Source organism: Chlorocebus sabaeus, chromosome 20 (assembly GCF_047675955.1).
Source record: "Chlorocebus sabaeus isolate Y175 chromosome 20, mChlSab1.0.hap1, whole genome shotgun sequence".
In the NCBI taxonomy this organism is placed as follows: Eukaryota; Metazoa; Chordata; class Mammalia; order Primates; family Cercopithecidae; genus Chlorocebus; species Chlorocebus sabaeus.
Window position 1 is genome coordinate 124,944,328 of NC_132923.1, and position 138,802 is coordinate 125,083,129.

The 138,802-nt window shown below is 51.4% G+C and overlaps 6 protein-coding genes and 2 pseudogenes across 14 annotated transcripts in view; 4 read left to right on the forward strand and 4 right to left on the reverse strand.

Annotated features, from left to right (window-relative positions):
• The window catches only part of LOC103225980 (myotubularin-related protein 5-like), a 5,555-nt pseudogene extending 1,704 nt beyond the window's left edge, over nt 1-3,851 (reverse strand).
• A 10,392-nt stretch (nt 3,852-14,243) lies between these two features.
• Nucleotides 14,244-15,732, forward strand: NPPB (natriuretic peptide B). Its single transcript, XM_037985035.2, has 3 exons — nt 14,244-14,493; nt 14,725-14,980; nt 15,522-15,732. Exons 1-3 carry the CDS (start codon nt 14,362-14,364, stop codon nt 15,536-15,538), a joined length of 405 nt encoding a protein of 134 aa, XP_037840963.2. The 5' UTR covers nt 14,244-14,361; the 3' UTR covers nt 15,539-15,732.
• A 10,615-nt stretch (nt 15,733-26,347) lies between these two features.
• NPPA (natriuretic peptide A) lies at nt 26,348-28,517 on the forward strand. 2 transcript variants are annotated; one of them, XM_007980530.3, is made up of 4 exons: nt 26,348-26,454; nt 26,892-26,960; nt 27,083-27,409; nt 28,212-28,465. In XM_007980530.3, the coding sequence occupies exons 2-4, from the start codon at nt 26,919-26,921 to the stop codon at nt 28,221-28,223; spliced, it is 381 nt and encodes a 126-aa protein (XP_007978721.3). In that variant the 5' UTR covers nt 26,348-26,454; nt 26,892-26,918; the 3' UTR covers nt 28,224-28,465. The 2 variants fall into 2 exon arrangements, with proteins under 2 accessions (XP_007978721.3, XP_007978720.3); XM_007980529.3 differs by lacking the exon at nt 26,348-26,454 and having other exon boundaries at nt 26,641-26,960; nt 28,212-28,517.
• A 2,230-nt stretch (nt 28,518-30,747) lies between these two features.
• Nucleotides 30,748-69,746, reverse strand: CLCN6 (chloride voltage-gated channel 6). Of its 2 annotated transcripts, XM_007980533.3 has the most exons (23): nt 69,614-69,745; nt 68,772-68,831; nt 57,633-57,698; nt 56,863-56,928; nt 54,007-54,073; nt 50,448-50,554; nt 49,305-49,431; nt 48,574-48,641; nt 46,917-46,975; nt 45,915-46,047; nt 44,884-44,997; nt 44,480-44,646; nt 43,787-43,913; nt 40,082-40,205; nt 39,690-39,843; nt 39,352-39,511; nt 39,159-39,265; nt 37,642-37,828; nt 36,672-36,829; nt 36,329-36,485; nt 35,387-35,494; nt 35,169-35,294; nt 30,748-33,729 (listed from the first exon to the last, which is right to left on the reverse strand). In XM_007980533.3, exons 1-23 carry the CDS (start codon nt 69,698-69,700, stop codon nt 33,649-33,651), a joined length of 2,610 nt encoding a protein of 869 aa, XP_007978724.1. In that variant the 5' UTR covers nt 69,701-69,745; the 3' UTR covers nt 30,748-33,648. The 2 variants fall into 2 exon arrangements, 1 of the variants encoding a protein (XP_007978724.1); XR_494504.3 differs by lacking the exons at nt 30,748-33,729; nt 35,169-35,294 and having other exon boundaries at nt 36,329-36,451; nt 69,614-69,746.
• A 188-nt stretch (nt 69,747-69,934) lies between these two features.
• Nucleotides 69,935-90,200, forward strand: MTHFR (methylenetetrahydrofolate reductase). Of its 6 annotated transcripts, none has more exons than XM_007980542.3 (12): nt 69,935-70,074; nt 72,832-73,077; nt 74,556-74,794; nt 75,619-75,729; nt 79,550-79,743; nt 80,587-80,837; nt 81,065-81,199; nt 81,388-81,568; nt 81,845-82,027; nt 83,545-83,646; nt 84,590-84,709; nt 85,050-90,200. In XM_007980542.3, exons 2-12 carry the CDS (start codon nt 72,842-72,844, stop codon nt 85,266-85,268), a joined length of 1,971 nt encoding a protein of 656 aa, XP_007978733.1. In that variant the 5' UTR covers nt 69,935-70,074; nt 72,832-72,841; the 3' UTR covers nt 85,269-90,200. The 6 variants fall into 6 exon arrangements, with proteins under 6 accessions (XP_007978733.1, XP_007978732.1, XP_007978734.1 ...); XM_007980541.3 differs by having other exon boundaries at nt 69,940-70,074; nt 72,829-73,077; XM_007980543.3 differs by lacking the exon at nt 69,935-70,074 and adding an exon at nt 70,095-70,351 and having other exon boundaries at nt 72,829-73,077.
• Nucleotides 86,518-112,443, reverse strand: C20H1orf167 (chromosome 20 C1orf167 homolog). The gene is given in 21 exon segments (XM_007980545.3): nt 86,518-86,585; nt 86,588-86,694; nt 87,219-87,312; nt 87,587-87,816; nt 87,918-88,092; nt 88,466-88,571; nt 90,630-90,783; nt 91,327-91,743; nt 93,555-93,699; nt 95,887-96,095; nt 97,112-97,266; nt 97,376-97,532; nt 99,563-99,737; nt 100,559-100,734; nt 104,557-104,734; nt 105,172-105,284; nt 107,721-107,875; nt 108,573-108,771; nt 109,596-109,639; nt 109,779-110,995; nt 112,374-112,443. Coding segments are annotated over 21 exon segments (4,344 nt in total).
• A 1,734-nt stretch (nt 112,444-114,177) lies between these two features.
• Nucleotides 114,178-115,183, forward strand: LOC103225981 (uncharacterized; annotated as a pseudogene).
• Nucleotides 115,184-124,036: 8,853 nt separating this feature from the next.
• Nucleotides 124,037-138,802, reverse strand: part of AGTRAP (angiotensin II receptor associated protein) — a 14,794-nt gene continuing 28 nt past the window's right edge. The window contains exons 1-5 of one of the 2 annotated variants that reach the window (XM_007980546.3): nt 138,697-138,802; nt 128,946-128,980; nt 127,278-127,383; nt 126,189-126,384; nt 124,037-124,732 (exon numbers count right to left, since the gene is read on the reverse strand). The exon at nt 138,697-138,802 is cut by the window's right edge and continues 28 nt beyond it. In XM_007980546.3, coding sequence (XP_007978737.1) covers nt 124,617-124,732; nt 126,189-126,384; nt 127,278-127,383; nt 128,946-128,980; nt 138,697-138,723 — 480 coding nt within the window. In that variant the 5' untranslated portion in view covers nt 138,724-138,802 and the 3' untranslated portion in view covers nt 124,037-124,616. The remainder of the gene's footprint in view (nt 124,733-126,188; nt 126,385-127,277; nt 127,384-128,945; nt 128,981-138,696) is intronic. The other variant, XM_007980547.3, reaches the window with a different exon arrangement.

A 138,802-nucleotide genomic window follows, 5' to 3' on the forward strand; every position in this document is an offset into this window, starting at 1 on the left:
AGCTTGGGGGGTTGTACATCTTGCGAGTGACATGCTGGCGCCCGATGGTCATCTTGGCGTTCTTGACCAGGTTGCGGGACAGGGTTCTGAGGGAAGGACCCTTGTCCTTGGTGACTCGGGGTGGCCGACCGAGTGTGTGGACAGAGCCCAGAGCGAACGCCAAGGTGGCTCTGACATCCAGCGTGTACCGCAGCTTATGCAGCTGCCTGTGGAAGTTGCTCTGGATGATTTTTAGAGCTCCCTTTGGCCAGGCGCAATGGCTTATACCTGTTATCCCAGCACATTGGGAGGCTGAGGCAGGAGGATCCCTTGAGCCCAGGAGTTCAAGACCAGCCTGGGCAACATAGGGAGACCCCCATCTCTACAAAAAAATAAAAATGTTATCTGGCTGTGGTGCTGCACGCCTGTAGTCCTGGCTACTCAGGAGGCTGAGGTGGGAGGATCACTTGAGCCCAGGAGTTTGAGGCTGCAGTGAGCTGTGATCATGCCACTGCCCTCCAGCCTGAGTAACAGAACAAAACGCTGTCTCTGAAATAAATAAATAAATAAATAAATAAATAAATAAATAGTCCTCTTCATTCTTGTTTGTTTTGGAGGCTGAGAACGGCTGACCTGTCTTGGTGACAGGGACCAGCCTGCGGGCATGAAACTTAAAAACTCACCCAGACAGAAGGAACTGCTCGATCTCAGAGCACAGCAGACAGCTCTGCTGGAACTGGGATCTAAGTCAAGCAGGGAGTTGCATGGTTCCTGAAGAAATGGCTTGAGTATGACCCTCACCCAGAGTCAGAGACAAAAAACAGACTGATGGACTCCCAAGAACAGGAGTCATCTGTCACTTATGATGAACAAATTATATATATATACACACACACACATATATATTATATAATATATAATATATATATTATATGTGTATTATATATTATATATATAATATATATATGTGTGTGTGTGTGTATGTGTGTATATATATGTGTGTGTGTGTGTGTATTTGAGACAGTTTTGCTCTGTCGCTCAGGCTGGAGTGCAGTGGTGCAATCTTGGCTCACTGCAACCTCTGCCTCCTGGGTTCAAGGCATTCTCCTGCCTCAGCCTCCCGAGTAGCTGGGATTACAGGCATGCGCCACCACACCTGGCTAATTTTTGTAGTTTTAGTAGAGATGGGGTTTCATCATGTTGGCCCGGCTGCTCTCGAACTCCTGACCTCAAGTGATCTACCTGCCTTGGCCTCCCAAAGTGCTGGCATCACGGGCGTGAGCCACCATGTCCAGCCCAAATGGCATTTTAAAATGATCTCTATAAGGGTTGAAGTTCTATCTGAAGCTACTTCACGTCATGCTAGAAAAGGGATCCCATTAAGATAAGCACGGTAGGTGCTGGGGTGGGAAGCAGAAGCTCTTGATCGGCTTTGTTCCCTAAGTGCTCACACCCTGGGGCATTCCCGCCACTCTCCTCCTTCCTCAGAGCTTCCTCTGGGAGCCGAAGTGCCCGACGCTAAACCCCATCAATGAGGACAACGTGGGGCGGAAAACACTGTCTTCTTCGCCCAGGGAATGGAGCTGAACTTCCAATGGGAAGGGTTCGGTTCTCTCACCTGCACTGGAGGAAGAAGCTGGGGTGAGAGACAAGAATTCAGCCTCAGAGGACTTTCTTTGTAGGGTGAGAGAGCCCTGGGTGTTAGGATCACAAAAGTAGAGATTAGATTAGATTAGATTAAAGTTCAACCATTACTAAGCCTGTCTATATCCCGTGCTCCCTGAATGAGGGGTCCTGTATTCCTTGTTTCTGCTGCGGTCCCAGTGCTCAGACAGTGCTTGGCATACAGCAAGCACTCACTAAACAGTTGAATGGATGAATGGATGCCTCACTTTCCTCATTTATACAACAGAAGTCATGGTACCCCCCTGTATTCACTATCAGTTGCTACGTAACAAATTAGCCCCAAATTACTTGGTGGCTTAAAACAACAGTCACTTTATTCCCACTCATAATTTCCATGGGTCAGGAATTTGGGATTTTTTTTTTTAAGACGGAGTTTTGCTCTATCGCCCAGGCTGGAGTGCAGTGGTGCGATCTCAGGTCACTGCAACCTCTGCCTCCCCGGGTTCAAGCAATTCTCCTGCCTCAGCGTCCCTGGTAGCTGAGAATACAGGTGTGTGCCACCACACCCGGCTAATTTTTTGTATTTTTAGTAGAGACAGTGTTTTGCCATGTTGGCCAGGCTGGTCTCAAATTCCTAATCTCAAGTGATCTGCCCGCCTTGGCCTCCCAAAATACTGGGATTACAAGCGTGAGCTGCCGCACCTGGCCAGAATCTGGGATTTTGTGTGGCTCTGTCTCAGGGTCTTTCATGCCACTGCAGTCAGACAGTGGCTGGAGTCAGAACAGGAGGGGACTGGCCAGGCATTTCTCTCTCTTCGTGGAGTCTCGGGGTTTCTCCAGCGGGTGACTTTGGGCTTCCTCACACCATGGTTGCCCCAGGGCTCCCAGGCAAGTGCTCTGGTGGGGAAAGTGGAAGCTACTTCACTGCTATAACCTACTCTGAGAAGTCACAGAGCGTCACTTCTGCCACAGGCCCAGGCCCGTCTGGATTCAAGAGGAGGGAACGTGGACTCTGCTTCCAATGGGAGGAGTGTCGGGGTCCCATGGTAGGAGCACGTGGGGTGGGGGAACTCGTGGTTATCTTTGGAGATTCAATCTGCCGCTGCTAGGAGGAGGCCAGACTGACATTCGAACCCAGGCAGGCCGAATGCAGGCCCTGACCTCTGCATCACCGCTGCACGGGGCTGCCCCAGCAGAGGCCAAGTCTCTCAAAGACCTGAAGCAGAACTACGCGTCCTACGCAGTGAGGCCTACAGCAAATACCCTTTGCAAATACAAGATGCCTGGGTTCGTTTACTGTGGCTGTCCTAACAAAGCACCACAAAGTGGGTGGCTTCAAGCAACAGAAATGGTCTCCTTACAGTTCCAGAGTCCAAAAGGCTGAGACCACAGTGGGGACCTGGCCATGCCTTCTCTAAGGGCTCCAGGGAGGGGCTGTCCTTGCCTCTCCCAGCCTCCAGGGTTGCTGGGAATTGGGGGTGTTCCTTGGCTTGTACATGCACCACTGCAGCCTCTGCCTCGGCTTTTACTCGGCCTCCCCGCTGTCTGTCTGTGTCTGCGTCTCTCCTCTTCTTACAAGGACATCAGCCGTATTGGACCAGGACCTACCCTAATCCAGTATGATCTCATCCTAACAAATGACATCTGCACAGATCCTCTTTCCAAACAAGGTCACACACCGAGGCTCTGGGTGGACATGAATTCTGGGGACATGATTCAACTCACAATGGCCCTGTCTGATTTCCCAGTCATGCCCTGCCCAAGTTCCCAGCCCCTCATGAGGCTCCACACAGCCCTTTAAATGGGGGGACATGGCTCCTGGGTCACTGAGCACATCCAGGAGGATGCAACCAGCCTCGGAGGGCCTAAAACGCTGAGCCCGAGCGGCAGTGGCCACCTTCACTGGGGAGTAAGGTCGGGGAGGGGAGGCAGCCAGAGGGCCTTTGGTGGCCTGCCAGCGCCTCCCTCACTTCCCACCTGTCACAGGACTTCTTCCGGTCCAGCCAGCTCTGCTCCTTGGTTGACCCTCCCAAGCACAGTGCGTCCTCTCCTGGTATGGCTCTATTAATAACCCTCATGTGGATGTTCTGGGAAGGCCATTCATGCTTCCTGTCCTCACGTGTGGCCCCCACTCTACGGCATTCATGAGAGTGACCCCCAGGCGTGACTGGCTCCCTCCCTTTCTCCACCGCCAGCACGTCTGCAGGATCCAAGGTGCCGTGTGTTTGCTGTTCACAGCGACCCATGAGTGAGAGGCGGCCGTGTTCACACCATAGTTTAAGTTAATGATGCCCGGCTGGGACGTGCGCTGTGTGGCCCTCCTCAGGGACTACAGTGTGGCAGAAACAAACACCCTGAGCTTCCTCTCTTCTCTTTCTCCTGCTGATATTTTGCTGCCCCCCCAACAATTGTTGAATCCAATGTAAGCTGTAAAAGGCAGCCTCACGAGTGCTAAGCCGGGGAGGGAAGGATGGAGGGGGGTCTGCAGGGGCAACTAAAGATTCCTAGCATGAAAGGCAACCACTATCTATCAAGGATATTCATCCAACTAAAGGGGATAATAATTTATCCCAGGGATGCTCTGAAGGCTGAGCTAATACAGCTGAAGTGTACTAGCAAGGTTAATGGTGCCCACCTGAGTTAAAATCTTTGAACACGTCCTCACCTAAACGTATAAGGTCAACAAAGAATGCAAATGAAGCCATGATTCAGTCCTTCAACATTACTAGGAGACAGAACACAACAAACTTCAGATAACCTGCAAGTAGAAAAAAGCCACCAAATTCCAGCAGACCTCCCGCTGCCACTGTAGGTATTGAGCAGAGTCAACAGGTCAAGGGAGGCTTAGAAGACTCAACACAGGCCAGGTGCAGGGGCTTACGCCTGTAATCGCAGCACTTTGGGAGGCTGAGATGGGAGGATCGCCTGAGCTCAGGAGTTCGAGACCAACCTGGACAACCTGGTGAAACCGTGTCACTACAAAAAAAATACCAAAAAATTAGCTGGGTGTGGTGGCACAGGCCTGTGGTCCCAGCTACTTGGGAGGCTGAGGCAGGAGAATCACTTGAGGCCAAGAAATGGAGGCTGCAGTGTGCAGATAATTGATCCACTGCCCTCCAGCCTGGGGGACATAGCAAGATGCTGTGTCAAAAAAGAAAAAGAAAAAAAAAAAAAAGGCGCAGTATCAAGAGGAAGGAGAGGGGAGCAGAGTTAATAAACAAAGCACACAGAGTCATCTTCAGAAAGGGTAAGTCCAGCACTGAGTGTCCAGATACCAAACACGGGTTTGGGACTCAGTGGCTCACAATGCCAGCTACAAGAAAGAAGCTTGGAAGTGAATGGCTTAAAGCCAGCAGCCTCAATAACGCATTGCCTCTGGGAGAGAATCTGATTAATGGAAGAAGTCGCTCATCTTCAGGATGGTCACCACCAATTCTCTCCTTTTCTATAGATTCATGTAGTTCCCAATGGAGAGGCGGAATCCATTCCTCTGCTCTCTTATATCTGGATTTCCCTGTGACTATTTTTGTTTTGTTTTGTTATGGGGTCTGACTATTGCCCAGGCTGGAGTGCACGTGATCCTCCCATCTCCGTCTTCCAAGTAGCTGGGACCAGCTAGTATTTTTGTTTTTATTTTTAGTAGAGATCGTGTCTGGCTATGTTAGCCAGGGTGGTCTCAAACTCAAGCAATCCTGCCTTGGTTTCCCAAAAGTGCTGGGACTATAGGCACGAGCCATGGTGCCCGGAACCCGTGACTGTTTTGTTTTGTTTTGTTTTGAGATGGAGCTTTGCTCTTGTTGCCTAGGCTGGAGTGCAATGGTGCGATCTCGGCTCACCGCAACCTCTGCCTCCCGGTTCAAGCGATTCTCCTGCACCTCCGCCTCCCAAGTAGCTGGGATTACAGTCATGCACCACCACACCCGGCTACTTTTGTATTTTTAGTAGAGATGGAGTTTCTCTATGTTGTTCAGGTTGATCTTGAACTCCCGACCTCAGGTGATCTGGCCGTCTCAGCCTCCCAAAGTGCTGGGATTACAGGCATGAGCCGCTGCGTCTGGCCACCCGTGACTATTTTAACCAACAGAAAATGATGAAAGAGATGCCGGGCCAGTTCTTAGAAGAGGGAGGACTGGCAGCTTCCACTTTGGACCACTTGCTGTGGGGAAGTCCATCACCACTGAGGAACTCAGGCTGGCCACACAACGAGGCTGCATGCAGAGAGACACGATGGACCAGCCTCCATCTGTCCTGGCCATTGCAGCCCAGGTAAGAGGCATGGGTGAAATCTTCAGGTGACTCCTGACTCAGCCGCCATCCGGCTACAACCACATGAAAGACCCCATGTGACAGTCATGCAGCTGAGCCTCATCCACCCCTAGGACCGTGAGATACAATCAAGTGATTGTTCTTTTAAGCCACTGAGTTTGAGGTGGCTTGTTGGACATTGAAAATCATCAAAACAATAGAGAGTGGTGGTGCACCTCGGAGATGTGGCAATGAACAGAAGTGAGGAAATAAGGGGGTGTAACGAACTGAACTGAATTGTGTCCCCCCAAATTCGTATGTTGAAATCTGGCTGGGTGTGGTGGCTCACGCCTGTAATCCCAGCACTTTGTGAGGCAGAGGCAAGAGGAACGCTTGAGCCCAGGAGTTCGAGACCAGCCTGGGCAAGGCAACATAGTGAGACTCTGTCTCTACAAAAAATCTAAAAATTGGCTGGACGTGGTGGTGTGTGCCTGTAGTCCAGCTACTCAGGAGGCTGACATGGAAGGATTGCTTGAGCCTGGGAGGTCAAGGCTGCAGTGAACCATGATTGCACCACTGTCCTCCAGCCTGGGCAGCAGAGTGAGATCCTATCTCAAAAAAAGTTAACCTCAGTATCTCAGAACGTGACTATATTTGAAGACAGGGCCTTTAAAGGCCTTTATTAGGTTGGTGCAAAAGTCATTGCAGTTTGCCATTACTTTTAATGGCAAAAACCACAATGACTTTTGCACCAACTTATATTTTGAAATGTGATCGTTAAGGTGGGCCCTAATCCAGTACGACTGGTGTTCTTATAAGAAGAGGAGGCCGGGCGCGGTGGCTCACGCCTGTAATCCCAGCACTTTGGGAGGCCGAGGCAGGCGGATCACTTGAGGCCAGGAGTTTGAGACCAGTCTGGCCAATATGGCAAAACCCTGTCTCTACTAAAAATACAAAAATGAGCCGGGTGTGGTGGCACACGCCTGTAATGCCAGCTACTCAGGAGGCTGAGGATGAGACTGTCTTGAACCCAGGAGGCAGAAGTTTGTTGTAGTGAGTCAAGATTGCACCACTGCATTGCAGCCTGGGTGATAGGGCGAGATTCTGGGATGGACCGCTTATCCTTTTTCCGGCAGCCTCACACCGGCTGAGCCGTGTCTGCTGTTGAGAGACGTGAAGAAAGCCAGGCTTCTGATTTTTCTCTCCAGCTCCTCAAAGTTATTGAACACATTTTCTGCTTTTTGTGTGACCACAGGGGACTCACTCACATTATAAAAGGAGAGAGTTAAATCAGACAATGTTCGGGACATTTGTCTGCAAAGACTCTGAGACCCCGGCTGTTATCAAAGGCTGAAACATCTTGTTCTCACACATTTCTAAGACAAAAGCAGGCAGTTTCTTTTGGAGATTGTCAATTAAGAATCTTTAGAATGGAAGTGACAGAAATCTAACTTAAGTTGCTTTGGGGAAAAAGAGGTTGAAGGGGCAGATTTATTGGCTCACAACTGCAAAGTCCAAAGTAGATTGACATCAGGCATTGCTGGATCCAGGGACTTTAATGCTGTCACCAGAATGCCAGCGATGGGGAAAATATGGGTGCAGCACAGTTCTTTCTGGAGGTGATAGGAAGGATAAGGTGACCCTTTCAGAGTCCCTTCCTCCTTAGCAAGGGGAGGGAGGGAGGAAGTGGAGGGGGTGGGGAGAAAGAGAGAGAGAGAGAATATTACCTGGCAATACACAGTAATTTCTATGCTCAGAAATTGCTGGTGAGGCTGGACATGGAGGGTTGGAAGTTTTTGGTTTTGTTGTTGTTGTTATTGTTGTTCTGAAGACAAGGTCTCATGCTGTCGCCCAGGCTGGAGTGCAGTGGGGTGATCCTGGGCTCCTGGGCTCAGGTGATCCTCCCATTTCAGTAGCTAGGACTTCCAAGTAGCTAGGACTATAGGTGACACCATCATACCTGGCTATTTATCTTATTTTATTTTATTTTATTTCTTTAATTTAATTTATTTTCTTTCTTTCTTTCTTTCTTTCTTTCTTTCTTTCTTTCTTTCTCTCTCTCTCTCTCTCTCTCCCTCTTTCTTTCTCTTTCTTTCTTTCTTTCTTTCTTTCTTTCTTTCTTTCTTTCTTTCTTTCTTTCTTTCTTTCTTTCCTTCTTTCTTTCTTTCTTTCTTTCTTTCTTTCTTTCTTTCTTTCTTTCTTTCTTTCTTTCTTTCTTTCTTTCTTTCTTTCTTTCTCTCCCTCCCTCCCTCTCTCCCTCCCTCCCTCCCCCTCCTTCCTTCCTTCCTTTCTTTTTTGTTTTTGTAGAGATAGGGTCTCATGATGTTGCCCAGGCTGGCCTCCAACTTCTGGGCTCAAGCAATCCTACCACCTGGGCCTTCCAAAGTGCTGGGATTACAAGTGTGAGCCACCACACCAGACTGAGTGGTGGGAATTAACTATTTTCTTTCAAGTTGCCAAGCTCAGACCTCCCTCTGTTAACCATGTCTAGAGATTTACTTCAAGAGCAGAGAAGGTCTACAGACCCATGCTGGTTTCCAAAACAACCCCTAACACACACACACACACACACAGATGTGTGCACACTTGCATGTCTGCCACAGCTGTGAAGGGTCTGATGGTCCTATGCAGGTGGTTTCTGGTGTTTGGAGGAAGACTAGGGGTCACAGAAGACAGAGGTACTACTAGGGGAGTGGAAGCAAGCAAACTGATCTCTAAAATGGGGTAAGCTGGCCGGGCATGGTGGTTCACACCAGTAATCACAGCACTTTGGGAGGCCAAGGCAGGAGGATCGCTTGAGCTTAGGAATTCAAGACCAGCCCAGGCAACACGGTGAAAGCCTGTATCTACAAAAAAAAAAAAAAAAAAAAAAAAAAACTTCTTTTTTTTTTTTTGAGACGGAGTCTCGCTCTGCCGCCCAGGCTGGAGTGCAGTGGCCGGATCTCAGCTCACTGCAAGCTCCGCCTCCCGGGTTCACGCCATTCTCCTGCCTCCGCCTCCCGAGTAGCTGCGACTACAGGCGCCCGCCACCTCGCCCGGCTAGTTTTTTGTATTTTTTAGTAGAGACGGGGTTTAACCATGTTAACCAGGATGGTCTCGATCTCCTGACCTCGTGATCCGCCCGTCTCGGCCTCCCAAAGTGCTGGGATTACAGGCTTGAGCCACCGCGCCCGGCCCAAAAACTTCTAAAAATTAGCCAGGTGTGGTGGTGCATGTCTGTAGTTTCAGCTACTCAGGAGATTGAGGCAGGAGAATCACTTTAGCCTGAGGGGTGTCAAGGCTGCAGTGAGCCAAGGTAGTCCCACTGCACTCCAGCCTGGGTGGCAGAATGAGACCCTGTCTCAAAAAATAAAAAAAATAAAAAAAAATAAAATAAAGTGAGTTGACTTATTACAGTTAGGGCTTTTGTGCCTGGCAGAAGCCTTAGTCTAGCCCTTTCATTCTACACAAAGGGAAACCATCCCAGAACAGAGAAGCAAACCGAGCAGAATCCTCAGAACAGGCCATGTGCGGTGGCTCACGTCTGTAATCCCAGCGCTCTGGGAGGCTGAGGCAGGCAGATCACCTGAGGTCAGGAGTTCAAGACCAGCTTGGCCAACATGGTGAAACCCCGTCTCTACTAAAAATAAAATATTAGCGGCCGGGCGCGGTGGCTCAAGCCTGTAATCCCAGCACTTTGGGAGGCCGAGACGGGCGGATCACGAGGTCAGGAGATCGTAGACCATCCTGGCTAACACGGTGAAACCTCGTCTCTACTAAAAAATACAAAAAACTAGCCGGGCGTGGTGGCGGGCGCCTGTAGTCCCAGCTACTTGGGAGGCTGAGGCAGGAGAATGGCGTGAACCCAGGAGGCGGAGCTTGCAGTGAGCTGAGATCCGGCCACTGCACTCTAGCCTGAGCGACAGAGCGAGACTCCGTCTCCAAAAAATAAAATAAAATAAAATAAAATAAAATAAAATAAAATAAAATAAAATATTAGCTGGGTGTGGTGGCATGCGCCTATAGTCCCAGCTACTCAGGAGACTGAGGCAGGAGAATCGCTCGAACCCAGGAGGCAGAGGTTGCAGTGAGCTGAGATTGTACCACTGCATTCTAGCCTGGGTGAAAGAGGAAGATTGCATGTCCAAAAAATAATAATAATAAAAAAGAATCCCTGGAACAGAGCCACACAGTGAGTCAGCCATGGGCAGAGATGAGCTTGCCTCCTGCCTCCTGGGTCAGTGCTCCTCTGCCTCCTCCTTTGCCTTCCCCCAGGTGCCCAGTGCTCTTATACCATCCACTTTGGCTGCCCAGGATTGGGCTGGAGATTGGGGCCAAAGGAAAGCTACAGAAAAATCTTGCGGCTGGAGTCCTGCTCTCTGACCAGTCAAACCTTGTATTCTGCACAGCTTCTTCCTTCTGCAGAGAGCGTAGGGGTGGTAGCTGATCCATTACCCAGCCCTTCTAGACTCTGCTTATGCATCTGCTCTGTCCAGAGTGCCCTCCCCATCTTCCATCTTCCTTCTCGTGGCAAACTCATTCTTATCCTTCAAAGCCTTAGCCCAGCCCCACCTTCTCCAGCAAGCTCCCTTCTCGACTGCGCGCTCCTGCTATGCTCACAGAGCATCCAGGACTCACTGCCACTGTCTCTGTCGCTCACTGCGGCAGCCTGGGGAGCCTGTGATTGTGCCCACCTTTCCCCCTGCACTGTAAGCTTCTCAATAGCAGGGACTTTCTTGTCCATCACGTATCCCCACCTTCCAGCAGAAATATTAGATTTTCACCTGCACAGTTTCATTTTATGCTCACAACAACCCTATGAGGTAGCCATGAGAAAACAAGGAGAGAGGAAGCAACTTGCCCAACACACAGAGGTAGCAAGAAGTTGATATGAAATTGTGTCCAGACTGTTATTTCAGTCTTGGCTGTGGGCTACTATGACCCCAGGCTCTCGGCGAAAGTTTGTTGAATGACTTAAGGGTCTTATTTCTTTCTCTGTGGCCAGATTAAGCACTTAGAGTTGGACGGTGGTGGGGAACCAATACTTCTACCACAATAACCTTTACTGAGGGCTTACTATGGGACAGACACTGTGCTTGGCATTTGACATATACTCTGTTAATTTTCCATCGCTGCTGAAACAAAGTCTCACAAGCTTGTTGGCTTAAAAGAACATGACTTTATTTTCTTACAGTTCCAGACATCAGAAGTCTGAAATCTGTTTCACTGGGCTAAAACTAAGGTATTGGCGGGCCCATATTCCTTCTGGAAGCTCTAGGGAAAAGTTCATTTATTTGCCCTTTCCAACTTCTAGAGGCTGGCTACATTCCTTGGCTCATGGCCCTTTCCTCTATCTTCAAAGCCAGCAGTGTATTCTCTTCTCTCCTCTCTGGCGTCTGTTTCCATCCTTACATTTTGTGTCCCTCTGGGCTTGATCCTCTGGCCTCCCTCTTATAAGGATTCTTGTGATGACATTGAACCCTCCTGAATAATCCAGGATAATCTCTCCACCTTGAGGTCCTTAACTTAACCACACCTGCGGAGTCCTTTTTACCATGTAAAGTAGCATATTCGCAGGTTCTGGGTATTAGGATATGGACATCTTTTGGGGACTATTATTCAGGCTACCACAGACATCATCACATTTAATCCTTGTACATTAATGCTGCAACAGAGGTGTTATGATTGGCTTCACCGAATAGACTTGGAAAGCACACGGCATATGACAGGCCCTTGATGCATGTTGATGGGGCTGATCTGGTGTGAGAGTTGATTGACAACATGTCCTCCTCCCTGTACAGCAGGCCTTGGAGGATGTGTCTAGTTCTGTGTCTTCCCTCAAGTCTTCTCCCACAGTCCTCTCCACTGGGGACAGATAGAAACTGTCAGAGTGTCTGACACTTAGACACTTAATTGTCCCACTTGGGGTCACTTTGTCTCCCCAGTGAAATCACAATCTCCTTCTGTGTAAAGACCAACTCTCATATACTACTAATTATTTGGCCCTTTATACAGTGCCACAAGTTTTTGCAGACATCATTTTTTTCCTTTTAGTCCTTGCAAGGACTGTCCATTTTACCGAAGAGCAAAGTGAGGCTCTGGCGACATGCACAGTCAGTTTTTAATGGTGCTGGTTGATGAACCCTGCCTCGCTCCAGATCCTTTATCTCATGGTACCCACCATGAGGGACTTTCTGCACCCTCAGCAGCCTCTCACCCACTAGCTCAGCTCTGCACTTGACTGAATTTTCTTACATCTTTAGCTTCCTCTTAACCTTTTGATACTCTTACTGTGGCATGCTCCAGCACACACACACACACACACAAACAGACACAAAACTACCCCAGCCCCCAGAACATTTCCAACACTGGTGTCTTTACACAGCCCTTACCCACCCATCCCCATTTATATTTCATCTGCAAAATGCTCATCTGAGCCGCTTCCCATTCTTTCTCCTGCACACACAGTCACCACTAGACTTGCACATCCCCCACAGCACAGCTCCCAGAGCCTTCATAGATGACAGGAGTTTCACCTAAGCTTACTTTCTGTAGAAACACCTTGTGATCACCCTGTCAGTGATTATGAGCTTCAGGTCTGGAATCAGCCTGGGGGTTGGAATCTGGGCTTTGTCATGTGTCAACTGTGTGACTTTTGGAAAGTGGATTAATTCATGAGCACCATTTCCTCGTCTGAAGTGAGGAGTAATAACCATGCTTTTCTCACCTCAGGGGCAGATGCTATTTTTTAGGCAAGATTTGCTGAGAGGTCCCAGTTTCTTATTGCTGCCCTTCTCTGCCATAACTCTTCTCCCCTCGTAGACAGCTCCACTCCTCCAGCCTGCTGCTTCTTGACCCCAATTCTCTGGAAGGGGAGTGACATCAGTTGTATGCTTGAGGTGGGTATTTTAGCTGCTATGACTCTTCCCAGGGCAATTTCTCTTCAAAGTCTCATTTCTAATCACAGACAGGAGGCCCAGGACACCTGCTAATGAGAATTAGTTCATGGGTGACCAGATGAAGGAGGCACTGGGAGAGGGGAACTCCCCATATCTCTGGTGTCTCAGCAAATAGATAACCATCATTCCAGCCCTCCTTTTGTTTTCTTTCTTTCTTTCTTTCTTTCTTTCTTTCTTTCTTTCTTTCTTTCTTTCTTTCTTTCTTTCTTTCTTTCTCTCTTTCTTTCTTTCTTTCTCTCTTTTTCTTTCTTTCTCTCTCTCTTTCTTTCTCTCTCTCTTTCTTTCTCTCTCTCTCTCTTTCTTTCTTTCTTTCTTTCTTTCTTTAGTCTTGCTCTGTCACCCAGGTTGGAGTGCAGTGGTGTGATCTCAGCTCACTGCAACCTCCTGAGCAGCTGGGACTACAAGCATGTGCCACGATGCCCAGCTAATTTTTGTATTTTTAGTAGAGACGGGGTTTCACCATGTTAGCCAGGATGGTCTTGATCTCCTGACCCTGTGATCTGCCCGCCTTGGCCTCCCAAAGTGTTGGGATTACAGGCAAGAGCCACCACGCCCAGCCCATCCTTTTGTTTTCTATCCTGTGTTGGCTTGGTGGGGGAGAGGAGGTGTTGACACCTGGAGGACACACATATAAAGCATTCCTGGGTGACTTCGTCATCACTGGGCCCTGTCTCTCAAAATTCCAGCGAAATCTGCTCTTCCCTTTAAGGGGTGAAAGAAGGGTCAGCATTCCAGAAGTTCCTGGTCATACCCAGGCTTTTAATGAGCTGCCACTGGGGAATCAGCAACCCGTTGCTGTAAGGGCTATAGGATGAGGGGTTGTGAGAGCATAGGGAAGGGTCTCAGAGGTCTCTTGTCCCTGCTCGAGGCAGGTCTTTCTGGCCTGAAAATCCCGTCGAAGAGAGCAGCTCTTAAAAGAGTTTGCTCCAAGTTCCCTCGGGACGCTCAGCACCACGGACAGCGGCCAGGGCGCCCTGAGGACCCGCGAGCAGGTGCTGCGCTACATGCGGGCCAGGGAACTCGCGCGTGGAGGGAAGGGGAGACACGCCGTGGGTGGCGGGGTGTTGGCCGGGGTTGTTTTCGCTCTGAGTCACCCTGTGCGCCCCGCGCTCACGTCGGGCCTCTGAACGCCGGGGTTCTCCCTGCCTTTTCCAGCAACGGTGGGTGGGGAGGCAAGACGCAAGCGCCAACCTAGGACACCCAGGCTTTTGCAGGAAAGGAAGAAGCGGGAGACGTGGACTTGTCTGTGTCTCCAGCGCGTTCCTGCCCCCTGCCCAACCTGGCCCATTTCTATACAAGGTCGGCTCTGCCCGGTCTCCACCTCCCGCGTCGCAGGCGCGGAGGGGCTCATTCCCGGGCCCTGATCTCAGCGGCCCGGAATGTGGCTGATAAATCAGAGATAACCCTGCAGGGCAGGGCGGGCGGACACTCAGCTCCAGGATAAAAGGCCACGGTATCCCGAGGAGCCAGGAGGAGCACCCGCAGGCTGAGGGCAGGTGGGAAGCAAACCCGGACACATCGCAGCAGCAGCCGCAACAGCAGCAGCAGCAGCCTCCGCAGTCCCTCCAGAGACATGGATCCCCAGACAGCACCTTCCCGGGTGCTCCTGCTTCTGCTCTTCTTGCACCTGACTCTCCCGGGAGGTCGTTCCCACCCGCTGGGCAGCCCCGGTTCGGCCTCGGACTTGGAAACGTCTGAGTTACAGGTGAGAGCCGAGGGCAACTCAGGGGGAATGGACAGCAGCAATGAAAGGGTCCTCACCTGCTGTCCCAAGAGGCCTTCACCTTTCCTTTGGAATTAGTGATAAAGGAATCAGAAAATGGAGAGACTGGGTGCCATGACCCTGTACCAAGGCAGTCAGTTCACTTGGGTGCCATGAAGGGTAAGTGAGCCCAGGAGTGGGTCCCTGAGGCTTGGACTCCCTACTCCATTGCAGGAGCAGCGCAACCATTTGCAAGGCAAACTCTCAGAGCTGCAGGTGGAGCAGACATCCCTGGAGCCCCTCCAGGAGAGCCCCCGTCCCACAGGCGTCTGGAAGGCCCAGGAGGCAGTCACTGAGGGCATCCGTGGCCACCGCAAAATGGTCCTCTACACCCTGCGGGCACCGCGAAGCCCCAAGATGGTGCGAGGGTCTGGCTGCTTTGGGAGGAAGATGGACAGGATCAGCTCCTCCAGCGGCCTGGGCTGCAAAGGTGAGCAACCCTTGCCAACCTGGCCGCCTGCCCCCATTCCAGTGTGTGACACTTTTAGAGTCACTTTGGGGTTTGTTGTCTCTGGGAACCACACTCTTTGAGAAAAGGTCACCTGGACATCACTTCCTCTTGTTAATAGCCTTCAGGGCCAAGGGGTGCCTTTGTGGAATTAGTAAATGTGGGCCTTTTTCATTACCATGCCCGCAATACTTTCTCCTCACCTCCTACCTCTTATCAAAGGGGCAGAATCTCCTTTGGGGTCTGTTTATCATTTGGCAGCCCCTCAGTGGTGCAGAAAGAGAACCAAACATCTCCTCCTGGTTTCCTCTAAACTGTCTATAGTCTCAAAGGCAGAGAGCAGGATCACCAGAGCGATGATAATCCCCAATTTACAGATGAGGAAACTGAGGCTCAGAGAGTTGCATTAAGCTTCAAACGTCTGATGACTAACAGGGTGGCGGGTGGTACACGGTGAGGGAAGCTCAGCCCCTGCCTCCATCTCCCACCCTAACCATCATCACCCTCTGTCTTTCCCTGACAGTGCTGAGGCGACATTAAGAGGAAGTCCTGGCTGCAGACACCTGCTTCTGATTCCACAAGGAGCTTTTTCCTCAACCCTGTGGCCATCTTTGAAGTGACTCTATTTTTTTTTAATGTATTTATGTATTTATTTGATTGTTTTATATAAGATGGTTTCTTACCTTTGAGCACAAAATGTCCATGGTGAAATAAAGTCAACATTATAAGCTTTATCTTTTGAAACGGATTTGTCTTGGCGCATTAAAAATAATCCCTAATTTCAAAGAAAGCAACCCAAAAAAACCCACAAAGCCCTGTGATCTCACGGCACCGTCACGGTGGGATGGGGACATGGCCTCAAGGGTAGCAGGCTTTCTTTTCTTTCAGAGTTTTTAATGCTCTGAAATGTTATTAAATATCTCAAGTACTTGAGGCACTTGGGAGAAACTGCTTTTCAAAGCAGGGCAGTTTCTTCCTGGGTGTGGAACGGCCCTGACGTATGTGTGCAACCTGAGGGCATGTATCCAGCCATTTTCTCCACTCGTCCTTGCTCTGCCTGGAATTCCACCATTAAAGCACTCTCCCTGGGGATTATTGCTTTCAGGTCCCAGCTAAAATGTCAGTGACTGGGGGCAGTGTGTGTGTGTGTGTGGCTCATCTACATTCCCATTCGGGGGTGAGCCCTCCATCCTGCCCCAAATATCAGCTTTGAAACTCCAATTCCTGGGATCATCCTGCAAAGGAGCCTTCAAAACTCCAACCCACAAAATGAGAGGGGTCTGGTGATCGGCCCAGCTTTCCAGGGTGCTCCTCCCCTGGGGCTGCATCATCTCTTCTTCTCTTTGCCTTAACCAGTGGGGAGGCCATCTCCCCTGTGGGTCCCCTTCCCCCACACCCTGCAATCCAGGCCTCCCACAGTGCCGAGTTCCTCTCCTTTCAGATTCCTGGGAAGGTCCTCATGTCATTCCCTTTCTTACAATGCCATTTATAATGCCAGCTCAGCTGAGGGGTAAGGCATCATGAGGTCCACTATTATTATGCCCATTTTCCAAATGGGAAAACAGACCCAGGAAAACCAAGCGTCCTATCCAAGAGCACACAGCAATGAAGCGCTGGTGCTGGGAACTGAGCGGAGATCCAGGTGACTCTCGAGCCTGCGCTCTCCAACTCTTGAGCCCCACGCTCCTGGCCTTGAATTTCACTCTCAAGTCCTTTCTGATGTTCTCATCGGATGTTTCTTTGAATGAGAGGAACCTAGAGGGTGGGCCTTTGTGTTATTTATCATTTTAACCCAGTGTGCATCTGAGGATTTATGGATATCTAATGACGTCAATTAAGATTGTTTAGACTGGGCGCAGCGGCTCACGCCTGTAATCCCAGAACTTTGGGAGGCCGAGGCCAGTGGATCACCTGAGGTCAGGAGTTCGAGACCAGCCTGGCCAACACGGTGAAACCTCGTCTGTACTAAAAATACAAAAATTAGCCCGGCATGGTGGTGTGTGCCTGTAATCCCAGCTACTCAGGAGGCTGAGGCAGGAGAATCACTTGAATCTGAGAGGTGGAGTTTGCAGTGAGCTAAGATTGCACTATTGCACTCCAGCCTGGGCAACAAGAGTGAAACTCCATAGTCTCAAAAAAAAAAAATTACTCAAAAGTGAGGTTTTAGGCCAGGGACGGTGGTTCACACTGTAATCCCAGCACTTTGAAAGGCTAAGGCAGAAGGATGATTTGAGCCCAGGAGTTCAAGACCAGCCTGGGCAACATAATGGGACCCCCATATCTTCAAGACATGAAAATGAAAAAAATCATCTGGGCGTGGTGGTGCATGCCTGTGGTTCCAGCTACTCGGGAGGCTGAGGTGGGAGGATTGCTTAAGCCTGGAAGTGGGGAGGCTGCAGTGAGCTGTGATTGCGCCACTGTACTCCAGCCTGGGGACAGAGGGAGATCCTGTCTCAAAAAAACAAACAAAAAAAGAGAATAAAATAAATAAAAATGAGGTTTTAGGAGCAACTTATTTTTTCACCAACTGTGAGTCATGTCTAATGTTTTCGACCCGGGGAGAGCAATGAGTAATTAGAATAGTTAACATTCGGCCGGGCGCGGTGGCTCACGTCTGTAATCCCAGCACTTTGGGAGGCCGAGGTGGGCAGATCATGAGGTCAGGAGATCGAGACCATCCTGGCTAACACGGTGAAACCTTGTCTCTACTAAAAATACAAAGAAATAGCTGGGCGTGGTGGCAGGCGCCTGTAGTCCCAGCTACATGGGAGACTGAGGCAGGAGAATGGCGTGAACCTGGGAGGCGGAGCTTGCAGTGAGCCGAGATGGTGCCACTGCACTCCAGCCTGGGGGACAGAGAGAAACTCTATCTCAAAAAAAAAAAAAAAGAATAGTTAATATTCATAAAGTCTTCATTCATGTACCAGGCACAGTCATACAGTCCTCACAACAACAAATGAGTTAAAACTTTTTTTTTGAGACAGCTCTCACTGTCATCCAGGCTGAAGTGCAGTGGTGCAATCTCGGCTCACTACAACATCCGACTCCTGGGTTCAAGCGATTCTCTTGCCTCAACCTCCTGAGTAGCTGGGACTACAGGCATGCACCACCACCCCCAGCTAATTTTTGTATTTTTTGTAGAGATGGGGTTTCACCATGTCGGCCAGGCTGGTCTCGAACTCCTAGCCTCAAGTGATCCACCTGCCTCGGCCTCCCGAAGTGCTGGGATTACAGGCATGAACCACCGTGCCTGGCCTGGAGTTAAAACTCTTACATCCCTCATTTTACAGATAGGGAAACCAAGGCACAGAGAGATTATATAACTTTCTCAACGTCATGTAGTTAGCAAGTGACAGAGCCACGATTCGAGGACCCGGACCCCTAACCACTGTCCCACCCAGCTTTTTCCAAGCCAGTGAATGAGGCTTGTGGGTGAGGTGGAGGTCCCCCTCCTAGTGGCACCACTCAGTTCAACTGCTGGTGACCTTTCCCCTCTGCTCAGGTGATGAGGACACACCCCTCCCAAAATACTCACTCTCCACACCCAGTCAGCACTTTCAAACTGCTGCAGACGACTCTGGCTCATCCATAAATGGGGCTGAGATGGTGGAGGCTGTACATGCCATACATTCTGTTACTTGGGTCCTTTCCCCAAGCAAGGAAAGAGGACCCCAAAGTGACCTGTGAAGGAGCCAAATGTGACAGTTGGAGCTGGGTAGGGGTAGTGGGCTTCCTGCTGTACCCAGTGAGTGACGTCTCGTCAAGCTCTCCACGTGGTTGGTGTTTGCAGGCAGCTTTGTGGTACATACACTCTCTGTGGCTGCCCTTAAAACCAGCCCTCCCTAACTTTTCCCCACGTAGCTGTAGCCATGGCCTTAACCTCCCTGACTCCTTGTTACCAACTTTGTCTCCCAAAGAAGCTGCCAAATGGTTTATCTCTATAGACACTTTTTTTTTTTTCTTGAGACAGAGTTCTCTGTTGCTCAGGCTGGAGTGCAGTGGCATGAATACAGCTCACTGCAGCCTCAACCTCTCAGGCTCAAGCAATCCTCCCACCTCAGTCTTCCAAGTAACTGGGACCACAGGCTTATGTACCATGCCTGGCTAATTTTCTTTTCTTTTTTTTTTTTTAACTTTTAATTTTTTGTAGAGATGGGGTTTCACCAGGTTGCCCAGGCTGGAGTCAAGCTCCGGGGCTCAAGCAATACTCCCACTTTGGCCTCCCAAAGTGCTGGGATTACAGGTGAGCCACTGTGCCCAGCCTTACAATTGTTATTTTATTTTTTATTTATTAATTATTTTTTGAGACAGTCTTGCCTTGCTGCCCAGGCCGCAGTGCAGTGGCATGACCTTGGCTCCCTGCAACCTCTGCCTCCTGGGTTCAAGCAATTGTCCTGCCTCAGCCTCCTGAGTAGTTGGAACTACAGGCGTGCACCACCACACTTGGCTATTTTTTATTTTATTTTATTTTTTTTACTTTTTTTTTATTTTTAGTGGAGACGGGGTTTCACTGTGTTGGCCAGGTAGGCCTTGAACTCCTGGCCTCAAATGATCCACCTGCCTCAGCCTCCCAAAGTGCTAGGATTATAGGCATGAGCCACTGCACCAGGTCTCTTGTTATTTTAATCTTTCCAGAAAGACATGCTGGTGAAAACAGACCGAGGAGATTTAGTCCGTGGCTTAAGAGCTGGAAGAAGCTTCAATAGAGAGTGAACTCGTTTTTTCAGGTCTCCAGTGTTCAGGTCACACAAGTCAGGACCACGCTGGGCCTGAAAGCTTCATCTCATGTCAGTGATTTCGCACCTGGGACAGTCTCAAGGAACACTGAGCCCCTCTCCCTTCCTCTTATGGCTGCTTTGATCCTTTTTTTTTTTGAGATGGAGTCTCACTCTGTCACCCAGGCTGGAGGGCAGTGGCGCGATCTCGGCTCACTGCAACCTCTGCCTCTCAAGTTCAAGCGATTCTCTGCCTTAGCCTTCTGAGTAGCTGGGACTACAGGTACCCGTCACCATGCCCGGCTATTTTTTTTTTTTTTTTTTTTTTTGTATTTTTAGTGGAGACGGGGTTTCAGCATGTTAGCCAGAATGGTCTCCATCTCCGCCATGTCCGGCCTCCCAAAGTGCTGGGATTACAGGCATGAGCCACTGCGCCCCACCTGCTTTGGCCTTTCTGAGAATGATTTGTGGCAAGGAAAAAAAATGCATTTCTCTTCCGGCAGAGCTGGTTCTAAACCATGTCATGAACTTGGCCGTTTGTCTTTGTTCATGTTGTAGATCTCAGCCTCTCTCTAGGATTTTTCATCCACTGCCTTAGCTTAAATAATCAGTGTTATTCCACCAAGCGATCCATTTCTCCCTCGGAGTCTGGGGCCTGCCCCCTACAGCTGCCTAGAGCATTTCTAAAACCAAACTCAGTATCTGCCCTCGGACACTGGCTCCCACTCTCCTGCCTCTAGCTCTCCCGTCTCGGGCACGGCAGAGGCTCACAGCCCCTGGTCTCACTGCTTCAGCACACGTCAATCCTTTTATCCAGCAGCACCACACTTTTCTGCCTAAGAACTTTCTCTGGCAGCCAAAGCCCACTCAGCTCCTTGGGGCTGGCTGGAAGTGCTGGGAAATTGACATTGTCCTGAGCAGTGTTCAACCAGCATCTGACAGGAGTTGGCTTTTTTTTTTTTTTTTTTTAAATAGACAGAGTCTTGCTCTGTCACTAAGGCTAGAGTGCAGTGGCATGATCATAGCTCACTATAACCTCAAACTCTTGGGCTCAAGTGATCTTCCTACGCCAGCCTCCCAAGTAGCTAGGATTACAGGAGTGTGGCACCATGTCCGGCTAATTAAAAGAATTTTTTTTTTCTCTAGAGATGAAGAGTCTCACTATATTTCCAAGGCTGATTTCGAACTCATGGCCTCAAGCAATTCTCCTACCTTAGTCTCCCAAAGTGCTTGGATTACAGGTGTGAGCCACTGCACCTGGCCAGGAGTTGGCATTTAAAGACCCAGCTCATGCCTGGTGCAGCAGCTCACGCCTGTAATCCCAGCACTTTGGGAGGCCGAGGTGGGAGGATAAATTGAGTTCAGATGTTCGAGACCGGCCTGGGGCAACAAAGAGACACCTCATTTCTACTAAGAATAAAAGAAAAAAAAATTAGCCAGGTGTGGTGGTAAACATCTGTAGTCCCAGCTACTCAGGAGGCTGAGGTGGGAGGATCACTGAGCCTGGAAGTCAAGGTTGCAGTGGGCTGAAATTGCCACTTCACTCCAGCCTGGGTGACAGAGGAAGACTCTGTCTCAAAATAATAATAATAATAACGTAAAATAAAACAAAGACCCGTCTCCCTTGAGTCATAGGTGGCACGTGTCTTACACCTGCTCGGAGTTCTCTGTGGGAAGAGCATGAAGCATCTATTGCCAGAGGTGGTCACTGACTTCTACTTTGCCTGTGTCACTTCCCCACTCTCTGCTGACATTTCCCGGGCTTGTTTCCAAGATCAGTCACTAATACTGGAATCCCTGTCTCCGGTTCAAGAGAACTTAAACTAAGACACTTCCAAATAAGTCAGCCCTCCTGCAGAGCCCCGCCCTTGATGATTCTCCTGCCTCAGCCTCCCAAGTAGCTGGGACTACAGGTGCACGCCACCATGCCCGGCTAATTTTTGTATTTTTAGTAGAGACGGGGTTTCACCATGTTGATCAGGCTGGTTTCGAACTCCTGATCTCAAGTGATCCACCCACCTCAGCCTCCCAAAGTGTTGGGATTACAGGCATGAGCCACTGCACTCAGCCAATGTCACCTTACATTTGCTCTCCTTCCTATTTGTGTGGGCAGTGCTTTCAGAGGACCCCCCAAAGATCCCCTAACTCTTGGTCTTCACACCCTCTGTAACCCCCTCCCTTAGACTGTGAGCGAGACCCAGAGACTCACTTCTGAGGGACACAGAACACCACAACATGAAGAACGGGATGTCACTTCTGAGATTAGTTTACAAAGAGACTGTGGCTTCTTCCATAACTTCTGTCTCTTTCTCCCCTGACCTTAACAGAAGACAGTTGCATCTCCATGGAGAGACCCATGCGGCAAGAAACTGATGTTTCCACCAGCCACTAGCCAGCAAGAACCTGTGGCTTCTGCCAACAGCTGCAGGAGTGAGCCTGAAAGCACATCCTCCCCCAGCCAACTCTTGAGATGACTGCAGCCCCAGCCAACGCCTTAATTGCCCAGGGGCCCCAGGCCAAGCAGGGCCAGATCCCTGATCCACAGAGCACAGAGGCAATGAGATAACAGATGTGCATTGTGTGAAGTTGCTGAGGTTTGGGGTAACTTGTTTTTTTTTTTTTTTTTTTTAAATTAAAGACAGGGCTCTTTATGTTGCCCGGTCTGGTCTCGAACTCCTGAGCTCAAGGGATCTTCCTGCCTCAACCTCCCAAAGTGCTAGTATTATAGGCATGCACCACCATGCCTGGCTTTTGTTTTTTTGAGACAGGTTCTCACTCTGTCACCCAGGCTGGAGTGCAATGGCTTGGTCATGGCTCACTGCAGCCTCGATTTCTTGGGCTCTGGTGAACCTCCCACCTCAGTGTCCAGGATAGCTGTGACGATAGGCACGCACCACTGCACCCAGTTAATTTTTTGTCTTTTCAGTAGAGATGGGGTTTTGCCATATTGCCCAGGGTGGTCTTGAACTCCTGGGTTCAAACGATCCTCCCAGAGTGTTGGAATGAGAGGTGTGAGCCACCACACCCAGTCTGGGGTGACTTGTTACCCAGTAGTAGTTAACTAAAGCACCCTCTCACTTCCTTTCCCCCTCGCTCTTGCTTCCCTTGAACAGGAACCCCCACAAAACTTTAGTGAGTGAACTTTTGCCTTGGGCTTTGTTTTCTAGGAAAACTGTCCCTAGTGACCTCCATATTAAACCAAAGAAACAGGCCGGGCGCGGTGGCTCAAGCCTATAATCCCAGCACTTTGGGAGGCCGAGACGGATGGATCACGAGGTCAGGAGATCGAGACCATCCTGGCTAATAACACGGTGAAACCCCGTCTCTACTAAAAAAAAATACGAAAAACTAGCCGGGCGAGGTGGCGGGCGCCTGTAGTCCCAGCTACTCAGGAGGCTGAGGCAGGAGAATGGCGTGAACCCAGGAGGCGGAGCTTGCAGTAAGCCGAGATTGTGCCACTGTACTCCAGCCTGGGCGACAGAGCGAGACTCCGTCTCAAAAAACAAACAAACAAACAAACAAAAAAAAACCAAAGAAACAAAACATCATTTTCAAAGTTAGCAACGATCATCCTTAAATATGTACCAATTTCTCCCAACTGGGGCTTCTGCTTCAGACCATCTGGGTCCTGCAGAATCATGCCACGAATGCGTTGGGGTTTTTGTACCAGCTCTGCACGCGGGTGACACTGCACACTCTGGGGCTCCCTGCAGCAGCCCGCAGCAGCCCCCCAGAGAACCGTGAAGCCAAACTCTGGGCTGGAATCTGGCGACACCTGGATTCTGGATTCTCCCACCCATTTGCAGGGCTCTGCCCATCGTATGACTAAGATGACTTCTTTCCAGTGATCAGGAAATAAAAGGCTTTTGATTTTTCAGCACAGAAGAGGTGGGGATGGGGGTGGACCTGGCTTTCTGTCCCTGTTACTTTTCTTCTCTCTCACTCCCACAAGCTGCTTCTAACCACCCTATTAAATACTAGATCCCCCCGCACACATCCCTCCAGGCTGAGCGGGAGTATGGAAATGAAGAGAAATTTTATGTCAAGTCGCTTTCCAGTGTGGGCTTTAATAAGATTGGGGGTAATAAGTGCCTTTGAGGATGGTTTGTGTTTTTTTCAGTGCTCTGTTAGTGCAGGCGGTGATGCTGGTTCTATTCAAAACGCACAGTGCAATACAGCTGAATATTTCCTTCCCCCCGCAAAAAAAAAAAAAAAAAAAAAAAAAAAAAAAATACCTGGCTAATAGAGACTCCACAGATGACACTCACGTCTCACTCGTTTCACTCTGGAACAGGAAAAGTGACTTTAATAAAAGGAAGTGGGAAAATTCTGAAATTCTCTTTCTAGAACCTTGGATGGGACTTCCGCTTCTCGTTGGACTACCTACAGACTTCAGCAGTGGCTCAGGACAGAGGAGCAGCATTGCCACAGAAGTCCCTGCTTATATCAAAGGTTCATCTCAAAGGGCATCTCCAGGAGACAGGCGGAGTGACGCACACAGCACCAGCATGCGTTTCCCCCAGTGAGGGTGCCCACTGGATCCTCTTCGCTAATAATAACCCTTCCAACTGAGCAATTGCGCTGTGAGCACATTCCAGGGACTCATCAGGATATGAGAGGTTTTTGCCCTGCAAGCTGCTACTTAGAATTGCAGCCATTTCAGACTGGGCACAGTGGCTCAGTCCTGTAATCCCAGCACTTTGGGAGGCCAAGGCAGGAGGACTGCTTGAGCCCAAGAGTTCAAAACAAGCCTGGGGAACATAGCAAATCCTGTCTCTATTTAAAAAAAAAAAAAAAAAGAATTGCACCCATTTCAGATTTCTTTCTTTCTTTTTTTTCTGAGATGGAGTCTCACTCTATGGCCCAGGCTGGAGTGCAGTGACGCGATCTTGGCTCACTCTGCTTCCTGGGTTCACACCATTCTCCTGCCTCAGCCTCCCAAGTAGCTGGGACTATAGGCGCCCGCCACCACGGCCGGCTATTTTTTTGTATTTTTAGTAGAGACGGGGTTTCACCATGTTGGCCATGACGGTCTCGATCATTTGACCTCGTGATCCACTCGCCTCGGCCTCCCAACCATTTCAGATTTCAAGTTGAGCTTGGCTGACTCAAATCAATTGCCAAATCTGTGCCTGTTACTTTTCTTCTCTCTCACTCCTACAGGCTGCTTCTAAACATCCCATGAAATATTAGATTCCCCACTATACACATCCCCCAAGGCTTGCCAAAGAGGGTTCCTTTTAGCTTGTCTTAGAATAATATCACCCTGGATACCTTTGTGACCTCTGGTCACTTGCTGCCCTGATTTCCAACCTTATGGCTGCACAATGCCCTGTCCACCTGGTGAGTCATGAGGTCAGCACACCTGGGGACAGATCTGGCCAGGACAGAGCTGGTCACTCAACACACATTTTCTGAGCTTCTAAGGAGTGGATTAAAACACATTCGGTGGAGAAATAGATCCGGAGAGCAGCCAAACACACACAGCCTTGGTAAGTGCACAAAAAAGCTACAGCCCCAGGGGCATGGGGAAGGTGAAGGAGCTCCCTGGGGCATCTGAACGATGGGGAATGGTGGTTTTAATTGGGGAATGCAGCTAAGGGTAAAGAGGCAGCACCCTACGTGAAATAGGCTAGGATGCGGACATCAGTGTCCGACCTGGGGTTCCAGTCCTGGTTCTGCCACTTAGGCACCTAGTGGCCTTGGGCAAGCGGCATAGCCCCTCAGGCTCAGTTCTGTGCCCTTGTAAGCAAGGACAATGCTGTCTACCACCAGCTGGGGATGATGGTCAAAATAAAATCATTTCCATAAAGTTCTCAGCACAGTCCTTCTCATTTTACACACAAGGAAAAGAAGGCTGCGAAGATGTATGCAACTGATTTGTTTGGGGCTAGAGTGCCGGTCTGTCAGTCCTTCAAATTTAGTGTTTTCCCCCAGTATACATTGCATTGAATGGTAATGGCTAACACTGAGTTCGGTGCTTAGCAAACAGGCCATTCATTAAACATAGACAGACTCATTGCCTGTTATTTCTCTTTTGGGGGCCAGAGAAATTGTGACCTTGGTGGCTCACTCACTTGCCACTTGCCACGTCCTCAGGGAAGGATGTAGATGGCATTGAGGGAAACCGACTATACCTCCTTCACCCCCACCTCCCTGCCTTCATCAGCTAAGTTGCTATGGGCACAAGCCCAGGAAGGGCAGGGGGCTGTTACAAACTTCAAACATGAAGAGTCTGAGCATGTATAAACAGCAAAGGAAGAAACGAAATTCACTGCGTCCTCTAAGCCTGTCCCCACAGCATGTTGGAGGAGGGTCGCGGGGGACATGGAAGAGGAGGAGCTTTGGAGAGAGGATGCTTGTGCTTCCCCGGCTTTTCTTGGTATTTCTATCTGGGGGTTGGAGCTTCATCACATTTGGTTCCTGGCTGACTTTATATACTAAAAAATAACTCCCTTTTGCCTGACCATGGAGAGGGACTGCCAGGGGTGAGGGCAGCCCTGTCTGAGGCCAGAGGTCTGCCCACGTGGCGGATGAGGCAGGTGTGAGGCCAGCTTGAGCATATGGACCCATTTGTCTCGGGCTGCTGGCTGCCTGCCATTTCCTCCTCTCCACCCTTATTTGGAGGCCCTGACAGCTGAGCCACAAACAAACCAGGGGAGCTGGGCACCAGCCAAGCGTCACCCTCTGTCTCCCCGCATGGGTACCAGCGTCGAGGAGAAAGAATCCTGAGGCACGGTGGTGAGATAACCAAGGACTCTTTTTTACTCTTCTCACACCTTTGAAGTGGAAGCCTCTTGAGTCAAATCAGCAAGAATGCGGCTCTTGCAGCCGAGGGTCTGGGGGGCTGTTGGGGCTGCCCAAGGCAGAGGGGCTGTGACAAGCCCTGCGGGATGATAACTTTAAAAGGGCATCTCCTGCTGGCTTCTCACTTGGCTGCTTTATCGCTGCAAGTGACAGAATGGGGAGGGTTCTGTCTCTCCTGCGTGCTTGGAGAGCTGGGGGGCTATAAAAAGAGGAGGCACTGGGCAGCTGGGAGACAGGGACGGACGTAGGCCAAGAGAGGGGAACCAGAGGGGAGAGACAGACCAGCAAGCAGTGGATTGCTCCTTGACGACGCCAGCATGAGTTCCTTCTCCACCATCAGTGTGAGCTTCCTCCTTTTTCTGGCATTCCAGCTCCCAGGTCAGACCAGAGCTAATCCCATGTACAATGCCGTGTCCAACGCAGACCTGATGGATTTCAAGGTAGGGCCAGGAAAGCGGGTGCAGTCTGGGGCCAGGGGTCTTTCTGATGCTGTGCTCACTCCTCTTGATTTTCTCCAAGTCAATGAGGTTTATCCCTTTTCCTGTATTTTCCTTTTGTAAAGAATTTGCTGGACCATTTGGAAGAAAAGATGCCTTTAGAAGATGAGATTGTGCCCCCACAAGTGCTCAGAGAGCAGAATGAAGAAGCGGGGGCTGCTCTCAGCCCCCTCCCTGAGGTGCCTCCCTGGACCGGGGACATCAGCCCAGCCCAGAGAGATGGGGGTGCCCTCGGGCAGGGCCCCTGGGACTCCTCCGATCGATCTGCCCTCTTAAAAAGCAAGCTGAGGGCACTGCTCACTGCCCCTCGGAGCCTGCGGAGATCCAGCTGCTTCGGGGGCAGGATGGACAGGATTGGAGCCCAGAGCGGACTGGGCTGTAACAGCTTCCGGGTAAGAGGAACTGGGGATGGAAATGGGACGGGATGGACACTACTGGGAGACACCCTCAGCAGGAAAGAGACCAATGCAGAAGCTCATTCTTTCTCAAGTTTCTGCCCCAACACTGTGAGTGCCCCATGGGTGTCAGGACACGCCATCTATTGTCCTTAGCTACAGTCTGCTGAGAAAATGCTTTAAAAAAAAAAAAAGGGCCGGGCACAGTGGCTCACGCTTGTAATCCCAGCACTTTGGGAGGACAAGGCAGGTGGATCATGAAGTCAAGAGATCAAGACTATCCTGGCCAACATGGTGAAACCCCATCTCTACTAAAAATACAAAAATTAGCTGGGCATGGTGGTGCTGGGCGCCTGTAGTCCTAGCTACTCGGGAGGCTGAGGCAGGAGAATCACTTGAACCCAGGAGGCGGAGGTTGCAGTGAGCCGAGATTGCCCCACTGCACTCCAGCCTAGGTGATAGAGTGAGACTCCGTCTCAAAAAAAAAAAAAAGCAGCAACTGCCACTAGCAGTGGGAAATTCAAATAGTCATAGGGCCAAGTTATCTTTGCATGGCTAATTAGCAGCTCATGTTCCTCCCCAGAATTGCAAGATCCTGAAGGGCTCAAGTGAAATTTACTCTGATGAGTAACTTGCTTATCAATTCATGAAGTTCAGAGGGTCATCAGGCTGGGGTGGGGGCCGGTGGGAAGCAGGTGGTCAGTAATCAAGTTCAGAGGATGGGCACAGTCATACATGAAGCTGACTTTTCCAAGACAGCCAGGTCACCAAGCCAGATATGTCTGTGTTCTCTTTGTAGTACCGAAGATAACAGCCAGGGAGCACAAGGAGGGCTGGGCCTTGGGACAGACAGCAAGAGGTTCCTGCCCGCTGGGGTCTCTCTTGCATTCGTGTCATCTCGTTGTCATGGAGTTGTGATCATCCCATCCAAGCTGCAGCTTCCTGTCAACACTTCTCACATCTTACACTAACTGTAGATAAAGTGGTGTGATGGTGGCTTCCTCGCCTCTCCCACCCCATGCATTAAATTTTAAGGTAGAACCTCACCTGTTACTGAAAGTGGTTTGAAAGTGAATAAACTTCAGCACCATGGACAGAAGACAAATGCCTGCGTTGGTGTGATTTCTTGGGGAAGAGAATTCAGGCCGATATTCCTTGTCATTTTACTCTTTGTCAGAGAAAAGAATGCTGAGGTTTTCTTATTCATTTCACCCTCCTTTTTTGGTGGGTGGTTGGGGAGGCCTCAAATTCCACTCTTAGTGCTTTTTGGTTCCGGGGGTTTTTGTTGTTTTTAGGGGGAACATTCAGAAAATGAGAGTATTAGTTAGATTTCCTCTGATACATTTCAAGAGAGTTAGGTGCTACAGCTAAGTTAATGGTACTTTTAGTTTTGAAAAGGGTAGGCAGAGTGTTGAGCTTAAAAGCTGAGCAGGCCGGGTGTAGTGGCTCACTCCTGTAATCCCAGCATTTTGGGAGGCTAAAGTGGGCAAATCACTTGAGCCCAGGAGTTCAAGGCCAGCCTGAGCAATAAAGACCTCATCTCTACAAAAAAAATTTAAAAATTAGCCAGGCATGGTGATGTGCACCAGCAGTTCCAGCTATTCAGGAGGCCAAGGTGGGAGGATGGCTTAAGCCTGGGAGGTGGAGGCTGCAGCGAGCTGGTATCGTGCCACTGCACTCCAGCCTGGGTGACAGAATGAGATTTGTCTCAAAAAAATAATGAAAACCGAGCAAAGTGAAGAAAGGTTTGCCATGCAGACAAACTGCGAGTTCATGTACCTTTTGTATACTAACAAGTATTTGGAAAACAGCCATAGTCTTTGCCTAATTTGGGTCCAAAGGGCCTGGACTTGTATTTTATTAAGATAAGAGCTGCTGGAGAAGATGCAGGCTTTTTGTATCTGCTCCTGAAAAGGGTATTTGCTCTGAGCACACAACACCAGGCAATAAATTCACCTTAAACAGAGTAAGCTGTTTTCCCACCTGTTACCCCCATGGACCCCAACCTCCTCATCAGATTCTACGACACTCTAACACCCCACACCCACACATGCCCCTGTGCCTTTATTTCTGCTGTTCCTTCCCCTGGGGTGTCCTTCCTCCGGTCCTCCCGAGGACATTGTACCAATTCCTTAAGGCTCATGGGAACACTTCTTTCCTGATACCTCGTGCCTAGTAACAGTGAGTCTCTTGGTAGGCAGTGTTGCACACATAACCATTATAATAGCACACAACACGAATTGCCCATGTGCAATTGCTTGTGTCTACGTCCCTAGACTGCAAGTTCTTTGAGGGCAAATGGCCCTTCGGCACTCTCAGAGTTGATGCCCCATAAATGTTGGTCAAATTGCCTTGGTCTTGTACAGAAATTGGGAAAACAGGAAACAAAGTAGCAAGTTGCTCCTTGCAGAGGCAAGAGGGAGACCCCCAGTGAACTGATGGCAAGGGGTGGAGGTTGGTGGACAGCCTCATCTAACCACCTCCAATCAAAATGTTCCCTACCTGGACTTTAAATACCAGGACAAGGATGAAAGTAAGAGAGACAGGAGACAGCACTGGCCCAAACCTGGCTCCTGAGGTCTGGGATGGTGACATGGGTTGCTAGGAGGGGAAGCAGCCCATTCCCAAGGTGTCACCGTAACACAGGAAGTTCTCATTGAATGGAACGGACTGAAAAATGACAAAAACACAAGTCATAAAACGCCCCTGGGACTTACAGAACACGTGGGGATGGGTGCAGGAGCTGAACTGGCTGCGACCACTGATGGAATGGCCACTTCTGTCACTGATGGAATGATGCCTTGAAGCAGATCAGACAGAGACAGAGGCCATGCTTCTTGCAAAACCAAAAGCAAGGGAACAAAAAGCAATGGCAGATGGCGGTGACAGAAGCTGGCCACGGGGCTTCACCTCTCCAGACCCAGCAGCAGTTTCACTTCTTCGGGTTGGACATCAGGGCAATCTGTTTGGGGGGCAAATTCCTAAACACCATGAAGAAACAGAATGGATTTCCCCATCTGCTGCTCCGGGACGCGGCTGCTAGCAGGAGGAGATGATTTCCAGAGAGGATCAGGAAGAGTGTTCATCCGAAGGGAGAAACAGACATCGGTGACTTCTGCCAAGAGCCACAGGATGAAATCCGTTCTTATTAAGGTCGCTGCCTAGTACAGAGAAGTGGACCCCCATGAATGAAGAGCCCCACTGCCCAGCTGCACAGGGAGAGCTCTGAGACTCGGAAACTATGTCCTAGTGTAATTTTCACACATCAGAAAGAAGGGGAGTAAAATACAAACCAACTATCCCTTGAAAGAAAGAGCAGCATGGAGACAAGAGGCTAAAGGAGACAGAAGACATTTTATTCTGACATGTTAGGGTTACAATGAGAACTTCCAAGTTCCAAAGGTTCAAATAAAAATAGCATTTTACAAATTAAAAAAAATACAATTTATATACACAGTGGAATTAGCTAACATCATACAAACAGTGCAAACAGAAAAAAGGAAGCTGACTGCGGCAAAGGCCAAGGTCTGCAGAGCCGTGGGGCAATACGGCACATCAACACTGCAGGGCTGGCGAGGCCACCGTGGGCCTCTCGAAAGGCTTTCCTGTCACCCAGGGTCACGTCAGTGCATAATTCTGCATCACCAATGCCATACAGTGGACTGGGTCCAGAAAGTGTCCCTTCCAGCTGGGAACTGTTAAGTTAATCAAGGTCAGCAGCAAATCATCCCTCAGCACAAGGTCCCACAGCCAGGGCCGGGGACCCACTGGCCCCACTCCCTGATCACCTCGCCTAGAAGCCATGGAACACCGAGCTGGAGACAAACACAAACACCACCTCTGGCCACCCGCAGGCTCCCCATCCGCGGATCTGCCTTACTGAGGCGCCTGATCGCTGGGTGGTGGGGCGGCTCATGGGTGAGGTGCTGAAAAGGCTGGTTTCTAATGGACAGAAATGGAAGGAGCGAGGCTCACAGTTGATTTGTCACGAGTGGAGAAGTTGTTGTCTTTGGGCTTATCTGGAAAGGGCAGATGCAGAGAGAACAGGAAACCACGTGCCTCTGCATGGGGCTGGGTTTGGGGCCTCCTTGGCAGCCGTCCAGTCAGTTTACGGGAGGGAGGTATTCGCATTCTACTGTCTATCTCTGGGCTAAACTGATGGGAACAAAATATCTGGTGACTTAAACACAACAGGATGTGCACGAGGGATGAATTCCAGCAACATTCACCAGGGCAGCTTCGAGGCAGGCAGCTGCTGATCCAGCCCTCGAGAGGCCGGGGTCCTCCTGCAGGGCGTTAGCTCTGCCAGCTCTGGGAAGGGGCAGGGAGAGGGGATGAAGTGTCTGTGACAGGTGATCACACCATTCTCCTGACTTGGACAATTGGCTTCCTTCTTAATAAAAGGAGGAAATAATGTGATCAAGCTCTGAACACTGCCATAAAACACAGCAGCAGCTGGCCAAACAGTCACATTTAAGTAAGAATTGCCTTTTGGGTCCTTGTGATGTCCTGCACTATTTCCTGGGAGTATCATCCCCGTTTCACAAGCCAGGTGCATTCTGGGAAGCAGAAACATTTAGAAGTCAAAGCAATTTTGGTCGGAGTGGTAAGAAAATGGGGAAAATGGAGGGGCCACTGTCAGCTGGAGAAAGACCTCGAAGCAGCCCTGTCTCTGGAGTGGAATTATTCCCTAGAGTGTGCTGAGTGCAAGATCTGGACCGGCAGAGCCAGGACTGATGCCCACCCCAGGGTGAAAGGCAGCCTTGGCCAAGGAGGTCGCCCAGGGCTGGGCCTGAGAGAGCTGTGCTGCCAGGGCCGGGTGCCGAGGCCCGTGGGCAACCTCCATGGTTTTGAAAAAAGCTAAACGTAAATGAAGGCCATCTTGAGCCAAAGCACGCCTGCCCCAGGGATGCCTGCTGGAACGGAGATGCCATGGAGAAGGTGGGGGAAGATAAGTGCAAATACCCAATGCCCAGATGCTCACTTTGGGGGCCTAGTCAGAGGGGGCCAGCCAGCCTGGAGAAGAATGATGTCACTGAACAATGGGGTAGTTCCCACGCTTCACGCGAAACCTTCAGGCGTGTGCTGGCAGGAAGCATCCTCGCCACGCACCCTCCCTGCGGCGCGGAGGCCCTCCTGAAGGGCCTCTGTATGTAAGCGTGGGACGGCTAGTGCAGGGGAGAAAGAGGTGTTTGTGAAGGGCGGACACCCTCTTCCTCGAGTAGGCCATCTGCTTTATCATAGCACACACCTTTCAGTGGCCACTGGCTCAGAAGTGCTTCCTTTCTACCTTGGAAAAAAATGGCACCATTCCCCAGAGTTCAGTGAAGCTGCTTTACCTAGGAGTGCCCTGCTTTCAGCTAACTTTGGTGGGTGATGCCAAGATCCTCTGAGCTCTGCCTGCTTCAGCAGGAAGACGGAGATCAAAACTTAAGGAAATGAAAAGGGTCTGGGTAGCAACGTGTTACTGGGAGACTGGGAATAACCTGCAGATGGAGAGAAAGCTGAAATGTTAAGAACTAGGGTAGATGTAAATCTGATCCTATTATCAGATTGACCATCGGGGGTTATTAGTGTGATTTTAATGCTTTGTATTTCTGGTGGGTGGTGGTTCTAAGGAAAGTCAAACCACAGGGGCAAGACCAGAGCCTCTGCCCACACCCAGGAGTAAGTACAGTGTTTCCCTTAAAACAAACCAGCGAGGATGCCGTGTTCGGAGTCCCAAACAAGGGAAGGTCTCTCTAAAATACGGAGAATTTTCTCAGTGCCCAATTCCTAAATCTAGTCATGAACTGAATGTTGTCACTGGCGTCTCCCCAGCTTTTGCCTTGGCCAAGTCCCTCTCACACATTTAAGGCAACAGCCAGGTTCTCTAGGAAAGTAGCGAAGACGGCCAGGAACACGGCTCGGAGTGCAGCCCGGGGCCCGCCTAATTCCACCTCTGCTTCTGGCTCTGGTGGGGCCAGGGGTGGGCCTGTGCCAACACTGGAGGGTGGGAACACGGGGAGCAGGAAGTGGGAAGATCCTTGCTGGGGAAGTCAGAATCTAAGTCCAAGCTCTGACGGTTCAAAACCACCCCCAGGACCTCTGACCAGCAAGGTATCCGATGACTCCAGGCTTTCTGAGTGGGTGACTGGGAATCTTCCATGCCCCGGAACAGCCCCAGCCAGTTGTGCCAGCCGGAGCGAGCATAAGCTGCCTCCCCAGGCAGCCCCGGGAGAGGGCGGGCTGGGCCGTCAGATGGTCTGGTAGTGCTGCCTCAGCCGGGCCTGCAGAAATTCAGAGGTCAGGTTGTGCCGTGTGACGATCCCGACGATCTAGGGCAAGGAGAAGGAGGCCCGAGTCACCTTCAGGGTAAAACCCACTGGTAAGAAGAGGAGTGAAAGGAGCCGGCCCTGTTAGTTTGTCACAGAATGCGGAGGCCTGGATAGTGCAGAGCCAGACACAGCTTGACTTGGATAAACAGATAATGAAGGCTCACACACTGGAGGCTGAGGGAACAAGGTTAGCTCCAAAAAGGGCTTGGGCCAGCTGGCATCTGAACTAATATGTCCTTCCACAGGGCACATTCTCAGCGCTCAGCTCCCATCATGACCAGCCTGCTTCACAGATGTGCAAGTGGTGGGGCCCCTCAAGTCTCCTGAGATTATGACCCCTGCCACGCCTCATACTCACCACCTTGCAAAGTGACCTATGGGAGTCATTTGTTACAGGTCATTACAGGGGTTCCCATGTGTCACTGTTGTTGGGAACTCCAAAATCACATCATAAACTACGTTAGGACTCTGTCAGCGTAGTTGGCAATTACATTTCAAGGGACATAAGTTAACCTACTGTAACAAAACCTGTGTAAGTACGCACTATGCATGCCAGGGTCGTGCCACATAGAAGACTGAGGTTGGGCGCAGTGGCTCACACCTGTAATCCCAGCACATTGGGAGGCCGAGGCAGGTGAGTCACTTGAGCTCAGGAGCTCAAGACCAGCCTGGGCAACATGGTGAAATCCTGTCTCTACCATAAATACAAAAATTAGCTGAGGCATGGTGGTACATGCCTGTGGTCCCAGCTACTCAGGAGGCTGAGGTGGGAGGACTACTTGAGCCTAGAAGGATGAAGCTGCAGTGAGCCGAGATCTTGCCACTGCACTCCAGCCTGGGTGACAGAGTGAGACCCTGTCTCAAAACAACAGCAACAACAACAAAAGACTGAGAGGGTGGCCTTGAAAAGTTACCACAGCTACCGCTACAGGGTAGGGACGAGGGTTTGGTTTTTTATTGCTTTTTGCTCATATGTGTTTTTGTATTTTCCTACAATGACATAATATTTGTGTAACAAGAAAATAATGAAGTTCTAAAAAGAAAAAAAGGAAAGTCTGCAGCAATCATTACTAGGTGTTTTATATCTTTGTAAAACTCAAAGTACTGTGCTTGAAATTCTCTCATCTAATGTGCGAATCCCCACACAGGTGGAGAACCAAGGAACACAAGTGGTCCCGATTCCGGAGGAAGACACAGCCTGGGGAAGGCGGGGCTCTGGCCGGAAAGGACGGCCAGTGGGATGCTGGTGCCATCTGCTGGCAGGCAGGGGAAAGGGTCCTGAGTGTGTAGAAGCCGAGCACGGTTCAAAGCCAGTGTTGGGCCCCCCTCTCCCCTCCTGGTGGGATGCCTACATTTCTGGTGAGAAGCCTGGGTGCACAAACAGCACCTGGCGGGGGATCCTTTCTCAAAGGTGGGGGCAGGGCCAGGGCCTCACTCACCTCTCCCACGGCATTCACCACGGGCAGGTGGCGCAGGCCCATCGTTCTGAACAGGTTGAAGACTTGGGAGACGTGGGTGTTGGGTGAGACGGTGAAAGGCGAAGGGTTCATGTATGGGGTGACATCCTGCAAAGAGACCGTGTGTCACCGGTTGCCTGAGACGCCAACGACGCGAAGAGGAAGCTCCACATGGGACAGGCCAGGGCGGCCCTTCTCACCACGATCATGCGCGGGTTGAGCAGCGTCAGATCCAGGTCGTGGATGTCAGGGTACCGCGGGTAGTCCTCGGCCATCTCGGCGTAGGAGAGGCGCGGCTGGCTGGCGCTCTGCAATTCCAACCCAGACACTGTCCGTGCTCGGGCAGCAGTGGCCAGTGGGGTCACCCGAGAGCCCCTTCCCTTGATGCCTGAATATGCCCAGCTCTGGGCTGCTGAGGCAGGTGGCACAGCAGCAGCAGGCACTCCAGAGTGAGAGCTCTCCAGTCAAACCCAGTCCTTGGCCAAGTCCTAGCTGTGGCACCCTGGGCCGTCCCCTGATCTCTCTGCACTCCCTTTCTTCCTGATTCATGAGACGCAAATGGTTTATTTGGACGTTTAAGTGAGAAAGCACTAAGTGGCTGGGGGGTAAATCTGTCCCCCCACCGAAAGATATGGCCAAGTCCTAAGCCCTAGTACCTATGAATGCGACCTTTCTAGAAACAGGGTCTCTGCAGATGTGACCAAGTTCAGATAAGCCCATGCTGGATTCGGGTGGGCCCCAAATCCAGTGACAAGTGTCCTTAGGGAAAGGAGAGAGGATACACAGGAGAACGCCTTGTGATGACAGCGGCGAGGATGGGGGCTGCATTCAGTCAGGAGCAACAAGGACTGCAGGCAACTCCCATGAGCTAGGAAGGGGCAAGGACAGCACCTCTCCCAGAGCCAGGGAGCGCTGCCCTGGTGACACCTGGATTTTGTACTTCTGGCCTTGAACTAGGAAGGAATAAACCGCTGTTGTTTCTCACCACCCAGCTGTGGCAACTCCTCCCCTAAGTCCACTCTGTACTTCTTGCCTTGCATTCAGCTTTCCCTACGGCACTGTTTATGGCCTGCCGGGCAGCGCCCAACCCCTCAAGCTTCATCAGGCCTGGCCTGGCTGATTTCTGCCTTGGAGAGACTTACCGACTGGCTTTCAGAGTAACAAACTCCTCGGACAAGCAGGGTGACAAGCTGTGACCGAAGGATCAGGCCGTGGAAGGTCAGAGGGCGGAAGCGCTCCTCCATGGTCCAGTCTTCACTCGGGGACTGGTCAGGGTATAGGTTGGGGTAGGGAGTGTATCTGTTACACAAAAACCAGATGCTGCCTGGGATACCCTCAGCGGGAGCGCTTCTGAGCCATGTCCCCAGCCTGCTCCCCATCCAACTTTCCCAGGAAACTCAGGAGCCACCTCACAACATCTGAGCCAAGCGTTGACCCTGCCGCTGTGTAGCCCTGCTGGCAGCGGGGGCCGCGCCCGGCTCTCACCTCCTCTCCAGCATCTGCTGCAGGAGGTCCTCCTTCTCGGCCGGCTCCTCAGAGGCGATGTGCTCATCACACATGTTCCGCAGCTCGCTGGAGGGGTAGGACTTCATGGACTGGCTCCGTTTGCGCTGCTCGCCGGCCCGGGTGAGGATGCTGGATTTCTGTGGGTGGGGAGAACACAGGCTACTGCGTGTGGGCAAACGAACACAGTAGCACTGATGGAGCTTGAGGATTTGGGTGACAGGGAGGGTCAGAGGCACATCCGGATGCAGGAACTTAAAGGGGCTGAGGTTCAAAGAAGTGGCTTGGGCTGGTGGCTCAAAGGAGCCTGAACCCTAGGACCTGGCTGCAGCCTTTGTGGTTTCATCTGGGAAGAGCAGCCTGATTCTCCAGAGGGGAACAACATCCTGTCTTGATAGAACTGCCAATCAGCGTGCCTACCCCCAAAGCCAAGGAGTGGCACACGACCCAAGTGAGGCAAGGGGATGCCCCCCTCTCCCTGGATTCTGAATCGGAATCAAGAGGAACCCAGGGCCAGTGCCCCTTCCTCCTGGTACCCGAGGGGTGTCTGCTAGACCCTTCACCTGGTCCCCACAGCACATGGGTTCTGGTCCTTCAGCTTTCTCGGCTGTCCTGAGCTTTCCTGTGGATTTCCTTCTCTTTCTTAAGTAGGTCCAAGTCCATTTCTGTTGCTGGCATCTCTAGAACTTATCCTGATACTCTCACACGTAAATAATAACCCATGACAGCTGCTGACTTGAAAAACAGATCTATCCATATGCTCACTGCGGCAGGAACGCACACACGTCTTCATGGCCTGATAAAGCTGCCCCTGCTGTCAAATCTACTCTCCCTGTCGCATGTGATGAGAACAGCGCCAACTTCCCGAGAACTGGCTGGGCAAAGCACTAAGCCGCGTGAGACAGGACCGTTTGTCTCTCACCCGCCTTTCCTCTCACGCCGTTTTCTTTACCTTGAACTTGATATTGTTGCTGATGAGCTGGTTGCCCTTCATGAACTCCTTCTCGTTGCCGCGGTTCTCTGTGACCACCGGGAAGGCGTGGTGGACCGTGGTGCGCAGGATGCTCACCAGAGACTGGATGCGGGTGTGCGGGTAGACGTAGGTCAGGTTGGGCTCCATGATGTCGCTGGCTCTCAGCCTGGGGGAGGAGGGCAAGTCATCCAGCCTCGTGACAGCGCCCGCAGGCCCCTGGGAGTAAGCTGTGCTGGCTCTCCAGCCCTGCTCAGACCACACGGGGAGCTCCCTTCTGAACTGCTCCAGCCCTCCCTCAAACCCAGTGCATTCCTTTGTACTTCTATCCCCCACACATGCTGTTCCCCGTGCCTGGAATGTCCTTCCCTGCTGTGCCAGGCTGATGGGCCCTGGCTCATCCCTCAGCTCAACAGCAACATCCCCTCACCAGGAAGTCCTGCTGCTGGTGCCCTGCAGCACACTCCACATACTGCCCCTGAACTGCTAATTGTGCTACAGCATTTACCACAACATCCGAGCCGGGCACAGTGGCTCATGCCTGTAATCCCAGCACTCTGGGAGGCCGAGGCCAGCGGATTGCTTGAGCCCAGAAGTTCGAGACCAGCCTGGGCAACACAGCAAAACCCCATTTCTATAAAAAACGTTACAAAGTAGCCAGGTGTGGTGGCACGCGCCTGTGATCCCAGCTACTCAGGAGGCTGAGGTGGGAGGATCGCTTGAGTCTGGGAGGCATAGATTGCAGTGAGCTATAATCATGCCACCATACTCCAGCCTAGGTGACAGAGTGAGATCCTGTCTCAAAAAAAAAATAAAAATAAAAATAATAATAATAATAAAAACAGACTTGGGTCCCCCTTTAGATCAGGGCACAGCAAACTGTTGCCCAGCGATCAAGTCCATCGCGCTCGTTGCTTTCCTGCTGCAATGGCAGAGTCGAGTAGTCGTGACAGACCATACGGCCCGGAAAGCTGGAAATAACCTTCCGCCTGGCCGTCCGCAGAAACAGCTTGCTGGCCCCCGAGTTATCCCGTAAGGGCCTTGCCTGCTGTCTAGACACAGGAAGCCCAGGTACCTGTGGATTAGCAGGTGGGTTATGAGGTGATTATGCCCAGAACAATCACAGCTAGCAGCAGGGCACTCTGGTGGGCACATGTGAAACAGGCTATTCTCACTCCTGGGGCTTGGCATACCCTTAAACATTCAATCACATCGCGAACTTGATCCAGAGACTTCACCTCATATCCAACCAGAATGCCATGGAAGCCAAACCACCACGAAGAGGCCCTGCCCAGTGCAGTCCCCGTGTCCCCTGCCCTGTCCTCGCAGCGCCCAGCCCATGGGCTGCTCCACATTCTCACACTTGCTTAGGAATGGGTGTGCTGCTTCTTTCAGCCCAAGAAAAGTGAGTTACTGTTTCCTACCCTAGTATCAACATTCCTTAGGCCTTCGAGCTAATACATTCTGAAACTAGGACATGAGCAAAATCATGGCCTTACTTGTCCATTTCCACCTCTGTCTCCCATTCCAAAAGCGGCACGCCTCGCAGGCCCACGTGGATATCATAAATGCCCTTATTGAAAAAGTCCCCTGTCCATTTGGCCACCTGAAACACAAAGCAAAGGCCTAAAAATAGGTCCTGTCGGGTGAACGTGGCCCTGAGCCTGACAGGCCTGGAGGGCGTGTGCTCACCATCAGTGTGACCATGATGGGAAGCCCGTAGGTGATCTCATTCGTGGACTCAATCAGGATGACCGTGAGGCTGATGGTCATGCGGACCACCCCGCCCAAGAAAGCCGCTGCACCAATCAGGGCAAAGGTCCCCGAATAGATGTGGCCCAATCCAATGTAGCTAGTGAAGGAGAACACCGAGAACATGGCTTTGAACCACACTGACAGGCTGTGGGGGGACCTACAGCTCACACTCTTGTGCCTATGCACATACGTGCATGCACGGGTACAGACACATGAATGCACGCACACACATGTGCACACACGCATACACACACGTGCACACACACACAGAGTACCTTTTTAGGACATTGGCAACTAAACGTCCAAAAGCAGCTCCACACAGTAGAGAAGGCACAAAAAGGCCACTTGGAACAGAAACGCCGTAAGTCCAACATGCAAGCAAGAAATAGAGAATGAAGAACAAGGCCAGAGTGACGGGGCTGAAAGTGCCTGCAAGGGAAGAGCCAACCTGAGTCCCACCACCGGATGCCTGCCAGGGCCCAGCAGACCTACCGGGCCCAACCACACCCCATGCCAGTTCCCCTTCCAACACTGGAGGCAGAAACCAATCTTTTGTCTGGGTGGGCATTACAAAGAAGTCCTGGTCTTGCTCGGAACGAAGGGCAAGCCTGGCTGTGTCTCAGATGACACCAATCGCCCAGGAATGGGCTGCAGTGCAGACACCCACCGTCCTGGTGGAAGAGCTGGAGGATGGCAGACTCCTGAGGGTTGAAGAAGAGTGTGGCCATGTCATTGTAGGTATCATTGGGACAAAAAAATGTCTTGATACTTGAATTCACATCTTCTGTGACCTAAGAAGAAGGAATCAGAAAATCAGTACAAGGACACCTGACTTTGAGTCTTCCAGTGGGATGTCTCCATCCGGGTCCAAAACAGGTGGCTGCACAGCCAATCAAACAGGCCAAAAACTGACCTCTACCAATGGCAGCCACACGGGCAAGTGTATTCTTTACATTCTGAATGCACAGATGAAAGAATCGGGATGAGGGCCTGTGTTCATCCACACTCATGATGAAAATGTCACTATGGCCGTGATTCACCGTGAATTTGACTCTGCTTCCTCTCCCGGTGCTAACTTTCTAGGTGATGCTGCTAGAAGCCTGGCCTGAGAACCCTACGACTGGGGAAGATGAGGCAAGTGACAGCAAGTGACTGGGAGTTGACAGGTATCTGGGGAGGAAAATCCAGGGCACTGCTTGACTGAAAGCCCCAACTCTGGTTCCAAATAGAAAAAGTCTTTGATGTTGGGGCAATTTGCTACAAAAAAAAGCGCCCGAATTTGCTGCAAAAGAAAACCAACCTCCACAATGCCTGGAGAGCAGACCCAGTCCTCCAGGCTGCCTCTCCTCCTAGACCCCAACTGGGGAGCAGAACCCAAGCAGAAAAAGAGATGATTTCTACTTCTACACATTTTAGACCTCATTTGCTTGCCATCATTCTGTGTGGGAAGATGGGATCCCTGCCGGAGGGCAAGGGTGTTTCAAGTATGCTGTTTTATTTTCTAGTTGACAGTGTACAACAATACAAGGTTGTACTTCACACCTATCACTGTGCATGTAAACAGGGAGTGTTATTACAAAGGTTAATCAAGGCTATGGGTTTCTTCTGGATGACATTTATTGATGACGCTGTGGAGATGCCCTTATGTGGACGTGATAACGATACCGGGGGTGGTTTGTATGACCCCGCCAGGTGAAATAGGCCGGGCAATACAGAGGGATGCAGGCTGCTGCGGAAACAGTACGGCACTGCTGACTGGCAGCACTTGGCACAGGTGAGCCGTGTGCAGAGCCTCAGCGTTGTGGAGTGCATGGGGGATGAGCTCAGCTGACGGCTTCATAATAGACACATGCAGTGCTTCCCAAACTGTCTGGAGGAAGTTCAGTCCTGAAGGCTTTCCGGAAAGAGTCCTGTGGTCAACTGCATTGAGAAACATCCTAGCAATTCTTGGAAATCAGTGTGTCTGCTAAAAGCTGAGCACAGGCTCCAAAATCAGATGGCTTTGTCTGTAACTCTGCCACTCTCTAGTGACCTTGAGAAGAATATTTCATTTTGTGACAATTTCCTCACCTATAAAATGGTAACAACACCTACCCTCTCACCATATATGACTAGCTGAAGGTTTCTGGTCAAGACCACACTGTGCCTCAGCTTCCTTAGCTGTAAAATGGGGGCGCAACTACTGGCCAGCACAGTGCTAGTAAGGATTAAATGAAATCATATAAAGTGCTCAGTGGAACATCTGGTACACAATAAAGACACCAAACATTTATAACACTTATGGGAATAAGGCCCCAGAAGTTCTGTAATAAAGGAACGTATTTAGGTTGGATGCTGTGGCTTGCGCCTGTAATCCTAGCACTTTGGGAGGCCAAAGCAGGAGATCGTTTTAGGCCAGAAGTTCAAGACCACCCTCGGCAACACAGTGAGATCTTGTCTCTATAAAAATAAGCTGGATGTGATGGCATGCACCTGTAGTCCCAGCTACTCGGGAGGCTGAGATGGGAGGATCGCTTGAGCCCAGGAGTTTGAGGTTACAGTAAGCTATGATCACACCACTGTACTCCAGCCTGGGTGACAGAGTGAGATCCTGTCTCTAAAAAGATGAAGCAGCATATTTAATTCTTAGCACATTTGACCATAGAATCGTGTTTTGTACGCTTTAAATCACATGCATCAAGGTATCCGTCTGGTAACAAGCTGGGCTTGGGAATAACTAGTAACAGGGGTCAGCAAACTTTTCCGTAAAGAGCCAGACAGTAAATATTTTAGAGGTTGCCAGTGACATACAGTCTCTGCGGCATATTCTTTTTTTTCCCTTGACCCTTTAAGAATATATATATACACACCAGCCTAGGCGTGGTGACTCACACCTGTAATCCTAGCACTTTGGGAGGCCGAGGCAGGCGGATCACTTGAGGTCAGGAGTTCAAGACCAGCCTGGCCAACATAGTGAAACCCTGTCTCTACTAAAAATACAAAATTAGCTGGGCATGGTGGTGGACGCCTATAATCCTAGCTACTCGGGAGGCTGAGGCAGGAGAATTGCTTGAATCTGGAAGGTGGAAGTTGCAGTGGGCCAAGATTGCACCACTGCACTCCAGCCTGGGTAACAGAGTAAGACTCCATCTCAAAAAAAACAAAACAAACAAAAATATAATATATATATACACACACTATATATATATGTGTGTGCGTGTATATATATATAATATATACATATAACTAGGGACACTGAAGAGGCTGTCCTCCAAGACAAGGGCCCCAATGGGGATCTGAGAGTTTCGAGGGTTTACTGAGAAGCAACAAGAAGAGAGTACAGTTGTCCCTCAGTATTCACCAGAGATAGAGTCCAGGATCCCGATGGATACCAAAATCCAGGGACGCTCAAGTCCCAGATATAAAATGGTATATATTTGCATATAACCTATGTAGGTCCTCTTATATACTTTTAAATCATCTCTAGATTTATCATACCCTAATACAATGTAAATGCTATGTAAATAATTGTTATACTGTACTGTTTCTTCTTTGCATTATTTTTTACTGTTGTCTTGTTTTTTTTTTATGTTTTGCATCCTGAATATATGTGCTCCACAGTTGGTTTGCCCTATGTAATTCCACGGATGCAGGATGCACAAATGTGGAGGGCCGACTTCTCTTAAGAGAATGCTCACCCGTCTGCAGCCGAGGGCTGGAATCACACATCTGGCTGACTCACTGAACGACAGGTGTGGCTCTCAGAGCCACTGGGTTGGACCAAAAAAACAGCGTGGGGTAGGCTCCATGGACTACCTCATGGGACCCACTTCTCGGGGAAAGCCTCTGGAAAATATCGCGCCCCCAAAGAAGGGAAAAGGAGAAGTGCAGGAGGGCAGCACACCCGCGAAGGACCCAACGCCGGGAAGAGGCAGAGGATGCTGGGAAGAGAGGAGCCTCCTTGCCCTGACACAGACATCTCTTCCTCTCATTTCAAGAGTGACTGTCATAGTCACAGAGGTGAGGAGGTGGGTGCTAAGCCTCTGGGCTGTGGCCCCTTCAGGCAAAGGGAGGTGGAAGAGTAACTGGGGCTCGGAAAGCACCTTGCTGTCAGCTTCCCAAGTGTCTGTTTCCCATGAATGTTGTTCAACAGAGAGGAGTTCCCTCTGTGACGCCAGGGCTGTTCACAGAAGTGGCAAAGACATAGGACATTTGGTGTGCACCTGCTCTTAGGTAAAAAGATGACTACAAATTCCCGTATCTCTCAGCGCTCGGGTATGGGTGTGGAAGGATGAACCCAACACATCTATCAGTTCTCAACAGAGGAAGGTCATACATTTCTGGATTCTTCCTCGTGGGTATGGGATAAAGATAGCAGGTGCACTGGGGTTACCTGGAGCTGGAATGAGTCATTACCGATTTGACTCGAGGAGGACATCTGTCGGCATTCTCCCAACACCATCGAGGCCACAAACACCACCACGGTGGTTACCAGAGACACCAGGAGGCTCTCCAAGACTCTAGGAGGCAAAGCACAGCTGTTATTAACGCCACAGAAAGAAGCTGCGGTCTCAGGAATTCAAAACATAACCCTGCCTACCCCCAACCCCAATTTCTCCAAAGAGCATTCACAGCAGCCCCTGGTCAGTCAACACGTGTGCAGAATTCATCAGTGACTTGCTGTATTCCAGCAATTTGTTTGTAAAAAGTGGGCAGTTAAAGTGGGCTGCTACGTCCACATCATCTCTCTCCAAGGAATGAATGGCTTTCCATTATAAGTCCTGGGGCGAGAAGTCTCCTGAGAGCAAGCTGCTCGGCAGGGTCATGGTGACCCTTCTGACCTTGTCATGTGTCCAAGTGGCAAGTCAGGACAGGCAGGGAGTCAACCAGTAACTCTGACATAAATTAAGCTGGCTCAGCCCTTTGGCCTGTCAAGTAGGGCAGATGCATGGCCGTGTGCAGATTCTCAGTCTTAGATGAGAAATCAAAGCCATGGAGGCAGGGTCTGCTCCTCGGGAGAGATGGCGCGGCCCACACCAAGCTCACAGAGCCACAGGAGGCTGGGGGGAGGCGACTGAGCAGATACCTGACGAGCTTAGGTTTCGGGTGCACGTTTCGCATACGGTACTTTGCAAGCCTCTTGTTCAGACAGTTGAATGTGGCTCCCAGGAGGCCCCCAATGACCCCCATCACGACGAAGAAACCCAAATCCATAGCTGTCCAGAGATGACATTTTTTATCAGAGTCAGAGCACTGAGAGAAGGGGAAAGGGAGAGGGAGAGAAAAACCATAGCAGCCATGAGAACCGGAAGAGACAGAAGAGAAGACAGAAGCAAGAGTGGGGCTGCTTCCCCGCATGGCAGAGGCTAATGGGCGAGACGTGCCCCTGGAAGCTGTACCTAGCCCTCTGCTCATTTCTCTCTGGTCCTTCACTTCACAGGAAATGTTCATGGGTCAAATTAGAAATCCTGCGGGAAAGGACAAACATACCTTAAACTCGCCAAAGTTCAGCAATCCAGGGAGCTGGAAGGAACCCCAGCTTCCAAACTGAATCCCAGAACGGAAGAAGTTGAGGGTGAAGGTGGCAGACATGGAACAAAAGAGCTAAGGGAGAGGTGACAAAACACAAGAAGGTTCAGGAGTGGCATGTCCTACTCTCTACCGACCCCTCCTCCTGGTACCCACTGCTCTATGCAGAGACCTGCAGAATCCACATCAGGGTACGGGGATCTGGTCACCCTTGCAGTAGATACACCCCAGGTGTGACCTACTCTAGATCGGGTTTTAAGAAGCTTCCATTCCAGCAGCCGACTCTACTATGACAGTCTATTTAGAGTCTTTATGGACAAGACCTTGCACCAAAAGGAAGGATCAATGCAAAGGGAAGGACAGCCTGCTCCGAGGGAGGAGACCAGTTCCAGTCCAAGCCCCATCACTTCCTGCTTTATGACAACAGCCAGTTTCACATTTTCATGGCAGGTGATTCATCAAGAGAAGATAACAAGGCCGGGCGCGGTGGCTCACGCCTGTAATCCCAACACTTTGGGAAGCCAAGGCGGGTGGATCACTTGATGTCAGGAGTTCAAGACCAGCCTGGCCAACATGGTGAAACCCCGTCCCTACTAAAAATACAAAAATTAGCTGGGCGTGATGGCAGGTGCCTACAATCCCAGCTACACAGGAGGCTAAGGCAGGAGAATCGCTTGAACTCAGGAGGCAGAGGTTGCACTGAGCCGAGATCGTGTCACTGCCCTCCAGCCTGGGCAACAGAGTGAGACTCCATCTCAAAAAGTAAGTGGGTAACAGCAGTTTGATTTGGGGTTGGGAAGGGTATTGATACAAGAAGTACAGACAGTCCAGTGTGGAGGTTATGGGCACAAGAGCAAAGCTGCTTCTGATCCAGTCGACCCCCCCAAGTCTCATCAAAACGACCATTCCATGTACCAAGTAAGGGACACCGAGTGTAATTCGGGGCCTGTGGTTAAGTCTGGGAGGTGGCTTTCACTGAAGGTCCTCCTCACCACTTTCCATGTGAGCCCTTGGTTCCAGAAGGACGAACCCTCCTCTAGACTGAACAAGGTACCCCCGATTGGGGCCCCGAAAGCTGCAGCAACTCCAGCAGCCGCTCCTGCTGATACAAAGTCTCTCTTGTCTCTGAGGAGAGGAGAGAGATGGGTTATCCAAAAAACAGCCCTCAGCCCACAAAATGCGGTTTCTGATTTCCTTATCATGAACATTTTCTCTCACACCTATGAACTGAACAGGCAGGGATCCTGAAGGGCAGGTCCCTGGGGAGGCAGCCTCTGCCGCGAGCACGCCCACCCGAGAGCCACACACCTCAGCACCAGAGTCTCTTTCAGCACGGCGGCTACTCCGCCTGGGAACAGGAGCCCCTGACCTCTGTGTTTTCTGTGATCTCAGAATCTCAGCCCCCAGCTCAGGGGCAGATTGAAGATTGGCGCGATCACTGCTGTACCATGTTCCCACCAGATCTTCCTTCCAGAAAACCCCAGCATCCGTAAAAACATCAAGGTGCCTTCTGGGTATGTGCCAGACTTGCAGGAATACAAAGAGAAAGTGGTCCGTGACTCTAAACCGGGTCTCTGATTGAAAGAGCCTTACAAGGCATGCAGGTCAGTAACACACACATCTGATACAGGGCTAAAAAGTCTACCACGTTCTGACCCAGGAGGGTGGCTGACCAAGTGAATCACTGGGGAATACAAAATGCCTTCCTAAGAATATGCCTGTCTGAGGCCTTTCTTGGTTGGGTTTTTAATCTGGGACCATTTTCACTTGCCTGAGATGCGTCTAGGGCTTATGGCATGACAAAATAAAAGTCACGATGCTAGCCTGGTGCTTTGGCTTACTTCCAGAAGAAAAGTTCAAAGCCCGCCCCCTTCTCCTACAGTCGGGTTTCCCAGCAGGGGACACTATGCCAGACTAGAGCAAGTATTGAGTCTGACTCGCAGTGCATGAACATGTTGCTTCCAAAAAAAAACCAATTTCTAACCTTTCCATACCTGTCGCTACGGAAATAGGGGAAGTTAAACTGGATCTTCCTTAAGGAGATGCTCTGAAACTAAAGCGAGAGAAAAAGAGAGCCATTAAACAGCCTATTCATATAACCAAATACCACCTGTACCCCAGTAATTGTGCAAAAAGAAAAAAAAAAAAGAGAGAAAACAGGTCGGGGCAGTCTAGAAGGACTGAAACTGCAGGAATCCACAGCACTAGGGGAGGCCCCGCTGCTTGAGCACACCTGGGTAAGTGTGCTGCAGGAAGGAAAGTCCAGAACAGCGACTTGGGAAAAAAGGAGGCCGGGCATGGTGGCTCATGGCTCACGCCTGTAATCCCAGCACTTTGGGAGGCCGAGCCAGGCGGCTGATCACCTAACGTCAGGAGTCAGAGACCAGCCTGGCCAACATGGCAAAACCCTGTCTCTACTAAAAATACAAAATTTAGCCAGGCATGGTGGCATGTGCCTGTAATCCCAGCTACTTGGGAGGCTGAGCCAGGAGAATCACTTGAACCCGGGAGGTGGAGGTTGTAGTGAGCAGAGACGGCACCATTGCGCTTCAGCCTAGGCGACAGAGTAAGACTCCGTCTCGAAAGATAAAAATAAAAAAACTTGGGAAAAAGGAGATCCCCACCCCCATCCTTGGGAGGAGCTTATTTTTCCTGCCCCCAAATTTCTAGGACCTTCTGAAATCCCATTTTGTGCAGAGTCAACAAGTCAGAAAGGAAAAAGGGAAATGGCTGAGCTGAGGGAAGGGGACGCCATTGCGGAAGACTGAGTCCGCTCTGCTCGGCAGCGCCAGGAAGAGAAGGGCCCAGAGCCTGTGCTCGGTCGGCTCCACAACAGCGCACGCTGATGCCCACTCCTTCCACCCCTTGGCTCACTTCTGCCAGATCTGGTGCTTGAGGCAGTAGCAGGAGAGAGACCAAAAGACGAGCTCTGGAAGAAAGAATCTTCCCTCCTTCACCTCAGAGACTCCCAACTACAGTAACTCCCTCTTCTCAGGACTGGAGAGGGAAATGACTGTGAGTGACAGTTCACAGGGAACGGAGACTTCTCCAACGCAGCCCAGGGATCTGGAGCAGCCCCTAAGAACGGGAGTTTTGAGGTCTCGAGCTAGTGCCTCAACATCTCTAAACCTCAGTTTCCCCATCTGAGGATGGGGGTAACAGCAACAAATCATTGAAGGTGGCTATGAGGAGAAAGCAATTAGTATATGCAGCGTCTGGCACATAGACCACTCAACCAGCAGCTGTTATTATGACTGTACCACGCCAGCTAGAATCAGCATGGAACTGTGCCTAAAACCATGTCAGTCGATGCTTCAGGCCTCTTGGATCTGGCGGCACTGAGATGATCCACCCCACTCTCTATGGAGGCGCCTGGCGATGGCTGCAGAAGCATCCAGTGACTTTCATCTGCCTGTGTCCTAGTTTTTCTCTCTGTCACATTTCTGCTCCTAGGGTTCAGCAGGGCATCATTAAAACTTCCAAGTATAAGTTATGCCCTTTCCTGAGAGACAGACACATGGTTTTCATATCAAGCCAGAATGGCACCAGGTTCCAATGTGATGTCAGGGGTGTCCGAATGGATTTGGCCCAGTGTAACCACAGACCTCCCACTAGGCCTGTCCGGGAGGCCCACACCCTCTCCCACCTTACCTGAGGGAGGCCAGCTCCCACCACTGAACCACTGTGGATCATGGGGCCTTCCTTCCCCACAAAGAGCCCTGGGCAGGGTGAAAAAGGGAAGACCATTGGTCAGCGCAGAAATGTCCCTGGGTCAGGAGACCTTGGTTACAAAACCTTTTCTCCTGACAACTAAACAGAGATGATCCTAAGACTTTATAAGAGAAAGAACCAAATTCCCACCAAATAAGCTCCATTTCAAGTCTTGCTAGAAGAAAAAACACTCCACATTCTAAATTGCGTGTCAGCAAATGATAGCCTGTGAGGCCAGACCACCAGCTCCCCACCTGGTTTTGCACAGCTTGAGAACTAAGACCGGCTTTTACGTTCTTAAGTGGACAAATGTAAATGGTTACATAAGCATCAACATAAGAGCTTCCATTCTGATTCTTGGCCCACAAAGCCTGAAATATTTACTATCTGGCTGTTGACACAAAAACGCTTGCTGATTTTGACAGAAGCGAATTCCACAAACTAAATTCCAAATTCCAAAACTGAAGAGTGTGTTTGTCAGGTATCTGAATGGTAACATACGAACAGTGTCTCAGTGTCTGCATTTTAAAAAGAGCCCATCAACAAAAAGTGCAAACATTAGTTGTTTGAGGCTGGGCCCTGCAGTTCAAATCTAATAACTGAAATATGTCATGCTTCTTGTCATCTCTGCCCCTTGAGTATTTGAAGGATATAAGTTGGACCCTTCTTACCTCCGGCCACACTGAACAGCACTCCAAGGACCTTGCAGAGCAGGGTCCGTAGACGGACGATTCCTGGCACCTTCACACCATTCAGATAGCATTTGACCTCGGGTATCCCAGAACCTGCTGCCACGGGCTGATGGAGTAGAGCAGGTACACCCATAACTTAAAATCCATTGGTTCTCTGGTTTACCCTCAACAACCTGGGCAGCGGAAGAGGGAGAGCTGGCCACCTTCATTAGCAGCGTCAGCATCACCTGGAGGGCTTGCTAAACCACAGCTGCTGGACCCCATGCCAGAGGATCTGACTCAGGAGGTCTGAGGAGCAATGGGAGGACTTGCCCTTTTTTTTTTTTTTTTTTGAGACAGAGTTTCACTCTTGTTGCCCAGGCTGGAGTGCAATGGCGTGATCTTGGCTCACTGCAACCTCCGCCTCCCGGGTTCCAGTGATCTCCTGCCTCAGCCACCCGAGTAGCTGGGATTACAGGCATGTGCCACCATGCCCGGCTAATTTTGTATTTTTAGTAGAGACAGGGTTTCTCCACGTTGGTCAGGCTGGTCTTGAACTCCCGACCTCAGGTGATCCGCCCGCCTTGGCCTCCCAAAGTGGCCGGACTTGCACTTTTTAAAGAAAAATAATTTCAACTTTTATTTTAGATTCAGGGATTGCATGTGCAGGTCTGTTACAAGGGGATATTGCATGATGCTGAGGTTTGGGATACAAATGATCCTGTCACCCAGGTAGTGAGTATGGCACCCAACAATTTTGTTTTCAGCCCTTTCCCCTTTTTTTCCTCCCCGCAGAATCTGCACAAGTTCCCTGTGAATCAGCATCACCTGGGGAACCTCTCAACAATCAATTCGGGCACCTCAATTCCACAGGTTCTCATGTGTCAGAACTGGGGCTCAGGTAGATTTTTTTAAAAAGTTCTCCAGGGAATTCTAATGTACTGCCAAGGCTGAGACCCACCATCCTAATCTGGATTTTTCTTTAATCTCACCAGAGGGTGAAACCTTTATCTTCAGTGAACAAGAGGCCACTTTCTGCAGGAATCTGCATTCTCAGTTTCCTGACATTCTGGAAGGAGGTGGGGAAAAGGGGTGTGGGACTCTAAAACCTCCTAAGCGAGCAGGTGAATCAAACCACCTCACCTCAATGAGAACAAGGAGGCTTGCCAGGAAGACAAAGGTGAGGTTAAAACCCAGGAGTTCAAGGAGAGAGAGAGCGAGGCAGCCTTTCTGGCTACACTCCTCCACCGCTGCAGAAACTGGGTTAAGGAAACTGTGTTGATCAGCCGAGGGGTGTCCCCGTCATCACGTGAGAGGGTGCAGCTGCTTCTCCTTTGGATCATGCTGTCTGCTGAGTGCACTTTTTCTCCATATATAAAAATTTTTTGAAAATGCCTGAGATGACTGGGTGCGATGGCTCATGCCTGTAATCCCAACACTTTGGGAGGCTGAGGCAGGAGGAACGCTTGACCTTAGGAGTTGGAGGCCAGCCTGGGCAACATAGTGAGACCATGTCGCTACAAAAAATACAAACATTAGTTGGGCATGGTAGTACATGCCTATGGTCCCAGCTACTCAAGAAGCTAAGGTGGGAGGATCGCTTGAGCCTGGGAGGCTGAGGCTGCAGTGAGCTGTCATTGCACCACTGCACTCCAGCCCAGGCAACAGCGTGAGACCTCATCTCTTAAAAAAAGAAAAAAAAAGCTGGACACGGTGGCTCACGCCTGTAATCCCAGCACTTTGGGAGGCCGAGGTGGGCAGATCACGAGGTCAAGAGATCGAGACCATCCTGGCTAACAAGGTGAAACCTCATCTCTACTAAAAATACAAAAAAATAGCCGGGTATGGTGGTGGGCGCCTGTAGTCCCAGCTACTCGGGAGGCTGAGGCAGGAGAATGGCGTAAACCCAGGAGGCGGAGCTTGCAGTGAGCTGAGATCGCGCCACCACACTCCAGCCTGGGTGACAGAGCGAGACACTGTCTCAGAAAAAAAAAACAAAAAAATTGTTTGAGATGCCTTTGACATTAGGAAATACTTCAAACATTACAAAAAGTAACAAATACCCATACCCTCACAACCTCAGCTTTAACAAATCTCCACAATGTGCCATATGTGCTCCAGGTATTTTTGAAAAATAAAACATTCGATATCATTTTAAGAAACAAAATAAAAAAACAGTTTTCCTTCCTCTCTCCCCTGGGAGAAACCATTAACCTGAAATTATTGTGCATATTTCAAGCGTCCATACTGTTGTACACGGCACTTCTATATTCTGTAACTTCCTCTTTTTTTTTCTGAACATTAAGTTCTTGAGAATTAGCCATGTTGATACACACAGCTCTGTGGTTCGTTCACTTTCACTTCTTTTTTTTTTTGAGATGGAGTCTTGCTCATCGCCCAGGCTGGAGTGCAGTGGCACGATCTCGGCTCACTGCAAGCTCCGCCTCCCGGGTTTACGCCATTCTCCTGCCTCAGCCTCCCAAGTAGCTGGGACTACAGGCGCCCGCCACCTCGCCCGGATAATTTTTTGTATTTTTTAGCAGAGATGGGGTTTCACCGTGTTAGCCAGGATGGTCTTGATCTCCTGACCTCGTGATCCGCCCGCCTCGGCCTCCCAAAGTGCTGGGATTACAGGCGTGAGCTACCACGCCCAGCCTCACTTTCACTTCTGTCTAAAATTATTTTTGTTTTATAATCTACAGAAATGACATGATGTCTAAAATGATACCACATGAATGTGCCACAATTTTTCCATTCCCCCATTTGGTGATTCCAGCTTTTTGCTATCACAAAGCTATAATCATCACCTTCGCACATGTCTATGGTTGACGTCTGTAAGAGGAATTTATGAGTCACAGGAATGTGCACCTTCCTTTTTCCAGAGGTTTACTCAGTTTTTCTCTTTTGAGAATTCCAGTTCACATCTTTTGCTTGTTTTCCTTCTATTGGACCATCTGTTTTTTTTTTTCTGATTGTGTTGCAGGAGTTCTTCCTGTGTTCTTTTTTTTGAATCAGTCTTACTCTGTCACCCAGGCTGGAGTACAGTGTTACAATCTCGACTCACTGCAACCTCTGCCTCCTGGGTTCAAGTGATTCTCCTGCCTCTGCCTCCCAAGTATCTGGGACTAAAGGTGCACACCACCACACCAGGCTAATTTTGTATTTTTAGTAGAGACAGGGTTTCACCATGTTGGCCAAGCTGGTCTCGAACTCCTGACCTCAAGTGATCCGCCTGCCTCGGCCTCCCAAAGTGCTGGGATTATAGGCGTGAGCCACCATGCCCAGCCACTTCCTGTATTCTGGATACTAATTATCTGCCTCTTAACTGCATAGTAAATAACCTCTTTCAGGCTGTGGACTTGTTTTTCACTTTATGGTGCTTTATTGTTGTTATTTTGGAGTTTTTGTCTTTATAAATAAAATATGTACTTTGATGTGGTCAAGTTTATTGATTTTTTTTTTTTTTTTTTGAGACAGAATTTCGCTTTTGTTGCCCAGGCTGGAGTGCAATGGCATGATCTTGGCTCACTGCAACCTCCATCTCCTGGGTTCAAGCAATTCTCCCGCCTCAGCCTCCGAAGTAGCTAGGATTACAGGCACCTGCCACCAAGCCCAGCTAATTTTTTGTATTTTTAGTAGAGACAGGGTTTCATCATGTTAACCAGGCTGGTCTTGAACTCCTGACCTCAGGTGATCTGCCTGCCTCAGCCTCCCAAAGTGCTGGGATTACAGGCATGAGCCAATGCACCCAGCCATTGATGTTTTTTCTTATAATCTGTGCCTTTTGGAGTTTTAAGAAATTATTCCCTACTCTTGACAACATATAGTCTCCTAAAGTTTTGTTTTGCATATTTACATTTTCATCTGGAATTTATCTTTATTTATAGTATGAAATAGGAATAAAACTATTTTTCCATATGGATCACCCATGTCCCAGAATCTTTTTTTTTTTTTTTTTTTTAAAGACAGGGTCTTGCTATGTTGCCCAGACACAGCCATGGTGCACTACAGCCTCAAACTCCTGGGCTCACCTCCTAAGTAGCTGGGACTACAGAGATGTGTATTTTTATTTATTAAATAACACAGCATCTTTTATTAAACCATTCAGCACTCCCTCGCAGATGTGTAGTATTAACTGTCATTCACCAAAGTTCCACGCATGTGAGGGCCAGTTTCTGCTTCTCTATCATTTTCCACTGTCTAGGTATTCATACACCAATGTGACCAATTTCAATGACGGAATCCTCAATTGTTTGACTTTTTAAAAATTTTTCCTAACTCCCCAAACTTGTAAATTTTATAAGACTTGATATCTGGCAGCGTCAGGTCCACCTTCTTGTCGTTCAGAACTGTACTGACTCACTACTTTTGGCCCTTTACTCTTCTACACAAATTTAGAAAGAACTTCTGAGTCCCACAACAAATTCTACTGGAATTTTGATTGGAACTACATTAAATTTACAGACTGGGGAGTACAGGCATCTTTGTGGCATCTGTAATCTCATCAACCACAAACATGGGTATGTCTTTGTTTATTAAAGTCCTGCTTTTGCATCTTTCAGTGATCATTAAAAATATTAAAGCTGAATAGCTAATAAGTGGCCCTTCTAATATCATGTTTACTGTTAAACCCATTTCTATGTAAGAAAGAACCTTGGTGACCACTGAAGTCCACGAACACCAGGAACCGTGAAAAGGATACATGACTGTACCACTCCGAACTTGAGTTGGGTGAAGAGTCGCACAAAAAAGTCCACAAAGAGACCCACCTGTGAAGAGCAAGAGATCTATCACACAGCCTTATTTCCAAGTGTAGTACGGGTGTGCTTCTCTTGAAGGCATCTCCTCCTCCACTGCATGTATGGAGGCTGCTCACTAGCCAGCAGCACGTGAATGCACAGCAGAAAAGCTCAGAAGGACGAGATCCCTTCTCCAGCCCAGTCCCACTGCCCCTCCAAAGAACAAACGCAGAGGGTACAGCTAAGTTGAGTGAAGCAATGGAAAACAAAGAGGGAAGCAGGTGCAGAAAAAGATGTGAGACCAAGAAAGACTACTGACACAGGGGTGTCCAATCTTTTGGCTTCCCTGGACCACTTTGGAAGAATAATTATCTTGGGCCACACATAAAATACACTAACAATGGCTGATGAGCTAAAAAAAGAAAATCTCAAAAAAACTCATGTTTTAAAAAGGTGTATGAATCTGTGTTGGGCCATGGGTTGGAAAAGCTTGCTTTAAAACACAACATTCATTTAGGTGTATGCGATTTTTGAATGTTTGTTATTAGCAGGTTCTATTTTATAAGTCATTATTTTGACTTAAAATCATCTTTTTTTGAGATGGAGTCTTGCTATATTGCCCAGGCTGGCCTTGGGCCTTGAATTCCAGGGCTCAAGAAATCCTCCTGCCTCAGCCTCCCAAGTAGCTGGGACTACAGGCACACCCCACTGTGCCAGGCTAGACTTATAACCATCTTACATTCCATAGTTACTCTGGGTAGAGAAAACAACCAAATTCCAATATTCCGCTCTCCAAAGTGCTCAGGGCTTAAAGGAGAACTAGAAAGACTTCTAAATTTATGGATTCAGGATCAAAGGCTTCTTGCCTTTACCTCTGGCCTTCCCTCAAGCCAATGCCTGGAGGCTTTTTAATACTGAAGCCATAAGTGGCCACACATCAGTGGACAAGAGTTGGGAGTCCTATATCATAAAGGCAGGACTGCCTTCCTAAAATACAAAGGTAGGAGGTAAGGTTGCTTCAGCTTGAGTAACCCTTATCTGAAATGCTTGGGACCAGAAGTGTTTTGGATTTCAGAATTTTTTTTTTTTTAATATTTGCATTATACTTGTTCAACATCCCAAATCCAACAATCTGAAATCCAAAATCTGAATGTGCCAATGAGTATTTTCTCTGAGCATCGTGTTGGCATTCAAAAAGTTTTGGATTTTCCAGCATTTTGGATTTTCTGATAAGGGACACTTAACCTGTAGTACTGACAAGTGACAGCTCCAAAGAGTTTGATAAAACAGTAGCACAAACACTAACAACTAGAGGTCTAATGACTAGCTTATCATAGAGAAATCTGCAACCAGAAACATATGTAGCAAAATAAATACCTTGAGATTTCTATTTTTTTTTTTTTTTTTAAGGAGACAGGGTCTCCCTGTGTTGCCCAGGCTGGTCTCAAACTCCTGGGCTCAAGCAGTCCTCCTGTCTCGGCCTCTCAAAATGCTGGGATTATAGGTGTGAGCCTCCGTGCCTGGCCCAACACCCTGAGATTTAAATAAAACAATAAATCAACCCAAGTTCCCCCAAAATGGTATCCATCAGAATGTCACTGAAGAGGGCTTCTGAGTGCCATTAGTCTTACCTAGTAAGACGTTCCTTTACTTGTGGATTTACTATAGTAAAAATTTGATGCACGCCATGAAAATAAAAATCGTGATTGGCCTCTGTGGCTACATTATACCAAACACATGTGTACATTTTCCAGGCATATCATGTCAAATTAAGTAGGACGCTTGTGGCCAGTTCAAGAGAAATGTGGTAAACAGGCTGCTACTGAGAACAGATACCCTATCCCAACACTGTACTGACCGGAATCAGATGTGACATGGATCATTTTGACTGATGCTGATTTTTCCAGCTTCTCCTCTTCATATTTAACAATGTGAAGTCAGCAGTTCTGGTTCCAGACTTTTTGCTATCCTCATCTTTGGCCATGTTTCCAATCTTGCCCTGTGATTCACCTGTGTAGCTGCTGCCTCCACCAACTCTGTTCATATGGGCATATCCCTTCACGCACAGCTGCTGGCTCTGTCTTCTAGATAACGTTAACGACATGCAGGGAGGAGCCCAGGATAGCACCATGAACTCCCTGCATGAAATCAAGATCTGTGTTGTGCCATCCTGTTCACTGGCACACTGTGCTAAATGAAGGGCATGACATTCACAGTTCTGTACCCACGACTTTGCTTTTTCCCTAAAGAGTGATCTCATGCCTGCCTAGAGTCCTAACCAGTAGGTAGGCTGAGGTAGGAGGATCACCTGAGCCCAGGAGGTCGAGGCTGCAGTGAACTATGATCACACCACTGTGCTCCAGCCAGGGTGACAAAGCGAGACTCTGTCTCTATTTAAATTAAAAAAAAAAAGTGACTTTAACATCCATTATTTACTCTACCCAATGCGTTGTCTACCCACTAGGGAGACAGTTATCTAGTTGATCAGGTAGATTATAGATTATGATCCATAATCATATCACAAAAGATAAGTCCTGCCCAAACCTTTGAGCGCTTCAAGAGCACCATCGTCATGTGTCTCGCTTTCATTTCACAAAGCAAAAACCAGGGAAGTATGGAAAACTGTGCCACGATTATTCATTTTAAAAAAAAGAAGGGAAAAAGAAAAGGTACTCTTGATTATAATGATAAGTGTTATAGTGTTATAATGTCATAAATGCTATAATGACAAATAACAATGTTATTCACCAGGCCAGGGCTTTCCCTGTGAGTCCCTCCAGCCCCCTGGCCCACCATCCCTCCAGGCCCTGCCTCCTCACCAGGCCAGTGCAGACTCCAATGGCAAACACCACCATCCACTTCACCGCCTCATACCTTCGACCTTTCTGTTAACACAGGAAAAGAATGATTCAGTTTACAGGGTTATGGTGGCAGATGGGAAGAAACATATCTTGGCCAACCAGTTTTAAGCTAAATTCCACATGGAGAGCAGGCACAGTGAAGATGATGTTGAGATTTCAGGTGCTTTACAATGCAAAAATGATGGACTCCTTAAGAGGCTGGGCAAGCTGCACTGACAGGGGGAACTCTGGTTGGCAGGATAAAGGCCTAGGGAATAAATGCCAACATAGGCTTACCTTGCAGATAGCATGGGTTTGGTTCCAGACCACCACAATAAAGCAAATATCACAATAAAGAGAGTCACATGAGTGTTTTGGTTTCCCAATGCATATAAAAGTGATGTTTACACTATATTGTGGTCTATTAAGTATGCAATAGCATTATGCCTACAAAAATGTACATACCTTAATTAAAAAATACCTTATGGCTAAAAAATGCAAACAAAATGCATGCTATTGGAAAAATGGCACCTTGCTCAACACAGGTTGCCACCAACCTCCAGTTTGTAAAAACTGCAGTATCTGCAAGGTGAAATAAAGCAAAGTGCATAAAGTGAGGTCTGCCTGTATCGCAGGAAAAGGTTCAAAAAACAAGGGGTAAAGATACTTACTGGGAACTTTAGAAGAGAAAAAAAATGCCATGTTAAGACTGATTTGATCCCCAGAGATGAAGAATTGTTAAGACTCACCTTATTATCCATGGTCTCCAAAACTTCCAGGTAAGGGTCATTGATACAGCGATCATAATCCAAACTCTGAAAAAGAGGGAAAGGTGAGTCAAAAAGTCACATCAGGTGAGAAGACCTGCAAAGGGACACACCTCTGGGTTCCTGCTACTCAACATGTGGATGGGCAGAGCAGTGGTACCTGCAGCACCCAGGAGGAGCTGGTTCAAAATGTGGAATCTGGCCAGGCACGGTGGCTCACGCCTATAATCCCAGCACTTTGGGAGGTCAAGACAGGTGGATCACCTGAGGTCAGGAGTTTAAGACCAGTCTAGCCAACATGGCGAAATTCCATCTCTACTAAAAATACAAAATTAGCCGGGTGTGGTGGCGTGCACCTGTAGTCCCAGCTACTTGGGAGGCTGAGGCAGGAGAATCTCTGGAACCTGGGAGGCGGAGGTTGCAGTGAGCTGAGATCGCACCACTGCACTCCAGCCTGGGTGACAGAGCAAGACTCTGTCTCAAAAACAAACACAAAAACCAAATGCAGAATCTCAGACTTCCTGCAGCCCTGCAGCCCTAGGTGGCTCAGATGCACATTACAATTTGAGTGGTGTTGCTTCAGGTCCACACTTCATGCTTTAGGATAAGTTTTAAATTACCTATTTTTAAACTTCCTGTTTTGGCAAAATATGTAAAGACCTTTCGCTATCATGAGCTTTATGAAACTTACTCCATTAGATGTGAACAAAAGTTTCAGTTCGTCAGAACCAAATTAATTTAGAATGTCAATTAGTTATAATTATCTTTTGTAGTTAGTGTCTATGGAAATGAGGTTAGTCACAAGACAAACTAATATGGAAAGTATTTTTAAAAGCAACTTCAACTTTATGTTAGGAAGAGGCACTGACTCAGCTTGGCTCTCGGCTCCTAAAACTTCTACATCTAAAGCAGCGTCCTTTATAACATGCATCACAGAACACAGAAATCCTGCAAGCAACTTGCAGGTATGCCACAGACATTTAGAGAAACAATTCAAAGGAAATCATTTTAGTTGTCTTGTTAGAGAAGCAGCAGTCTGGGCCGGCCGCAGTGGCTCACGCCTGTAATCCCAGCACTTTGAGAGGCCGAGGCAGGAAGATCGCTTGAGGCCAGAACTTCGAGACTAGCCTGGGCAAGATGGTGAAACCCCATCTCTACTAAAAATACTAAAGCTAGCTGGGAGTGGTGGAGCACACCTGTAAACCCAGCTACTCAGGAAGCTAGGGCAGGATAGCTGCTTGAACCTGGGAGGCAGAGGATGCAGTGAGCTGAGATCATGCCACTGCACTCCAGCCTGGGCAACACAGTGAGACTCTTACCTTAAAAAAAAAAAAAAAAAAAAGACGCAGCAGTTTGGCAACAAAGAAAAATGGTTGGCCATGAGCTCTCCTTCCTACAACCTGTTCCTACCCACATCAGCTGGACACTAGCCGGGTCGCAGCCACACTCCTGGACAACAGTTTCACGTCAGCCAAACACATGTGATGAATGACAATTTATTCTATCTATATGTATACCTATAGTCCAAATTCCTTTTTTATGAGTCCTGGAGTACCAACAGGTGACTGAGTAAATCAATTATACACCCAAATATAGAAGACTATACACCAATAAAATGATTATAGTTAAGTCTATATAGAAAGATATGGAAAATGTCCAAAAATTATTTAGCAAAAGAGTAAGATGCAATTAAAAAATAAAAATAAAGCAGAATGGAGAATTAAAAGTATAATATCCTTTTTTGATTAAACAAAATTAGGATTATTTGCACATCAGCATTCATAATGGGAAAGCATCCGTGAGGTAGTGCTCAAGAGGATATTTGTTTCTGGGTGTTGTCTGAAATTCTCATGGCACAAATGGTGTGCTTTTTTATATTTAAAAAAATGATCAGCTGGGCACGATGGCTCACGTCTATAATTCCAGCACTTTGGGAGGCTGAGATGGGTGGATCCCTTGAGGCCAAGAGTTTGAGACCAGCCTGGCCAACAAGGCGAAACCCCGCCTCGACCAAAAATACACAAATTAGCTGGGCATAGTGGCACACACCTGTGATCCCAGCTACTAGGGTGGCTGAGGCAGGAGAATCGCTTGAACCCAGGAGGTGGAGGTTGCAGTGAGCTGAGATCGCGCCACTGCACTCCAGTCTAGGTGACACAGTGAGACTCTGTCTCAGAAAAAAAAAATCTTTTTTACTGATCAGAAAACAAAAAAACACAGTGAGGAAAAATGTACTTTTAGAAACCAGACTCATCCATAAGTGATTAAACATATATGCACATACATATATATTGTAGCGGCCAACGGGACAAGTTTCCCCTTTCACCCTCTGAAGGTCTGCTGAAAGTGAACTGACAAAAGGCAGATTAATGGGAGCAAAGGCATCCAGACTTATTTAACATGCATTGCACAGGGGAACTGCAGAATGATTACCCAATAACCCCAGTGAGGTACAGATGCTTCTATACTCTTCTTCAGAAGGGAAGGGGAAATGGGGATGTGGAAGGAAATAATTCTTAGTGGGGAATGAATGGATCTGGGAGGCAGACATTATCTTGTGAATGATTCTCTTTGGAAATTGAATGCGACAGTGAACAAACAGCGGTTTGGGACAGTTTGGCCGGGGTCTAGGTATGTTGTTTGGTCTTCAGTCTCCTCTGTGAGATGAGTTTTAACATTCCCTGGTTAATGACATTTCAGGAAAGGGATCAAAGACAACTGTGTTCCTCTTTGGTAGGTCCAGTTTCTAGGTAGATAAGGGAACGGCAGAGAAGAGCCTCATCCTGTGCTTTGGGAGAGACAAAGCGTGTTTCTTCAGTTCAGCAAATGATACCGTATTTCCAGGTATCATTTTCTGAGCCCCAACAATACACATACACACAAACAGACTTTGTCTTTTTTCCTTTTTTTTTTTTTTTTTTTTTTGTTGAGCCGGGTATCTTTTGTTTGCTAACAAGGTGAGTGGTGGCTGGGGTCCCTTAGATAGCTTCAGAAAAGAGGCTGGTCACCAGAAAGACCAACGCAGGATCAGCGGGGTGGGAAACCCATCCCTCCAGGGAGGAGACTGAAGCTGAAGGTTAAGCTGATCACCAAGGGATGGTGATGTAATCAATCATGACTGCATAAAAAAAGCTTCCATAAAACTCCAAAAGGACACGGTTCAGAGAGCTTCCGAATAGCTGACCATTTGGAGGTTCCAGGAGGGTACTTGTGCCTGGAGAGGGGATGGAAGCTCCGTGCCCCCCTCCCACGTTCCTTGAATCTCTCCATCTGGCTGTTCTTCTGTATCCTTTGTGATATCCTTTATTAATAAACTAGCAAATGTAAGTAGCGTTTCTGTGTTTACTGACCTGCTCTAGCAAATTAACCAAACTCGAGGAGGGAGTCCTGTGAACCTTCAATTCACTGCCAGTTGCTGAGAAATAACAGATGACAACCTACTACTCTCTTTCTTTTTTTTCTTTCTTTCTTTTTTTTTTTTTTTTTTTTTGCCATGGGGTCTTTCTCTGCTACCCAGGCTGGAGTGCAGTGGCATAATCTCGGTTCACTGCAACCTCCAACTCCTGGGCTTAAGCCATCCTCCCACCTCAGCCTCCTGAGTAACCGGGACTATAGCTGTGCACCACTATGTTCAGCTAATTTTTAAATCTTTGTGGAGATAGGATTTCACCATGTTGCCCAGGCTGGTCTCAAACTCCTGGGCTCAAGCAACCTGCCTACCTTGGCCTCCCAAAGTGCTGGGATTATGGGCGTGAGCCACCACGCACAGCCTGCCTACTACTTTTAACTAGCATCTGAAGTGGAAACAGTCTCGTGGGACAGAGCCCTCCACCTGATCTGACGTCATCAGGTAGACAGTGTTGGCACTCAACTAGAGGATACCCAGCAGGTGTCTGCTGGAGACTGCTTGCTAGGTGTGTGGGGAAACAACCTCCACATATGGGTGTCAGCAGTGTTGCGCGAGTGGTGCCTGAGAGCAGAGGAGAAACCATACTTGGTTTGTCCTTATCTCTTGCCTTCATCCCAAATATGTATGGAAATTACTGGTCCATTACTTGATTGATGGTTCTATCGAATAACTCTATGGTTCCATAAACATTTAGAAGGTTTTTAGATATCAGCCGGGCGTGATGACTCACGCCTGTAATCCCAGCACTTTGGGAGGCCGAGGCGGGCGGATCACGAGGTCAGGAGATCAATGAAACCCCGTCTCTACTAAAAATACAAAAAAAAAGTTAGCCGGGCGTGGTGGTGTGTGCCTGTAGTCCCAGCTACTCGGAGGCTGAAGTAGGAGAATGGCGTGAACCCAGGAGGCGGAGCTTGCAGTGAGCCGAGATGGTGCCACTGCACTCCAGCCTGGGCGACAAAGCGAGACTCTGTCCCAAAAAAAAAAAAAAGGTTTTTAGATACCTAGAATAGGCAAATCTATAGACAGAAAGGAGATTAGTGGTTGCCTGGAGTCAGGGGCAAGGAGGACAGGCAGTGGCTGCTAATGAGTGCAGGGTTTCCTCTCGGGTGATGAAAATATTCTAAAACTGACTGTAGGAATTAGCTGGGTGTGGCAGCTCACGCCTGTAATCCCAGAACTTTGGGAGGCCAAGGCGGGCGGATCACCTGAGGCCATGAGTTAGAGACCAGCCTGACCAACATGGAGAAGCCTCGTCTCTACTAAAAATACAAAATTAGCCTGGCATGGTGGCGGGCGCCTGTAATCCCAGCTACTCGGGAGGCTGAGGCAGGAGAGGGAGGCAGAGGTTGCAGTGAGCTGAGATCACAACATTGCACTCCAGCCTGGGCAACAAGAGCGAAACTCCATCTCAAAAAAATAAAAATAAAGGCCGGGCGCGGTGGCTCAAGCCTGTAATCCCAGCACTTTGGGAGGCTGAGACAGGCGGATCACGAGGTCAGGAAATCGAGACCATCCTGGCTAACATGGTGAAACTCCGTCTCTACTAAAAAATACAAAAAAAAACTAGCCGGGCGAGGTGGCGAGCACCTGTAGTCCCAGCTACTCGGGAGGCTGAGCCAGGAGAATGGCGTGAACCTGGGAGGTGGAGCTTGCAGTGAGGTGAGATCCGGCCACTGCACTCCAGCCTGGGCGACAGAGCGAGACTCCGTCTCAAAAAATAAAAAATAAAATAAAATAAAAAATAAAAATAAAAATAAAAAAAATAAAAATAAAAAAATTGACTGTGGGAATAGTTGTACAACTCTGTAAATATACTAATTTTTAAAATCCCATTGAACTGTATACTCTACATGGGTGAGCTGAATAGTATGCCAATTATAGTGCAATAAAACTGCCAGGAAGGGCATTTAGAAACAACCGCAACACTAGAACACCAGAATCCCTTTTTTTTTTAAGTTAGGGTCTCGCTCTGTCACCCAGGCTGGAGTGCAGTGGCACGATCACAGCCCTCTGCAACCTCCATCTCCTGGGCTCAAGCAATTCTCCTGCTTCGATCTCCTCAGTAGGTGGGACCACAGGCATGCCACCATACCTGGCTAATTTTTTTGTATTTTTTGGTGAAACAGAGTCTTGCCATGTTGCCCAGGCTTGTCTGAAATCCTGGGCTCAAGTGATGCACCTGCCTCAGCCTAAAGTATGGGGGTAACAGGCGTGAGCCACTGTACCCGGGCCCCTGCCAATTTTTAACAAAATTTTTTGTAGGAACAAATTCTCACTTTGTTGCCCAGGCTGGTCTTGAACTCCTGGCTTTAAGCGATCCTCCTGCCTTGGCCTCCCAAAGTGCTGGGCGTATAGGTGTGAGCCACTGTGCCCGACCTTTTTTTTTTAAATAAGTTAGTTGAGTCTGGCACTTCGTAAATATGTACCAATGGAATATATGACCTATTATTAAAACCAGATACTGTTACTTCTCCTTTGCTATGACTAACTTCTTTTTATTTCTGCAGTATATATTGCTCTTTGGTTTAGGGGACTAACAACTTTTTTAGAAAATAAAATTTTATGTGTCTTGCAGGGCTGCTACAGGGGGTTATGAGCAAAATGGCACCTGGCCAGGAGGCAGGTGGGGACTGAACCAGCCCCAATTCAACCAGGAAGGGGCATCTTAGTGTTCATACCAAAACCACCTTCAACTGGCTGTGAGTTAGGGGTGCTGCTATGGCCAGTGGGGGAGGCCTTTAATTCTAGGTCCTACGTTCTGAGGGTGCCTCTTTCTAATTCAAAGGTATAATACAAATAGACTATGTGACCTGCATGAAAACATTCCTGTTTGTAATGGCACATCTCACAGAAAGTTACTATTATTCAAACTACCTATAATGACAATGGATGTCAAAATGGGATTCTAACATTTTGTAAGACCCCGAATTTATCAAATAAAGAGTCAAATATATGCAACGAACTCTTCCTGAGGCAGGAAGGAGAAGGGGCAATTTTTAGAAAGTTATTCAACAGAAGGGTTTTCTAGTTGATTGACTATCAAACAAGGTAGAGAAAAGCCTATAACCGCATTCATTAAAATATGACTATTAACACCTCACTAAATATCCTTCTACATCCTTACCCATGTTTTTATACACATGCTTTTAATACGTGTTTTAAGTAACAAAAATGAGATTCCACTAAATCAACTATTTTAACCTGTCCCACTCACTCCCCTCTTTATTATACTTTGTGTCAAGTCGATTTATTTATGATTTACATAAAATCCAGACTTTTCTGATTAAGTGAATGAATTTGCTCTTACACCAAAGCAAATGCTCTCAAGAAGCTCATTCTTGAAGATGGTTGAGAAATATGAATGACTAATATGAAAAGAACATTAACCCATGAAATGTACATGAATATGGCCAGGCGCAGTGGCTCACGCTTGTAATCCCAGCACTTGGAGGCTGAGGTGGGTGGATCACCTGAGGTCAGGAGTTCAAGACCAGCCTGGTCAACATGGTGAAACCCCATCTCTACTAAAAACACAAAAATTAAAAAAAAAAAAATACAAAAATTAACTAGGCATGGTGGCATATGCATGCAGTCCCAGCTACTCGGGAGGCTGAGGTAGGAGAATAGCTTGAACTCGGGGGCAGGGGTAGAGGTTGCAGTGAGCCAAGACTGCACCACCGCATTCCAGCCTGGGCGTTCTGTTTCAAAGGACAACAAAAACAACAAAACTTTACATGAATATGCATATCAGCTGAAGGCAAGTGCATTACAAATGTATGTGCAATTTAGTAGAAGGGGTGAGGGAGTCTGGGTGTCAATGGGGAAGCCTTGGTGAGCTCCTAGAAGTAGGATGCAGGCTGTGAGATAGTCTCAGTCCTAGTGATACAGTCAGGATGATGTAACAGGGTTCAGTGAGGGAGTGCAAGATGACAGAACAATACAGAGCATCTTATACTAATTCCTGCAAACTTCTCCACTATGTGCAAGGAAACAAATACTTACGAAACAGAAGAAAATGGCCAGGCATGGTGGCTCATGCCTGTAATCCCAGTACTTTGGGAGGCCGAAGTGGGATCACCTGAGGTCAGGAGTTCAAGACCAACCTGGTAAACATGGTGAAACCCTATCTCTACTAAAAATACAAAAATTAGCCGGGTGTGGTGGTGGGCGCCTGTAATCCCAGCTACTCAGAAAGCTGGGGCAAAGAACCCCTTGAACCTAGAGCGGGACGGAGGTTGCAGTGAGCTGAGATTGAGCCATTGCACTCCAACCTGGGCACCAAGAGTGAGACTCCATCTCAAATTTTAAAAAAAGAAAAAAAAAAAGAAATAGAAGAAAACACAGCAGTGGATACAGTGCTTTTTGGTTCATTCAAAGCAGTCCCATCAGAGTAGCATATTAAACTATAAAAGCTGGGCGTGGTGGCTCACGCCTGTAATCCCAGCACTTTAGGAGGCCAAGGCGGGCGGATCACAAGCTCAGGAGATCGAGACCACGGTGAAACCCCGTCTCTACTAAAAATACAAAAAATTAGCCAGGCGCAGTTGCGGGCACCTGTAGTCCCAGCTACTCGGGAGGCTGAGCCAGGAGAATGGCGGGAACCCAGGAGACGGAGCCGAGATGGTGCCACTGCACTCCAGCCTGGGCGACAGAGCAAGACTCCGTCTCAAAAAAAATAATAATAAAATAAATAAATAAATAAACTATACAAAAGGGTCCAAATGGCAAAATCCAGACAGTAGAAAATCCCAGGGTCCTAATTATGTTGTCAAATAACTTACAAAAAAAAAAAAAAAAAAAAAGAAGAAGGAAGAACCTACAGATTAAAAGAGATTTAACAGATCTATCAAACAAATAAAAAAAGACCTTTTTTGGAACCTGATACAAACAAAGTTAAAATACATATGACATTCACAAGAAAACTGGAAAATCTGGACAGTAGATATTTGATATCAAGAAATTGCTAAGTTTTTAGATGTGGTAATAGTATTGAGTTACGCTTTTTAAAAATCCTTATCCGTTAAGAGATGCACATTGAATTATGGATGAAATAATATGATATACAGAATTTCTTTCAAAATAACATGGGAAGGATGGCCAGGTATGGTAGATCATGACTGTAATCCCAGAACTTTGGGAGGCTGACATGGGAGGATCGCTGGTGTCAAGGAGTTTGAGACCAGCCTGGACAACATAGGGAGACTGTCTACTTTAAAATACAGAAACACACACACACAATTAAAAAATAATACTAATATGAGGATGGAGAAGTGGATAATGAAAGCACAGACAAAAGAAGACTGGGCTTGAGTTAAATCACTGTGGAAGCTGTGTGATGAGGACAAGGGGTTTCAACAGATTATTCTGTTTTTGCATATAGTTGAAATCCTTCACAATAAAAATTTTAAAAAAGTGCCACACCACAAATCCTAATGTTGACACTAAATTCTAAGGCAAAAGTAAGATGAAATATTGAAAAGAAAGTTAGCCTGGGAATGTTATTGTCTAGCATATTAATTTTTTTAAGTCCATATGACTTTTTTTTTTTTTTTTTTGGGACAAAGAGTTTTGCTCTGTCGCTCAGGCTGGAGTGCAGTGGCGCAATGTCGGCTCACTGCAATTTCCGCCTCCTGGGTTCAAGGGATTCTCTCACCTCAGCCTCCCGAGTAGCTGGGATTATCAGCTTGCATTGCCGCGCCCAGCTAATTTTTGTATTTTTTGTAGAGATAGGGTTTTGCCATGTTTGCCAGGCTGTTCCTGACCTCAGGTGATCCAACACCTCGGTTTCCCAAAGTGCTGGGATTACAGGCGTGAGCCACCACGCCCGGCCCCATATGACATTTTTAAAACACACTAGATATATACATGATTAATTCCAAGAAGTGGAAGAAATTAAAGACGGACAGGAAAGGATAGATGGATAGATGGATGTTCACCACTATGCAGTTCGTGATACAAAAAAGTTGGAAGAAACCCAAGACAGAGTAAATACATTGTGGCACAATAAAATACTATTCCTGTTTAAAAAGAGATTGTGGGCCGGGGGCGGTGGCTCACGCCTGTAATCCCAGCACTTTGGGAGGCCGAGGCAGGCGGATCACAAGGTCAGGAGATCGAGACCATGGTGAAACCCCGTCTCTACTAAAAAATAGAAAAAAAAAAAAAAATTAGCCGGGCGCAGTGGCGGGCGCCTGTAGTCCCAGCTACTCGGGAGGCTGAGGTAGGAGAATGGCGTGAACCCGGGAGGCGGAGCTTGCAGTGAGCCGAGATTGCGCCACTGCACTCCAGTCTGGGCGACAGAGCGAGACTCCGTCTCAAAAAAACAAAAACAAAAACAAAAAAAAACAAAAGAGATTGTGGGCCAGGCACGGTGGCTCACAACTGTAATCCCAGGACTTTGGGAGGTTGAGGCGGGCAGATTAGGAGTTTGAGATCAGCCTGACCAACATGGTGAAACCCCGACTCTACTAAAAATACAAAAAATAGCTGGGCGTGGTGGCATGCGCCTGCAATCCCAGCTACTCAGGAGGCTGAGGCAGGAGAATCACTTGAACCCAGGAGGCAGAGGTTGCCGTGAGTGGAGATTGCGCCACTGCACTACAGCCTAGAAGAATGAGACTCTATCTCAAAAAAAAAAAAAATAATAATAAGTTGTGAAAAATTACCTAGTGATACAAAAAGTATAATAAAGATGGTGAGTGGGACAGGTTAAAGTAGATGATTTAGTGGAATCTCATTTTTGTTACTTAAAAAAAGTATGTATCATATATATAAAAGCATGGGTAAGGATGTAGAAAGATACTTAGTAAGGTGTTAATAGTCATCTTTTAATGAATGGGGTTATTGGCTTTTCTCTACCTTCTTTAAGTATACAGTTTAAGAATTTAATGATAAAAAGTCACGCATGTTGTTTCCCCCCGGAAGTGTTGGTTTTACTAAAAACACACCCTCTAAGAATCCCATACATGAAAGTTGGAACTTCAATCAAGAACATAGGCCGGGCGTGGTGGCTCAAGCCTGTAATCCCAGCACTTTGGGAGGCCGAGACGGGCGGATCACGAGGTCAGGAGATCGAGACCATCCTGGCTTACTCGGTGAAACCCCTTCTCTACTAAAAAATACAAAAAACTAGCCGGGCGAGGTGGCGGGCGCCTGTAGTCCCAGCTACTTGGGAGGCTGAGGCAGGAGAATGGCGTAAACCCGGGAGGCGGAGCTCGCAGTGAGCTGAGATCCGGTTACTGCACTCCAGCCTGGGCGACAGAGCGAGACACCGTCTCAAAAAAAAAAGAACATGTCAGAGACAAGCTGCTTGAGCAAGAAAATATCTGAAAAGCAAGCTCTCCTAGAAGAGAAGCAAGGCCTCCTTAACAGTTTATGAGCACACACCTGTTAGGAGCACATACTGCCAGTGCCTTTCACTCTAAGTCTCTCTGTAAGCTGTAAAAGCAAACAGTTTAATGGCAAACACATACTCTATCCAGATTAAGGTGCCACAGATTTATAAACGTGTAAAAACACTAGACTTTGTTTTGGGGTTAAGGTGAGAAAAGGGCTTGCTAAACAGTCTCTTTCCCAGAAGCAAGTTTTCTTACTCACTCACTCCCTGGGACAGAAGGTCAAACAGCATCTCTGGTTGGAATCATAATGTTTCGGCCTGAAGTGACCAGGCCACTCACTACTTTAGTTACCCAAGCAGTATCAAAGGAGCTCACCTCATAGTCTTTCCTTGGAAGAATCTCATCCTCCTCCTCCTGTGTTTCTCCAAGGATGGTCTAGAAAAACAGATCCGCAGAGGGAGCCCTTTTTAGTGGTTAAGAGTGGAAGGAGGTAGAAGTATTTACTGAAATCAGTGGCCAGCTTCTACATCACCTGGAGCCATTATCAAATAGGAATCAGCCCTTAAAAAAAACCTTTCAGAGGTGAGGGACCATGTGGGTGAGATCTACAGCTATTAGCTGAGCTCTTCATTTCCACTCATAGAGTCTCCAAATAACCACCCTCCTCCTCAGGACACCTCAAAGATGTCCAATGCCAGCTGAAGAGGGGAGTAAAAATTCAGGTTCCATTTGACAATGTGACGTATCTGAAATCAGAAAGGACTTGTCAACTCTGGGAACACAACTCGGCTTTTCCCAGGACGCTTTGCAAGGAGAAGCTGGACTGTCAGTGACCCAGAAAGGGTGAGGGATAGAGTAAGAAAGAACTGGAGAAGCTAAAACAGCCGCATGATAAGCACAAAGTCCTGTGAGGAAGCTCATTCTGAAAACGCTTGTTTCATTCCAAACTCTTTTCAGATGGAAATAAAAGGAAACATGGGTGGGATTTACTGGAGCTGGCCTGGATTCTCCCTCAGATTCCAGGAGAGGTTATGAGGAAAGACCCCAGACTTAAGCACGTGAAGCAGGGTAGTCGCTTCGAGAGCCCGGACTGCGGTCCCCAGACCCCACCCGCTGCCACCTGCGGGCCCAGATTGGCCCGGCCCCACGCCCGGCAACGCCTCTCGCAGTCCCTTAGCAACCGCCCCCTCCCCAGCCCGGCTCCGCCTGCTCCTTACCAGCTCCTCGGGGGTGCGGGTCTCACGCTCACCGCAGCAGCAGCACCACCTGCAACAGCAGCACAGAGACCCCCTGCATCCCGCCATCTTCCTCCTTTACTGCTACTCTGGACCCCTCTACCACCCCCTCCCACCCAGGATCTGCGCCTCACGTGACTGGTCCCGGGACGGTCACGTGGCCCTCTCGAGCTCTGGGACTGAGAACGGGAGTGGCTGCAGACGGGTGGGGCGACGGCTCGCGTCACATGACGGTAAAGACACGGCCTCCAAAGAGACCCGTGGGCGCGGCCATGTTGGAGGCGGGGCTTCCGGTCACCCGCACGGGTGGTTTCCGCCCTGTCGGGCCCGCCTCTCCAGCAACCTGACACTTGCGCCGCGCCCCTCATTGCGTTCCCCGCCCCTACAGAGGCCACACTGGTGCGGCCGGCGGGCGAGCGTTCTGAGTCACCCGGGACTGAAGGGTGAGTGTCGGCGAGGCCGGGGTCGCCGGGAGGGAGATCCCGGAGCCGGCGAACAACATCCCGAGGGCAAGGACGTGCTCGTGGGCGGGGAGCGCTGGAGGCCGGCCTGCCTCTCTTCTTGAGGGGGGCTGCCGCCCCCCTCCGCGCACCCTTCGCGGGATTAGTGTAACTCCCAATGGCTACCACCTCCAGCGACCGTCAACCCTCAGGCGAAGACTCACTTTCGCCCCCTGCCTGGACGGAGGGGCCCCGGGAATGAGGGGCCCCTGAGCCAGAGGTGACGATCCCGCCCCCCTGACCGGCCCAGGCCCGTGTCCTCGCCCCCCATCGGTGACCCAGTGACCTGGTGACTCGATTCTCGGCCATCTGGGCGCCGAGACGGCTTCCGGCTCCTGCCTTTTAAACCTGCCTCCCCGGCGAGCACCTGGAGAAGAGCGCTGGGCCCGGGGCACTGCGGTCCCTGGCGCCCGCTGCGTCAGGCTGCGCACGGGGGTCCACCGGGACCTTTCTGGGAGTCGTGGGCTTAGTATCCCAGTGCTTGGCGCAGACTAGGTGCTCAGTAAATGACAGAGGCTTATTTTAAGAGAGTGGCAGCGCCTGGCCCTTTGGCGCTCAGTGAATGCTGGCTATCACGGTGTGCCAAACTCTGGGGATCCTCCAGGCAGGACACCGGTCCTGGTCTCAGGGAACCGGGAAAAGAGAAAGGAGACAGGCCTTCAACCCAGTTACAACCCAGGGTGCTATAGGAATCCAGCTGCTAACGGATAAATCGTGGGTGTTGGCTTACAAATATGGCACGTGCCTGGCATGTACTAGGAATGCAGTAAGTCTTTGAAAATCAGAGGGTTTGCAGGTGGTTCAGCCTCCTCCCACTCTAGGTTCTGTTCCAGCAGGCAATTAACAAGGTGCTCGCTTAAATGCTGGAGAAAGGCCAACTGGCTGCTCTTGCTGTTACCCCTCTCCACACCCCACCCCCACCCCCCATTCCTCACTCCCCACCGCCATCCCCACTGAGAATCTGGAGTTTGAGGTCTGAATGAAAGAGAGTAGCCCTAGGGGTAGAAAGCTTTGGCCCAAGGTTCTTAGTCTGGAATCAACTCCTTGTCTTCGGATGCATCCGCGCGTAGTCCGTGCTCCTGTGCGTGTATTTCAGGGGTGAGAAGCAGTGCATTTAATCAGATTGTCAAAAGAGCCTAAGACCCCAAATGGTTAGGTACACGGGGTTAGTGGTGGACAGTCTGAAAGAAATGAACCTGACCTGGTCTTTCCTCTGTTGTGCCATGTTACCACACACTGATTCACTACTGATTCACACTGATTCAGTGTGTTTGCCCATTGCTGTGCAAGTGTTTTGTTTTTTTAAGTGTTTGTCTTATTTTCTTCACCAGACTGCCAGATGGCACTATGCCCTCTGTTGGCCTGACTGTGCCCTGGTGGCTCTGATAACTTGTTTCTGTTTTGTTTTTGTTTTTTTTTGAGACGGAGTTTCGCTCTTGTGCCCCAGGCTGGAGTGCAGTGGTGCAATCTCGGTTCACCGCAATCTCTGCCTTCCAGGTTCAAGCGATTCTCCTGCCTCATCCTCCCGAGTAGCTGGGATTACAGGCGCCCACCACCAAGCCAGGCTAATTTTTATATTTTTAGTAGAGTCGGGGTTTCACCATGTTGGTCAGGCTGGTCTCAAACTCCTGGCCTTAGGTGATCCACCCGCCTTGGCCTCCCAAAGTGCTGGGATTACAGGTGTGTTTTTTGTTTTTTTAAGAGATGGAGTCTCACTATGTTGCCCAGTCTGGCCTTGAACTCCTGGACTCAGGTGATCCTTCTGCCTCAGCCTTCCCAGTAGCTGGGTCACTGTGATGATTTTAATTGAATTCTGTGGTGTGTAAGAAGACCAGCCTGCAAGGCAAGCACAGATGGGGCAGCTTTTGTTCTGAGAAATTCGTGCCCTTATTGAACTTGGGTCTGGCTATTTTTGGAATATGACCAGCGTCCAGTTCTAACCCACGACACGGTCTTTTTGGAGTAGCATGAACTCAGGACAAAGCTGGCTGCATAGTCAAACCCTCACCCCTTCCATCCTGCACACACACTGTTTCAAGTAACAGATGTTCCAGGCAGAGCCAGCCAGAGTGAGCTGTTCCTCATCGCCACCAACCCCTGCAATCTCTGCCCGAGTCCCCCTCCTTCCATCCGCCTCCCCTTACTAGAGTCTCAGCCCTTCCTCCTCGCCTGGAAGTCTTGCCCCCGCCCCCTTGTGCTGGCTCGAGCTCAGGCCTCTTCCTTTGTCGCAGCTCCGCCCAGTTGAACACACCCACCCGCTGGGGAAGGTGCCTCTGTTCCCTCCCCACGCACTCTGGGCCTAGCTAACAGAGATGGACCATCGAAAAGCCAGGGTCCTCCCAGCTGGGCACTACTGCCCCTCACTAGGAATATGGGCCTCACAGGCTGGCAGCGTGAGATTCTCTGTGCCACCTTCCATCAGGTAGCTGTCACCAAGGAGCACGTTGTAGTGCCGGGTGGGGGCTGCCTTGCATGCAAGGAACCTGGCAGCAGCGGAGGGCTAGGCTTTGAGTGAGGCGGCCCCGACAGCCATAGCTGAGTAGCATGGAGCCACTGGGAGGGGGCAGTGTCATCTTTTTTGGCCTTCTTCCTGTGTGGAAATACAGCACCTCCGGCTTGAACCTGCCACTCAGGTGTCGCGATGTGCCGGGGGTGTGGCTGCCTGCCCCCTGATGCTCCCTGCCCCACCCCGTGCAGCAGGAACCTGGCCATGGTGAACGAAGCCAGAGGAAATGGCAGCCTCAGCCCCTGTTTGGAGGGCAGTGCCAGCAGTAGCAGCGAGAGCTCCAAAGACAGTTCGAGATGTTCCACCCCGGGCCTGGACCCCGAGCGGCATGAGAGACTCCGGGACAAGATGAGGCGGCGAATGGAATCTGGTGACAAGTGGTTCTCCTTGGAATTCTTCCCTCCTCGAACTGCTGAGGGAGCTGTCAATCTCATCTCAAGGTAAATTGATGCAAGGTTAATGTGGGGACGGGGAGTGCTGGTTCCTGGGGAGCCAACTGTCAGCCCTGAGGCTGGGCTGCCCTTTAACCCGGCAGAAAAAAGCAGCCAGAGCAGGCAGGAAGGAGAAGGCAGAGTGGGTCATCTGATCTGCAGCTTCTCTTGCCTGTAAAAGTCCCTCCACAGTGTCAAGGGTATTTTAGACACACTCTTCAATGGGTTAAAAATGTTGATTCTCACAGTATATTCTTTGGTGGAACTTGGGGGCTGGATCACGAGTGCAGTTTAGGAAGTCACAAAGCAGTGAGAATATTTTCAGCAAGTTAGAAATTTGGATTATGCTTCCTGAAATCTAGAAATGCCAACTGAATTACATTAGCACTTCATGAATTGCAGTTTGTTTGTTTTTTTAAGTTTATGGCTTTTACTGTTTGCAGTTCTCACATGTCATTCCCAAGTTTTTGAAGTTTAAACGCACAAGGATGTTTAAATACACTGCTGATAGCTTGTAACACAAGTACTCGTGCACATCCAGGCTTTTGAGTCTCGTTTCGGAACTTGGCCTTGGTCTGCACAACTGTAAGCTGCTGCACAGGGCTTGGGGGGTGGCATGAAAGAAACGTGAGTCTGCCGACCCTCTTTCTAACTGTTCCTATGGCGAGGCTGTGCTTGCCACAGTTAGGATTCCCCTGACTCTCAACCACGATGTCTTACCTCACCTGAGATAATAAATGGGCAAACGCTGTGAAAAGTCTGAAGTGCTGCTCTCACAAAATGGTGGCGCCGTTATTGTGTCTTAGCTCTGTAATAGTGATCACAACGGCACCTCATATATACTGAGTATTCGGTTTATACACCAGGCACTGTTCTAAGTGCTGTGGAACCAGCTGCTGTCATATTCTCCTAGTGTTGTTACGGTTTTTTGTTGTTGTTGTTGCTTTATTTATTTATTTTTTTTGAGAGAGTCTCACTCTGTAGCCCAGGCCCGAGTGCAGTGGTGTGATCTCAGCTCACTGCAAGCTCCACCTCCTGGCTCAAGCGATTCTCCTACCTCTGCCTCCCAAGTAGCTGGGATTACAGGCACCCACCACCACACCCAGCTAATTTTTATATTTTTAGTAGAGATGGGGTTTCACCATGTTGGCCAGGCTGGTCTTGAACTCCTGACCTCAAATGATCCGCCCGCCTCAGCCTCCCAAAGTGCTGGGATTACAGGCGTGAGCCACTGTGCTCAGCCTCCTAGTGTTATTATGAAGTGGGTACTATTATCTGCCGCGTCTTATAAATAAGGAAACAGAACTCACAGAGGTTAAGTAATGTACCCAAGATCATACAGCTGTAAGTAGCAAAGCCAGGATATGAACACTGATTGGTCTGTCTCCAACCTTTATTTATGCTTCTCTAACTCCCGGGCCCCGTGGGAAGGCAGTGAGGGATGGTATTTCCCCTGGAACCTCTCTTCAGAAACAAACCCCCTACAGGTTTGACCGGATGGCGGCAGGCGGCCCCCTCTTCATAGATGTGACCTGGCACCCAGCAGGTGACCCTGGCTCAGACAAGGAGACCTCCTCCATGATGATCGCCAGCACCGCCGTGAACTATTGTGGCCTGGAGACCATCCTGCACATGACCTGCTGCTGTCAGCGCCTGGAGGAGATCACAGGCCATCTGCACAAAGCCAAGCAGCTGGGCCTGAAGAACATCATGGCGCTGCGGGGAGGTGTGGAGCCAGCACTCCCCTACACTCTGGGTTCTGGCTTTCCCAGAGGCCACTTGTAGCCTGAACTTGGTTCCTGAAACGGTCCTTTACTGCTCCCTGGGCCCCACGCTGAGGATCCGCAGGATCCCATCCCCGCCAGTAGTGTCAGTAGGCGTTGTGGGCAGTGAGTCACCCTGGGCACCACACACAGGCAGCCACCTCTTCCAACTCTTGACCTCGACGTAGGAGTTCCGTCGGGAATGCAGTCGCAGTCTGATAACCCTCTGCCCTGCCTATACCACTGCATGGATTGCTGGCTGCACCCAGCACTTGGCCCAATCACAGAGTATCCGGGAGTGAGAATAGCCGGTTAGGCCTCTGGTGCCTGCTGTCGTCAGGCCACCCAAGAGTGGGAAGAGGGAGCCTGAGGGGTGGGGTCCTGTGGCCTTCTGCTCCCCACCACAAGACCCCTTCACTTGAGTAGAAAATTCTCCCAGGAGGCAGGAGCCCTAAGGCCGTGGGATGGGAGAGGGTGGCAGGCATGCCCAGGTAGAAGTAGGGAAGGGCTCTCCAGTCCTCCAGGCACAGTGAGGAGTGGCAGTGGTCTCCTATTCTCCACCGCCAGCACAGGGTCAGCACGCAGTGAATACTGAACGGGTGGGCTGCTTTCTTCCCTCTCGCTGTCTTACCAAGGGCTAGAAAGAGAAGAACCAAACCTAAATAATACGAAGTTTCTGCCTTTCAGGGACTCGCAGTCCTAGGTGTCAGGGCTAGGTAGAGGGAACAGAAAGGCTCTCTGGAGGTTGGGTGAGACCCAGTGACCATGACCTCCACCAACCCTGCAGACCCCATAGGTGACCAGTGGGAAGAGGAGGAGGGAGGCTTCAACTACGCAGTGGACCTGGTGAAGCACATCCGAAATGAGTTTGGTGACTACTTTGACCTCTGTGTGGCAGGTGAGTGACTGGATCATCCTGGTGGCAGGCATGGAGCTAGGGAGGCTCAGATAGCCTGTTGGTGTTCGGTGCAGGACACAGTGATCAGATGCACCTATGGGTCCATGCTGTCTGAGGGACATGCAGAGGTGAACTGTACCATGTCCTTGCTCCTTTTGTATCACCTACTCCCCTCCTGGGCCTGCCACCATCAACCCTTAGCTTTTTGTTCCTCTACCTGGCTGTGCCCTTAGCCTGCTTCTAGGCCCTATTCTTTTCTTTAAAACAAAAGAGGGGGCCGGGCACGGTGGCTCACGCCTGTAATCCCAGCACTTTGGGAGGCCGAGGCAGGCAGATCACCTGAGGTCAGGAGTTCGAGACCAGCCTGGCCAACATGGCGAAACCCCATCTACTAAAAATACAAAAATTAGCTGGGTATGGTGGTGCACACCTGTAGTCCCAGCTACTCAGGAGGCTGAGCCAGGAGAATCCCTTGGACCCAGAAGGCAGAGGTTGCAATAAGCCGAGATTGTGCCACTACACTCCAGCCTCAATGACAGAGCGAGACTACATCTCAAAGAAAACAAAACAAAACACCCCACAAAAGAGGGAAATTTACTAACAGGATTCCAGAGGGCAGGGAACCTAAGGTCAGGCGATGGCCTCAGATCTCACGAGGCACTGGAAGAGGTCAAAATGCAAGGACCTCCCTCATTCCCTCTGGTGCCACAGGGTCCCCCGTCTCCACTTCCCACTGCACATCTGTGCTTCGTCTGGGAGGCCCATGCTTTTCCACACACCTGGCCTGCTCCTGAGTGTGCAGAGTGTCAGCTCTAGCCAGTTCCCCAGGCTAATGGATGGGCCTCCGTTCCAAATTCCCAGGAGAGAGAATCACCATTGGCCACCGCCACAAGACCAGGTTTACCCAACAGAAATGGGTGGGTTGGACTTCCCTCCCACCCTTGAAGCTAAAGGCTGGGATTGAGCCCTCAGCATCTCAGACAGGGCTCAGGTATGGCGAGGCAGTGTGCGCCAGGGACAGGAATTCCCAGGATTGGCACATTTTCTGGGATGACAGTTTTTTGCCAATATTTTGGGAGAAATCCTACCATTTTTATATTAAACATGGCTACGTTATGGAGTGGCATCTAAAGTGATATGAAAAAAAAAAAAAATGGCCGGGTGCAGTGACTCAAGCCTATGATCCTAGCACTCTGGGAAGCCAAAGTGGGCAGATCATGAGGTCAGGAGTTCGAGACCATCCTGTCCAACATAGTGAAACCCCGTCTCTACTAAAAATACAAAAATTAGCCAGGCATGGTGGCGCGTGCTTGTAATCCCAGCTACTCGGTAGGCTGAGGCAGGAGAATCGCTTGAACCTGGGAGGTGGAGCTTGCAGTGAGCCGAGATCACGCCAATGCACTGTAGCCTGGGCAACAGAGCAAGACTCCGTCTCAAAACGAACAAACAAACAAAAACCATGTGGCTTCAAGAAAATTACTTGTTGTGGGTGACTTTGGCCTTGTCCCTAACCCCCCATGGATATGTCTATTCTGTCAACAAGGGTGTTTAGGTGTTAAGTCTGGGAAGCACTGATTAGGAGTCAGAGAACAGGCATTTCCAACTGTTAAATTGTCATGGCTTGTATCAGCCACAATATAGTCAGTTAATGGGGGAGTGTGCACCAGTGATGGGCGTTACGTGATCATGATTGGAAACTAGTGAAGCTGTGAGCTCACAGTTGCTGAATGGTTTCTTACTTTGCTAATCAAGTGGGCAATGAAGATCAGTGAATTAGAAAACACCAGCCTGTTGGGCATGGTAGCTCATGCCTGTAATCCCAGAGCTTTGGGAGACTGAGGCAGGAGATCAAGACCAGCCTGGGCAACATAGTGAGAGTCCGTCTCTACAAAAAATACACAGAAAAATTTAAAAAGAAAGCACTCAGCTGTTCATGATAGAAAAATAGAGTAAATAGCAAAATCGATATGTAATCAAATGCTAGATTTGTTCGGTAATACTTAGTTATTATAGCTATCGTTTCAGCTGTTAAAAGCCTTGTTGTTTCTGAAATTCCTACTGGGAAAACAGCTTTCTTATTGAAAGTGTGAAGCCCCAGTGCTTTATCCCCCACTCCCTTACCCCTTGAAACCATAGTTTTTATATTCATTTTTGATGACTCTGGGTTTCTTAAGAACGGAACTGCCTTATCAGAGCAGAGCAGCTTGACTTTCCACCTGTCTCAGGGTCCTGCCCTGGGCTTGGGCTGACGAAACCGGCACTCCGTGTCGTTACGTGAAGGCCTGTGGTCGTCCTACTTGCCTGATCAAGCAAGGCTGCTAGTAAGTTTAGTCATTTAGGGAAGGGGTCAGAGAGTTCACAGAGCCAGTAAGGAGCCTACGGGACACCTGGTCTCACTTTCCCAAGCAATTCCAGAATCCTGTCTTGGGCATCCACTGCCCCTGGGTTTTCAGGCTCCGGGAGCTCATTGTTTTGTGGGTGGCCTGTTGTACTCTAGGCAGCTCTCTGAACCGGATGCCGGTTTTGCCATTAGAAACAACACAGAATATGACTAATAAAGAACTTGACTAGGGAGCTGGGTACAGTGGCTCATGCCTGTAATCTCAGCACTTTGGGAGGCCAAGGTGGGAGGATTGCTTGAGCCCAGAAGTTCCAGACAAACCTGCGCAAGATAGCAAGACCCCATCTCTAAAAAATAAATAATTAATTTAAAAAAAATTTTAATTAGCCAGATGTGGTGGCATGCATCTGTAGTCCCAGCTACTCAGGAGACTGAAGTGGGAGGATCACTTGTGCCCAGGAGGTCGAGGCTGCAGTGAGCCATGACTGCACGACTGCACTCTAGCCTGGGTGACAGAGCGAGACCCTGTCTCTGAAACAAAACAAAACAAAAAAACTCACCTATGGTGGGTCCTTTTTCCCCAGGACAGACCCTTGGACATTTGAAAGGAGTTTCTGTATTCTCTTCACTCTTTTCTTTCCTTTTTTTTTTTTTTTTTTTTTTGAGACAGAGTTTTGCTCTCGTTGCCCAGGCTAGAGTGCAATGGTATGATCTCAGCTCACTGCAACCTCTGCCTCGCGGATTCAAGCAATTTTCCTGTCTCAGCCTCCTGAGTAGCTGAGATTATGGGCATGTACCACCACACGTGGCTAATTTTTGTGTTTTTAGTAGAGACAGGGTTTCACCGTGTTGGCCAGGCTGGTCTCGAACTCCTGACCTCAGGTCATCCTCCTGCCTTGGCCTCCCAAAGTGCTGGGATTACAGGCATGAGCCACCACACCCTGCCATCCGTTCTTTTCTTTGAACAAAACATCACTTTCTTCAGTTCTTTCTTGTGTAACTTGGTTTCTAGCTTTTCACTGTCTGGGACCCCTGAGTAATTTCAATGTTACATTAAAAACAATGTTTAATCCAGTGCCTAAAGAAAAGTCAAGCTTTTCTTTTTAACAATGTTTAATCTAGTGCCTAAAGAAAAGTCAACCCCAGATGCTCTGCTAACTGTAGCATTTTCTCTTATCCATGGCCACCAAGTGCAGGCCAGATTTGCTTGGCTGCTCAAGGCAGGACAGTGTGGGAGTTTAGAGCAATCCACCCCGATTCTTAGAAGGGGGCTCTGAGCCACCTCTCCAGGGTCGGAAGCATATCAGTCATGAGCCCAGCCATTTACTGTTTTAGTTCAGGCCATGCTGTGCTGTTGGAAGGTGCAAGATCGGAGCCTGCGAAGCAGAGGGCTCTCTGTGCCCAGTCCCTGTGGTCTCTTCATCCCTCACCTTGAACAGGTGGAGGCCAGCCTCTCCCGACTGTCATCCCTATTGGCAGGTTACCCCAAAGGCCACCCCGAAGCAGGGAGCTTTGAGGCTGACCTGAAGCACTTGAAGGAGAAGGTGTCTGCGGGAGCCGATTTCATCATCACGCAGCTTTTCTTTGAGGCTGACACATTCTTCCGCTTTGTGAAGGCATGCACCGACATGGGTATCACTTGCCCCATCGTCCCCGGGATCTTTCCCATCCAGGTGAGGGGCCCAGGAGGGCCCATAAGCTCCCTCCACCCCGCTCCCACCGCATCGTCCTCACATAGGCTGGGGGCTCTGGGTGGAGTGCTGAGTTCACTGAGTTCTTCCCAGATCCCCTCTCAGGTCCAGAACTTGCACAGAGTTGCTTGGCCACCCCATTTTGGTTACCTCTATTTTTTCCCCCAAAACCGAGCAACACTGTCTATTGAGGGGTTTGTTGCACTTTGGCCGACAGGCATCACTAAAAGGGATTCTCATTCTCTTTACAAATCCTGGTTAAGCCGGTGTTTCCCAGGTGTGGCGGTCATCAGAACCACTTGATAAGCTTTTCCAAAAAATGGATCTCCAGACCCCACCCCTGGAAGTTCTGACTCAGTAAATCTGAGGGAGGCCCTGGGAGTTTGTGTTTTGTCTCTTGAGCTTGGCAGGCGGTTCTGATGATCAGTGCAGCATGCGGACAACTGGGTGAGATGACACCATGTTATCAATAGACGCATCTAGTGCTAAAAGGCTGGCTCAACCCAAGGCTAGAATGCTTAGGGCAGCTGCTCTACTCTGTAAAAAGTGGAAAGGCTGGGCATAGTGGCACGTGCCTGTAGTCCCAGCCACTTGAGAAGCTGAGGCAGGAGGATGGCTTGAACCCTGGCATTTGAGAACAGCGAGACCCATCTCTAAAAATAGAAGAAAAGGGCAGAAAACAGCAGGTCAAGCTCAGGTGTGCTCCTGGCATATGACCAGATTTTCCTGGCTCCCTCTGCCTGACACTGCGGTTGGTGCGGAGGACGGAAGGGGGTGGGAGACGGGCTGGCCGACGGCTGTCACAGCCCCTCGTATTTTGGACAGGGCTACCACTCCCTTCGGCAGCTGGTGAAGCTGTCCAAGCTAGAGGTGCCACAGGAGATCAAGGATGTGATTGAGCCAATCAAAGACAATGATGCTGCCATCCGCAACTATGGCATCGAGCTGGCTGTGAGCCTGTGCCACGAGCTTCTGGCCAGTGGTTTGGTGCCAGGCCTCCACTTCTACACCCTCAACCGCGAGATGGCTACCACAGAGGTGCTGAAGCGCCTGGGGATGTGGACTGAGGACCCCAGGTGAGGGCAGTGGCCCAGAGATCCCCAGAGGAGGGTCCAAGAGCAGTCCTGGCTGCAGCGCTGGCTCCTCACGGTGGTACAGACATATGTCTGGCTAGCTGGGCACACCGAGGGCTCCGGTCTCAGAGGGCATCAGATGGAAGAACCCAGCCTCAGTGGTGCTCCCCTGCTTCCGGCCCCCTCTAGCCAGTCCCTCGTCTCAGTTCTCTGTCCCCATCCTCACCCAGGCGTCCCCTGCCCTGGGCTCTCAGCGCCCACCCCAAGCGCCGAGAAGAAGATGTACGTCCCATCTTCTGGGCCTCCAGACCAAAGAGTTACATCTACCGTACCCAGGAGTGGGACGAGTTCCCCAACGGCCGCTGGTGAGGGCTGCAGACCTTCCCTGCAAACACATCTTTGTTCTTGGGAGGAGGAGGGCAGAAGTTGTTTGCATGCTTGTGGTTGACCTGGGAGGAGTCAGGACAGGATTTACAGGAATGGCCTCCTGGGCCTGTGGTGGCACTGCCCTCTGTCAGGAGTGTGCCCTGACCTCTGGGTACCCCTCTGCCAGGGGCAATTCCTCTTCCCCTGCCTTTGGGGAGCTGAAGGACTACTACCTCTTCTACCTGAAGAGCAAGTCCCCCAGGGAGTTGCTGCTGAAGATGTGGGGGGAGGAGCTGACCAGTGAAGAAAGTGTCTTTGAAGTCTTTGTTCTCTACCTCTCGGGAGAGCCAAACCGGAATGGTCACAAAGTGAGTCACGCTGGGCTGGGGTCCCTGGTTCATCCCCTGCCCCTGGCCTGACCCCAGCTGCAGGCCAGACTGTGGGGCTGTGACTTCCCCACCCTGTGCCCTCCTCTCCATGCTGTGGACGTGGCACCTTGGCAAAGGGAGAAGGGTGAGTTGGGAAACCTCCACCTGGAAGGGCTTAGGGAGGCAAAGACAGGCTGGGTCTTTGTTGGGGGCCGTGAGAGGGACTTGGGGTGCCAAACTTGATGGTCGCCCCAGGCAGCTCACCGTCTCTCCCAGGTGACTTGCTTGCCCTGGAACGATGAGCCCCTGGCAGCCGAGACCAGCCTGCTGAAGGAGGAGCTGCTGCGGGTGAACCGCCAGGGCATCCTCACCATCAACTCACAGCCCAACATCAACGGGAAGCCGTCCTCCGACCCCATCGTGGGCTGGGGCCCCAGCGGGGGCTATGTCTTCCAGAAGGTGTGGTAGGGAGGCATGGGGTGCCCCCCTCTCTTGACAGACACCCACGGGTTCCCCAGAGCTTAGGGCAGAGCAACCTGCCTCTCCTGGGCTCTTAATTTTGGGTGAGCATGGATCAGAGCGGATGGAAGCTCATGCTTTAAGTCAGATAGACCTGGCTGGGCACGGAGCCCGGCCAGCACTTTGGGAGGCTGAGGCAGGTGGATCACTTGAGCCCAGGAGTTCGAGACCAGCCTGGGCAACATGGTGAAACCCCTTCTCTACAAAAAATACAAAAGTGACCCAGGCATGGTGGTGCACACCTGTAGTCCCAGGTACTTGGGGGGCTGAGGTGAGAGGATCACTTGAGCCCGAGAGGTTGAGGCTCCAGTAAGCCATATTCGTGCCACTGAACTCCAGCCTGGCCCACAGAGTGAGACCCTGTCTCAAAAAAAAAAAAAAAAAAAAAAAAGATCAGCTGGGCTTGGCGGTTCATGCCTGTGATCCCAGCACTTTGGGAGGCCGAGGTGGGCAGATCACAAGGTCAGGAGTTTGAGACCAGCCTGACAAACATGGTGAACCCCTGTCTCTACTAAAAATACAAAAATTAGCTGGGTGTGGTGGCGGGTGCCTGTAGTTGCAGCTACTCGGGAGGCTGAGGCAGGAGAATCGCTTGAACCCGGGAGGCAGAGGTTGCAGTGAGCTGAGATCGTGCCACTGCACTCCAACCTGGGCAACCAAGTGAGACTCCATCTCAAAAAAAAAAAAAAGTAGAAATCAGACCTATGGAGGCAGGTCAGTTGACCTCTCTGAGCCTGGTTTTCTCGTCTGTAAAATGGGATGTAGCTTGTGTTCTGGGCATGAAACCTAACAAAGCATGTAACGTGCTTGGCACATGGGAAGAGCAGGAAGTACTCCCTGAAAGGCAGCTGCTGTTACTATCCTGAGTTGACATCTTTCTCCCAGGGCTGCTGGAGTTAACATTATGTTCTGAACCAGGCCCACGGGCCCTGGAGCAGAAAGACCTGAGTTTAAGGACCAGTTCTGTTTACTTTCAGAGTAGCCAACATGTTCAACTTCGCTGAACCCACTTTCCTCATGTGGGGATCACTGTGCCCAGCCTCCAGTATTATGAGCATTCTAGCAAATGAGTTTGAGTAAACCCAGCTTAATCCCTGATAGGCACTGGTCCTAGAGGAGATGTCATGTCATTGTCACCTTGCAGTGACTAGGGAGGATGGAATGTGTGGGGCCTCTCTCTCCTGGCTCAGCTTGTCAAACCAGTTGCCACTGTTCAGAAATGACTTCTTCATGGAGTCTTCCCTGACTGATTGGGAGAGGGGTGGCCAATAGCCCTGGAACCTGTCTAGACTGAGAAACTCACCTCCCCACTCCCCTCACCCTTTGCTTATGGATGTACCAACGCCACAGTTCATTATTCTGCCCACATGGCCGCCACTAGTTCTGATACCTTAGGTGTCGGTGAAGGGGCGTCTGGCAGGGCTGGGGTTGGTGACAGGCACCTGTCTCTCCCACAGGCCTACTTAGAGTTCTTCACTTCCCGTGAGACAGCGGAAGCGCTTCTGCAAGTGCTGAAGAAATACGAGCTCCGGGTTAATTACCACCTTGTCAATGTGAAGGTAGGCCAGGCCCCGGGGTTCCCAGAGTACCAGGCCCTTCGTTTGGCAAACACCCAGCACCTAACCTGCGCTAGGCATTGTGCAAGACAGAGAGATACAGGCAGAACTGGGCCCCTGCTCTTAAGGAGCTCCCAGCCTAGTGAGGGAGGCAGATCAATGTGTGACCACCAGCCGGTGTAAGTGGGAAAATCAAGTTCAGGAGAGGATGCTGTCGGATCCAGAGGAGGGATGTCTCACCTGGGAGGCCAGGGAAGGCTTCTCAGAGGGGTGGTGTGGGAATCACCAAGGACAAAGAGGAGTTGGCCAACAGGAGAGAAGGGTGTTCCTGGGACAGGACAGAGGACAGGCAGAGGCAGTGAGCCACGCCATCTGGGGAAACCGGGAACACAAGCAGGAGGCGGCGGGAGTGTTAAGCAGGGGCCAGGCCCGCAGAGGGCATGGTTGTCCTGCTGGAATTTGAGTTTTCCCTAAATGCAAGGGGAGCCTTTCTCCAGCAGTGGAGTAGCTTGGTTCCCGCTTTATTTGAGTCAAATAACGGTGGATCGTCGTACAGATGATAGGGACTGGGGAAGGCTAGAGCCGGTGAGGCCAGCAAAGAGACCCCTGGAGTGACCCAAGCCAAACACAGTCCTGGAGGTGGGCTAGACAAGAGGGAACGGATCAGAGAGTGAGCAGGGGGTGCTCAGGGAGGAGGGGGAAGTGGCCAGGACGCCTCTAGGTTTGGGCTTGTGTGGAGAGAGATGTCATTCATAGATGCAGGTGGAGGAGGCCAGGAGTGGAGGCACAGGGAGAGGGGAGTGGAGGTGCAGGGAGAGTGGAGGCCGGGAGTGGAGGCGCAGGCAGAGGGTATTAAGCCCGCATGGCCCCAGTGAGTCAAGGCTGTCCAGGCACTGGGACTCCAGTTGTCCTTGGCCCAGGTCTTACCCCCACACCACACCCCCAGGGTGAAAACATCACCAATGCCCCCGAACTGCAGCCGAATGCCGTCACTTGGGGTATCTTCCCTGGGCGAGAGATCATCCAGCCCACCGTAGTGGATCCCATCAGCTTCATGTTCTGGAAGGTAAAGGAGCCGGGAGTAAGCTTGTCCCGCCCACCTGGAAAACCCTGGGGAGGGATTGGGACCAAGTCCCAAGCGTGTGCTGAAGGCCACACCCTGGGCCCGCTGGACCCAGCCTTCAGGGCATACCCGGCTCTGACTCACTCACCCGTGTCACTGCTGACGCAGGGTGTTTGCTTCTGGGCAGGGGTGGGAAGTGATACTGGCAGTGGGCCTTGTTCTATTCCGGGAAATGTCCTGTTGAGCAGAGCCCTTGGAGAGCCCTGTTAATCTTGCGTCTGTGTGTGTGCGTGTGTGCGTGTGTGCGTGTGTGCGTTGCGGGGGGTGTGTGGTGTGTGTGTAGGACGAGGCCTTCGCCCTGTGGATTGAGCGGTGGGGCAAGCTGTATGAGGAGTCGTCTCCATCCCGCACGATCATCCAGTACATCCACGACAACTACTTCCTGGTCAACCTGGTGGACAATGACTTCCCACTGGACAACTGCCTGTGGCAGGTGGTGGAAGACACACTTGAGCTTCTCAACAGGCCCACCCAGAATGAGAGAGAGACGGAGGCTCCGTGACCCTGTGTCCTGACGCCCTGCGCTGGAGCCACTCCTGTCCCACCTTCTTCCTCCACAATGCTACTTCTCTGGGAATCCCACTCTCCTTCATGTCTCCCCGACCCCTGGCCTCCACTCCCCCACCTGATGATGGCAGCTAGACTGGAGTGAGGCTTCCAGGCTCTGGCTGGACTTCAGTTGGCCCCACATGGGAACCTAGTACTCCCTGCTCTAGCCAGGAGTCTGTGCTCTTTTGGTGGGGAGCACTTCCGTCTTGCAGAGAACCACAGCGGGTGGCACCTCCTGAGAAGGCGAGGAGAGTGGTTGTTGCCAGCTAAGCCCTCGAACCAAGGCAGCCTCCAGAGCCAGCCTGGGACTCCCAGTGAACTTACACTTGGAGCCTGTGCAGTACAGGCAAAACACACATGGGTGCCAGGCACTGGTGGCATCGTAGAAGAGATGTGGCAAAGTGCTGTACCCTTCCACCTCCTAGAGGTGGGCAGCTGGGCCCCACCTACTTGTGAGTGAAGGGACATACCACTGCCCTGCCTGCCCGCTTAGCCGTCCATGGCACCAGCCCCCTGGATGGGCATTGGGCTGATACCTACCATGCTGCTTTCTGGCACAGTTGTCTATTCTGAGCTTTGAGAGAAAAAGTACCCCTCAAGGGTTGACAGCAGCAGTCTGAACCCTTGTGCTTGGTGGGGGTCATGGCCTTCCCCTTTTCCCTGGCTGTGGAGGCCTAAGGCTACCCCGTTCCCTGTCAAAAGCCAAGATGAGATTTACCAGCACAGGGGCCCCAGACCTGCCTGGGGCTGTGCAGCAGCCCAGCTTCCTGGCTTATTTTTCAGGTAGACCCTCGTCCTGCCAGCTGCCCTCCTCATCCCCTCGTCCTGTCCCAGAGGTTATCTGCCTGGCACAGCTCCCCAGGAGTCACCTGCAAGCCCCATGGCCCGGGGGCAGTGACTGGCAGGTGCAGATGGGCTGTTTCCTGTCCTGGATCCCAGCAGGCTGGGTGGGGTGGGGTGGCCCGGAGCAGCCTGATGGCCAAAGGGGTGGATGCAATTGTGGGACGTCCTCTTTACTCCCTTCCTGGCCTCACTGGCTGGGGCAGAAGGGCGGCCGCTAGGAGAGACTGAGAGAAGCAGCTAGGACTGAGGAGTGGGTTTTATTGTCCTTTTCCCCTGTCATCACTCCCCGGATGTGTGGGGCATGGTTCCTTGCCTGGGAAGGCCGAGTTCAGTTCTGTTTGTTATTCTCTGGGAACACGTCACAGCTGCAGCTGGACCCCATGCTCTGCCCCAAGCCCCCAACCCCGCGGGGCTCCGGCAGCTTCTGTCCACTCTCAGGGCCCTTAGGGCCTGGCTTGCTCCAGGGTCTTGGGCTACTGGCAGCTCCTCTCCTTGGGCTCCTGGCTGCCAGGCGTTGGTGCCACTTCTTAAAGGCCTGGAACCAGGGAGGGGAGGAAATGCTATTGTTGTGGGCTCTCTCCAGGGTCTGTGCTGTGCCTGCTAGAGCAACCCCTGTGCCCAGCTCCTTTTGTCCCCAGGGCCCCTCCCTCTGCCCCAAGCAGCCAGCCACTCTTGCCCAGGCCAAATGCACAAGCTCAGAATAGATCTGATGGTGATCTGGGAAGCTGTACTCAGAGCTGAGCAAATGAGGGAGGGGGTGCTCAGGACCTAGGCCCTCCATGGGCTAGTGTGAGCGGTAGCCATACCTCATGCCGCGCCTTCCCAAACTGAGGGACCGGGTGGGCCTGGCCTGAGCTGGGGCCACAAATCAAATCAAGGGCTCCAGCATCCAGCCTGTGTGTTCTGTAATGGAACTGACCACTCCCCTGAAAACAAAGGGGCCCTGGGGCTGGCAAGCAGGGGAACCTCAGGTCCGCGGTGCGCAGCTGTGGCACAGGCTTCTGGAAGGCTGGCTGGGTGGAGTGCAGGGAAGAGGGTAGTACCTGGGAAAGGACCCAGCCATCTTCCTGCTGCTTTAACTGCTGAGCCACTCGCAGTCGCAGGATCCGCTGCCACCACGTCCGCCAGGCCGATCTCAGGTGCCACTCCCTGAGCTTTGGGGACAGTTGGCAGAGGAGGCCTCTTGCGCTTACGCTCCCCTGCAGTCGCCAGCCCTTCTGCCTTTCTCCCCCCACACCTCTGCGGCACCAGAGTGAAAGGGCTATGGCAAGGAGATGTCATCTGAGTATTAACAATGCAGATTCCTGGGCCTGTCCCCCAAGGTTTTGGAGTCAGTAGGTCCAAGGGCCACACTTTTGAGAGGGGTTAGGGTTGAGTATGAGGTGAAATGGGAGATGGTCAGTATGGAGAGGGGCTGCGCCCACTCACCAGGGTCCGTGCCAGCTGTTCTGCCCCTTGGGCATCCACCCAGTGCTGCCATGCTGCTGCCAGGCACCTGGCCTGCTGGGAACCCCGCAGCCCACGAAGCAGTGCCTTAAGGCACCGGCGCTGCAGGTACTTCCTCCTGATGGCCAAGAGCATCATGACCCTTCAGGACTGGAAGGAGGGCAGAGCCATGGGCCTGGGCCTGCTTTTCCAGGATCCTACACGAAAGAGCACTGGCCAGAGAGGGCCCAGCTCTAGCCATGGCTCAGGCAAGCCCCTCGGCCCCTGCCCCCATCCCTCGGACCCCCCAAACTGCACACACAGCTCCTCTCACCCCAGCCTCCTTTTATGGGCCTCGCTTTGGGCTTTGAGGGCTCTGGGCTCAGGGCTGGAGTGTCCTCTTGGTCCCTGGTCCCTCATCCACAGGGGCAGGCCTGGGACCCAGCTACTCTGTCCAGGCCACTGCGGCCAGAGCTGGAAGGCAGGGCAGAGGGAATGTTCTCCGCACCCTGGAAAGGGGAGTTGAGTCAGAAGAGCTTAATGTGGGTCCAAGAAGGCAGCTGCTCTTAGTGCCCGCCTAGGAGTTGAATACAGTGAGGGCGTGGAGGAAGGTGCTGAGCTCAGCCTTGTGCCCTGCCCCCCATCTCCCCAGGCCTCTAGCTGCTCTGGGCTGCTGCCCAAAGAGAAATCACAGGGGCGGGACGGGAACACAAAGTTTTCTCAGAACACCTGAAACATTTCTAAGAGGGAATGGATGGGGAGAATGGTCAGTACACACAACACCGTGTCCCAAGGAGCTGATTTCCAGGCCCCTGAGGACTGGAGACCACTTCACTCCTGCACTTCAGACACTGTTTGTCCTCCGGAGCAAGGTCTCCTTACTCTGAGCCCAGGCCGTTCCCCTTGGCTTCCTCTGTCCACCCAGGCTGCACTGCAGTGATGGCGCGGGCGGCACCAGCCCTGTGGCCTGTGTCCAGCAGCTGCGGGTCTGAAGGAACAACCAGAAAGGAGCACCTGAACCCCATGGGCTTGGACCTCCTGGGGCCCCACTGGGATTTCTTGGCTGGCAGGACACATCCCTGCTTCTTCCACCCATTCCCCCAGGTGGCCAAAGACATTCCAACAGTGGGGTGGGCCCCTAGTAGTTACCCCTCAGTGCCTGGGAGCACAGCCCTGGGAGGTGGCTGTTTCTCTCCCCACTTAAAACTTGTCAAAGCTGAGTTACTTGTCTGAGGCCTCATACCTCGGAAGTGGTCTGACTCCAGAGTCCGAGCCCCCGGCTAGTACTCTCTACAGAGAGGGGCTCTCCAAAGGGGCTGCTGGGGCATGTGTGCCTGTGGCAGAAAAGAGGGGGCCCTGGAATTAAGCACCCTAGGTGCCATTCCCAGCGTTTAGTTTCTAGAGGCCTCAGATTCTCCATCAGTATATGGGATCCTTGTCTTGAATAGAAATGTAAAAGTACTCTGAGAAGCAATTGCCCTGTAGCTTATTTAGAAAGAAGAGACCCTGAGACCCTAGAACCTGCTGTTGCCATAGCCCCATATGTGTGAATTCTGCAACTAGCCAAGGCTAGTTCCTTTCAATTCCATTTAAAAAACAAAAACCGGGAGGCACGGTGGCTCATGGCGCAATGGGCCTGCCCAGCGGTTGGGGAGGCCAAGGCAGGCAGATCGCTTGAGCCCAGGAGTTCGAGACAAGCCCTGGCAACACAGTGAGACCCCATTTCTACAAAAAAAATAAAATTAGCCGCGTGTGTTGGCACACGCCTGTAGTCTCAGCTATTCACACGGCTGAGGTGGAAGGATCGTTTGAGCCCCGGAGGTTGAGGCTGCAGTGAGCTGTGACTGCACCACTGCATTCCGGCCTGGGCAACAGAGTGAGACACTGTCTGAAAACAAAAAAACGACGACTGAAAAAAGTCACCTTAGCTTTTTCTCTTAGAACCTTCTCTAAAATGTATTGTTTGTGGCATTCTGAAATAAGATTCCTGATGATGCCTGTTGATCTTATGGACACTACCTCACCTGCCAGTATCTTTGGGTCTGTGTCCTTCAAGGACATGTCCCCAGACTGCTGTGCAGTGTCATTTTCTGTTTGGTTTTGTGGTGGCTTCTTCCCTCTTGCTAGGCCATCAATCTCTTATCACCATTTGTTGGTGTCAGAACTAACTGCTTCTGGTCTGGAGAGGGACTGACCAATGCCGTTGGGCAGAGAGAATTATGAAAGAAATGTTGGTATTTTTCTACTTTATATTTTCTGACTTTTCTGTAATGAGCATATTTCACTTTTCCAATAAGGAAAAAAAAAAACTTGACCTGGTGCAGTGGCTCACACCTGTAATCCCAGCACTTTGGGAAGTCGAGGTGGGAGGATCACTTGAATTCAGGAGTTCGAGACCAGCTTGGGCAATATGGTGAAACCCTGTCTCTACTAAAAATACAAAAATTAGCCAGGTGTGGTGGCACGCACCCGTAGTCCCAGCTACTCAGGAGGCTGAGGTGGGAGGATCGCTTGAACCTGGGAGGTAGAGGTTGCAGTGAGTTGAGATCACACCTCTGCTTCAGGCTGGGCAATTGAGCCAGACTCTGTCTCAAAAATAAAAAAACAAAAAAAATGCTACTGTTCCGTGTACCTATCCTGATCTTCAGCTGCACCGTGAGAAAGCATGCATTTCAGTGTCTCCCTAACAGGCTGTGACCCAACACGCTAGTCTTTGTGTCCAGACCTGCAGTGGGCTGGCACTCGAGAGGTGCTGGGTTCATCTTTGCTGATGGATTCAGAGTTGCTTGTCAGAGGCTGACTGAGAACTGGGGAGAGGTGGTGTGTACAAGGCTGCTGGGCCCCTGGGGAGGCATCCAGCCATGCTGCCGCCATAGGTTGGATCAAGCTGATTCTAAGGCCGGTGGTCTGAGGATCATTTTTGGACCTCCCGACCTGCCTAGGCTCCTCTCACCTGCTTCCAAGGGGCTGGGGCGTCCAGCAGCAGGCTCCCCCTGCTGGCCATCCGGGGCCAGAGCGTGAGGTCAGCCTGAGGCTTGGGGCGGACCTTGCCGGCCCCTGGGGCCTTGGCCCGCAGTCCAAGCCACACCCTGAGCTGCGCCATCTGCAGGAAGCGTCTGAGCCCAGCCTGCCGGAGCTGGGTGACGATGGCTCGTTGGACACCGCCGCAAGCCCCTGACTGCGTCGAGGCCTCTAGGACCCTGCGGGAGAGGGAGGAGTCTGCAGCCAGGGCCATCAGAGCCAGGACTCTCCGCAGGGAGCCCTTCCAGTGCCCTGCGAGAGGGGGCCCTCCAGGCCAAGCCCCAGCCACCTCCCACTCCCTCTTCTGGAGGGAGAGTCTGGGTAAACAGGATGGAGAGCGACCTGGAAGGAGAAAATCGCAGACAGGGACAAACATCCTGTTTAGGGGCAGAGAGGGGACAGTCCTGCCAGTGCCACTTTGCTTCCCCTTCCCTGGCGTTTATGGCGCTTGCTGAGTGGCTGGCTGTGCTGGTGACTGCCAGGCAGGACCATCAGAGACTTCCCCAAGGAGGGGACACATAGCAAGAGGTGGTGCCAGGATGTGGTCCAGGACGGGATGACAGGGAGATGGCCAGGGCGGCCTCTCCCTGTCACCCCCAATCACCCTCTTGAGCCTTTGCCCTGCCACCCAGCCACAAATTACGCTCTACCCCTGCCAAAAACAGGCTCGAGGCCTGAGCTGGAAGCACAGAGTGGGGCTGCGCTTAGACCACGGCACTCACCAGGCTCGCAGCTTCCAGGAAGCATGGGCTTGGCTGACCTGGCCCCGACAGCTGGGCACCCACAGTGCCCAGTACCGAGTCCAGCACCGGGCTGCCTGGGCCCCAGCACTCTCTCCTTCCTGCTGCTGGGCCTCACGGTGCACGTCCGGGGCCACTGGCCATGCTGGGAAGGCCTGCGGGGCCTGGGCCTTCTTCGGCTGCCCATCTTCCTGGCCTTGCTGCCCGCAGCTTCTCCAGTGGGCAAGGGAGGCCTGGGCCTCACGCTGTTCCTGTGCCCCGGCTGCAGCTGCCTGGGCTTCCCGCCATGTGGCAAACATGGCCCCCAGTGCCCTTCTCCTCAGGTCATCCTGAAAGGCTTGACGCTGGGCCTGGAGCACCCCTGTGTCTCTTACAACCTCACACCAGGCCTGGAAGTAGCTGCAAAACAGACGCATGGGGCCAGGTGTGGTGGCTCATGCTTGTAATCCCAGCACTTTGGGAGGCCAAGGTGAGTGGATCACCTGAGTCAGTTTGAGATCGGCCTGACCAACATGGTGAAACCCCGTCTCTACTAAAAATACAAAAATTAGCCATGTATGGCGGTGGGCAACTGTAATCCCAGCTACTTGGGAAGCTGAGGCAGAAGAATTGCTTGAACCCGGGAGGCAGAGGTTGCAGTGAGCCGAGATCGCGCCACTGCACTCCAGCCTGGGTGACAAGAGTGAAACTCCATCTCAAAAAAACAAAACAAACCAAAAACAGATGCATGGGAGGGCTTGTCTCGTTCTCAGAGTGAAAAGTCACATTTATTCAATGTTACACCTGCAAAGCTCCCACAAAACACTAAACGACTAGGAACAGGTGAAAGCACTGGCTCTCCATCTTGGAATCTCAGCCTCAGAGGGCAGGGCCTGCCCTGCAAAGGCATGGGAACCAGTAGTATGGGTTCAAGTCCCACACCAGCCATGTCCTGCCTCCCATCACATGCCCAGGTGGTTGGTGAGGGAGAGGAACACCATCTCCCACTCACTGAGAAGCCAAGAAAAAATACATTTACAGCCGGGTGCAGTGGCTCTCGCCTGTAATCCTAGCACTTTGGGAGGCAGAGGAGGGGCAGATCACCTGAGGTTGGGAGTTCGAGACCAGCTTGATGAACATGGAGAAACCCCGTCTCTACTAAAAATACAAAATTAGCCGGGCGTGGTGCCACCTGCCTGTAATCCCAGCTACTCAGGAGGCTGAGGCAGGAGAATTGCTTGAACCTGGGAGGCAGAGGCTGCGGTGGGCCGAGATCGCGCCATTGCACTCCAGCCTGGGCAACAAGAGCAAGACTCCATCTCAAAAAACACAACCCATCTACACCCTCAGATGCAAAAGCACAGACGTCAGCCATTGTGTAGCCAACAGTTCACTGCCCCTATGGGGACACTGAACATTCGCATTTGTACTGAACTGTGGGAGGAGCCATTCTGCATCCCTCTGCTTGGTTTTACAATGTGCATTCATAAACTGTATACATGTTCCACCAGAACATCTTTACTTAAATGAAGATTGCACTGTCTTCTCTTAGCGACAGTGTACAGCAGACATCTCCTTGCTATGACTCCTCACAATGGGCATTATGGTAGATTTCCGAGGAGTGGATTTCTTTTTTTTTTTTTTTTGAGACGGAGTCTTGCTTAGTCACCCAGGCTGGAGTGCAGTGGCATAATCTCGGCTCACCGCAACCTCCACCTCCTGGATTCAAGTGATTCTCCTGCCTGAGTGTCCTGGGTAGCTGAGACTACAGGCACCTGCCACCACGCCTGGCTATTTTTCATATTTTTAGTAGAGACGGGGTTTCACCATGTTGGCCAGGCTGGTCTTGAACTCCTGACCTCAAGTGATCCACCTGCCTCGGCCTCCCAAAGTGCTGGGATTATAGGCGTGAGCCACTGTTCCCAGCTGATTTCTCCCATGTTAATCATATCCTCTAAAACCAAAGAACTGACCTGGCCAGGAGCTGGACTCCCAGGGCTTGTTGGGGCCACAGGTTAGGGTTGGGGTTTGCCACCACTCCCAAAATAGATAATAAGGTATCAGTGGTCATGGCCCTCTGCCTCCGGGCTAGGATCTCCCTGCATGCCCCTTTTTCCCCAGGCCATAGGCCTCCTATCTGGGCCACCCTCAGCTTCCCACCCCCTGGGTGCTCTTCTTGCTATTCCTTGGGTGGGGAGGACCAACACCCTCCCACCCCCAGGCGCACCCACCTCTGCAGTAGCAGTTGCTCTAGCCAGGTCACTGTGCGTCTCTGACGAGCTGCTGCCTGCTGCCAGCTCCGAAACACAGCCCTCTGCAGGCCCTGGAGGTGGCCCTGCACCCATGTCTGGCACTTTTCATGCAGGAACTGCTGTCCTGGGGCCAGAGAGATGCTGAAGAGCCACTGGGTGCTCACCCCAGCCTCTCCCCATGGGTCTCTGCTTAGCCAGCCCTTCACCCCCTACCAGGTGGGAACAGACGAGGCCGCCCTGACTGTCTGGGTTAAAAAGCCTCTATTACGGGTGTCCTGCTGGTGACCAGGCCAGCCCAGCTCATAGCGTTGTTGGGTTTGTTTTTGTTTGTTAATTGTGCCACAATGTTTTTGAATCTGGAGAATTCCGGTAAAAATCTAATTTTCTGTTTTGTTTTTTTTTTTTTTTTTGAGACGGAGTCTCACTCTGACACCCAGGCTGGAGTGCAGTGGCCCAATCTCAGCTCACTGCAACCTCTGCCTCCCGGGTTCACGCCATTCTCCTGCCTCAGCCTCCCGAGTTGCTGGGACTACAGGCGCCCGCCACCGCGACCGGCTAACTTTTTGTATTTTTAGTAGAGACTGGTTTCACCGTGTTAGCCAGGATGGTCTCCATCTCCTGACCTCGTGATCCGCCAGCCTCGGCCTCCCAAAGTGCTGAGATTACAGGCATGAGCCACTGCACCCGGCCCAAAAATCTAATTTTCAATTTTTCTGTAAAAACTGGAAGTTCTGGAAACACTGGCTCAGTGTTCCCGCTGGGGAATGACTGGGCTGCGTAAGCAGCTGTCCCCAGCGGACAGGACATGACTTTCCAGAACAACCACAGCCCTGCCTGCCAGCATTAACGCGATGTGTTGATGTAGTGGGCAGCCTCCAAGATAGCATCCTGTGTTCCTGTCCCGGGCAATGCCCTGCCTTGAATACAGGCTGGGTTTATTAATTTGCTTCTAACAGACAGAGTTTGGCAGAAGCAATGGGATGTCACTTCTGATATCAGGTTATAAAAAGATTGCTTGGGGCCAGGTGCGGTGGCTCACGCTTGTAATCCCAGCACTTTGGAAGGTGGAGGTGGGTTGATCACTTGAGGGCAGGAATTTGAGACCAGCCCGGTAACATGGTGAAACCCTGTCTCTACTGAAAATACACAAATTAGCCAGGCATGGTGGCAGGCACCTGTAATCCCACCTACTAGGGGAGCTGAGGCAGGAGAATTGCTTGAACCCAGGGGGCAGAGGTTGCAGTGAGTCCAGATCGCACCACTGCATGCATGGGCAACAGAGTGAGACCGTCTTGGGAAAAAAAAAAAAAGAAAGAAAGAAAGACTGGTTGGGCCATGCAACAGCTCCTTTTGCCCAGAGGCAGAGACCCAGACAGCAAGCCTGCCTTGGGACTATCCCTCCTCCCTTCACTGGCCACATTCCTTAGGGCTTCTAACACACTGCACCCTCAGCCAGCTCTGCAAATCCAGTCCTTCCCACTGCCCTATTTTGCTGAACCCTTCCCACACCTCAACTTCTCTCTCCATTGCTCTGCCTGCTGAGCCCTCCTTAACCTCCTCCTGGGACCCTCTCTGACTAACTCTACCGGCCTCTAAGGGCACCATGACTCTGCCCACTTCTCCCCTAGCTCAGGGCTCAGACCAGTGACTCCTAGAGGCCAGGTGAGGATAAGGATGAAGATTAAGGTGATGAGGTAGGGACTACATTATCCCCATTTTACAGATGTGTAAGCTGAGACTCAGAGAGGTTAAGTAGGTTGTTTAAGGTTCACACAACCAGGGTATGGAAGCGCAGGGATTCAAACTCAAGACTACAGAGTCCAAGCCCCCAGGTTCTGCTCAGCCACCCGACTCCTGGGTATGCCCTGTAGGGATCTCATCACCAGACTTTGCTAGGGGATGGGAGGGTATGGGGGATGGTGAGGCACTCTGCAGAGTCACTGTTCCTCTAGGAAATTTCATAGCTGAGGTCCATTCATTTACTCATACATAGCACAATGTGTAAGAGTTGGTCGACCTGTTTTCTTTGAACCCAGCTAAGTCAGTGTCACAGCTCAGCAGACCTCTCTGATCAACTGCATTTGTTATCTATGGCTGTGTAACAAATTACCCAAGTACTTATTAGTTTTAAACCACAGATGTTTGTTATCTCACAGTTTCTATGGGTCAGGAGTCCAGATGTAGCTTAGCCTCTGCCTCAAGGCCTCCCATGAGGTTACAGTCAAGTTGTTGGCCAGGGCTGCAGTCTGGGTCTCAGACAGACCCTGGCCCTGCCCTCACCTGCAGTGCCCCCAACCCAGTCTCCACTCACCCTGCCAAGAGGAGTGCCAGTGGCATAGGGCATCTCGTGCCAGTCGCCAGCCCCGCTCCTGGGCCCACCTCTCCACCAGCTGCAACTGCAGCAGCCGCCGACGCCACAGGCCCAGCACAGCCCTGCAGCTCCGATCCCAGGCCCAGTGGGAAGCCAGCTCTCTCCAGGCCCCTTGGGCTGTTGCCCAGCGGCTCCAGCTGAGGAAGATGCTGGGAAAGGGAGGGTCCACCCTGAGGAGGGCCACTGTCCCCCAAATCCCAGGCCAGCCCTGCCCCGCCCTCCTCTCTCTTCCTCTCTCCAGCAATGGGGGACTCTGGGTGACTCTTCTGTTTCCATTATGGGAGGGTGGGTTGCTGGGGACTGGAGGGGCCAAGCACCTCTCCGAGGGTCATAATGACTAGTGGGGGGGATAGGGTGGGACTCTAGACCCCCACTGCCAAGTCCTGTGCTCAACCACTAGCCATAAACATTGCTATGGACTGAGCACTCACAACGTGCCACACACGGCACTGGGGAATGTTTGTGCCCTGCCTCGCCGCTGCCCCACTGGAGCGAGTACTACTTTTTTTTTTTTTTTTTTTTTTTTGAGACGGAGTCTCGCTCTGTCGCTCAGGCTGGAGTGCGGTGGCACAATCTCGGCTCACTGCAAGCTCCGCCTCCCGGGTTCACGCCATTCTCCTGCCTCAGCCTCCCGAGTAGCTGGGACTACAGGCGCCCACCACCTCGCCCGGCTAGTTTTTTGTATTTTTTAGTAGAGACGGGGTTTCACCATGTTAGCCAGGATGGTCTCGATCTCCTGACCTTGTGATCCACCCATCTCAGCCTCCCGATAAGTCTGTTTCTACAGAGTGGAGCGAGTACTATTAACCCCATTTTACAGATAGGCAACTAGAGGCACAGAGAAGTTATGCAACTTGCCCAAGATCACACAGCCAGTGAGGGGCAAAGTTGGGATTAGAACCCAGGGAGACCAACTCTTATGCATTGTGCTATAAATGAATAAACCTCGGCTGTGAAATCTCCAAGAGGAACAGTGACTCTGTAGAGTGCCTCACCGCTCCCTGACACCCTCTCAGTAGGACAGGGCAGGAAGACAGGAGGAACTGAAGGCCCCTGAGGTGCAGACCCCAAGGGGCTGCTTCTGGGAAGGCCAAGGGTGGATGGGAGAAGGGGCTGGGAAACAGTAAGTCCATAGAGTGGTGGGCAGATGGGGAGGGGTCCCTACCGCCTCTGGAGGGTATGCTGGTACCACTTGGCTGTGCCCTGGAACTGCCGGGCCCGTGCCCGCCAGAGCAGAAGGCACTGCCCCTGCTGCCGCTGCCCAGCTGCCCACAGAAGGCTCCCCTGGAGAGTCTCCGGGAGGGCGGGGGCCCTGGGAACCTGGGGAAGGAGGTGTGGAGTCCTGGGTCCCCCGCCCTGTCCCCTTCCCACAATCTCCACCCACCTACCCCTACCTGCCCCAGCCCCTCCCCACCCACCTACCTCTCACCTTCTCCAGAGAGCCTTGGGATGTGCTGCTGCCCATTGGCTCCGGAGCTGAGGGGGTCTTGGTGTAGCTTGCTGTGGCATCTGGGCCCAATGCCCTCATGTGCCACCATCTCAGGCTGCGCTGCAGCATCCGCTGCTGCAGGCCCTGGAGGAAGGAGCTAGAGAAGGGGCAGGTGAGTGCCCAGCCCAGCCTCACCCCCAGGCTGGGCAGGGTGGCCAAGCAGGGGCTACCCCCCCGGCCGCTGTGAAAGAGGTGGGCTGGAAGGGTGCTCACCACAGGCCAGACCCTGGGCTAGCATTCCACACTGCCGCCCCCCACAGCAGCTGCATGCTGGGATCGCTGGGGGCTTCAAGAGATACCGATACCCACCAGGGTCCCATCCCTGGATTCTGCTAGATTCTGACTTAATGGTCAGGGTACAGCCTGGGCTTCCAGACTTTTCTAGAGTTCTCTGAGTGACCTCAGTGAGCAGGTGAGACTGGGCTGACTGGGCTAATGCTTTTTTTGTTTTTGTTTTTGTTTTTAGACAGCGTCTGACTCTGTGGCCCAGGCTGGAGTGCAGTGGCACAATCTTAGCTTACTGCAACCTCTGCCTCCTGGGCTCAAGCGATCCTCCTGCCTCAGCCTCCCGAGTAGCTGGGATTACAGGTGCGTGCCACCACGTCTGGCTAATCGAGCTAATGCTCCACCTGCATTACTGGCTGGCCTCATCATGCTCCCGGGGCGGGCTGGGAGCCCACGCAGCTGATCAGAGATGGAGCTGAGCCCCAGGCCCAGGGACCCCAGACGCCAGGGCCTACCCCCACAACCACACCAGTACTTCTGCCTCCACTCACTTATAAAAATAAGAAAGCTGAGCCTGGGGGAAAGTCATTTCCCCAAACTCCAGATAGCAGCAGACCTGGGATTCATCTAGGCCCTGGAGGGTGCCCCGGGAGAGCTGCCAGGAAATATCAACTGTGCCCTGAGGTCCAAAGGCCAGAGGACGGGCTGCAGAGGGAGGGCCTGGGGGCTGTGGGGCAGGCATGTGAGTAATGAGTAGTACCCTCACATTCTGAAAGGTCACGGTGAATTGAATTCTCCTGGACTTGCAGGGGTACACTGAAAGAGGCTGAGGGTCCAAGTGGACCATGTGGGTATGTGGCTTTCAAGGACAGAATTCTTTTTTTTTTTTTGAGACGGAGTCTCACTCTGTCACCTGGCTAGAGTGCAGTGGCATGATCTTGGCTCACTGCAATCTCTGCCTCCTGGGTTCAAGTCATTCTTCTGTCTCAGCCTCCCAAGTAGCTGGGATTACAGGTGCTTGCCACCACGCCTGGCTAGCTTTTGTATTTTTAGTAGAGACGGGGTTTCGCCATGTTGACCAGGCTGGTCTCGAACTCCTGACCTCAGGTGATCCACTGGCCTTGGCCTCTTAAAGTGCTGGGATTACAGGCGTGAGCCACTGCGCCCAGCCAAGGACAGAATTCTTAACCCTGCAACTGCTGGCCTCCATTCCTCCTGACATCCCCTCGGGGAAGCTGGCTGCTCCTGATCGCCACCCTCCCTTCACCCACAGCCTTTGTCTGGGCTCTGAACTCCAGCAGTGACCATCTTGTGTGGGGGCAGCAACAAGGTCTCACCACAGGACCTTCTTGTTCCTGACTCCCACTGGGATTTAGAGCAACCTGCTCCGGCCCTCTGAGCCTCACTTTCTCTAGTTGTGTAATGAGGCCGATGGGGGAGGAGATAAGAGCTTGATCCCTGGCTCCTGCCCTTGTTCCTTTACAGTATTTACTCCATGCCTGCAACATGCCAGGCACCTGCAGGGAGCTGGGAGCCAGCAACGACAGCCAGACAGACATGGTCCCTGCCACCACGGGACTTGCACTTGGCAGGGGGACGGCTATTCACTAGGGCTCCGGCCACCCCTGTAGAGCTCTATGTCTGTGTCTCTGGCAGCCCCCTGGCCCCCAGTGGACCTTTGCTCAGTCATTGTTCCAGTGTCCCTAGGCCACCTCCCAGGGCCTGACATCGGCTGGGCACCACAGTGTGCCAGGGCCTGTGCAGGGCCATGGGGAGGAGTGGGATGCAGTTACTGCCCTATGGGACACTCCTCCCGCATTCCTCCTGGTGCTGAGCACTGCTCATGTGCCCATACCACAGTCCCCAGACCCAACCCCAGGTCACAAGCTTGTGGACACCTACTTGGCCCACTGGCACTGGAAAAGCCGCGTCTTCCACAGCAGCAGCGCCCGGCAGAGAGCCAGTGTCCGGCAAGCATCCTGCAGAGAGCCCCGGCCTTGCTCCTGCAGCCCTTGGGTCTGGCCCACTGTACCCAGGCCACAGGCTGCAGGGCCTGCAGTGTGGAGAGCCTCACGTCCTGAAAAACCATCAAGAGGCCAGTCAGCTGCCCCCCCACTGACCTCACTGCCCACAGCCATTGATAGCTGCTGCCTCGGGCCCCTCTTGGGAGCTCTCGTCTCTTGTCCCCTCCCACTGCGTCCAAGCCCTCCCCTCCAGGTTGCCTCAAAGATCCCATCTTCCCCAGTTAAGTGCTGTTTTTTTTTTTTTTTTTTGCTCTTGTTGCCCACGCAATGGCGTGATCTCAGCTCACTGCAACCTCCACGTTCTGGGTTCAAGCGATCCTTGTGCCTCAGCCTCCCGAGTAGCTGGAATTACAGGTGTGCTACCACACCTGGCTAAGTTTTGTATTTTTAGTAGACACAGGGTTGCACCAGGGTGGCCAGGCTGGTCTCGAACTCGTGACCTTGAGTGATCCACTCTCCTCGGCTTCCCAAAGTGCTGGGATTATAGACGCGAGCCACTACACTGGGCCCCCAGTTAAGTGTTGGGGTAGAGATTAGGGCTGTGTGTCCCCCATCACACCAGGAGCTTCCCAAGAGCGGGTCCCACATCCCTTCCGGGCGGGATCTGGGATAACCAGCACCGAGGGAGCCTGCAGTGGGAGGAGCAGAACCAAGTGTCTCACCCACAGCAGCTCGCGATGGGACATAGGGATGTGGCTCAGCCGGGCCTGCCAACTTTCGGACCCCTCCTGCCCCCTCCCAGGACTACGGGCTGCCCTCCTAGAAAGCCCCAGTTCTACCACCTCCCACAAGAATTCACATATTCAACTAGGGCCCACTGAAGAAGGGGATTAAGTGACATGGTTTGCTGGGGCAGAAGCCAACACTAGCTCACCTGCTTTCTGCCGGCAGAGGGACAGCTGGGTCACCTTTGCCCCATCTGAGTCCCGGAGCTGTTTCATCCGCACCCACTGTTCCAGGCATTTCCTCAGGGTCCCCGTCTGGCGGTCAGCCAGGTGGTCTCGGTACCGGGACCCTCTTTGCACGAACTGCTGCCAGGCCCCAAAGCACCTGGGAGAACAGAGGGAAAACACCCATGTCAATTGCAAGGTCTGATGACTGCGGTTCCAGCTGCCTGCCGTTGCCAGACACACTACCTAGGCCTTGGGCAAGCCGCTTCATCGCTCTGAGCCTCCATATTTTGTTGTTGTTGTTGTTCGTAGACAGAGTTCCGCTCTTTTGCCCAGGCTGAAGTGCAATGGTGTGATCTCTGGTCACTGCAACCTCTGTCTCCTGGGTTCAAGCGATTCTCCTGCATCAGCCTCCAGAGTAGCTGGGATTACAAAGCATGCACCACCATGCCCGGGTAATTTTTTTTTTTTTTTTTGTATTTTGTATTTTTAGTAGAGATGGGATTTCTCTGTGTTGGCCAGGCTGGTCTCGAACTCCTGACCTCAAGTGATCCAGGCGCCTTGGCCTCCCAAAGTGCTAAGATTACAGGCTTGAGCCACTGTGCCTGGTCAAGCCTCTGTTTTCTCATCTGTAAAACGGGCTGCTTTGAAGATGCATCGCACGTCACCTGCTCAGGCCATGACACTGTCACCTCTGGCAGCGCGGTAGCCTCAGCAGCCTCTGACCTGGCCTCTCTGCATCCACTGTCAGCCTCCTCCAGTCATTTCCTATTCCGTAACCCAGTGGTGTTTTTCCAATCTCAAATCAAATCATCATAGTCGCCTGCTAATCCTCCAGTGGTAGCCTCCTTGCTCTACCATCAAATTTCAACCCCTCCCCATGGCCAACAAGGCCCCCACAGATTTTTCCAATCTCATCTTCAACTACCCTCAGCCCCCTCTACCCTGTACTAACAAGGCTCCAATTCGGCTCTGCTACACCTCGGGATCTTACCCTCCTGGCCAGAGGCCTCTGAACACTCTACCCTTCTCTGATCTCCCTCCACCAGGCAACTCTTCATCCTTCACATCGACACCGAACCTTGGTCTAGGTCAGCTTCCTGTGCTAAACGTTCTCACGGAAAACTACACTGGGGGATGTAGTCAGCAAAATGCAAAGAGTGAGAAACTAGCGGGCAAGCAAATTGGTTTCTTCAACAAATAACATGCAATGAAAGAAAAAAATGAAGGGGAGCCTATAGTTTATAAAGATTTTAACAGGCCGGGCGTGGTGGCTCACACCTGTAATCCCAGCACTCAGGGAAGCCGAGGTGGGAGGATTGCTTGAGCTCAGGCTGGAGTGCAGTGGTGCGATCATGGCTCACCAGTGGGACTCTGTCTCTACCAAAAATTTTAAAAATTCTCCAGTCATGGTAGCTCACACCTGTAATCTCAGCACTTTGGGAGGCCAAGGTGGGTGAATCGCTTGAGTCCAGGAGTTCGAGGCCAGCCTGGGCAACATGGCAAAAAATTAAATCTCTACAAAAAATTGAAAAATTAGCCAGGTGTGGTGGTACGCACCTATAGTCCCAGCTACTTGGAAGCAGAGATGAGAAGATCCCTTGAGCCTAGGAATTTGAGGCTATAGTGAGCCATGATTGTACCACGGTACTCCAGCCTGGATGACAGAGTAAGACCCTGTCTCTAAAATTTTTTTTTTTTTGAGATGGAGTCTCGCTCTGTCGCCCAGGCTAGAGTGCAGTGGCTGGATCTCAGCTCACAGCAATCTTCGCCTCCTGGGTTTACGCCATTCTCCTGCCTCAGCCTCCCGAGTAGCTGGGACTACAGGTGCCCGCCACCACGCCCAGCTAGTTTTTTGTATTTTTTTTTTAGTAGAGACGGGGTTTCATTGTGTTAGCCAGGATGGTCTTGATCTCCTGACCTCGTGATCCACCCATCTCAGCCTCCCAAAGTGCTGGGATTACAGGCTTGAGCCATTGCACCCGGCTAAAATTTTTTTTTTAATTAAAAATTAAAAGACTTGAATGACTTATCAACCAACTGCCATATGTGGACCTTATTGCAAACTCTAACACAATATATACTTGCAAAACAATTGGAAATGTGAATACTGGCCAGATATTCGTGAGTATTAAGGAACAGTTGTTTCATTATTTTTCAGGTGTGAGAGTGGTATTGTGGTTATGTATTTATTTATTTATTTATTTCTGAGATAGAGTCTCACTCTGTCGCCTAGGCTGGAGTACAGTGGTATGATCTCAGCTCACTGCAACCTCTGCCTCCTGGGTTCAAGCAATTCTTGTGCCTCAGCTTCCCGAGTAGCTGGGATTACAAGTGTTCACCATTACGCTCGACAAATTTTTGTATTTTTAGTAGAGACGAGGGTTTCACCATGTTGGTCAGGCTGGTTTCGAACTCCTGACCTCAAGTGATCCACCTGCCTCGGCCTCCCGAAGTGCTGGGATTACAGGCATGAGCCACTGCGCCCGGCCAGTGGTTATGTTTCTAAAGAGTCCTTATCTTTTAGAGAGGCATGCAAAAGTATTTATGGATGAAATGGTATAATGCATGGGATTTGCCTCAAAATAATTTGGAGCGGGGGATGTATTTGGAGTACACATGAAACAAGCTTCAAGAGAGGCTGATTTTGTTGAAGCTGGGTAATTGGTGCGCTGGGGTTTATTATCCTATCTGCTCTACTTTTAAGTAAGATAAAAATGCCCCACAGGGCCGGGCGCACTGGCTCAAGCCTGTAATCCCAGCACTTTGGGAGGCTGAGACAGACGGATCACCAGGTCAGGAGATCGAGACCATCCTGGCTAACACAGTGAAACCCCGTCTCTACTAAAAAATACAAAAAACCAGCTGGGCGAGGTGGTGGGCACCTGTAGTCCCAGCTACTCGGGAGGTTGAGGCAGGAGAATGGCGTAAACCCAGGAGGCGGAGCTTGCAGTGAGCTGAGATCCACCACTGCACTCCAGCCTGGGTGACAGAGCGAGACTCCGTCTCAAAAAAAAAAAAAAAAAAAAAAAAAATGCCCCACAGGCCGGGCGTGGTGGCTTATGCCTGTAATCCCAGCACTTTGGGAGGCTGAGGTGGGTGGATCACCTGAGGTCAGTAGTTCGAAACCAGCCTAATATGGTGAAACCCCGACTCTGCTAAAAATACCAAAAAAAAATTAGCTGGGCATGGTGGCATGTGCCTGTAATCCCAGCTACTTATGAGGTGAGGCAGGAGAATCGCTTGAACCCGGGAGGTGGAGGTTGCAGTGAGCCGAGATCGTGCCACTGCACTCCAGCCTGGGTGACAGAGCGAGGCTCTGTCTCAAATAATAATAATAATAATAATGCCCCATAATAAAAAGTTAACCACCAGGAAGCAAAAAAAGAAACTCATAGAAGCAAAAAAAGAAACTCACAACACTTAAGCCAGGTGGTACTCACATACACCCTTGGGACTGCCAGTTTCCTGTCTGTTCCCCCACCAGCCATGGGTTCCACTGTGATGAGGGGGAAAGGTGGCAAGCTGGGACTAAGCTTTGCTTATAACCAAATCCCAGCCAGTGGGGCCGGCTAGCATGTTCTAGGCATGCTCAGTCGATGGCTGCTTTCACTTCCCATTTGCATCCTTGCCTCTCAATACTAGGAGTTAAGAGCTGACTTAAAGGGAAGTGGGGGCCAGGCACGCTGGCTCACGCCTGTAATCCCAGCACTTTGGGAGGCAAGGTGGGCAGATCACTTGGGATCAGGAGTTCGAGACCAGCCTGGGCAACATGGTGGAACCCTGTCTCTACTAAAAATACAAAAAATTAGCTGGGCATGGTGGCGGGTGCCTATGGTCCCAGCTACTTGGGAAGCTGAGGTGGGAGGATCGCTTGAGCCAGGGAGGTGGAGGGTGCAGTGAGCAAGATGGTGCCACTGTACTCCAGCCTAGGTGACAGAGTGAGACCCCGTCTCAAAAAAAAAAAGGAAGGGTGTCCTACCTGTACAGCCAAGCTCTCTGGTGCTGGGGGCTCAGTGGGGCCACCCAGGCTGCACCTGCAGCAGTAAAGTGCCAGGCATGGGGGAAGCTCCCTGTCGTCTGTGTGGCCCTGGTGGCCTTCCGCAGAGTCTCCCTCTCCTGTCTGGCCCGTTCCTTCTGTTGGCACCACAGGAAGAAGACTAAGGAGACAGGGAGGAGGGAGAGAAAAGAGAGAGTAAGCAGATGGGAGGATCCGAGCCAGGAGGGGCCCCTGACACGTGGGGTGCCTGTCTCCCCCATCTCTGAGTAAGTTAAATCTAGCTCCAATACTCCAGCCTCCGGTGTGGGCCTGCATCAGCGTATCAGCCCAGAAATGCAGGCTGTGCTCCTCTCATGCTGTGTGTCCTCAAACTAGTTACTTAACTTCTCTGTGCCTCAGTTTCCCATCCGTAAAATGGGCACAATTCCTCTTGGGGGTCACTGTGAGGCTCAAATGAGATTGTCTCTGGGAATGTGCCAAAGCAGATGCACAATAAACGTTCACTCACCCAGGGTCCCCCGCCCCTGCCCAGTGCGGAGCTCAGGCCCTGCACGTCCAGTCTCCACCTCCCTGCTTTCCCAGCACCCCACATCTCACCCGCCAGTTGCAGGGCCTCCAGTATCTGGACTCTCTCATCTCTGCTGTCTGTTCTCTGCCCAGGATGTGACAGAAGCCACTGAGCTCTCTCCTCCTCCCTCAGACTTCCTGGACTAAAAGTGAAGTTGCCCAGAGAGAAGCCAATGACCTGGGAGGGAGGGCACACGGTCCCAACCTGTCCACCCCACCCCAGGCAGATGCGGTCTGCCCTTGGGAGCAGGGGGCGCTGAGTCCCCCTATCCTCTTCTGGACAGTTCATTTTATGTCAGATTTAAAAGCTATTGCTGGGGGGAGGTTCTGCTCTTGATTTATTCTCTTTAATACTATTTGGATTTTTTTAAAACAACAAACATGTATTAAAATAAATATCATTTAAATAATTATTTAAATACATTTGTTCAATTTAAAAACAAGAACATGGCCAGGTGTGGTGGCTCACACCTGTAATCCCAGGACTTTAGGAGGCTAAGGCGGGCAGATCACTTGAAGCCAGGAGTTTGAGACCAGCCTGGCTAACATAGCGAAACCCATCTCTACTACAAAAAAAAAAAAAGATTTTATATTTTATATATATATATATATAAACACACACACACACACAAATTAGCCAGTGCGGTGGCACACACTCGTAGTCCCAGCTACTCGGGAGGCTGAGGCATGAGAATTGCTTGAGCCTGGGTGGCACAGGTGGTAGTGAGCAGAGATCGCACGACTGTACTACAGCCTGGGTGACAGAGCAATGCTCTGTTTAAAAAAAAAAAAAAAATGGCCGGGCACGGTGGCTCAAGCCTGTAATCCCAGCACTTTGGGAGGCCGAGATGGGCGGATCACGAGGTCAGGAGATCGAGACCATCCTGGCTAATGTGGTGAAACCCCGTCTCTACTAAAAAATACAAAAAACTAGCGGGGTGAGGTGGCGGGTGCCTGTAGTCCCAGCTACTTCGGAGGCTGAGGCAGGAGAATGGCGTAAACCCGGGAGGCGGAGCTTGCAGTGAGCTGACATCCGGCCACTGCACTGCAGCCCGGGCGACAGAGCAAGACTCCGTCTCAAAAAAAAAAAAAAAAAAAAAAAAAAAAAATACCCAACTGTAGTAGAAAATTGGGGAAATAAAGAAAAATATAACCAGAGGCCAGGCGCAGTGGCTCACACCTGTAATCCCAGCACTTTGGGAGGCTGAGGCAGGCAGATCACTTGAGGCCAGGAGTTTGAGACCAGTCTGACCAACATGGCGAAACCCTATCTCTACTAAAAAAATACAAAAAAAAAAAAAAGAAAAAAAATCAGCCGGGCATGGTGGTGTGTGCCTGTAATCCCAGCTACGTAGGAGGCTGAGGCGGAAGAATTGCTTGAACCCAGATGGAGGTTGCAGTAAGCAAGACTGTTCCACTGCACTCCAGCCTGGGCAAAAAAAGAAAAGAAAAGAAAAGAAAAAAATAACTGACTTTAATCCCACTGCTCCAGAGATAAGCATAGTCTCTATTTTAGCATTTTTCAATGAAATATTTATTTTTCACTCCTTAATTGTGGTAAAATACATGTCAGAAAGTTTACCATTGTAACCTTTTTTTTTTTTATTTTGAGACAGAGTCTCGCTGTGTCGCCAGGCTGGAGTGTGGTGGTGAGATCTTGGCTCACTGCAAGCTCCGCCTCCTTAAGTGTACGGTTCAGCAGTGTTAGGCTTCACATTGCACATTTTCGGTTTGTGTTTTTTTTTTTCCTTCTGGTCCTTTTTCTATGCACTGTGTGGTTTCTATGCAACTATGTGGTTGGGAAAGATATTTTTGATACATTTTTATGCTCCTTTAAGAAAAATTTAACATTGCCACACCATTTTCCCTTGTTTTTAAAAATGCTATGCAAATATTCATAAAAATACTCCCAGGGAGGGGGCTATGAGAGGATGAAGCTTTCAAGTTAATTAATACACTTCCGACTATTTGGAATATTTTTCAAATTGAGCCTGCATTACTGCTATGATTGGAAACAAAACCAATAAAAAATCTTCCTAAACATCATATTGGATGGTTGCTAATCGTTCATTACATGGTCAAACCATCATTTCCTCACTCACTGTTGAGCACTCAGGCTGCTTTTCAGCTTATTTTTTTGAGACAGGATCTTGCCCTGTTGCCCAGGCTGGAGTGCAGTGGCATGATCATAGCTCACTGCAGTCTTGATTTCCTGGCCTCAAGTGATCCTCCTGCCTCAGCCTCTAGAGTGGCTGGGACTACAAGCACGCCCCCACGCCTGGCTAAATGTTTCCATTTTTTTGCTAGAGACGGGGTCTCGCTATGTTGCCCAGGCTGCTGTCTAACTCCTGGCCGAGGCCTCCCAGAGTGTTGGGATTACAGGCGTGAGCCACCATGCCTGGCTGTTTTGAAGTTTTTACAATTATAAATGATGCCGTGATGGACATCTTTTTTGCATCAATCTTTGCCCACATCTGCTTATTTCATTCCCATTCTTTTGTGGGGATGAGGAAGTAGTGGGGGCAAGGCAGGAAGTGGGGGAAGGCAGGCCACCAGCTTCCCAGGCCACGCTGACCAACCTGATGTGTTCCAGCCTGCTTCTCTGGGAGAGGTCCGCCACTGTGCTTCTTCCCAAGGAGGGGCCTTGGCCCTGGGCTCTCCTGGAGGGCGGGGACCCTGGCCCAGCCTGCATGGGGGGCTGTACTTGTTTCTGCTGTAAAGCCAGGTTTCTCCACTGGCTCAAGAGAGAAGGGGAAAGGAGATGTTGGCCTTGAATCTGCCTCCCAAGGAAACACCAGGCAGGGGAGGGGACAGGAGTAACATACGCCTATGAGATTCCACAGCCTGTGGTCTTAACCATTACTCTGCCTATTCGTTCCTTCTTTGGGCATGAAGGAATGAATGAATGAACAAATACAGAGAGATGCATCCCAAGAGGCAACACTTTCCTTAGAAGACGAAAGCTGGGACTGGACCCTCTCAGAGCACCCCTTTCCCAAGGAGGGAAGGACACAGATGCTCCCTCCCAGCCCTGGCTGGCAAACCACTAATAAAAAATAGCAACCACTTATCTACTAGCTTGCTGTATGCTAGGCAGTGTCCTGAGTCTCTTATTAATTTACTCTCACAATGACCCTGAGAGAGGTATGTACTATTATTATCATCATCCCATTTTAGAGAGAAAGAGACTGGGGCACAGAGAGGTTAGGTAACTTGCCCAAGGTCACACAGCTAGAAAGTGGTAGAGGGGGCAGGATTTGAACTCAGGCAGAGCTGATTCAGGTGTGTGGACTCACAACTACACGATCTACTGCTGATCATTCATGAGGTGCAACCTATGCCCAGTGGGTGCCCTCTCCATAGACTGAGTCTCCTCCCCAGATACACTAGTGCTTCACACAGCCCCCTGGCCCAACCTGGGGACTCCTGACCTCTCGGAAGCTCCAGGCCAGCAGAATCTTTGTGTACCGCCCGCATGCTGCCTCCAGCTGAGCCTCCCGGAGCCACAGGGCCTGAAGGCCCTTTCGCAACAGCTGCCGGCGGCCCAGTGCCACTGCCGCCACCACTGGATCCGGCTGCCTCTTCACCAAGTGCCTCCAGGATCCAAAACATCTGGACAACAGCTGCCAGCTGGGGGCAGACCAGGGCTGATCAGGGGTGGACTGCCCTCCTATCCCCAGGGAGAGCCCAGTGGCTGGATACCCTCCGAGATGCCTTTCCTGCAATCAGTTGGGTGGTGACCCACACCACAACAGAAGTAACACACTGTAGACTCGAAGAACTTCCCTCTTACTGATGGCTGGACTTGGAAACCCCACACAAGCAAGGCCCTGAGGGTCGGAGAATGCCATCTTTATTTCTCTTACATAATATATATATTATTTTGAGACAGAGTCTTGCTCTGTCACTCAGGCTGGAGTGCAGTGGCATGATAATGGCTCACTGCAGCCTCGACCTCCTGGGCTCAAGCGATCCTCCCACCTCAGCCTCCTGCGTAGCTGAGACTACAGACGTGCACCACCACACCCGGCTGATTTTTGTAAATTTTTTTCTTTTTTTTTTGTAGAGACAGGGTTTTGCCATGTTGCTCAGGCTGGTCTTGAACTCCTGAGCTCAAGCAATCTGCCTGCCTCAGTCTCCCAAAGTGTTGAAATTACAGGCATGAGCCACTGCATCCAGCCAGAGATTGCCCTCTTTGCCAAAAACCCAGGGTGGCCTCAGAAGTTCAGGACACTCAGTGCCCCAAACCCACAAGCATCCCTTCATTCTCGTCCCTGGGGCCCTGGAGGCTCCCTTCATTCCCCAGCAGGGACAGGAAATAAGTTCCTCTTCCTTGAAACCCTGCCTCATCTCCATCAGGCCCTCATCTCCGTTCGCACAGGCAAATGGAAGCAGAGTACTGAGCATGTGTCCCCCCGGCTCCAACCCCTGTCCCCACCCCGCCATGGCCTCACCAGGTTGCCTCAGACTCTGGGGCTACAATGTTTTGTGCCTTGTTCTGGGAAAGCAAGAGTACATAACACAGTTCTCAGGCCAAGCAGCAGGCAGGCAGGACAAGGCACCCCCTGCCGAGCCTCCCTGCCCCGGAGCAACGCCCCCCGCCCCCCACCCCACCTCCAGCCTCCCCCAGCCTCTACCTTCGAGGCATTGCTCGCTGGGATTGTGTCTGGCAGATGGAACGCTGTCCTCTCCTCCTCCCTGTGGACCCGCTCCCTCGGGGCCCCCTCCTCTCCTTTCTGCTTGGGTGGGACTCCCCAGGCTGTGTTGGAGAAGGCTGAGGAACAGGGGCCGGCCCCCCTGCTTCCCACCCCTTGAGGGAGACTGGGGTCACCCATCTGTGCCCTGCCATCTGGAGACGCAGGGGAGCAGCTGTCCCCTGACCCCAGGGGGTGAGCAGGAGGGAGCCCCTGCTCGGGATTAAGGGAATCCCCAGTCAGTGTCCCCAGAGTGGTCTCAGGTGACATTAGCTTGCTTTGTGCCCAAGAGTCTGAGAGACTAGCCGGGGTCTTCAAGAAAGCTGCAGTTTCCCTTTGGCCTCGAAGGCATCTCCGCCTCTCGTCCCAGGAAGCAAGGAGAGGCTGGTGGGCGGAGAGTGGCTGGCCACTGCTGGTCCAGAGGTCCTGCTGCACAGCACCGGGGGGTTCCTGGGGTGCCTGGCACCTGAGTCTGGCTGCCTCCTGCGCCAGGCAACGTACAGAGGCCAGCAGCTGCTGGATGGCAGCATGGGATGGGGCCCGAGTCTGGTTCTGACTGGGGATAGCCAGGTCCTCCAGGGTGAGAGGCTCCCCCACCAGCCTGGACCTCCAGCTCCCCAGGCCACCCCAGAATCTGAGGCCTGGCCGTGTGTGCCCATCAAGAGGGGCAAAGGCTTCAGTGGGCCTGAAGTCCCCACTAGGGGTGCCCGGGGCCGGCAGCCTGGACTGCCTCAGACAGGGAGATGGGCGAGCCAGTGGCTCCTGGGATAGGAGACGACCCCAGGGCAGCTTGTGGGGCCCAAAGCTCCCCCTAGGCTCTGGGCAGAGGTGGGGCCTGCTGGTCTCACTGCTGCTCAGGTTGCTCTGCTGAATGGCAAACGCTCGAGCCTTCCCTTGGCACCTCCGGGCTGGAGGCTGCAGGTTGCTCTGTTGCCAGACGCTTGAATTTACCAGTCGGCCGGTCGTGTCCTTCAGGGCTAGGCCCAGGCGGGGACCAGGGCTGGCCAGGTTGGTCTGGACTCGGCAGGGCTCCTGGCCTAGCACCGCCCCTGGGGAGGGTGTGGCAGCACGCCCTCCCCTCTCCACCTGGCACCCGGGCACCCACTGGTCATGTCTACCGCTCAGGCTGATGCCCAGGCTCCTCCGGAATCTTCGTTGCTCTAAAGAGAGGAGAGACAGTCATGCCTTGGGGGAGGACTTGGGTGGCCGGCACTCAGGTGGGACAGGTGGAGCTGTCCAGGCCTCAGAGCCAGGGAGGGGACGGGGCCCCAGCAGCGGGAGGGAGCTAAGACTTCCGGGGTCTGCTGCCAGCTCTGTCTCCCTGGGTGAAGCGATGGGCAGTCCCTGGGGCTCTTGGAGTAGGGGGTTCTTGGAGCTGGACAGAGGGAAGCAGAGAGATATTTAGGAGGTAGTTGAGGGGGTCCCAGGGGAGAGATGATGGTGGATGGGATTGGGGGTAGCAGGTGGGTAAAGAGAAGATTCAGACAAGCTTCAGAGGTGCAGCCAGCAGGCTTGGGGGAGTCAGGTAAAGGGGAAAAAAGAAAGAATCAAGGGGGACTCCTTGATTTCTGGCTTGAGCAAAGAGGTGGTGGAGGCAGTGGTCTGGGGTGAAAGCAAGACCCCACAGAGCAGTGGCTAAAGGTGAGCTGCTCTGGGAACACGGAGAGGGGCCTTGGAGGCCCTCCCCAGCCCCTAAGCCCACTCCACAGGCACAGAGTCCTCATGGGGATGGATGAGGTCCTGGGAGGCTCTGGGCGCAGGGCCTGGCAGGTAGAGTGGGCCATAAAAGTTGCTGCCTTTGTGGATGGGAACTAAAGCTCAGAGAGGTCAAGTAACTTGCCTCATGGTCACACAGCTGGAACACGAAGAAACTGGGATGTGAATTCAAGAATCCACATTTGTTCTTGGGCTGCTCCCCTTCTTGGCTGGCCTAGCTGTGTGGCTTCCTTTTTTTTTGAGAGGGAGTCTTGCTCTGTCGCCCAGTACAACCTCTGCCTCCCGGGTTCAAGTGATTCTCCCACCTCAGCCTCCCAAGTAGCTGGGATTACAGGCACCCACCATCATGCCCGGCTAACTTTTGTATTTTTGTAGAGACGGGGTTTCACCATGTTGGCCAGGCTGGTCTTGAACCCTTGACCTCAGGTGATCCACCCGCCTCGGCCTCCCAAAGTTCTGGGATTACAGGCATGAGCCACCACTCCCGGCCCTCTGTGACTTTCTTAAAGCCTCAGCAGCCTGAGCAGGGATGTCCCCAGCCCACCGCCCCTGGTACTGGCTGACCTGTGGGGGCCCCATCTTAGCCAGGGGCACCAACCAGGCCTACTCCTGGTCCCCTCTCTTCCTGACCTCACTTTCCCAAGACCCCTGCTCCTTAGGCCCCAGGTTGGGAAAACTGTTCTATGTGCAGCCGACCATGGTGGCTGATCTATGGAATTAGCCAGGCCCTATAGGCTGGCCTGCCTGGGAGGGGTCTCTGGACCGATACCTAGACAGGCCCTGCTCCTGTAACCTCCCATCCAGGCCCTCTAAGCCTCTTGCCTGGCTTCAGGAGCACTGCAGGCTTTGGGGACACATTCTCCTTGTGGCTGGCATCAGACCTTAGCTCCATGGGCTCAGGGACAGGGGTGTCCTTGGTCCACCCCACAGTGAGTGGCCTGGTCTGTTTAATAAGATGGGTCCTGCGGGGAGAGGACAGGTTGCCCTGGCTCTCATTCAACCCCATCCCATTCTGATCCCTACCCCCTCCCTTTAGCAGTACTCCTGGCTGCTGTTGGCCTGGTCCCAGCTGCCTGGGGCTTGCCCCTCACTGTTCTGGTCTCTCAGGGGCTCCTCTCCCTGCCCTACTTATCACCCCTCTTTCTGTGGTAAGTGTCCAGGTCAAATGCTGCCCCATCCTGCCCCCCAGACCTCTCGGCTGATCTGCACACAGATCTCACCATGCAGGTCCAGCGACCTCCTCCACGCCTACCCAGATGTCTAACAGGCATCTCAGCATTAATGCGCCCAAAACTGAACTCCAGCCATCCCCACAACCAGCTCTCTCCCATCTCGGTGCCCCCCTTCTCCACGGATGGCAGCTCCGGCCTTCTGGTGGCTCAAACAAAATTCCTGGAGCCACTCCGACTCCCCTTCTCCCTCACACCAGCGGCTGCTCTGACAGGCTCTGCCTCCCATACACATCCAGGATCTGACCCTGGAGCACTGGGCTGAGCGGCCCTCACCTGCCACCTCCCAACTGGTCACCCTTATTCTGCCCTCGTCTTCATACCCGACAGCCTCCTCTTCACGCAGCAGCAGGGTGATCCTGTGAACACTGAAATCAGATCATGCCCTGCCTCAACTCTAATGCCACAGAGGCTCTCCAGCCCACTCAATGCCCCTGCCAGCCTTCAAGGCTGTAGGCAAGGGGTTAGCAATTACTTACTGGGCTAGTGGTCTGTTATGTGAATAAAGTTATATTGGAACAAAGCCCATTTGTTCACAGACTGTCTGCTTTCCAGCTGCAATGGCAGAGCTCAATAGCTGCAAGATACTTTACGCTGCAAAACTTTTTTTTTTTTTTTTTTTTTTTTGAGACGGAGTCTCACTTTGTCGCCCAGACTGGTACAATGGCGTGATCCCGGCTCACTGCAGCCTCCGCCTGCCTCCCTGGGCTCAAGGGATCCTCCTGCCTCAGCCTCTAAGAAGCTGGAACCACAGGGACATGCCACCATGCCTAATTTTTGTATTTTTTGGTAGAGACAGAGTTTCACCATGATGGCCTGGCTGATCTCGAACTGCTGACCTCAGTTGATCGGCCCACCTCGGCCTCCCAAAGTGTTGGGAGTACAGGCGTGAGTCACCACACCCAGCCCCACAAAGTCTTTAAAATCAGGCAGTTACGGTCCTCCCGGAGTCTTCTTCCCCTTGCCCACTGTCCTCCACACACACCAACCGTGCTAGGCACCGTGCAGCCTTCAGCAGGCGTCCTGCTATTTAATCTGCACCGCAGCCCTGGGACTTAGGTTCCCTGTTTTAGAAATGAGGACGTGAGCTTAGAAGGGCTGCCTGCCCCGCCCAGGGCCTCAGAGGGGCGCCCGAGGGCTGGCTCCACAGCGCAGGCTCTAACCAGGACCACCCTACCATCCCCTCTTGCCCAAGTTGACTTGAGGCCGCTCAATCCACAGGAGACCTTCCTGCAACCCCACCCCTCACGCCAGGCTCTTCTGTCCATTTCTCTGCTCCTCGTCCGGCTCCCTCAGACTCGCCCCTCCCACTCCACTCCCACCCCTGTCCACTTAACGGGGCTCACAGCCTCCCTCTTCTTCCCACCAAAACAGCCTGAGGTCAGTTTCCTGCCCTCATGGACCTGCCCTCACGTGCGTGGGTCCTCCTCGGGTCCTCCTTCACCCAGTCGGATTTGAATCTAGAGGGGGCTCGGGCTGGGACCGCTAACGACCCCCGCAGGTCGTGGGCGGGAGAGCAGAGCGTGCTGCCCCGTGCTTGGCCCCGCCCAGCCCTGAGCCGTGGGCGTGGCCACCGACGTCCGGCACAGGTTTTGCTGGGTCCTCCGCAGGCAAGTAACGTGGTCCCAGGGCAACTTTTGCACGTGCAAGATGAGCGACTTTCTCTTGGCCATCAGGTCCCTGGGAACTTCCTCCACCCTCTGCCCTGAATCCTGTGGCAGCATCATTGGGGTCTGGGCTTCCTCCACCAGGCGTGCCTCCTGCTGGCTCCTTCCCACACCTAGAGCTGCCTCCTGGAGCCCCTGCCCCACACCTGGGATACCCCTAGCCATGCCCCCACCACCTGTGCCTCCTGAGGCTGCAGGACATGCCCCCGGCTCCCACTGGCAGGAACCCCAGGGGCAGGACATCCAGGTCATGGACACTCGCATCCTCACCCATTCCCAATAGGTGCGATGCCCCGTCCAGGAATCTCAGATACGGCTGGCACACCATGGCCCTCATGGCTGAGGCCACCCCCGTGATGGGCCCCCAGGATCTGGGGGACAGCCACTACCCTGATCACGTGGAATGCCTCATCCTGGACGTCCTTCAATGAGCATGTGCCCCAGGGGGTCTCAGTCTGGATCTCCCATGGGTCACCCAGGTACTATGCCTCCATGGTATGCGTGGACCTCCTCCACTGATGCCGCCTCATGGATACACTGGCCCTCCCCAACCCCCACCCTATGGCCTCCAGCGGAGGCCTCTCCCTCCACCCAGGCCCACTCCCTAGCCTCCAGTTCCCCCTCAACGCCCACTTCGGGGTCCTCTCCCTCAGTAAATTCACATTCTTCTTCCTCCTGTTATATCTTCCCAATATCCTTTTGGAGATGCTACAGCTCCTTGCAACTAAGGCACTAACCCTTTTCAGCCTTCCCATCTTCCTTTTTAATGTCATTTTTTCCCCACAGAAGGTATTTCTTTCTCATGTTGGTCTAAGTATTTTGCAAATGCAGAGGAAAATAAAACTATAACAAATTCCTTGTTTAAAAAAAGAAAGAAAGGAAGGAAGGAAAAGAAAAAGGGAGGAAGGAAGGAAGAAAAAAGAAAGAAAGGAAGAAAGAAAGAAAAAGAAAGAAAGAAAGAAAGAAAGAAAGAAAGAAAGAAAGAAAGAAAGAAAGAAAGAAAGAAAGAAAGAAAGAAAGAAAGAAAGAAAAGGCCAGGCACAGTGGCTCACACCTGTAATCCCAGCACTTTGGGAGGCCGAAATGGACGGATCACAAGGTCAGAAGTTCAAGACCAGCCTGGCCAACATGGTGAAACCCTGTCTCTACTAAAAATACAAAAATTAGCCGGACGTGGTGGTGGGCACCTGTAATCCCAGCTACTTGGGAGGCTGAGGCAGGAGAATCGCTTGAACCCAGGAGGCAAGGGTTGCAGTGAGCCGAGATCCTGCCATTGCACTCCAGCCTGAGCAACAGACCAAGACTCCATCTCAAAAAAAAAAAAAAAAAAAAAAAAAAAAAGAAAAGAAAGAAAAGAAAAGAAAAAAAGAAAAGAAAAGGCTGGATGCGGTGGTTTATGCCTATAATCCCAGCACTTTGGGAGGCCAAGGTGAGTGGATCACTTGAGATCAGGAGTTCTAGACCAGCCCGGCCAACATGGCAAAACCCCATCTATACTAAAAATATAAAAATTAGCTGGGTGGTGGTGGCGTGTGCCTGTAGTCCCAGCTACTGGGGAGGCTGAGGTAGGAGAATCTCTTGAACCCGGCAGGCAGAGGTTGCAGTGAGCCAATATTGCGCCACTGCACTCCAGCCTGGAGTGACAAGAGCAAAACTCCGTCTCAAAAAAAAAAAGGGTCGGGGGCTGGTAACACTTACCTCCCCTACCTCTCTGGCTTGATGTGAGGGTCAGATGTTTAACAAATAAATGCCAAAGGACTTTTTAAACGCTAAAGCAACTCTTGAAGAAGGAAGAGGTGATTACTGCTCCCTTCATAGATCTGTGTGTCTAATCTTTCCTCCTAAACCTGGTGGATGGAAGCTTTTGTTCTTTAGGTTTATTTATTTGTTTGTTTGTTCGTTTGTTTTTTGAAAAGAAGTTTCACTCTTGCCACCCAGGCTGGAGTGCAGTGGTACAACCTTGGTTCACTGGAACCTCCGCCTCCTAGATTCAAGAGAGTCTCCTGCCTCAGCCTCTGGAGTAGCTGGGATTACAGGCGTGTGCCACCACATCTAGCTAATTTTTTTGTATTTTTAGTAGAGACGGGGTTCACTATGTTGGCCAGGCTGGTCTTGAACTCCTGACCCCAGGTGATCCACCCACCTCAGCCTCCCAGAGTGCTGGGATTACAGGTGTGAGCCACCACACTCAGCTTGTTCTTTAGGTTTTGACTGTCTTTTATCTCTAGTAATACCTTTTGCCTTAAAGTCAAATTAACTCCACCAGTTCCACTTTGGTCCCTACTTGCCTGGTATGACTTTTTCATCCTTCTACCTTCAGCCTTCCCATGTCCATAATCTTAGGTTTGTTATTTGTAAGCATAATATCGCTGGTATTTAAAAAAATCTGATCTGACAATCCTGTATCTCGAGTTTAATTCACTTACAAATGTATGATTTTGACATATTTATTTTAACCATCTTATTTTTGTGCTTGCTAGTAGCCAAATGTTTCATCTGTCTCCTTTCTTGCAGTTTTAAGAATTGATCAAGGTTTTCTTTTTCTTCAGGTCGTCCCCTGCTCCTCACTGGCTTGGAAACTGCACATTTCATATCTTTTCTTTCTGTGGTTATCCTACACACATACACACACACATATTTAGAGACAGAGTCTTGCTCTATCCCCCAGGCTGGAATGCAGTGGCGCGATCTTGTCTCACCGCAACTTCCACCTCCTGGGTTCAAACAATTCTCATGCCTCAACCTCCCTAGTAGCTGGGATTACAGGTGCCTGCCACCATGCCCGGCTAATTTTTGTACTTTTAGTGGAAACCAGGCTTTACCAAGTTGCTCAAGTTGGTCTTGAACTCCTGACCTCAGGTGATCTGCCCACCTCAGTCTCCCAAAGTGCTGGGATTACAGGCATGAGCCACCGCGCCTGGCTTCAAGATATTTTAATATGTATATTTAATAAAATCTAAAGTTGCCAGTATTTAATCTCCTTCTAGGTCAAAATAAAGGGCTTCGAGGCCGGGTGCGGTGGCTCAAGCCTGTAATCCCAGCACTTTGGGAGGCCGAGACGGGCGGATCACGAGGTCAGGAGATCGAGACCATCCTGGCTAACGTGGTGAAACCCCGTCTCTACTAAAAAATACGAAAAAAAAAAAAAAAAACTAGCCGGGCGAGGTGGCAGGCGCCTGTAGTCCCAGCTACTCGGGAGGCTGAGGCAGGAGAATGGTGTAAACCCGGGAGGCGGAGCTTGTAGTGAGCTGAGATCCGGCCACTGCACTCCAGCCCGGGCAACAGAGTGAGACTCTGTCTCAAAAATAAAAAATAAATTAAAAAAAAAAAATAAAGGGCTTCAGCACACTCTGTTTCTGGTCAGATCGTCCTGAATTACACATTATTGTCTGGGAGACTAAACCATGTTTACTATTTCCTTTGTGCAGCTCAGATCTTCCTTCTGAAAAAAATTCCATGTGCCATCAAAAGATTCTTCAGATGTTTCTATATCAAAGATCTATGGGTGATAAACTCAACTGTAATTTTTCTCAGTATCTTTATTTTACCCTCACCCCTGAAAGGTAACTCACTGGTGCATAATTTTAGGGTGACAGTTATTTTTCTCACCACTTTGAATATATCATTCCACTGTCTTCTGACTTCTATTTGGCTGTTTATGCATCAGCTGCCAGTAATTGTCAATCTTTTTGAGACAATATCTTTTCTGTCTGACTGCTTTTGGGAGCTTAATTTTTGTCTTTGGTGTTCTGCAGTATTTATTCATTCCACAACTTTAATAAAGCATTAACTGGGTGCCATGGGTGCCAACACTGTTCTAGGTGGTGAAGGTATAGAAGTGATTGAACCATGTTCTATTAGAATGACTCTCTGTCATCCAGGCTGGCTGGGGTGCAGTGGCGCCATCATGGCTCACTGCAGTCTCGAACTCCCTGGGCTTAGGTGATCCTCCCACCTCAGCCTCCTGAGTAGCTGGGCCTACAGGCACCACTCCAGGCTAATTTTTGTGTCTTTTGTAGAGATGGGGTTTCGGCATGTTGCCCAGGCTGGTCTCCAACTCCTGGGCTCAAGTGATCCACCCACCTTGGCCTCCCAAAGTGCTGGGATTACAGGTGTGAGCCACTGCGCCCAGCCTCTTTTTATTTATCCTGTTTGGGAATTGTTTAGCTTCTTGAACCTGAGCTTTGTTGTCTTTCCATTTTGGAAAATATTCTGACTTATCTCTCTGAATGTTGCTTCTCTTCCATCATCTCCTTCAGGAACTCTGGCTATATTTATATCGTTCCTTCTCACTCTATCCTTTGTGTCTTCTTCTTTTTTTTTCCAAGATGGAATCTTGCTCTGTCACCCAGGCTGGAGTACAGTGGCATGATCTTGGCTCACTGCAACCTCTGCCTCTCATGGTCAAGTGATTCTCCCACCTTAGCCTGCCAAGTAGCTAGGATCACAGGCACGAGCCACCACGCCCGGCTAGTCTTTGTATTTTAGTAGAGACGTGGTTTTGCCATGTTGACCAGGCTAGTCTCGAACTCCTGACCCCAGGTGATCCTCCTGCCTCCCAAAGTGCTGGGATTACAGGCGTAAGCCACTGTGCCTGGCCTTGAAATAAAATATTTTTAAAACCACTGGGCTAGGGGAGGTCTAAGTTTCCTTCAAGTTCAAATTTGTGATACTGAATTTTCATCTTAGATATGACAATATTTTATGACAACCTGTTGACTCTGTAGATAGTTTCTGTACTTAGAGGTGTGTACACAAGCACCTGACCACCTGTAGAACTGGGTCCTGAGTTCTGTTGCTAATAAGGAAAATCTGTTTTACTTCCTGAAAAATTTTCCAATCTTTTTTTTTTTTTTTTTTTTTTTTGAGACGGAGTCTTTGCTCTGTCGCCCAGGCTGGAGTGCAGTGGCACGAACTCAGCTCACTACAGGCTCCGCCTCCTGGGTTTAAGCCATTCTGCTGCCTCAGCCTCCCGAGTAGCTGGGACTACAGGCGCCCGCCACCTCGCCCGGCTAGTTTTTTGTACTTTTAGTAGAGACGGGGTTTCACCGTGTTAGCCAGGATGGTCTCGATCTCCTGACCTTGTGATCCGCCCGTCTCGGCCTCCCAAAGTGCTGGGATTACAGGCGTGAGCCACCGCGCCCGGCCAAATTTTCCAATCTTTTGAGAACTTGTAGAAAGCACTCAAGAAATGTTCATAGAATTGGGTCAAAGAGATGAATTGACTTGCCCGAGATCACACAGCTCAAAGCTGATGATGCTGGGATCCACGCCTAGGCAGCCGAGCCCAAAGCCAGGCTCCAGGCCACTGTGCCATGGGCTTCCCCGTGGAAGCTGAGCAGAGGGACACCAGCCTTGGGCCCACACAGTCCTCTCCAGCTCCTCTCCCAGGCACGAGGGCACCACATTACTTTATCCAGACAGCCTCGGAGGCTGGGGCTGGGTCCCAGGCAGGGCTGTAGAGCCCCAAGTACCCCGCACTCCTCACGCCCATCCCCTCCTCTGTACATTCATCCTGGGACCTTGACCAAGTCTCAAGGGCTGCAGGCCTCAGCTTCCTTGTCTGTCCAATGGGAGAAACGTTCTGGTGCCCCTCACCTGGGGGCAGGTCCGGCAGCAATGAGGTCAGCCAGGGTGGGAGGCCCCAGGCCACTCCTGCCCTCAACCAGCTAGTACCAGTCACAGGCCACCTGGACTCCTTCCCTCTCTAAATGATTACACAGTCGTACAGATAATGAGATCTAACATTTATTAAACACTTATGTCGCACCATTTTCTGTCCTCACTAATACCCGAGTCAGGCACTATTATTGTTCCCATTTGCAGATGAGGAAGCTGAGGCACAGTGGGTTAAGAGACAGTGTCTCTTACACAGCCAGTTACAGAGTGCATAGGGGATTTAATCCAAGGCTCACTGACTCCAGAGCCCGTTTAGAGACACAGTGTGAGAGTTGGCATTTCCAGGCCATTCTGGAGACTCTCAGAACCGGCCTGAGGTGGGGCCCTGCCTGGTCCAGAACTGCCGCTCTGGTCCAGTTCTGGTCAACTGGAGAAGGCAGTGACCTCCTGTGGGGCAGTTTCTCTGGCTTCTTCATGTGGAAGGCTCAGCTTTGTGAAAACAAGAAATAGATTTGCAAACTGGACAAGTGTGACTTCAGTCCTGATAATGGTTTGGCTGTGTCCCCACCCAAATCTCACCTTGAATTGTAATAATCCCCATGTGTCAAGACCAGGGCCACGTAGAGATACTCAAATCGTGGGGGTGGTCCCCCATACTGTTCTGGTGATGGTGAATAAGTCTCATGAGATCTGATGGTTTTATAAATGGGAGTTCCCCTGCACGGGCTCTATCTCTTGCCTGCCGCCATGGAAGACGTGACTTTGCTCCTCATTTGCCTTCCACCTTAGTAATGGTGAGGCCTTCCCAGCCATGTGGAACTTTGAGTCCATTAAACCTCTTTCCTTTATAGATTACCCAGTCTAGGATATGTCTTTATTAGCAGCATGAGGACAGATGAATGCAAGCCCTCTCCAGCAGGAGACCAGAGGCAAGAGGAATTTGCCTCCTGTGATTGACAGTCTCTAGAAAGTCAGACACTATATAAACCTGCACGGTGCCCTGCTTCCAAGTCCCCACAGACACAGGCCTTTTAAAAGCTGCACGGTGGTGAGAATGTCTGGTTGGAAAGCCTCGTTAGCACAGTGCAGCCCATCCATGGCTGAAGTCCTGGCCTTATCCTGGACCTGCCCTCCCAGGACCTCCCTCCTGGCTAACGAAAGCTCCAGCCTGCCAGTGAGGCCCACCCCTCGCAGTCCCAGGCTCGTCTCTGCCTCCTTCATCCAGCCCATCACAGGTCCTGTTGCTCTGCCTTCAGAGAGTGCCCAAGAGTTGACCACTTGTCACCACCCCCACCTCTATCCCCATCCAAGGCACCAAGGTGGTCCTTTTAGAATGCAGGCCAGGCCCAGTGGCTCATGAGTGTAATCCCAGCACTTTGGGAGGCTGAGGCAGGCAGATCACCTGAGGCCAGGAGTTCAAGAGCAGCCTGGCCAACATGGTGAACCCCGTCTCTACTAAAAATACAAAAATTAGCCGGGCGTGGTGGCAGGCACTTATTATCCCAGCTACTTGGAAGGTCGAGGCAGAAGAATTGCTTGAACCCGGCTGCAGTGAGCCAAGATCGCACGATTGCACTCCAGCCTGGGCAACAAGAGCATTAACTGTGTCTCAAAACAAAACAAAACAAAAAGCTGGGTGCGGTGGCTCACGCCTGTAATCCCAGCACTTTGGGAGGCCGAGGTGGGTGGATTATGAGGTCAGGAGATGGAGAACTTCCTGGCTAACACGGTGAAACCCCGTCTCTACTAAATATACAAAAAATTAGCCGGGTGAGATGGCAGGCGCCTGTAGTCCTAGCTACTTGGGAGGCAGGAGAATGGCGTGAACCCGGGAGGTGGAGCTTGCAGTGAGCCGAGATTGCGCCACTGCACTCCAGCCTGGGCGACAGAGCGAGACTCCGACTCAAAAAAAAAAAAAAAAAAAAGAAATAGGATGTAAGGCAGACCTTGCCTGGCTCTGCCCAACACCCTCCAGGGGCTCCCATCTCATTCAGTCAGAGCTGGAGTCCTCAGAATGACTTGCTAAGCCTGCACATCTGACCCCAGCCACCTTCTGACCTCATTGTCTTCTCTCCCCCTCCCACCCTCTGCTCACCCACTCTCTGCCTCGGGCCTTGTTAGCTGTCACACTGCCTAGAACTTCTCATGCTAAATGGAATGCCCCGGTGACTTTTCCTGCCCCCTGGCATCCCCTGCCTCTGGAACACGGCCTCACGCACAGTGGGCTCTGGGGCGTTTGTTATTTGTTAGAAGCTCTCCCTGCAGAGCCCGCTGTGTGGAAGGAGCAGCCACACCACACGGGTGCCTCCTCCACTGTTTCTGTCTGCCTCTGATGGCCCTCTGGCTTCTGACTGCCCTCACGGTCAGGGGGACACAGTGCCTGCAAATCTAAGCCACCCTCTCCCGCTCCCTGAGCAGCTCCTGGCCAATGACCGGAAAGCCCAGCTCCCTTGCTTTCATCGCAGACTCTGCTTCTGGGGCACACCCCGAGACAGGAGCTTTCCTCTGTCCTCTCCTGCAGAGCTGGTTCGACCTGGGGGCCTGGGACGATGAGGAACCGAGGTCTCTGGATACACTCCCCTGTGCGCGGCCCAGGTTCCATCATCTGCCCCCATTGCCTGGGCCAAGCCCCTGCCCTGGCTTTTCATCCCCTTTGGGAATCTGACACATCATGATGCAGGCACACAAGCCCTCCCGGGGCCAGGACACCATATACACAAGAGAAATAGACTTGGGTCTTAGTCCCATTCCCCCTGGGTCACGCCCCTCCTCCACCCAGGGCGGCTACAGTCATGAACCTGACAGGTGTCCTTCTAGTCCAGTCTTTTTACCTGGACTATTTGACCACACATAAACCCAGGAACAACATATGGCATTGCTGTGAGGTTTGAAAATTCATCCCAATGTCATTCTGCAATCTGCTTTGTTCACATTTGCAGGGGACCAACGTTGGTAGAAGGTCTGGTTTATCGGCTGTAACTGCTGCACCGTGCTCCATACGATGAATGGACCGTGGCTTACTGGTCCATACTCCCTATAATGAAGTCCATCTCCTGACAGCGAGGCTGTTTCCAGTTTCTTACAACTGCAGCTGCTCAGCAGCCTCTGCCCGGAGCACAGCCCCTTCCCCACAGCAGCCTTCCTCCCTGGCCCAGAGGCCTGCGTCCCCTTCTTTCAGAGCTCTTGCCTCTGTCTGTAATCCTCCAGGTGGGAAGACTCTTAGGTTGAGAGAGCAGGCTCCCAAGGTCACCACTGCAGCCCTATCTGCTCGGCACCAGGCAGGTACTAAGCCTCTTTTGATTGACAGATGGACACAAGAGAATGGTGGGGGCTGTGCACTAGGCCTTGACCCTGTGCCAGAGACAAGCCAGGATGGCCTGGGAAAGCCCTGGCACTTCGGGCCCAGGGGCAGAAGAGCAAGCTGTGAACCACCAGACCTGTCCGTGGGGTGGGCCCGGGCCCTGGGGAACTTCTGGATGTGTCAGCCCAAGTCAGTGGTGACCAGACACAGGGGCCGCCAGGAAGAGGTCGCCCCTGCCTCCTAACCTAGCATTGTCACTGGCCCGAGGAGCAAGTCCACTGCTAACAACTTCACCATCACTGAGGGAGCCCTCCTCACGCCAGGCACCATACACCTGGAGCAGGCACCAACCCATTCTAGAAGACACTGAAGGCATGCAGCTAGTAAGTGGCGGAGCAGGATTCAAAACAGTGCCTGCGTCATCTGGTTCAGAGAAACGGATGCCCACACGCCGCACCCACCAGTTGCTCTCTCTGCTGTGGCCTCTGCTAGGCCAGAGTCAGGCACAAGCCCAGCTCAGCGAACACGCATGTCCGTTTCCTCCCGCCATGACAGACTGGGGCAGCCTAGTGCAGGCTCCACCCGGGAATTGGCAGGAGAAATCTTCCCAGGAACAAGGCCAGGCCCCAGCCCAGCCAGGAGATTGAAAGTGGCTCAAAACACAGCCCATCTATAGAATTCCCCAAACTTTAATGCTGTGGCTCTGAAAAGGGAGGCTGGAGGCTGTGGTGGGTCACAGTGTGGCTGACGCCTCTGACCTGCAGCCCTGCATCCCTAGCCACCACGTGACCAGGCAGTGAGAAGCACGGGGCCTCACTCCCATGCCAGACCGCTCCTGGAGCTGAGCAGACCTGAAGCTCTCAGGGCTTCCACTGAAGCCTGACAAACTCGGGGGAGGCCTCAGGGGGCATCAGTGGTCCTTAAAGGCCTGAGCCTGCCACACTCAGGCGGGACTCAGCTGGAGGCCTCTGTGGTGCGGCAGGAGGTGAAGAGAGACCATGGTTCCAGCCTGGGAACCAGTGGGTGCCCTGAAGGGAGGGGAAGACTCAGGGAGTTTGGGATAGGAGTGTGCAAGGCACTGGGTGGCCCATGGGGGCTCTTGGCCTCTCAGGGCACTTGGTTCAGGCAATCCCTGAGCTGGGGACACATTCCATCTTAGGTCCAAGAGATGGAGGTCAGGAGCATCCCTAGAACGACCTCCCAGGCACAAGGAAGGCCCGGGGCGGGGCCGGGCACAGTGTGGCTGGCTTCAGTACCCTCGGGCATCTTGACCCCTGCCCTCTGGGACTGCAAAGGGATCTGCGGGTGCCTCTGCTGAGTCAATCGTCTGGTAGGCACCACGGTCCTGAGAAGGTCCAAGGAAACCTGGGTGGCAGGGGACATGGCAGGAAAGAAAAATGAAGGGTGAGAACTCGGAATGTTTGGCTAAGTCCAACCCAAGACCTACCCCCGCCACCCTTGGGCTGGGCATCCTGACATCATGCACAGAGATAGAGGCAGCAGCCCCAGGCACTCAACCTTTAGCATGTATTATTCATCCAATCCTGCCGTATCCCTGTGCAGCGGGTATTTTATTGTCCCCACTTTACAGATGGGGAAACTGTGGGTCAAAGAGATGAACTGACTTGCCCAAGATCACACAGCTCGAAGCTGATGATGCTGGGATCCACGCCTAGGCAGCCGATCCAAAGCCAGGCTCCTGGCCCCTGTGCCATGGGCTTCCCCAGGCAGCGAGTGCTCAGGAACCTGGCAGAGGGACGCCAGCCCCGGGCCCATGCAGTCCTCTCCAGCTCCCCTCCCAGGTACAAAGACACCACATTACCATATCCAGATGGCCTCAGAGGCTGGGGCTGGGTCCAAGGCAGGGCCGTAGGGCTCCGAGTACCCCAATGCCTCACTCCCATCCCCTACTCTGTACATTCATCCTGAGACCCTGAACAAGTCCCAAGGGATGTGGGCCTCAGTTTCCTCATCTGTCTAATGGGAGAAACATTCTGGCACCCCTCACCTGAGGCAGGCCCAGGCAGTGCTGACGTCAGCCACTGTGGGCAGCCCCAGGCCATTCCTACCCTCGACCAGCTGGTGGCACTCACAGGCCACCTAGGGCATCTCTTCTCAGGAGTGAAAGGTAGGAGGCCACAGCCCACCACCTCCCTCCACTCCTCTCAAAGAGAGAGAGAAAGGAAGAGAGAGAGGTGTCAGAGCAGGCAAATGGCTCGGCCACCAGGAGAAGGGGTACAGGAGTTCAGAGAGGGCGTGGGAGCGGGCAGGTGTAAGGCTGGGCGAGTGGGGAGGGGCCAGTGGGCAGCGGAAGTACTCCCTGTTCAGGGCTGTCTTCGCTGAAGCTCCCACAGCCTACACTGGCGCGGGCTCTCCCTTGGCCACCTAGCACAGTCTCTGCCTCAAGAGAGGGAAGACCCCACATGGCAAGAAATGGGGTTCCAGTGATGGGCCCCGGTGGGAACAGAAAGGAGACCTGTAGGTGCCTGTGGCCCTCAGGATGGAGACAGCCCAGGGCTGCCCCTGGGAACTAAATGATACCGCAAGCTGTGCCTGTGCTCTGGGCTGAGAGAAGGGCCCAGCCTCAGCTTCATAGCAGGAGAAGGTCACGGCAGACCAGGACAGCCAGAGGACCCCTGGGCTCCTGCAGCAGACACTAGGAGCTTGGACCCGTCCAGCCTGGTGCAGAGCACCCATGCCACGCTCTCCCTGCACCTTGAGCCCTGGCCCCATGGGGCAAGGCGGGCTCACTGAGGGAGAGGCTGGGGGCCAGGCAAGGGAGAGACAAGAGTAGGGAGCTGGCTGGAGGTAGTGGCCTCACCAGTGTGGACCAGGAGCTCACCCCCGCGCTCCCGGTACATGTGGTAGACAAAGCAGCAGGAGAGCGGCTTGAGCAGCAAGCTGAGGATGGCCATGCCCGCGCCAAAGCGGCCCGTGTCCGTGAGGCTGACCCGCGGGTAGAAGATGCTGATGTGCACGATGTCCAGGAAGATGGTGGCCAGCAAGCCACCCAGAAACTGCAAGACACACCACACTGATGAGCACCGCGCCCCGTGGCTCCCCCACCATATACCGGATGAGAAGCTGTTTCGTGCCCTACTGTGTCCTTGAGTTTTGCTGGAAAACAGATCAAGCAAGCAGGCAGGACCCCGTTGGGGAGCCGCTGGCTGGGACTGCAGTCTGGGGGCAGGGACACCGGGGGTCCAGGTCTCGGTTCCACTAGAGCCTCCCTCCCCACCCATTTCCCGTCACCTCCAAGGCCATGACAGGCACAAGATTTGGCTCTAGAACTGCCATAGAGGAAGGTTCCTTGGAGTTCACCCAGTCTGTCTCCAACACAAAGAAAATCCCTTTTCAGTTATCCTGAGGCCCTGGCCTTGGCTTGTAGAGCCCGTGCAGGAGCGCTCACTGCCCCACGGGGCTGGGTGGGTGCTGAGAAGCTCCCCCTGTGGGAGGTTTTGGTGGGGCAGGGTCACCTCTACTTCCTAAAGTGTGGAGTGCCCCCTTGGCCGGGTCTCCCAGCCATAGCCCCTCCCCTAAAAGAGAGCGCCAGAGGCAGGTTACAGGGGATGTTCTGCTGCTCTGGCGAAGTGGCTAATCTGAGGCACCGGTGGGACCCACCCCATGGCTTTCCTCGGGGAGATAATGGCAGACTTGGGGTTCTCTAAGCCAGACAAGAGCAGCAGGCTGGGCTCCTGAAGACAGGCATGGGCCGGAGCCCAGGAGGCTGATGAACAAGGCTTTAGACAATGGGAAGTGGCAGCCCAAGAAAAAGGGAGAATATTGGGACGGGACAGGGTGGCAGAGCCAGGCTGTGCTTCACCCTGTGCTGCAGCCCTCCACCCTGCCGCCTCTCCCCCACCCTGCCGCCTCTCCCCCACCCTGCCGCCTCTCCCCCACCCTGGCTCACCATGCTTATGGCGTCGATGGAGTCCCGCTGAGCCACAGCCCACACGCCCAAGGCCAGGACGGTGAAGTTGGCCCAGGCATAGGGGCCTGAGAATACAATGCAGCCCCTGTAGGAAGAGGTAGCGCAGTCCTGTCAGGCGACCACCACCCCACAGGTCACCTCCCTCCTGCTCCGGGGTCTCAGGGCCTCCTCCCAGAACACACCATAGTCCTCGAGGCCACTTGGCTGTGTGCCAGCAAATCCTATGGGCTCTGCCTCCCACCCAGACCCTGGATCTGGCTGTGTCCCTGTGGATCCAAAGCACCTCCCTCTCCTGCCAGATGACAGCCGCAGCCACCCTGTGCCAGTGTCCTGACTGCCACTCTGTTCTCCAAACAGCAACCCATAATGTAGCCAGATGCTGTCACTCCTCTGCTAAAAATCCTCCAACAGTTTTCTGTCCCATTTAGAATAAAATGCAGGCTCTTCACCAGGACCTAAGGGGCCCGTGGGATCCCGGACACAGCTCTGCCCTTGTTGACCTCCCAGCCACTGTCCTGTGTGGCGGGCACCCTCTACCCTGACACCTGGCCCTCCTTTTGTCATTCAGTGGCAACTTGAATGTTCACCCTGAGACTCCATCCCTCACCCACCAGTGCTAAGTACAACCTTGTCATTTTCCTAACACAAGCTCCGCCCTAGTATCTTTTTTAGGGTATTGCCACTAACTGACGTTGTTGACTTACTTATTTGCTTGTCAATCCAATCAAAATCATAGTGAACACAGATCACTTGCTAGTACCTGGCATGGTTCTAAGTGCTTTAAATTAACTCATTTATGTGCATTTATATTAACAACCCTAGGAAGGCAGTATTACTGTTATCCTTACTTTAGAGATAAGGAAACTAAGGCACAGAGAGGTTAAGTAACTTGCCCAAGGTCACACAGCTGCTGAGCAGTGGGCCTGGGATTTGGAGTCTGGCTGGAGAGGCCATGCTCTTGCTCACCCTGCTGTGCTGCAAAGACGACTCAGGAGGACAGCGACCAAGTCTACCTCGTTTATTACCAATGCTTCCTAGATTTATAAGACATTCACTGCAGTGTAACATGCAGAAGACATGTACAAGGCAGGTGTGAAGTGCCATTTGGTTCAATATGTCTTTGAATAAACCATCTTATCTTTTGCTTTTAAGAAAGTAGGTGCCTGGGTCCCAGCCCAGAATCACCAACTCAGAATCTTGGGGAAGTGTGACTAAGAAATCTGTATTTTGGCCCTGCTTCTCAAGGTCGTGAACCATGATGGTTACTGTTCATATTACTCACAGCTGTTGCCCTGTGCGCTGCACTGCGAAGTTTACAAAGCGCACATGTGAGCTCAGGGGTTTCCAGTCTTGGTTTGGCAGAGAAATGTCTCCAGAAGCTCAACAGATGGTAAAGGTGAAAATCAAGCCGCAATGCTGAGGCCTCACTGCGGGGCAGGCCCTGGGGAGCTCTGATGAGCACTCTTCCTCGTCTCCCTCCCAGCTCCTGCAGGGTGTGCAATCTTTATGCCTATTGTACAGATGACCTGAGAGGCACAGCTGTTTGGCCCAAAGTGACCCGGCTAAAACATGGCAGAGCCAGGACCTGACCCGGCTGACACAGACCCTGAGACCGCAGGAGACAGAGATACCCACAGAGTCACTTACCAGGTTGTCAGCAGCCAGTGACCTAGGAGAATCACCTGTGGTACGACAAGGGGGGGAGAAGAGGTCTGTGAACATGACCACCACAGGGGCAGGAAAGCATTGGGTGCAGAAAACACAGGAGGCCCCCGCACCCAGCACCTCTAAGGGCCTCAGAAATGTCTGTTGAAAAGACAAACCAGCAACTGCAGGTGGCCCAGGAGTGAAGGAGGAGGAAGAAAGCAGGCCAGGTCAGGGAGGGGCCGCTTCATGCCTTCACTGACACCCACACCCCTTCCAAGAGTCAGAGGTGTTTGAACCAGAGCAACTCCATCTTGAATAGGAGCTGGGTAAAATAAGGCTGAAACCTAGTGGGCTGCGTTCCCAGACGGTTAAGGCATTCTAAGTCACAGGATGAGATAGGAGGTCAGCACAAGGTACGGGTCATAAAGACCTTGCTGACAAAACAGGTTACAGTAAAGAAGCTGGCTAAAACCCACCCAAATCAAGATGGCCACAAGAGTAAACTCTGGTCGTCCTCACTGCTACACTTCCACCAGCGTCATGACAGTTTACAACTGCCATGGCAACGTCACAAAGTTACCCCTTATGGTCTAAAAAGGGGAGGCATGAATAATCTACCCCTAGGTTAGCGTATTATCAAGAAATAACTATAAAAATGGGCAACCAGGCTGGGCGCGGTGGCTCACACCTGTAATCCCAGCACTTTGGGAGGCTGAGGCGGGTGGATCACCTGAGGTCAAGAGTTCAGGACCAGCCTGGCCAACATGGTGAAACCCTGTCTCTACCAAAAAATACAAAAATTAGCCAGGCATGGTGGTGTGCGCCTGTAGTCCCAGCTACTCAGGAGGCTGAGACAGGAGAATTGATTGAACCTGGGAGATGGAGGTTGCAGTGAGCTGATATCGTGCCATTGCACTCCAGCCTGGGGGACAAGAGCGAAACTCCATCTCAAAGGTAAACAAACAAACAAATTAATTAAAAAAATAAAAGGGCAAGCAGCAGCCCTCAGGGATGCTCTGCCTATGGAGTAGCCATTCTTTTATTCTTTTACTTTCTTAATAAACTTGCTTTCACTTTACTCTGTGGACTCGCCCTGAATTCTTTCTTGTGCGAGATCCAAGAACCCTCTCTTGGGGTCTGGATCAGGACCCCGTTCCTGTAACACAAGGGCGGGAGGCTCCTTTGTGGAATGCAGGGAATCTGCTCTGAAATCAGAAGAGGCAGAGTGGTGGGGTGGGGGGCTCACATGAGGGTGATTTCTTGGGACACTGGAGCTGGGGCACTGTGTGGGGGGGCAGAGGGGAAAGCAGCTGTTGTGGCTGGAGAAAGCCAGCAAAGGGAGGGTGGCTGGGGACAGGTAGGGGGGCCTGAGGGCCTTGGGAAGGAGCGTGGGCTTCATGCCAAGTGCAATGAGGGACACCACTGAGACTCTTCTACAGGGAGATAGCTTGGTATGTCCTATGGTAAGGAAAAACAACAACAACAAAAATCCCTCTGGCTATTCTTCTGGATTTCTGCAATATTCTACTTTCTTCTTTTTTAATTTTGAGACAGGGTCTTGCTCTGTGGGTCAGGCTGGAGTTCAGTGGCACCATCACAGCTCACTGCAGACTCCAACTCCTGGGCTTAAGTGATCCTTCTGCTTCAGCCTCCCCAGTAGCTGGGACTACAGGTGTGTACCACCACGCCCAGCTATTTTTTTTTTTTTTTTTGTAGAGACAAGGTCTCCCTATGTTAACTAGGCTAGTCTCAAATTCCTGGGCTCAAGCAATCCACCCACCTTGGTCTCCCAAAGTGCTGGGATTATAGGCAGGAGCCACTGCACCTGACTACAATATTTTACCCTTTTTAATGCCCTCTATGTCCTTAAAATAACAGCCTCCTCTCCTGGAACTGGTCTCTACTCCAGGACATCAACAAGGCCCTGACTGGAAAGCACATAAAAAAAGAGCAGATGGGCCTGGGCTAGTGGCTCATGCCTGTAATCCCAGCACTTTGGGAGGCCGAGGCAAGCAGATCACTTGAGGTCAGGAGTTCGAGACCAGCCTGGCCAACATGGTAAAACTCCATCTCTACTAAAAATACAGAAATTAGCTAGGCGTGGTGGTGGGCACCTGTAATCCCAGCTACTCCAGAAGTTGAGGCATGAAAATTGCTTGAACCTGGGAGGCAGAGGTTGCAGGGAGCCCAGATCAGGCCACTGCATTCCAGCCTGGGCAACAGAGTGGGACGCCATCCCAAAAAAAAAAAAAAAAAAAAAAAAAGCAGATGCCTCGGGAGGGCAGGCAGCTGCAGCAAGAGCTTCCAAAGAGGAGGGACCCGGGTTGAGCACAAAGTATGAGCAGGGCTCAGCCAAGAAAGGTGGGGCCGAGCCCCAGGCCCTGCGTGGGTGGTGGTGAGCGTGGAGATGGTTGGGGTGGGGGTGGGGTGGCACAGAGATTTTGGGGAGGCTGGAAGCCCCAAATTGGAAGCTTCAACAGGCCTGGTGGTCAATGAGGGCCCTAGGAGAAGTTCACTCAAGGGATCAAGGGGGCAGGCTGGAAGGGAGAGACGCCACATGCCTGGGGCAGAGGCAGCGTGCTGGCACAGACACGGGCAAGGTTTGCGAAGAAGGCCAGGGTTTCCGGCCTGGGTGGAAAGGCAGAAGGAGCCCTCACCACCTGCGAAAAAGAACTCCGGGCCGGGTCTGGTGGCTCACGCCTGTAATCCCAACATGCTAGGAGGTTGAGGGGGAAGACCGCTTGAGCCCAGGAGTTCGAGAACAACCTGGCCAACAAAGTAAGACCCCATCTCTACAAAAAATCAAAAAATTAGCCAGGCATGGTGGAGTACGCCTATAGTCCCAGCTACTTGGGAAGCTGAGGTGGGAGAATCACTTGAGCCAGTGAGGTCGAGTATGCAGTGAGTGAAGATCGCGCCACTGCACTACAGCCTGGGGGACAGAGGGAGGGAGGGAGGGAGGGAGGAAGGAAGGAAGGAAGGAAGGAAGGAAGGAAGGAAGGAAGGAAGGAAGGAAGGAAGGAGGGAAGGGGGGAAGGGGGAAGCGGGGAAGGGAGGCAGTGAGGGAGGGAGGAAGGGAGGAAGGGAGGAAGGGAGGGAGGAAGGAAGGAAGGGAGGGAGGGAGGGAGGGGGGAAGGGGAAGGAGAAGGGGAAGAGGATAGGGAAAGGGAAGGGGAAGGGGAAGGGAAAGGAAGGAAAGAAGGGAAAGAAAGGAAAGAGGGAAAGAAAGAAAAGAAAGACAGACAAACTCGCTCTGGCAGAGGAGAAAAAACATTTCTAGAAGAGTTACTTTTGACCACACACCAACTATGTGCCAGGCCCTATGCCAACCGTCTCACATGACCTTATCTGGACCTCACAGCAGCCTCTGGAACAGATACTATTATTGCCATTTCACAGATGAGAAAACAAGACTGAGAGATAAATTATGTTGATCAAGACTCCACAGGTAGCAAGTAGCAAAACTGGAATTAAATTTCAAACTCGCCTCCAAAACCAGTGCACCCAACCTCCTCGCTGGGGGCGCAGGCCTTCAGCTGGGAACTGTTTGGGCTTGTGAGAAAGGTTCACACATGGGGGCAGATGGAATCCAGAGCTGGCAGCTGAGATACTTCACCTTCACCTCCAGGACCGGGGGCCAGAGTGAACCACAAGGGGCCTGGCTCTGTGGCCCAAAAGAAATTCCTCTCCCAGCTCCAAAAGGCTAGGAAAATAATTCTGTAAGGACCGATGCACAAAACTTTAAGAAGATCTCGAGACTCTGACCAGGCTGAGTAGTGTGTTTACAGAAGGCGAGCTCTAGAAGGAATCTTTGCCATCACCTCACCTACCTTCGTCTACTATTGGGCACTCCCTACATGCTAGGTGCCATTCTAAGTGCTTTCTGTATATAAAAGCACTAAATCCTCACAATCCTCTGAGGTCTTATTATCCCCATTTTACAGCTGAGAAAACTGAGGTTCAGAAGGAAGTCACTTGCCCAAGGTCACAGAGCAGGCCAATGGCAGAGCCAGGACTCAGACCCAGGCTGTGTTGTCCAGCCATCAGGCCTCTCCCCATTACAAAGATGGGGAAACTGAGGCGGGGAGGTATAGTTTTCCATGGATTTCAATTCCCAGGGGCTTGAAGTGATCAAATGGTGTTAAGTTTCTTAAACATTTAGTGTCACCCAGCATCACTGGCACCTGCTTTTCATCCACCCTGGGGAGTCAGAGGTGTGCAGAGCAGATTTGGAGCTGCACTCTCAGGACTGACATCGCTAACCAGGTACTCTGCCCTAGCAATGGAGGTGCAGTGAACCCTCATCCTGAAGGAAAGCTATAGCAAGCTAAAGGGCACCTAATTGAACAGCAGGGAGGCTGGGAGGGTGGGGAGGTCAGGGGCTTCTCCGAGGAAGGGATGGGGGAGGCAGAAGGGGAAGAAGAGCATTTTGAGCAGGAGGGACGGCACCCACAAAGGCTCTGTGGCAGAAGAGGGGCATGGAACTTTCTGGAAACTGAAGAGAAGCCAGTGTGGCTGGAGTGGAAGGTGAGTGGAAGGAAGAGGAGGGAGGGACAGGAAGTTGGGGGCAGGCAGGGCTGGGCATGAGGATGATTCTGATCTTTATCTTCAGAGCTAACCGCTGTCTCCTCTGTCTGATAGTAAACCCTGGACCATAGACAGAAAGGAACTCGCTCAGGGCCAGACCACACAGTCAGCCACAGTGGTCCCAACATCCAGCTTTTAGACTTAAAGAAGACACCAAGGAAAGAGACAGAGGGGAGGAAGCTCCCATCGCCCCTTTCCTCCCCAAAATCGACACCTAACTCTTCCCACTCTGGGCTTGTTTTGGAAATGATCTTCATTTTCAATGCTCTGGCTCCTATGCCTAGACTGTGTGCACAAAAGGTCTTTAATAAATGGGCCCTGCAGAGCCCTGGATTATTCTGGAGAGAATGCAGTTAGCATGAAAGGCTGAGTCCCACGGGGGCCGCTGATCTGCAGGGCACCCCAAGGGTCACGCTTACAACCTGTGAGATAAAGACCTCCTAGCGCTGGAAGGGCCTGTAGCACACAGTGGGCACCCAGCTGGGTCCACACCTCTGCCATCTCTGTTAGGGAAGAAAACAATGTAACCTGGAAATACTGCAGATCCTTAGAACACACTAGAACACACACAGTCCCCGCTGCGTGACGTCACTTTGGTTTGATAAACATGAAGAAAGTTAGCACCATGTGCTTCTCTTAAGTCCCTGGGAAAAGAAATGTCCAGAAGCCTAAGCCTCCCCTGCCTCAGTTTCCTCATCTTTGTAACAGAAGGACACCCAGAGAGGCCTTAATGTGCAGGAAGGCTCCAGGGAGAAACTAAGCCAAACGGGCCCTGCCCTTCCTGGCAGCCCAGGGAAAGAGGGGCCAGTAACTGTCAGGACAAAAGCACTGTCTGTTGGCCCTGGGGGAGCTTCCTGGTAGCCAAAGAGACACAGGATTCTCAGGTACTGCCTGAAAGAGGAGCTGGAAGCAGGGGAGGGACCTGAGCTAAATGGGTGGCAGGGCCAGGACCTTTCCCAGCTGGACAGGAAAGATGGACCTCAGCCCCTGGACTCTCACTACAGTGCTCAGCCCAGGGGAGGCCGCCCAGCTCTTTCCCAGACAGGGGTCAAAGGGCCAAGGCAGCAGAGGGTCCCAGGATGCTATGTTGGAACAGAAGACCTGGGTGCTGGTCCAGGCACCAAGGCCTCAGGCTCCCTTCTGCGAAACGGAGGCAGTATCCATTTGTCCCACGGGGTGCCTCAACTGCTAGAGACAAGCATCTATCTGGACAGTCACTGTAAGTATCCGTTTACTAACTGTTAAATACTTATGTGGGACAGGGATCCTCTATCGTCAACAAGAGCAGCAACTCCTGCTACTGACAAGCACCTGCCTGCCATGCGTCTAACCTGCACTGCACCTAACTCATGTCATCCGTGTAACTGTATGGGGTGCACCTAACTCATATCATCTGTGTAACTGTATGGGGTAGAACTGAGGCTCTGAGAGGTTAAGTAAATTGGCCCATATTCATAAAGCTTACAAACAACAGAGCCCAGACACAAATATCAGAATCGATGTATCCAGCCGGAGGTTTGTCTGTTTTATGAAACGGAGTCTTGCTCTGTCGCCCAGGCTGGAGTGCAGTGGTGCGATCTCAACTCACTGCAACCTCTGCCTCCCAGGTTCAAGTGATCTTCAGTGCCTCAGCCTCCTGAGTAGCTGGGACTACAGGTGAGCACCACCACACCCGGCTAATTTTTGTATTTTTAGTAGAGGTGGGGTTACATCATGTTGGCCAGGCTGGTCTCGAACTCCTGACCTCAAGTGATCCACCTGCCTGGGTCTCTCAAAGTGCTAGGATTACAGGCGTGAGCCACCACGCCTGGCCCAGCCTGAATTTGTAACCCTAATTCTAGACTACCTCCTGGACCATGGGATCCATCATCCTAGGAGGTAGGGATTGTATTTATCTTCTTTTTACAAGGAAGAAATTGATACTGAGAAACCTACTCAAGACCTTGAATGCAGACCTGCCTGCCCGCAAAGCCTGTGCTCTGTCCACTGTGCTACACTGTCAGGATCTCAAAGAGCCGTAGAGGGCGGATGGAAATGAGGAAGTCTAACCTGGAGAAGGAAAGGTTGAAGAGAAACCAACAGGGCATGAAGACCAAGACTTCAACCCTCTGTTTGCCACTAGAGGACCCACGTGGTGGGGTAGGACTTCCCAGAAATGGAATATACTCCTACCAGTCCTGTGCAAACACTTGGTGGCCCGTTACATGCGCTAGTGAGAACCCCCAGGGTGGCCGGGGCCCCAGGACACCAGCCAGGGCTGCCACAGATGGGAGGCAGAGTCGTGCAGCGGTTAACTTCGTGGGTGCTGGAGGCAAACAGGTGGATCTGATCCTGGCTCCATGACTTTAGAACTTAATGACCTTGGGCAAGTCACCTGACCTCTCAGAACAGCTGTTTGCTCTTCTGTAAAGCAGGGCAATAATGCCTTCTTCAGTGTTGTTGTGTGGATCCAGTGGTACAGGGAGGTGGAGAGGTGTGGAAAGCGCTCCACACAGTGCCTGTCAGGAAGTCAGCCCTGCATCCCTCATTACTGAGTTCATTATTGAGTTCTTAACCCTAATGCTACACTACCTGCTAGACCAAAGGATCCTCCTCCCAAGGTCCTCTTCCCACAAGACCTCTGAACCCAAGTCCAGTCCTTTCTAAGCTCATCACAATGTCATTCTTTTTCTTTCTTTTTTTTTTTTTTTTTTGAGACGGAGTCTCGTTCTGTCGCCCAGGCTGGAATACAGTGGCGCGATCTCAGCTCGCTGCAAGCTATGCCTCCTGGGTTCATGCCATTCTCCCGCCTCAGCCGCCCGAGTAGCTGGGACTACAGGTGCCCACCACCACGCCCGGCTCATTTTGTTTTTGTATTTTCAGTAGAGATGGGGTTTCACCATGTTAGCCAGGATGGTCTTGATCTCCTGACCTCATGATCCACCCACCTCGGCCTCCCAAAGTGCTGGGATTACAGGAGTGAGCCACCGCACCTGGCCCACAATGTCATTCTTGCATGGACAGGGCTTAGTCACCACACCTGGCCCACAATGTCATTCTTACATGGACAAGGCTCAGTCAGGGGCTGCCCTTTGTGCAAAGGGCCTGGGGCAGCTGTTTCTTCTCACCTGGCACACCACTGCCCACTCTGGTTGAGCTGGGCAGAAGCGGGCACTCAGCCCTTGCCCAAGGAATATACAAAATGAGGGAGTGCAGGCCGCAGGGAGCAGTTCCCCACCTCCTGAAGGGCTCTGATCTCAGAACATCCCCTAAGTGCCTGCAAGCAAGGAGTCAACAGCTGCTCTCCACAGGATGGCCAGGTTCAGCAAACAAAAATACAGAACACCCAGTTAATTCCCAATACGAGATCATGAATAATTTGTTAATATGTTCCACATATTGCCTGAGACTTACTCTACTAAAAAACTGTTCGTTGTTGACCTGAAATTCAAATTCACCTGGATCTCCTGTACATGACCTGGCAACCCTGACCCCTCAGGGCCACCCAGCACTTAGTTGTCTCTGACTGATAGCGGCTAACACCCTTGGAGATGGGGGATCTTGTTTGCCAAGTCAAAGGGAGGACCAGCCTTTTCATCCTGGCTGAGCTGCCCAGCATAGCTCATACTTGTGGATGCTCTTAGCCTGTCGGGCCTAAAAAGTTGCTCAAAAAAGCCCCTAAGAGACTAAGCCCTCCCAAAAGACAGAAACAGCCAAGGTTAAAGTCAGCCCTAACTAAGCTGGTACCCCAGAAAGGACCTGGCCCTGGAGTCTGAGCCCTATGGGTTCAAATCCTGATACTGCCACTTACTGCCTGTGGGACCTTGGCAACTTACCCAGTCTAAGCTGAAGTTTGCTCATCTGTAAAAAGATGACCACATCAGCTTTCTCATAAGGCTGCCTTGATTATATAACCTGGCACACCACAGAAGCCCATAAATGAGAGCTCTATCCCTCCCACCGCCCCCACCTGATCCTCTCTCAGCAATTATTTTAAGCAAATCCCTCATCAGAGAAAAGGCAGTTGGTGTTAACCCCACGTTGCCTGGAATAGAGTGGGTACTGATACCAACAAACTTCGGTTGCTGTCACGTAAATTTCTTCCCAGCTGAATGTTCCACCCAAGCCCATGTCCCTGCTCCAGCCATGTCTCCCCACCACCGTTGACTGGAAGCTTCAGGAAGGTTTGCTGAAGCAAGTATGATGAAGAAGGGAAACGGGCCCATGGCAAGTCAGCACAGATGTTGTGTAATAATAAAGTGTATTAAGCCATTGTTTTGTAACCATCTATCTCTCAGGTTCCTTTACTGCCAGACACCAACAGGGAGCTAAATGCTTCGTCACTTATGAGTAAGAGGACATTCCTGGATATTGCCTCAAAGGAGGATGCACTAAGACCCAAAATGGCCGGTTTGGTCCAAGGTCCACACCTTCCTGACCAAAGCTAAAGCCCCTAGCCCCTCTCATGCAAACGGAGCCCAGACACGTGAGCGATGGTGCTGGGTGGGGAGAAAAAGAAGAACAGCCGCTGGCACCCAGACCCGGACTGAGCTCACGGCTTGGCTCAGGAAATGAAGACACCACAGGAAGCCCTGCAACGTTTTCCCCAGTGCACAAAGTTGGGGTTTTCTGCTTTTAAGTAATTTCTGTGGGAGTTTGTGCTTCTTAATTATGAAATAAGGGCGCTGGACATGTAAACTTTATAAAACCAATTGCTTGGGAACATCAGATTTCCTGAACCCGACTTAGCAAATAAGGAGGTCCTGGGACGGTGCTGGGACCCGGGGGCAGGCCCAGTCCCTGACCCCGCGCGGGGTAGGTGAGCCGCCTCCAAGCCCCTCCCGCGCGCCTTCTTCCTCCTCCAGGGGAATTCTGGGCGTGCGGGCAACAGCAATCCTGGGACCAGCGCTGCCTGCTGGAAGGTCTGAGTCCGGGAAGGGACGGCCCTTGCCCTCCCCTGCCACCTCCAACGGCCCCTCTGCGTCACCCTGCTGGCCTGTGCCTGACTCACTCTCCCTGCTGTGGCCTGCCTGCCCACCTCCTTCTCGCGTGGGGTCTGTACCTTCCCTTCCTCCCTCCCATCCCTCTTTCCCCCAAACTCCCGGTCCTCCCACCTTCCTGGAAAATGCAAATGCCCCACCTCCTCCCGCAAAGGGGAACCCCCCCATCCCCAGCCCGTTGCCACCTTCAGGTTCACAGCAGGCAGCTCCATCTCGACCCAGGCCGAGGGCACCTGCGCGGGGCTCCTGGGCTCCGAACTCGGGGAACAAACTTGCCCGGCCCCGCCCCGC

What these genes read in the sequence shown, in the direction of transcription:
- NPPB (XM_037985035.2), top strand. Translation starts at nt 14,362, where the DNA reads ATGGATCCCCAGACAGCACCTTCCCGGGTGCTCCTGCTTCTGCTCTTC. An exon ending in TGGAAACGTCTGAGTTACAG is followed by an intron (nt 14,494 to 14,724) that starts GTGAGAGCCGAG and finishes ACTCCATTGCAG; the next exon opens with GAGCAGCGCAACCATTTGCA.
- NPPA (XM_007980529.3), top strand. Translation starts at nt 26,838, where the DNA reads ATGAGTTCCTTCTCCACCATCAGTGTGAGCTTCCTCCTTTTTCTGGCA. An exon ending in CAGACCTGATGGATTTCAAG is followed by an intron (nt 26,961 to 27,082) that starts GTAGGGCCAGGA and finishes CCTTTTGTAAAG; the next exon opens with AATTTGCTGGACCATTTGGA.
- CLCN6 (XM_007980533.3), bottom strand. Translation starts at nt 69,700, where the DNA reads ATGGCGGGATGCAGGGGGTCTCTGTGCTGCTGTTGCAGGTGGTGCTGC. An exon ending in TGGAGACCATGGATAATAAG is followed by an intron (nt 56,929 to 57,632) that starts GTGAGTCTTAAC and finishes CTGTGTTAACAG; the next exon opens with AAAGGTCGAAGGTATGAGGC. An exon ending in GTTGCCAATGTCCTAAAAAG is followed by an intron (nt 39,512 to 39,689) that starts GTACTCTGTGTG and finishes CTCCTTCACTAG; the next exon opens with CTACATTGGATTGGGCCACA.
- MTHFR (XM_007980536.3), top strand. Translation starts at nt 72,444, where the DNA reads ATGGACCATCGAAAAGCCAGGGTCCTCCCAGCTGGGCACTACTGCCCC. An exon ending in CATCATGGCGCTGCGGGGAG is followed by an intron (nt 74,795 to 75,618) that starts GTGTGGAGCCAG and finishes CCAACCCTGCAG; the next exon opens with ACCCCATAGGTGACCAGTGG. An exon ending in ACCACCTTGTCAATGTGAAG is followed by an intron (nt 83,647 to 84,589) that starts GTAGGCCAGGCC and finishes CCACACCCCCAG; the next exon opens with GGTGAAAACATCACCAATGC.